General features: G+C 38.7%; 2 protein-coding genes across 3 annotated transcripts; one reads left to right on the plus strand and one right to left on the minus strand.

Annotated features, from left to right (window-relative positions):
• The first annotated feature begins 8,277 nt into the window (after positions 1-8,277).
• Positions 8,278-56,460, plus strand: LOC121854499 (acylphosphatase-2-like). Its single transcript, XM_042349180.1, has 3 exons — positions 8,278-8,564; positions 48,042-48,168; positions 53,877-56,460. Exons 1-3 carry the CDS (start codon positions 8,513-8,515, stop codon positions 53,989-53,991), a joined length of 294 nt encoding a protein of 97 aa, XP_042205114.1. The 5' UTR covers positions 8,278-8,512; the 3' UTR covers positions 53,992-56,460.
• Positions 56,461-60,979: 4,519 nt separating this feature from the next.
• LOC121854497 (hydroxymethylglutaryl-CoA lyase, mitochondrial-like) lies at positions 60,980-88,556 on the minus strand. Of its 2 annotated transcripts, XM_042349177.1 has the most exons (7): positions 88,270-88,556; positions 82,550-82,579; positions 80,796-80,962; positions 75,463-75,586; positions 68,844-69,056; positions 66,046-66,234; positions 60,980-63,752 (listed from the first exon to the last, which is right to left on the minus strand). In XM_042349177.1, the coding sequence occupies exons 1-7, from the start codon at positions 88,378-88,380 to the stop codon at positions 63,525-63,527; spliced, it is 1,062 nt and encodes a 353-aa protein (XP_042205111.1). In that variant the 5' UTR covers positions 88,381-88,556; the 3' UTR covers positions 60,980-63,524. The 2 variants fall into 2 exon arrangements, with proteins under 2 accessions (XP_042205111.1, XP_042205112.1); XM_042349178.1 differs by lacking the exon at positions 82,550-82,579 and having other exon boundaries at positions 88,270-88,553.
• Between the last annotated feature and the right edge of the window lie 55,623 nt (positions 88,557-144,179).

Below are 144,179 nucleotides of genomic sequence, written 5' to 3' on the forward strand. Positions count from 1 at the left end.
ATCACTCCTTAAAGTGATATAAACAAGAAAACATCTTATACTGTTGCTGTTGCAGAAAATGTGAGGGCGGTGGGAAGTGAAGCTACTTGGAATATTTGTGAGGCTTGTCACAGCCAGGTGGTATGTGGTCACCACACACGGCCAGCTGCCTAGTCCAGAGCAAATGGCCACGCCTTTCCCAGGCTCTGCCATACCACACATTCTTTACAACCATGATACTATTTATCTGAGCACAAAAAACAAACAAACGCTAGAACCGGCGTGTATAATGTTACGTTTCATACACTCTACCATCACTGTTATACAGTACTGCACTTCTGTTCCAGATTTGTTCCATATTTAGATTTAGGAATCTAGTCATTAAATTTTTTTGGAATGGTTTGTAACACTTGACAATTTGCGGAACTTCTCTGTACAATGGTCAGTTTTAATTCTGGGGGTAAATCTTTATTTTTATTCTAATTCGTTTATATCATAGTTGATGCCCCTGCATGTGCTTGAGCATCGTGTTTTGTCTTAAAATAAATTTGACTCCCGGTGGTAACTTTGAGATTAAATTATTTTTTCTGTTTTTCACGTGGACTATATTTCAACACTGTCAGAATCATCTCATTTTAAATTCCGAATTCATATGTCTTGGCATCATCTGCGTGCAACGTTGTTTTTGTATGATTTGCCCCGGGTTTTTTTGGTTATGTTTTTCATCAAAGGTCATGTTGTATTTAATGACACCCATTAGTGTTAGTATCGCCTATTATTAACGTACATAATATCATTATTGTTATTATTATATTGCTGTTATTATTTGTTACCTTTGTTCTTTCCAAAAGGGGTTAAAGCTGTGTTTACAATGGGAGGTTTCCCTTATTGGTTCAGACTGGTCTGAGCAAGTGTTCAGTCCTACCACAACACCAGTGGCGCAGCTACTGGGGTGGTGGGTTGGGTGGGAAGACTTCCCCACCCTGAAAATTTTTTAAGGAAATAAATTGTTACCTATTGCATCTTGTAAGTTGCGTGTGGAGAGAGAGAGAGAGAGAGAGAGAGAGAGAGAGAGAGAGGAGAGAGAGAGAGAGAGAGAGAGAGAGAGAGAGAGAGAGAGAGAGAGAGAGAGAGAGAGAGAGAGAGAGAGAGAGAGAGAGAGAGAGAGAGAGAGAGAGAGAGGGGGGGGGGGCGTCTGATTGTCTGGCAGCCCCAGCCACCAGGATGCTACACGTGCAGTGCACGTTTATTAGTAGTAGTACACGTTTGTTTACATATTTTCATCATAAGTTGTCACTTGTCAGTACGGGGTCACTCCGTTTAGACTGACAAGTGACAACTTGTGATGAAACCGATCCGTGTACAGAGTTGCCTCTAGAGTCACTCTCGAGGCAACGCTGTACACGGATCGGTTTCATTTAGGCCTTCACCCTTCATTTAGGGTGAAATGTTATTACTGCGTGTTTTCCACAGCTCGTCATTTCCACAGGCAGCGCCAATGTTTGAAGGAAAGGAATGGTCAAGTAAGGGAAGCACAGTGAAGGCAGGGAAGTAGTGAAGGTCGAGAAGAACAGTGAAGGTATGATAGCTCAAAGCACAATGAAGTAATGGAAGCACAATGAAGGTAGAAAAATTCAGTGAAGGCATGGAAACAATGTGAAGCTAGGGGAGCACAGCGAAGGGTGGGAAGCACAGTGAAGGTAGGGGAGTACACTAGTACAAAAAGGTAGGGAAACAATAAAGGATGGGAAACATTAAAGGTAGAGAAGCACAGTGATATTAAGGAAGCACATTGAAGATAGGGAAGCACAGTGAAAGTGAGTAAGCACAATGAAGCTAGGGAGGTACAGTAAACAAACATCAGTACGAGTCACATAAATAGGGTAAATTTCTAAGCCTTTGTCCCCCAGAAACAAATACTAGAGTCGCCACTGCACAACACGGTTTAACTGTTGATAGTAGCGGTGAACCGTCAAGCAGTGTTCCCAGTGGGAAAAAAAGTATCCCAAACAGGGCTGAAACGTACTACAAGACAAAATAATATACATATTTTATTTATTTTTTTATTCTATTTTGATGTATTGTTTTCATTTATTATGACAAGTATATACAGATATATTTAAAGCAGTAAATAATAGATTTTTACTCAATGAAAATGGCCTACTGTATATTCACAATACAGTCTTCAACTTGTACTGTTCAATAAATTAGTGTGATGTATGGTCCTAACACTAGGACGTACTGCTGTATAATGGAACAGAATTGCATTAAAAAATAAATAAAAAATCACTGTAAATGAACGAAAAATTTTAAAATATGATAAATGGTATCGCAAAACTAAAATTCACCCACTTCATATAATATACTGTAGGTCAGCGGCATAAGATAATACTACTGATATCAAAAGTATCCCTGTCTTCTTCAAAGAAGGAGAGAAGGTACAAGTTTTCCGACACTTATAAGGAAAACATTCCTCAAAGCTAACAGATCATTTTGTGAACTCAAAGGTCAGGTGAGAAACACTTATTGGGAACAATTCTTAAAGGGGATTAATAGAACAACCACTCTAGCAGAAGTGCGGAACAAACTTTGAGCCATTACCAAGTCACCCACCCCAGTCCAACTTCATCGCAGTCCCGCAGAATATGCTGACATGTTATTAGACCAATGGTCTACTGTGTCACAAATCACTTCCTTGCCTCCTAACATACAGTAATATCTTAAAGCCACAAACATTAATAGAGCCTTTATTGACCAGTTTGCTATAACTCACCACGAACTAACAAAAGCACTAATATAAGGTGAATCATCCTCCCCTGGTAAGGATGGCATAACCTATAACACACTAAGATTGTTGAATGAGGTCCTAACCACCCACTGCTTGACCTGTATCAATTGAGCCTCACACAAGGTATTCTGCCAAAGACATGGACTCAATGAAACATAGTACCAATCCCTAAAGCTAACTCTCCAAACTTCAGGTCCATCTCACTCACATCCTGTATGTGTAAAGTCCTTGAAAGAGTTGTTCTCAACCGTTTCATGTTTTAAGTCAAAGACAAACTGGTCCCTAATATGTATAGGTTTATGCCCAGGCATAGCACACAGACATGCTTTGCAAAATATTTTGTTCACTCGAAGGGTAAAAACAAACAGCCTTCATAGACCTTAAACCAGCTTTTGATTTAGCTAATAGAGACATTATACTTGAGCAACTTGCTAATTTTGGCATCCAAGGTAACCTCCTGACATGGATAAAGGGTTATCTGTCCAACAGGTATGCCAGTGCTCTGTTCAGGGGAGTCAAAAGTACCAGAATGAAAGCAATTGAGCTTGGCACGCTTCAAAGAGGAGTGTTAAGTCCTATGCTCTTTAATATACTAATGCACAAGCTTATTGCTGACATTCTAGCTCAACAGATCGAAGCTGTGATATGTTATAATGATGATATCTGCATTATGACACAGACCAAACCCAGGCTCCAAACATTACTAAAAGTCTTTACTCGGAGGACAATGGAATGTGGTCTCATTATATTTGTTGACAAGACGAGGGTCCTCAATCCTCGCCCTGCTCACCTTCTGCCTCTTAACTTTAACATTAACAGCATGCCCTTGGAACTCTGTAGCTCCTTTAAATATCTTGGAATTAATGTGAATAATGCGAATTTCATTGGCAGCCATCGTACCAAACTACTCGAGCATATTAAACCTCTCAGATCCCTTGTTGATAGGAGCTATGGAATTAATATCTCCTATGTCTGTACCTTCCCTTCATTCGATCTGTAGTTGACTATCATGATCTCCATCTTGTAATTATTCCTTTTAAACAACTAAACAGCAGTGCCGGATTAACCATAAGGCACTTGAGGCACTAGCCTCAGGCCCCCCGGCTCTAAGGGGCCCCCAAATCCAAACATTCTCGAAGTTGAAGCGTATAAAACATGAACTTCGTTCAACGATGTCCAAGCAACGTCTCAATTTTCTGTCTCTTATGAACATTAAATGTGTTATTTTGCAGAAACTTAATATTGATGAAATCATTGATAAATTTGGGTATATTTTGTTCTTGTTATTTATATATACCTTGAGGGTAGGGGGCCCCAAGTTGATCTATGCCTCAGGCCCCTATTAAGCTTAATCCAGCCCTGCTAAACAGCTAAGAGGTAGTACAAAATGAAGCCATGCACATCATCCTTTAGGATGCCCCAAATGTACCAGAATTGTAACCTAACCTAACACCTAACCTAACCTAACCTAACATGATGTATTTCAGGTATTTGCTGAGGCTACCCTAAAAAATCTAAGAAAATATTGCCTAATCTTTCCTTTTTCATAATTTTCGGTAATTTCTACTCGTATTTACCCCAAAAATATAAATATTTTCGAAATCATAATTTAAAACTACGTCAGATTAATGTGCTTTTATTAAAAATAAATACAAAATTGTGGTTCCTCAAACCCAAAAGACCCGCTTTCCACTATACTGTACAAGTCACCAAAATGATAGTGGAAAACATCCTGCCAGCCCGTGTTTTTTTTTCTCTCTAAATCCGTTAATCTAAGAGTATAAGGGGCTTCAACAATTAAAATCTAATACGGATGCATGTTTTATTTATAGATGACTTCCAAGAATACAATATATGTTGGATACGTACAGTACGTGGTGGCGAAATATCCTGTGATGTTGGATAACGGGGAAGGTGGAATGAAGCTTGGCAGTTGACGGGAGATTAGACTTATCAAATTTATGCGCGCATGCCATCACTTCAGTCTTTCGTATCTACCTTAACGCAGCCTCTGATTATTAATGGGGACTTTAGGCATATAAATTGTCGCCTATGCGAACCTTTTACTTTGTGATCAATAATGACACAAACACTAAATGATGAATGGCATTACACCGCAATCTGATTTTATGTCGATCACACCAGCTGACTCAACTTACCGAGATGCTACATGTCACTGATTCGTTGACAATGAAACCACAGACATTAAATTTAATTAAACGGATAAAAAAGCTTAAACATAATTTAAAAAGAAGGAAAATTTTGTTTAACTTGTGAAGTCCGAGATAAGTATTATAGTGAAATCCGAGATAAGTATTATAATTTAAACCTAGTCTCAACATTTATCCTTAGAGAAGGCATAAGAATAACATGAGTTGAGATAGGAGGCAGGAGCATGGTAGGTATTTAGTGGTGGCGAGGTGCCGACAGGTTTAGCGTTAGGTTGACGACGCGATGATCCTCCTGCAGGAAACCAACCCTATCAACCCCCTATCAATTGTCCCTTAGAATCTTAATAAAAAAAATTACTGATTATCCAACTTCAGTTTATTTTATACAGTAGAACGCTTTTGATGATCTAGCATGGATGATGACGTTGTGTGGGGAGGGGCAGCTAATATGTATATGTATATGTATATGTATATGTATATGTATATGTATATATATATATATATATATATATATATATATATATATATATATATATATATATATATATATATATACGAATATCATGGATAATTAGGTTGTGAAGAACCAGCCAGTTAACAGTGAATAAAGGGGTTTAGACGGGTCAGGCTGAATAAAAAAAACCCGAAGAATTATGAACTGTTCTTCCACCTTGTGATGAGATAATATTGTAAAGAAAATTTCGTCTTTTTTTTTTGCATTAATCATAAACTGTCAAAATACTTAAAACTTCTGACATTAATTCAACATTAATTCAAGGACACACAGTTTTAGAGCTCTCAAACACATCAATAATCTGCTCACTTATAATTACGTTACGTTTGTTGATTTGTAGTTCACGAGGCATTTTTCTTAGAAGAACGAGGTTTTGCTTTTGTGTGTATGTGGGGGCGGCAGTCGAGGTGGATCGGGTGAATCGCCATCGCCTCCATATAATTTCGACTTTACTAGAAATGTAAGGCCATGTTTTAAGAAAGAAAAAAAAGCACGAGTCTTAATATCAACGATAAGGGAAAATTATGCTGTAAAATATGTTCACAGACACGTACAGTACAGTGCATCTTTCATACCGGATATTGGTCCAAACTTCTGTTGAGTAAAATAGGCAGAGACAGTGATCGAATATTAACTAACGTAACTTATGATGCCGGATACTCAGATGATTTTTACGGGGAATCAAGAAAGGTGTTTAAATCATTTACCGCACAAAACTTCTCATCTCAGTGATGGGCGCACGTCAGCCCTGGAGGCCCGCGACAGCTGAGTAGCTCAAAATATCTTATACCAGGTTATCATCATAATTCACTATCACGTGCTTCCCGGAATTTGACGTCAGAGGCTAATAGCTATATTCAGGAGACGAGCTCGAGACCAGCACCTGGTTACTCCACCCCTAGAATGATATGGTTCCAATGTTTTGACGTAGCCTACATTCGTGCTCAGATCATGAACACTTAAAGTATATTTAATGCATATGTCTGCGGTTTCTAGTGCGTGCAAGAGCCGTCGAAAAGAGTTATGAAGGTCTGAGTGTGGCTGATGGAAATTAGTCATTAATGTCAAGCATGATATTAATACACTAACATCCTGTCAAAATTTGTTTGCAAACGTTAAGCGATACAGTAGCGCCAAGTAAGTTGTTTGTAGCACCTACTTACTCCGGACAACTGCGATATATATTCATTCAGGAGTGTGAACTGTACTCTTTATTTAAAAGGATCTGATGTACTGAAAATCAGTCACACCTATAACCCACACCTGACTGAGGTAAGTTGAGTATCGAAGCCAATTCCAGACCAAACTTAACAAGTGTGGCCAGACTGGTAATGTAGCTCAAAGCCCAAACAAATAAAGACCACGAGTAGCTTAGATCAGGCAGAGAATTTTGTGTTAATAATTGTGACAGGTGAGGGTCTGATGGGGGCTAAGAACATGTCTCTCACAATTTTAAATTATTTAGGTTATATTTACCATCTATTTATAATCTCTGACTGGTCCTATGTACACACAGGTATGTGACGCATTACGTCTCCATAAAAGACCTGGGAGAAATTTTGTTCGAAAAAAATCTTATTAAACCCTCCATGTGAATACTTTACCACAACGTTCTTAGTTTAACCTATGGTACAAACTGAGCGAAACTATAAACTTGTTATATTTAAAAAAAAATAAAAATAAATAAATTCTCGAGTGTTCCGACGTAGAATAAAAAAGGGTAATATACAAGTAGCTACACCTAAGAAAGTCACCACTGATACAAATAAACTGAACCCCTCACTGAATGCGGTTCCTTGATATTAAACATTTATCGTAGATATGCAAAAAAATTGCAATATATTGTAAAAGGTGGCGGCTCATGGGCGGAGTGCAGACAGACTTACGATGACAGGTCACCCACCCGTGCAACTCACTTTTTTTTTTTTTTTTAAATGACATTGATGATTGTCAATGGGCATTTGTCCTTTACCTATTATCTAATATATCACACAACTGTCACCAAGTACATTAATTTGGTTAGGGTAATAAAGTAATCTCATCTAACCAGCTCAGCAGTAGAAATATAATGTAAAACGCGGCACCTAACAGTGACAATTAGTGAATTGCTCGTGACGTGACCGAATCGTCGCCTTCTCTTTTTTAATTTTAGATTGGAGTGAAACTTTTAAGGTCTACTCAGGGATCTCTTGTTTTAGTGAATATTCCTAAGGTCTTTCTACACGTTAAGTCTGGTACTACATTACTTTAGGGTTTCGTTGAACATTATATATATATAAATATATATATATATATATATATATATATATATATATATATATATATATATATATATATATATATATATATATATATATATATATATATATATATATATATATATATATATATATATATACACGTTGTTATGGTGGTGTGTTTGAAGACATGCATCTTTGTGGTAGTATTGTAAGCATGTGACAGTTATATATTTCTGCATGGGTGAGTGTAGTCGAGTTCCTTCAGTTTGTATTCAGACTGAAATATTCTACAGTATTTCACTATATCCTGTGTTGTCTACAAAAAGGTGATTTACCCGTCAGTTTCACAAGTCACATAGAACCTAAAATTTCTTGAAAAAAATAGTAAATGACGAGGTGAGCCATTCATTCAGTAAGGGGGACCTGAAGGTGTTGGGTGAGGGTAGCGTAAGAGGTGCGGGTGTTGGACTGGTTTACGAGGGAGTGGTGGCGATGCTGCGACGGTCGTTTGGGGATGTGTGGCGAGTCAGGGCGGCGCTGGGTGCCTCTGGTGCCTGGGCAAGTGCCAGCGACGGGAGGGAGGGCCCGCCTGGTCAACCCCAGCGCCGCCAGTGTGTCACCACCGCTCTCACCAACACCACCACCAATATCTGTTGCACCAACACACCCACGCCCTCGAGGCTCTGTCCTCCTTCAGGTTCGCCAGCACAGTTCCTTCAGGATACCCGTGAGCAAAGCCACTGTCAGCAGTTGGTTGGCCACGCACCAACACAAGCAGTCGGGATATAGCGAGCGTAGGGCCTAAGTGCCTTGGGATATAATGGTGATGGAGGTGTCCTCAGTCGACTTCGAGGTGTTCGGGAAGGTCCAGGGTGAGTAGGGTAGTCCCAGGTCACCCGTGTCCGTCCCTCCCTCCCTCCCTCTCTCCTCCAGTAGGCTCCGTATAGAATCTTCTGCTCTCATATAGTTAGTGCTACAGAGATCAGCACCGCTAGTGCAGACAAAAGTCAGGCGTAACTTTCAGGGTTTTGCCAGGCGCTCGTGATTGCCCATGTGGTTGGTTTCCATCAATGTCAACCTGTCAGTGTAGGTTTAACTCGTATAAAGAACACTGTCAACATTGCCACGTGGGGGATATTAATAGGATAACCCCACATTACCAACAACCCCCTACCCCACACAATATCCACCATCCCACACAAGCCCCACACTATATCCACCATCCCACACAAGCCCCACACTATATCCACCATCCCACACAAGCCCCACACAATATCCACCATCCCACACAAGCCCCACACTATATCCACCATCCCACACAAGCCCCACACAATATACACCATCCCACACAAGCCCCACACAATATCCACCATCCCACACAACCCCCACACTATATTCACCATCCCACACAAGCCCCACACAATATCCACCATCCCACACACATCCACCATCCCACAACCCCCACACACAATATCCACCATCCACCATCCCACACAAGCCCCACACTATATCCACCATCCCACACAAGCCCACAATATCCACCATCCCACACAAGCCCCACACAATATCCACCATCCCACACAAGCCCCACACTATATCCACCATCCCACACAAGCCCCACACAATATCCACCATCCCACACAAGCCCCACACAATATCCACCATCCCACACAAGCCCCACACTATATCCACCATCCCACACAACCCCCACACTATATTCACCATCCCACACTACCCACCAGCAACCCAACACTGTGCTCACAGCCCCCACACTGTCCACCCACAATTCCACACAACTCACAACCCCTTCACTATCCTCAACCTCAAACTACCCATCCAAAATTCCAGACTGCGCTCATAACCCCACACTACCCACACTGTACTCAACCCACACTGCACTCCCCACTGTGCGTACAACCCCTCACTGTACTCACAATTCTACACAGTACCCACCCAATAACCCCACAACTCATCACTGTAACCACAACCCTATATTTTACCCTCATCCTTATATACATTATACTCAAACCCACACTGTATCTTCAACCTCACGCTTCCCACAGCCCCACTCCGTACCTATAACCCCAAACCACTTCCCACAACCTCACAAGGTACCTACAATCCCACATAAGCTCGGAATGAAGGTTGGTCTTGCCAGCCAGGTCTGTGCCAAGAAGTGAGTATCACCTGAGATGCTTGGGTCATCCCTCAAGGTGTGACGACAGTACTTCAACTAGACAATGATTGATATAGTTACCTCCCCATCAGTCAGTTAAAATATGTATCCCCCCCCCACTCTAAAGTACTCTAAGTTGTAATCCTGCTGTATTGTATATTATTTGCAGTGCATTTTTTATTTATTTATTATAAGTGTTTTTTAAGCTTCTTTCATGACTAACCGACCAAAAACATACATACGAGTTCTATCTTAGCCAGAATGAAATACATAAAGGATACTTTGCCCTCTAAAGGGTTAAAGACCTTCGATGTTAAAGCGCAGCAACAACATAACAACGTCAACGACCTAAAAAAAAAAGAATCCGCGTAATGAAGGTTCATGGAGCACCTGTCATTGTTCACGCTGTCGGCCACACGACCACCTCGCACTAACGCAGCAATGACTATTATTATTCTCTTGTTTCTGTTGTCTTCATCTTTTTCCATTATGTAGGCTCTTTAAAATATTTATATGTGTGGAATTTTACAGTTACGATGGCCGAAGAAACATTATAATTACTCGGTTAAATACTTCAACAATGGATGTTAACAACTGTGTGCTTAAGACAGGTTTTGAAGTTCAATAAAGATGACACATGTCAGTGAGCCAGTTCAGATATCATGAAGGTGTCATGGAGTGTCATGGAGTGTCAGATAACCAGTTCAGATATCATGGACAGGTGTTTGGAGTGTCATGGTGTGTCAGATAACCAGTTCAGATGTCATGAAAACATGTATGTGTGTGTTAGAAAGGTGGCCCCACTAGTCATAAAGTGTGTGTGTGTGTGTGTGTGTGTGTGTGTGTGTGTGTGTGTGTGTGTGTGGAGGAAGATAAGTTGGACAGAGAACAGAATACGTGAGAGTGGTGTGGTTGCGTGGATGGGAGAAGTTGGGGAGTTTCTGCAAGGTATTGTCCGGGAGGAGCTGTTGTGCTGGTTTATTTTTACTCCAGAACCTCCTAGTGGTGTGGTGGCTCGAGCGACTCTGATGGTGGTGGCAGTGCCGGCCATACCCATAAAGCTCCCAAAGCCTGGTGGCAAGGGATCCTGTTTCTCGAGAACCGTGTTATCCTGGGCTGGGTCGGGGGAGAGGCACCAGGTGTTTGGAGGGTCTCCACCGGAGGGGTTTTGGGTCCAGGGGCTCTGGCTGGATAGCTGATCTAAGCATTAGCAAAATTCGTCCGTCGTAGTGTGTGTTTGTGTGTGTGTGTATTATTTTTCCTTTCACTCACTCTTCACGCCTTTCTATCGCCCCAAGGGCGGACCCCCCCCCCCCTCCTTTTCACCAGAAAGTTCCAATACTTTTTTAATGCAATATTGTACCCAAGCATTTTTGTATAGTAAAAAGTAATTATTGACTTCAGAATATCTCCTACTGCTAATATAAAGTGCACGTGCTTGAAAAAAAAAGATGAAATTAATTAGATTTCAAAAAGTGCATTATATAAAAAAATATATAATATATATATATATATATATATATATATATATATATATATATATATATATATATATATATATAGTATATATATATATATATAGTATATATATATATATATATATATATATATATATATATATATATATATATATATATATATATATATATATATATATATATATCCCCCTCAGTGGGCTCGCTGTACTCGCCATGTTCCCCCACCCAAAACTTCTTGGATTCCCCACTTTGGATATTCCTAGATCCAACCCTGCTTCTTCCCCATTTCCTTTCCATCCCTTAATATTCCTCTGTGCACCGTATACTTGCGTTATCTCTACACATGCTGAGCCAATTGTAAACCTGAATGACGATTTTACTGAATTAATATCTATCTATCCATCTACCTATCCATGGGGGAGACATACAAGATGTTCACAAGAGAGTCAAGGGGACGTTTTATTGTTCCTTGTCATGACTTCAATCCTTACACGATCTTTGTACTTACTGAGTAACATCCAGGCTAGACTGGGGGAAGGGAACTGCCACAAAAGCTCGTAATACACACATGAAAAGTGTTTCCTTCTAACCTATCTTTCAGGTTAACCCCTTAACTATTTTAACGCTGAAATTTAATTTGCTTGGGACTATAATTTTGATGACCGGATTTGATGAGTGAAATTGTTGGTTATACAGGTATGTCTTTCTGAACACTTTAATGTTAGTCACTTATTGCTGTCACTATGTCAGATTACTCTTAATGTTTGGACAGCTTCATAATTACCACTGTTGTTATTTCAAGTTTATCTCACAGTATAGATATCGTCGTGTTTTCACTTCTCTTTCCCACGGTGTACGACAGTTTCAGCTTGACAAATGGCAGTGCGCGGCGTGCTGCCCTAACTTCTCAACCGCATTAATTATATAATTAAACCCTTAACTTTACTCCTGGAGCCATATTTGATGAAACTGCAAAACTTCATTTATGACGCCAAATGGTGAATTAGTAACAACACAGAGATAATAGATATAAGGCCACTGTACTACACTGTATGCATGTGAAAGACATGGATAAAACTGAGCTTATGATAACAAGAAATTGAAGAAATTACACCAAGATCAGTATTTATAATGGAAAACGTCATTTGATGGGTTTTCCTCGGTTTCATCTAAAAATATGTCATTGCTGTAAAAAATTACCCAATAATTATTGTTTTGAAGCGTAATGTACCAGACACCGCCAGGTAGACGCGGGCCAAGTGGGTCATGTTTGCTTCAAGTAAATTACTTAAAAGAACATAAGAACATAAGAAAATAAGGAGTCTGCAATACCCCGGTTGGCCTGTGCATGGCAGCTCCTGTCGAGAGTTACTACCACTCTATCATCCATGAATCTATCTAGCCTCCTTTTAAAACTTTCCAGCGTTCCAGCACTTACTACAAAGTTGCGAAGCTTGTTCCACTCGTCTACCACCCTATTTGTGAACCAGTTCCTTTCTATCTCCCTCCTAAACCTAAACTTATCCAATTTAAACCCGTTGCTATGAGTCCTATCCTGCTCGGATATTATAAGAACTTTATTTATATCTCCTTTATTTATTCCTTTCACCCACTTAAATACTTCTATCATATCTCCCCGCGCTCTTCGTCTTTCTAGGGGATGCAAGTTTAGTTTCTTTAATCTATCTTGATATGGAAGGTTTCTAAGTCCCGGAATCATTTTCGTCATTCTTCGCTGCACCGACTCCAGTGAATTGATATCCATTCTATAATAAGGGCACCAGAACTGAACAGCATAATCGAGGTGCAGCCTGACTAGCGCAAGATATAGTTGCAATATGACCTCCACACTCTTATTACTTACACTTCTAGATATAAAACCTAATACTCTGTTTGCCTTATTTCGAACATGAACGCATTGTTTTCTAGGCCGTAGGTCCGGGCTTACAAGTACCCCTAAATCTGTTTCACAAATCGACTTCTCTAGGTTGATGTTGTTAAAGCTGTATACATTGACAGTATTTGTTCTTCCAATATTAAGTACGCTGCACTTGCTGATGTTGAATTTCATTTGCCATTTTTCTGACCACTCCTGCAGTTTATTTAAATCCTTCTGTAGTGCATTTGCATCCTGCCCTGAATTAAATCTGCCGCCCTATTTTGGTGTCATCCTCAAACTTGCTTATGTCACTGCTGATCCCAGTATCTATATTGTTTATGTAGATTATGAACAAGAGTGGGCCCAGTTCTGACCCCTGGGTAACCCCACTTGTTACACAGCCCCACTCAGATTTAACACAATCTACGTTGACCCTCTGTGTTTTATCGGTGAGCCATGTATTTGGTATACGGTGTTATGCCTTTTTTTCTTGTGATGGAATTTACAGATTCAGGAGTAAAAGGCAGTTGTTTGTGACTGTAAAACAGTTTATGATGATGTGTCTGTGACGTTACGTGTGAGCAGACTAAAAGCAGAGTGAGATACAGCCAAAATCTTAAGATTCCTGAGCGCCATAACCGTCACAATAAATGGGTTGATGTTTTGCCAGAGATGATGTCTCGTTTCCGAACCGAGCCCACGACTCGAGCTCACACTAGCCAGCAAGTCGGTGGCTCCTTGGGGTGGGTCATTCAAGGAAAGTTTTGTTTGGTTGTCGAATAAGTCGGTAACAGATATACTCACGGCTTTATTTCGTGGAAAATGTGTTCATCTTATTCATCTTGTGTTGACAAACAGTTGTATGTTATTAGAAAAACTTTGTATTTTCCCATCTGTATCATTTTGAAGGTATTATTCTGAGCTAGCAATGATCTCGTCAGGCATTTGTCCCGGGTATCCTTGTACTGCCCTGTCTCTGTGTGTCGTATCTTGGGATAATTTCCAGCATCACCCCCCCCCCCCCTATACCATCTTTATACTCTGATGCGTGTATACGTTGGTAGAGCAAGAAAAGATAGTTTGGATGTTGAAGCTCCAAAAGAGTTCTTTGTTAACTTTGGTAGATCAAGAGAAGGTTTATAATATACAAGAAAAGATGATTTGGGACTCAAGAATCAATAGAAAAATACATGCTATCCTAATGAACGATCAAAAGAGTGTGGATCAATTGTTCATTTATCGAACAACGGCTTGCGGAACATTACCCCACATTCCTCAAGAGCACGAAGAAGAACTTAAGAGAGAGAGAAACGTGACGAGAAAGGCACAGAATGTGCCGAGGGTGATGACAGTGACAAGAGATCCGAGAGGTGGGCCAAGGTCGACAGATTTTTAGAGGTGTGATGGAGGAGATCCTGAGAGCACGACGGGCCAGGGAAACCACTATAGAGTGACTCATTGTGGCTCACATCGGCAAGTATGGCGCCAGACCTAAAACTGATTCATCTATCGTCGTACGCAGCTCTGAACCATGAAGCCCGTTGTTACCTATTGCCGTACGCTTCTATATAATACACTTTTTGCATTACTGGCATTGCCACGGATAATATAATTTATTTTTACAATGAACACCTAGCATCCATGACATTCTATGAATGATAGTTTCCTCAACCATCGCGATAACCCGCATGTAACATCGAGGAGGAGTTTGTTGCATCATACGTCGTAAGGACGACGTAAAGACTCGTAAACAAAACATATCAAAGTCATGATGAGGTCTGTTTACTGATGGTATGTACACTCCCGCGCCATAGTTTCAATGCACCCTCTACCCCTACTCCTGGCTCGAGGGAAGTAGCAGTCAGGGCTGCAAACCGAACGGTCCCTCTTGTATAGTAGTGTTAAGTATGGTGATGGTAAAAAGTGTTGTGAAAACACTAAAAAGCCTGTATCGTGCATATATTCTCTCAAATATTACGTCATGAACTGCTATTCGTACAATCCAGCGAAGCTTCGAGCCACCACATTGCACCACTGAACGATGAGTGGGAGGAAGTGAGAGAGGGGGGGGGAGGGGACTTTCGGTATGAAGCCAAGGCTACGACTTCCATCGAGTCAGGAGTAGGGGTAGCCGGTAGAGGGTGCCTCGAAACTATGGCGCGTGAGTGTACGCTGTTGAAATTGGCACCATAAAATAGGTGCTGCACTGGTCTATTCTAGCATGGCGTAAGTAACCAAACGCTCACCTTGTGTGGATTAAGAGAGTTTAGGTTTGGTTAAAATGTAGCCTGGTATTCGTTGCTGCGTAATCAATCAGAGCACCGTCCTCATATCAGAGGGTTGGCGACCACAATTGCTTCTAGTAGGTGTTTAACGGCAATAATATCTAATGACTTGTGTTAGTATTCGTGTGATTGAATATGCAAAGATAGTTCATGAATTATGTGACCATGTTGAGGAATGTCTGTTTTTGGCCTTGGATACACCGTAGTCAAGGAAACAAATCTTAATCAGTTCACACATATTTACAATACTGTTAAAATAAATTACTCCCCTTACGACATTGCCGGCATTTCTCGTTTGTTTACGCGTCTCCGTGCGATTCACATTACTCTTGGCATTCACGGTGATATTTGTCGCGGTGAAAAACTTGTCCTATTCACTTATCTCTAACCAGTACCATAGTAGACCTACCACTGCGCCCTGAGTTCAGAATTACAATACAAGGGAAGGAGAATTTTCACCCTAGTGAACCTGGTAAAGATTTACATAAAGCTCTGAGGAATTTGTTCATAAGATTTTTTTAATTATAAACAATTTGAGAAGTAACATTGAATGCTGATTTTGACGTAAATCATGAAGTAGGTGCATATCGCACATTTCCTTGAGGTAGAGTATCAAGCTGTGTATAGGGTAAGCTGTTACCACTATGGTACTGGAGGAAATACGAAGATGAATGAAATTGCAAATTAAGAATCAGTATTTTATTTACACATATTACTTATTTCCTGCTGCATCAACATACTGTATGACAATACATAAAGTAGTCCATTCCTGAAACTGATATTCCACATTAATTATTATGAACAACACAAGTAATTCTAGTGTGGAAAAATTACCCTGTGACTTAATATTAAACTATTTTTGTATTTAGGTTATTTGAAGAAACTGTTGTGCTCCCATAATTTCTCGTCATTCTCCTGTCTTTTAGTCAGCAGTTGGGAGTTCAGACTTGTGACTATGTGTTGCACAACTAAGGTATTCGGTTATGAAAAACATGGCCAAATATACTGTACATTACTGTACTTTAATAAGGACTTTCTTAGAACAATTTTGTTCGTCATTCTTTACCTGCGCGAAATATTTCCATATTTCTGGTTAACTTTTCAGCATTCTTTTGTGCAGCAAGTTCTTCATCAGTCTTTAAATCTTCATCAGCTAGGTTTACATGTGCACGTGAGTTAAGAGTTAACAATAGCTACAGTGTTTTCCACAGCAACGATTCAAGATGATAAAGTGACAATATCAGCCGAGACGCATTTCATATATTTTATCGTTAATATTTTGGACATTAAGCTTTGAGGGTAAAATATGACTTTAAAACTTTTTATTAATTTAAACAACTTATTTCCAGAGGTATAGAGAACACTGGCAACATTAAACAGTCGTATTTTTTGCACAGCTGCATATACTGTGCATTGGATATTGGTTAATCTCTCAAATTTAAATAGACGATGGCTGAAAATAATACTGTATGTATAATAGGTACAGTATATTTTCTTTTTATAACGAACACTTGTAATGTTAGGTTACTCAGTTCCATACACTGCCCTTACATGAAACATCCCTCTCCTCGGTGTTCCAGTTGAAAGCTGCTTAATTAAAAGTTCCAAATATTTCATAGGTAGTATATGATGTTTTTTGTTCTCGTTTTATTTGGGGATTTATATTTTTAGGTGATTAAATGCCAATCAAACATACTTTTCTGTTGTGTCTACAAGGAAAGAGTTTTCTTATTTTCTTTAATCTTACAAACTATTCCGAACTGTTTGCATTGTCTAGTGATCCCTACACTGTCACTGCCGCTTGACCTAGCTGGTGCCTCACACTGGCTGGGGATGAACGGATTTTCTTAGAATTTCAGCATTGCAAAGGTTGCAACAAGTATTATTTGTTAGACCTATATAGTGATTGAAAACCAAAGATTATGACTGCCAGAATATCATACGTTAAGTTTTATGCCTGGAGACATGAGTCTTTCAACCTAGATACAGTGGTTACTCTCAACCCATTTGAAAATAAACATGAAGACACTAACACTGAATCACCATCAATGGTGCTAAAAAAATTAACGGGAGTATACAGTGAACGCCATCACAGTTCTGTTTCTCTGTTGGCTAAAAACAAGAACAACTTGAAACCACCCCTTGGCGAGTCTCACGTATTACAGTAACTAAGTTTAGTCAGTACAGGCTTAACCATAGTCCACAAAATAATGGAACGGAAGTTTTACAGTACAATAACATCGAAATCAGTGTAGTTGATGAAACCGATTGTCCGGTTTTTATGATCTGGAAACACTTGTAGTTGCTCTGATATATCGAACATTAGATGATGCAGACTAAACGCACGGTATATGGAGGGTAAATTTATAAGTAGGGCCAATGTTGTGCAAAATATCCACCGGTACCACTATGAAATAAGTCATTGGTGATATATTTTGCACAATAACGACGCAAGATAAGTCACACCACAAAACATTTACCCAGGTGTGGTTTCAGATATGGTTTTAATAAAGTTAGTGTTCTTTAATATCTTGACCTGAACATATCCTGTGAGTTGCTCATGGGAGTACTGATCTATCAGTGCGTATAGGGATAATATGCCCCCTTCCACATAGGTCTAGTGTGGCTTCTATCTATGAGTGTGGGAGGGAAGCAGTCCTTTGGTTAAAGTTCAGGGGTGGCTTCTGCTAATTAGCTAGCCTTAGTCTGCAGATGGATAATATGCGAGTACTACTGTGCGGTACTACTGTGCAACTAGAGGATCACCAACCACCACTAATCCGATAATTTGAGCAAAGAGTTTGAAGGACATTCTACAATCTGGGTAGTTATTTCGTAGGCCTTCAGCGGGTTTGTTTATATACATATAACGCAATAGATAGACCTTGACACAGAACGGATGTTTTTTTGGTTCCGCGCATGGCCGCGCATGCGGATTATAGTAAAACGGTAGATATTTGCATGTGACATTTCGCACAACACCGGGTTAGGAATGACCTGAAAAATTCGAGGTCACAGTTTTTGACATGGTTTCTAAGCATAAGTTTTGACAATTTATTTTATTTTATTATTTTTAATGTTCTTGTGCATTACATGGTATATTGACGAAGTTGATTTGATCAGGACACGTTAACAGAAAGGTGAAAACGGCCGACTGCATAATACTACTTTCTCGAAAGAGGAATTTAATATACCTGACCAGAATTCGAGTTTTCTGACCTCAAAAAATAACCCGACTGATCATTGACCCAAGTGTAAATACTGAAACACCGGTACACTGTGCCTGCATTCTTTTAGAATCTGGTCTTTTACTGTATGTGTGGATATTTTCAGAAGTGTGCGCTAGACAGTGTAAATATGACGCTACTGTTAAAAATAAATGGACCGTTAACTCGGTAGCAGCTTCCTGCACCAGTCACAAAGTCAAAAGGCTGTCAGCTCATTCATTGGAGTCCATGTCACAAGCTATCAAGTGAGCTGTACAAGGAAAATATTTCTTAACTTAGTAGTCAATCACATAACTGCTGAATATGAATGCGACTGCCATAAATTTACTCGTGGTGAGGTAGATGTTTGGCCCGCCTATGCCTTGACGTGTGGCCAGTGCTTCCAAGTTCCACCCGCAATATTTTAAATTCCTCGGATGAGCTTCAAAAATTCCTGAGATTCCATGAAAATTCCTTAGATTTTTTTTTCTGTATATATACATATATATATTTTACATATCTTATGTACAGGCAAATATATGAATAAAATAGTGCTTCAATACTGACGACGAAATAGCTTAGGAAAAAGATGTCAAATGCTTCCAGCCACAGTAACTAGCAGTACTTCCGCCTTTACACCATGGTGTTATCATATTTTTCTGGTATTCTAGATATACATACATATGCATAAGTACATATGGTAAAAGGTGCAATGAAAAGAAGAATAGGCATGAAGAGTTTCAATTAATTTGTATTCCCAATGGCAGTAATTATCTCACACTTTGACCTCTCTACTTATTTCCTCAAGAAATTTCTTACGCAAATTAGCAGCTTGTTCATCATCTACATTTGCTACCATTCTCGAATGAAGCTGAAGCATCTCTTTGGGAGGATCTAAGGTTGCAGCCACACGGCTCCCCCTTTGCTGCAACCATAGTTTTGATGTCAAAAGACATAGAAGACTCTCATGCTTTAGAGCTGCTCTGTGATCTCTCTTGATAAGCTTAAGCTGACTAAAAACTCTTTCTACAGAAGCATTAGAGAATGGGAAGGAAAAAAGCACATATATTACTTTAGACAAGTTAGGATACATCTGGTTTCCTACAGCATTTTTTGCCTGAAGAAGAGGAGCCAATAATCTTGACTGCTCATATCACTAGCAACATTAGGGCACATAGCATGCTGCCTCCATTCATTGTCCAAAGTTTGCATATCAACAATGTCCTTAAGATATGGCATTTGTTTTAATAAATGCAGCAAAGCTGGCACTTTCATGTTCCATGCAGTGGAAGGAGACAGTCATTCAAGGAAGTCAAACTTTTCAAGATCACTGAACCTCAAATGAATCTGCTGCACACATTCAATTAGGAATTCCCTACAATGAGTGAGAAACAATTGTACATCAGGGTGGCTCTCTCCTATGTGTTTGGTTATGTTGTTCAAAGTATCTGTTGCTGCAATGCCAATGTAAACTTTGCTCAGTGGAACATAGTGCTGCTCTTGCTTAGGAGCAATTTTATCAATATCAGTCTCTCTAAGATATGAGTACTGCATGAAATCTGAGCACAATGATGATAACAGACTAGACACTTCTTTTTTAAGTAAGTGCAACAATGGCATGTCACTTTAAAAGAATAAGTTGAATGAAACCAGTCTACCAAGGTTAAAGGACATTAATTCAAGGTAAGCTCTGGTAAATTTGTTACCGAGCTTTCTCAAAATGCTGTCATTTGTGTTTGTGGGATCCTCAAATGCAGCATTCTGAAAATAAAGCAGTAATGCATCATATTGCTCTAATATCCTGTCAACACAAGCCTTCATTGACAGCCAGCGAGTGAGTCCAGCTCTTAAGATTTGATGCCTATCAATATCTAGAAAGTCCTGGAATTCTTTCAGTGCATCACGCCTCTGTGAAGATACAAGGAAATGTGAGTAAATATTTCTGCAAAGATCCTCTAATGATTTTGGAAGCTTCAATGATGCATGAGAAGAGTACAAGTTAATCAAGTGACAAGAACATTTTACTGGCAGTATCCATAGGTAATTGCTCGCCAGCAATTGTGACACCGAATGGTTCTTCCCAAACATTGTGTCGCATGTATCTGCACAGAAACCAATGACCAGTGCCGGATTAACCATGAGGCACTGGCCTCAGGCCCCCCGACTCTAAGGGGCCCCCAAATCCAAACATTCTCGAAGTTGAAGTAAATAAAACATGAACTTCGTTCAACGATGTCCTAGCAACGTCTCAATTTTCTGTCTCTTATGAACATTGAATGTGTTATTTTGCAGAAGCTTAATATTGATGAAATCATTGATAAATTTTGGTATATTTTGTTCTTGCTATATATATATATATATATATATATATATATATATATATATATATATATATATATATATATATATATATTATTTTTTATTTTATTTTTTTGAACACACCATGCCTGGTGTTATACCAAGCGTGAAGCCAAGCAACTGTATCCCAACCATAAGCCTGGTTGGAAATCAGCTGAAGAGGCAGTACAGTCACTTGACTCACTATCCCTCCTGAAGGGGGCAGTCCCTTCTGCTTGTGGTGGTTTCCTTTGGATAATATTTACCTTATTTATAACCAAAACATTATTTTCTCCACTTGCTAATGCACGAATTTAGTCGTATTTGAAGCGCGAAATGTAATCAGACTTGGTAAACTATAATAATGACCTAAGGGTGTGATAATAGAGGGTGTGACCGTGACAGGAAGGCACTAATGTAAAGTTATGAAACCCGAAGCCACTACATTGTAAGGGATGGCAGTGTTCTTGGTTGCGGTCCAAAAACATCCAGGATCATGTGTAGTGTCTTCTTCAGACATGTAAATATACTTTATTATGCGAGAAAAAACTTTACACGTGTGTACTTAGAAAAGCGAAAATTCCCAATTTATATGAACTTTAGTTATGATTTCATAAAAAAATTATTGAAAATGTTACATTGAATATCAGAGATTAGGATAAAAGAAGGTTACATGATTACCAAAGATCAGTTACAAAATATATTAGCCTACATAAAATGACCGAACAATGCTGCGTAGTGGGGAAAGTATTGCAATGGGTTCAGGGAGGGTGGGGGTGCCTATATAACTTGACCTGTAGCCAAACTCTTCTCTCATCTCATCTGGCACCAGCTGGCCCCTTGCCTAATGACGACTGGACAACTTGGTGGAATCTCTATCACATAGATAATGCACCTGACATAAAGCATCACAAAAAATTAAACTAACTCAACGTATCATAACTTATCACATATACTGTAGGCCTAATGCAGTTTGGATTTAGAAACAAGTTTTAACCCATCTCAAGCATTCTTACAATATACGACCGTAGAGGCGATATCATGCTTGACCTACGCCACCCAAACTAAGGTAGCTGCTATCTTAATCTAAGATCCTCTGTCATATTATACTGTATTATGTAACGTCCCTAAATGAATGCTATTTAAAGCGTAATCTGACCCAATAACAATAAATTTTTTGAGCCGTATTTTAGGTCAAATATTTCAGCATCAGAAATTCGAAGTTACTGTCCACCAATCAATTTTATCATGACGTTAACATGACTTAGTGTTTTTGTTTGGTGTATCCAAAATCTAATTTATCCCAACTTTTTTACAAAATACAATTTCCTCCCGTTGTAATATACTAATTTATCTTTCTTGCACGCAAATGGATTAACAGAAACAGACGTTATTTGCTTTACAAACCCCTGCACACTGTTGGTTCAAAACGACCCTGCACGATGCTGGTTCAACAAACCCGGCCTGATATTAGTTCAATAAACCGTGCACACCACTGGTTCAACAATCCCTTTGAAGCTATTGGTTAATGTTTTGGTACGATAACTTGATGTTTTTTACGTCTCCAGTGAGGCGACACACGTCATGTTTTGACTAACACTGTAAATAACCTGTCAGCTATCTTCCTCGCCCCGTTAATAGCTTGATGGGCGTTTTATTTATCCATAATATACAGTCAACAACAAAAATTTCTGCACCTTTTGGTTGCGAAAGTCGTCAGACCTCGGGGTGCAGATTTTGTTGTTAACTGTACCTCTAGAATGTTTGGCGTTGCTCAAAATTGACCTTAGTGTTAATAGCAGGGACAAGTGTCGTGCATGAAGGCTATATTAATGTGGAAATCCCTTTAAATAACAATTCCTAGATAATGACATTTGAACTCATCATCACAAATTACAATACTTACTTTATTTACTAAACAGATTTGAAAGAATTAAAATTTGTCAAGTCTATAAAATTTAAATACTTGGATTTAAAACCACGAAAAGATTACGGTTTAACTAAGAGGGGGAAGACTCAAATTGTATCTACCTTTAGAGCAATGTACTAAAAAAAATCATTAGAAAAATTAAAAATATTTTCCTGTATTTTTTCCTACGCAATGTGACAAAATAACTTCAACTCTTGCTTAAGAAATTATATTAAAATTATTTGAACTCTGAAAATAGTTTAGTCTCGCACATCCAACCTTCAGAGCATCCCATTTACATTGACAGCATCGTTGAACCCACGCTCGTTAATATCTTAACACAAACAGCAAGGAACACAAGGAGAGGCTTGTGCCCCCCGAAGAGAAATAACACTCTTTCTATTGGACCGGACGCCCTATGGCCTTGAGATGAGCCAAGAACCTCTTAGACAGCGCGAGGCAGGCCGCGAACACTGCACATGCATATTTGACTGAGCGCTACCAAAGATACTACATTCAATAAGATGCGCCACGCAGAACCTGCCTTATGACTTTTCTGTAATCTAAGCGACAAACGGCTGTGGTTAACTCTGGGCTTTCTCGCTCTGCAGTCACACCAAAGGCAACTCGATTACTGGTACTTTTTTGCTGCATAGTGCAGTAGCTCCATTTCAATTATATACATACAAAAAAGATGAATACTTTTCATTGGAAATAGGAAATTCAAGTAAACGACTATTGCAATAAAAAGTATGTACAGAAAGCATTTATTAGTGTGAAAAGGTTTCACTGAATAATTAATATCAAGGGGTGGATCTAGGAGGGTCCTGGAGGGTCCGTACCCCCCTTTTCATCAGAAAATTCCAATACCTTTTCTTTAATGCAGTATTGTACTCAGGCGTTTGTGTACAGTAAAAAGTAATTACTCTGACCTCAGAATATCTCCCAATATCAAGTGCACATGGCTTCAAAATGGCCTCAAAATGCCTATAATATTGGTCAGATTTAAAAAAAATCGGGGGGGGGGGCTTACAATGCCCCCTCAAACCCCCCCCCCCAGGCTGGGTGGGCTCGCTGTGCTCGCCATGTTCCCTCAACCACAACTTCTCGGACCCCCCCGTCCTCCCTTTTTATATTCCTGGATCCGCCCCTGATTCATAAATCATGTTTAGTAAAGAAAAAAAATGAGCACTATGAAAACCTAAGTTGTATTAAGCTATATTGAGTATGAGTATATTAAGAATCAGCCTGAATATTCAAACAAGACAATGGTACCGCATTAGTTTATAGCAATTCTACAGTTAATCATGCAAAAGTTGTAATGACATATCTGTAAGGAATAGGAATAATTTTAAATTTGGACATTTGCCTTTGCTGTTGGAGCATTCCACTGCTAAACAGTAACTGGAACAGCCTTCACTACTCGGCGACAGGATGTAAACAAACCACGGCCAGCTGGACTGCAGTCACCCGATTACAATGGGGGAAGACAAGAGTGGCGCATTTTTTTAATAGTATCTTTGGCGCTACAACGGTGATCCGGAGGGTCCGAGGGTGACAGGACTGCGCGTCCCCAATTTTTACCTGCTACACAAGGCTTAAAGGCTATTTTTTCGTGGTTTGGGTCCTAGTCAAGGCGACAGGTAATCAGGTTTTGTACAGTATTTAGATCATGTGAGTGGTCCTTGGGAAATTTGGTGAGCCACATTTTTTTTTAATAACTCGTTCTTAAAGGGAAGAAAACTTAACAGGACCAATATCTCATCTTTTGTACTTACATGCCCTGGGACAGTGGGATATCCGGACAACCTACCTGATACTGTAACGCTTGGCACCCACTTCCAATGTTACGTAACCAACCACAAAAATAGACAACCTTCTTAAACGCATATGATCCTGAACTCGGAGAGGTATCTGCCAGCCATCAACAAATTAATTCTTGTACTACTATACTGGATTTCAAAACCTCAATACAGTACTACTCCTTATAAGTTTTACGTCTAAATGTATGTAAACTAAAAGCAATATCACTGGAGATTCATTAAGCGTGACACAACACTAAGTAAAAACCAGGCAAACAAGAACAACAAAACTGTAAGTGGGTGTCAACTCTGTTTTTCCAATTAAGGCAACATCAGTTCTACTCGTCAACGGATGACCGTACCTGATCCAATCTCGTGTGAGAATCCCAACCTTTGATTTTCTCTTTTTAATTTGTTGAGTTTCACTCCGGCAATCGTTCACATGCTATGGTAATTCTGGGACTTGGCTAAATGCATTTTTTTTTATTTCCTCGTGCCAAGGAGTTAATAGGATACGTAAATTTTGCTTCAGTTTCGTTACTCAATTTATCAGATAACGTATTTTTACGTGCAACCACGTTGATCCTAAAATTTATTACTGTACGTAAATATTTTCGAAGTAGTGTTCAGAATGTCTTACAGCTGTTTTCTTTCATTCTTACATATAATGTAGTTAAGAACCAGAAAACGATACTTGTGGAGATCGTTAGCTCACTTTTATTATCGTATCCTAGGATAAGTAAGAACTTTTGCACATCTGTCTTCTTGTAACTATCTGATGAGCGGGAATACTGTCTCAAATCGGCAGATTATGTATATGAAAATGGGGAGACAATATTAAAATTAGATTCTACATTTACAAGGGAAATAATATTTCTCATGAGATTTTAAATTAAAAAGAAAATTCCGACAAACAGTAAAGTGACCACGAGCACAATATATTTATACAAACCCGGAAATGGATGACAGACCCCCTCCCCCCCACTCCCAGAGTCGTATATACTGTACAGTCACTTGTTTTTGTAACTTGATCGTTGGCGGAGTTGTCGACATAAACAGTGCACTTGAGATCACTGATGTCTCGACGCCAAAATTCGCGGAAGCTGTGAAGAGTATTATGTACGCTCTCGGTAGTGTTTTTTGCTAGCTGTACGTGTTGTCCGTCCTGAGGTTAATGTAATATTGGATAAACTACGAAAACCAACTTGATAACCCATTAATTCGAATTCTGCAACATATACTGTACATGAAACAGATTGCCTTTGGTATCAGCAGAAAACAAAAAACAAAAACAACCTATAAATTATCATGAAATTGGATAGCCATTGCATAGAATATGATAAGATTTTGTTGGATTCATTACCTGTTGCATCGTCAGGCCGTTTATAGTACTTAGTCATTCAATTGAGGATACCTTGCAGGGGCGTGTAAACCATTTGTAACAAAATTAAGTTTGCAGGTCATCTGCCATCGTTATGTTCTATCACTTGAGGAACAGTCAGCCCTTTTATCCCATTAAAGGACATCAATTGAGTCCTTTCATTCTCATTTCCTGAGCGTAAAATGCCCTTATTCCGTTTGCCCTCTGGCACCTAAACAGTACTGTATATAGTGTCATACTCTTAAAGTATTGTAATGGATATGTCGAAATATAAATTTCATATTAATATTGCCATTTCTTATTATACCCTCATGAGTGCTTTAATACTGTAGGAAGCTTGATGCCAATGAGACAATTACAAATGAGAAGTTAAAAATAGCAAATTGTAAGATAAAACCATACGGGGAATATAAATTTAATTAAGCCATAAATGTTATTCGTTGTTTTATGAGTATTGGAAGTAGAAATTATGTGTGAGTGGGAACAAGTGGAGGACGGAGGAGCAAGGTTAAGGGGAGGTCAGGAAGTATTCTGACTCCAAGGTTATTATTCTCTTTGAACATAAGAGTAATAAAGAGACTGGCTGGTAAGAAAGGTTTGGGAGTAAGGTTAAAAACACAAACAAAAAACTACGAGAAAAAGTGGAAGTTCATAGCCATAACCGCATCACGTCACTGGTAGAGTTGCCAAATACAACCAGAAAAGAAATACGCTGTACTGTAGTGTACCTGTAATTTGGGAAATTACATTATAAGAGGAAGGTCAGTTTGTATGCTGACAAAAGCAATATGGTAATATTTGAGAAAAGGAGAGTCGACCCAAAAATATGCTTGGGTGGTGAGAAAGCGAGCACAGTACGCCAAATATCTGGGAAACACTTTTAAGTGAGAATAGAGGTATGAAGGGTGGAGGGTGAGATATTTTGGACTTTCGGTGAGTGGTGGAAGGCAGGTAACGCGTTGAAGTGAAAACGTGAGTTGTATTGGCAGGAATAATATGTCAGGATTAAAATTTCGGGATTTGGATGTAAAGTATCCGGAGGTAGATAGTCAGGAAAAATGGGGATGTAAGAAAACGTGGAGGAAAAAATATATATGAAGGGAGTTGTCATGAGCCTGGCCTTCACATGTTTGATTCCGATACCAGTAACATTATTTTTTTAACCATTTAATAAGTGTGTTTAATTATGAAGAGTAGACTCAATGTAAGTTACGAATGTAAAAATTAATTTAGGTCAGCTGTCTTAAATGTTTGTGTTGCACGCTCGTTTTGTATCGCCATCTGCTGGATTTATTCTTTGTCCGCCTGATAGGAAAAGACAAACGATTACCGAGTGACAGCACTTGGATTCCGTTTCCTGTAACATGGAATAAACTGTTGAAATTGAATTAAAAACACAGCCCGTAGCAGACGAGGTAAGAATAACAAGAAATAAAATTACAAGATGCATGATACTATTGCTGTATAGTAGTTGTGGCAAGCGAGCGGACCCGAGTTCCATCCTCGGGCAGGGTGAAACTATGAGCCCGTTTCTTTACGCCATTTGCCTCTGTCTACCCAGCAGTAATTGGGAACCTCGATGTTAATCGATTTGTGGATCGTATTCCGGGGTAATGGTTAGCCAGTGCAGTTGGCGAGCTGTCCAGTCTTCTCGGACTATTACGTGACACTGGGTCATGCAGCTCGTTAACTTTAGGGTGTAGTTGTTGTGTTGGCGACAGCTTCTACACCTTAACAAATTCACGCCTAGGAGGCCCTTGGGCCAGCCATACTCGATTTCGAGGGGCTTCCATTATTTATACAGTAGTTGTATTTGTAATTCTTAAAAGCGGTTCTCGATGGGATTATTTGGTTTATATCGTTTACAACCTATCTGAGGCGATAAAATGTCAGGTAAACTACTGTACAGATGTAGTTTTTTATGTACCTAGTGAACAGCTTCTTGAAAGCTGCATTAATGACGAACACCGAAAAAAACCCGAGTGGGCCGACAACAATGAGGAAAAAAATTATTTATTGCTTTGTTAAGAAGCTAAAATAAATCAAAGTAGGCATGATGAATTATATATAGGTCGAGGGTTCGATTCATTGCTGGTGAGGTCGTTGATTATATGTTCAAAGTCCGCGTGTTATATTGACTAAAAATGAAGTATATATATGTACCTCGCGTTTCATACCAGCTGGATTCGGTAAAATGCTACTGACACCACATAAGAGGCACGGGCAGTTTCCCATTGAGGTTCACGGCGCCATCAGCTCGATGAACAGGCTTTGTGTGAAATATAACAGAGTCTAGAACTGCTTTTAGTGTCCTTGTGGCCTAGCCGGTAAGCGTTCCCTAGTCACACCCAGTAGGTCGAGGGTTCGATTCCTTGCTGGTGAGGTCGTTGATTATATGTTCAAAGTCCGCGTGTTATATGGACTAAAAATGAAGTATATATATACCTATATCTATATATATATATTTTTTTTTTAAACAGGACTATAGCTTCCGTATTTCCATTTGTGTGTAATTCTCAAGTTTATTGCCTTAATTCATAAAATCGAAGAAATTAATTATACTTTTGATATGTTTGTGCCGTCATTATTGTGCTCAGAATTTCATGGTCAAATTAAGTTTATCAACAAATAATTTCGGTTAGTTTTGTACAGTATTCCCTTTTCTCCGTAGTTGGAGTTTTGCTAGTCTTAAAGTATGTTATCAGTTTCTCCATTTCCTATGAATATTTTTTAGTAATTTGTCTCTCTTTGTAGATGTGATGGATACCATTTCCATTTTTGAAGAATCAACTTTCAACTTCTATTTTGGAAGAACTGTAATGCCACTGGGTAGCGTTTGTCATTGCTAAAAATTAGCACCTAACCATAATCCACACGTAATGATATTCACTTGTTATCAATGCATTCGTATTAAACACAAAATACCAACAGTTAATGAATAATTATCGATAAATATTTTGAGTACTGTAAATACAATCTTCGACGCCACACCGGGATACCTTTAAAATATTAATACTTTATAGTTCTCAAATTTTATCATGTACGAATTTGTACCGCAAATTTATTAAAACATGATAACCTTCTCAAAATATATATCTACAGGTATATTCTGAAGTTCGTTCAGAAACTATTACTCTCGTTTTTCACAAATATCTTTCCACGAACCGTCAGCGTTAGTTATGTACAGCGGCGACATATGGTAACACACTATGCCTGGGTGTGCTTGTTGAAGCTGTAACTAATCCCAGACTGTATAAATGTTTGAGAAATGCATGTGCCAGGCGGATGGGACGGGTCATCTGGTTTACTTCAAGATCCGAATGCATATTTAGTATTCCTGAATCTTTTATGTATTACTAAAAATAATCACTACAACCACTTTAAGTTATAAGATCCTTACAATGTTTATATGGGCATGTTGTAAGCATTATTTCATTATAAGGGATATTTAAAAAACCCGGCTAAGTTCTATGTGGATTTGAAGTACAATATTCGAGTTTTCATTAAATGCGCTCACAAATTATATATATATATATATATATATATATATATATATATATATATATATATATATATATATATATATATATATATATATATATATATATATATATATATATATATATATTAGTTCATGACGTTGAAAGCTGTGATAGTGGTCGTTAAAATGATACAGTACATGGAAGTGACATTTTAATGTCGATTTTAGTTACAGAAGTAAATATAGCTACTTAACATTTTACAATGAAAGTGCGGGGCCCAAATGGACACAGCGCTCGCCTTTTTTCCCTAAAGGCCGCTGGTTCGATCCAAGGGCACCCCCTAGTTTACCAAGCTGTAAACGAACACTAGACTACAAACGGGGAAGAAAAGGTTGTTGAATACCTGTATAACAGCTACGCTTCCAACTTGTATCCACAATGCCCATAACAGGTCATGAGGCATTAGAAACACCGAAGGATTGATTGTATGGGTTAGTTAAAAGGGACAGAGGTAGTGGAGCGGTGGGGGGCAGTCTGTTGTTAGGTTTCTTTAACCTCTTAGATTTTATATTTTCACCTGTCATGAATATCGGTTTGTTCTCACCTGTCCAAAAGTAATGTGTGTGGACACCTAAAGATCTAAAACTTTTCTAAAATTACCAGTACCACCACATATATACAGCATCTCTACATTATATTGTCTTACTTCTTTTGTATTTACGCCTTTAAAGGCGCATCGAATGCTCACAGTTACTTCTTTAAACTTGTGTTTACTTTTAGTGGCATTTTTGTAAATTTATACAGGATCCAAACAAAGACATTCTGCTTCCGCCTGACTGATGACCCGTGGTAGCGTATCACCTTTAATAAAAACATCTCGCAGGAGGCGTGCTGTTAGTAAACACGTCTGTGGGGAGGGTGAGGAAGAGTTAAGTGTGAAAGGCTCTCCCTGGCACACTAACCTTTAACCAGTGCCAACACAATGCACGGAGTTCTGCTCACTTGTCGCTATGGTATTAAGCCTGTGCCACACCGTGTTTCACTGGTTAATGAGATTATGGTTGTAGGCGTTTGCTTATGGGTGTCCAGGCCATTATTCTCGGTGTAATAATCTGTTATCATTATTAATAATGTAGTACAGTTTAAGTTTCGGTAATTTTCCTTTAGATTACTGAAAGAGTAGCATCAGTGTTTTGTTGCAAATACTGTAAACCATATTATCTGTTCGTGTATCATCCAGTGCCCGCTAACATGCTCACTCTTAACTCTAAACATTAAAATTGTTATTGATAACAATTAAATTGTCTTTTCAGACAAGTTTTAGTTGAATTTCATTAAATGCCGAGTCGTGAAGGGTGTCACGCCGGATATCGAGTGTCGTAGAGGAAGGGTGATTCTGAACCTGCTTCCATAAAACTGTACAATGCATTCGTCAACTAAGCTTGAAGGGTCGGGAGTACATATTGGAGGAGGTTTAAATGATTTCTATTTTATAATTGTTGATAGCTACTGTAGTACTAAGTGCAGTAATGATTTATAGGTACTGTACTAACTAAAAAGCAGAGGAATGTAGGGGCGGATCCAGGGGGTTCCTGGGGGACCCCCCTTTTCATCAGAAAATTCCAATACTTTTTCTTTAATGCAGTATTGTACTCAAGCGTTTTTGTATAGTAAAGTGTAATTACTACTGACTTCAGAATATCGCTTAATAGCAAGTGTAAATGGCTTCAAAATGGCCTCAAAATGCCCATGATATTGGGTAGATTTAAAAAAAAATGGGCGGCTTACAGCGCCCCCCATAGCCCCCTAGCTGGGTGGGCTCACTATGCTCGCCAAGTTTCCCCCACCCACAACTTCTCGGATCCCCCATTTTGATATTCCTGGATCCGCACCTGGAATGGGGAAAGAGGGGAGTGGGTGAGTGTTGCAAAAGTATCGCGATATGTGTACAAATAAGAACATAAGAATGGAGGAAACTGCAGCAGGCCTATTGGCCCATACTGGGCAGTCCCGTTACACCTAACCTTTATCGCTCATATATCCGTCCAATCTATGACAACTGTTACAGTCACCGTTGTCAATCCGTGAGGTGTGAACCCCGAGAGTATCGACTCGTGAATCCGAAGCGTTCACGAGCGAAGGGGAGAGGTGGTCCAGGGGCTCACGTGGGTTGGTGTGTGAGTGTGACGGGTTATGGGGGTTGAGAAGGGTGTTCGGAGCTACAGGGATGGGAGAAGTTTAAAGAGTTACTTGTGCAGTACAACGCAGTATGTATTAACCAAGGATATACATACGTAAAGCAAAACATAAATTATGCTTAGAATGTTTTACTGCACACTAGGGTGGTATTCCCAGTTATATTTATGTATGGATTTATTTACTTTTTAGGCAACTCTCACGGGATCTAGGGGTGATAGGAGGACGGTCTGGACTCTCAATATGGTGTCCTTTTATGACAGGGTGACTTTCATGACCCAATACATAACAGATGTATTTGACTATTCACATTAGCATCAAATTATTAATATTATGTAATTTGCGAGAAAAGCACAGAGAACAAGTTGCCAAATTACGTTTATAAAAAAAAAATTTTTAATGACCGAAGTTAGTCAGTCGGCAGTAGTTCCACCTGTTGCAAGCATTTTCTGTTTGGTTACAGTTTTAATACAGTCATGCTAGTTATTCGTTGAGTGGTTTACGCTTGCTCACATTTACAGAATGATCAGTAGTCGTAGCCTCATACATTTCCAGAAAGTTGGCAAACACATTATAAATAATTTAATGTGCATTCATCACCTCTTGGTTCCACTGTGAATAGGTATAGCAGATCCACACAACCTGAATTATATGGACAGTAGGGCACAGTAATGATGGAGGTAATCTACAAAAATAGTAGTTATTATTCCTAATCCAGTATTAATGCAAAGTCATCTGGAAGTAAAATATGAATTGTTAAAATAATTTTGTTTTGGCAACTCGGAGTTACTTCAGCGAGACGTGAGGTGCACACGACAGCCTGGAACGAGAATATTCTAAAACAAACTTGATATAATTTTACTCATTGCATGCTCCAACCATGTTAATGATTCACATGCTTTTTTGTTAACATATTCTCATAGATTAATTGATGTAGTTTGGGCGCTTATCAGTTAACCAGCATGTGGGCCTAACCTTTGCCAGGGTCAATCACGGGGGTTTGCTTCTGTTATTATTAACGATATGAGTGATTATCGTGATATGATATTTACTCTTATGAAGTATTTACAAAGAATATTCTAGTCACAACTGGTATTAAACTGATGTAAATTTAGAGGTAACAATTGCTCGTGTTCTGGGTATTAAGTTCTATATACAGGAGCGAACACAAACACCTGTATAGTTTGTAGGTTCTATTTACTGGATAAAAGATATGTACACAAGGGGGGTAGCGCTCCTCACTCTGTCCGCTGGTCAACTACTCTCTAGGCGACGTATGGTAAGTGATACATTAACAGCTTCCATATGTCGCCAGGTACATTAATTAAGCATGTGGGACATGGTAAATACATTGCCACACGCTGCTAGCTAGGCTGAATAAATAATGTATATAAATGGAGCACATACATAATATACATACAACAATAAGTTATGGTGGGTGTCACGGCAGTCTGCCCTCTCTTTCTCTCCACTCCACACACAAGTAAAGAAGGAAACGCGAAATGGTGTCCCCTGTAGTAAAGGATGGCCGGCCTTAGGGCCACCTAGGCGCAATTTGTTTTAGTCGTAGAAGCTGTCGCTAACATAATAATCACAGCTTAAAGTTAACGAGTTGCATGACTGCACAACTCACCAACTGCACTGGCTAACCAGTAACACGATATGCAAATCGATTAACATCCAGGTCCCCAATTACTGCTGGGTAGACAGAAGCAAATGGTGTAAAGAAATTTGCCTGCCAGGGAATCGAACCCATGTTCACTCGCTTGCGAGGCGAACATGCTGCCCAATACACAAACACACCTTCACCTTAACAACACTGACTTGGTATCACTGCCACACACATCAATGCAGCACTTCACTCTAATATTAATGTGCAAAGCCAAACAGTTGGGAATTTTGCAAAATAACTTGCAAACTTTATTATGGCCTTCACTGTCCAGTGAAAGCAGTACAAAAGGAAATTGTAGTACTCAGAAAAACATGCTATGGTTGAATAGCACCCTTCCCACATCTGACTGGGGATGTTTCTTCACCAACTGTGTATACTAATGAGAGCAGTATCATCTGCATATCGAATATTCGATATTATTTTACCTTTCACTTTATTTCCTTCACTACTACCTACAACTTTACCTGATGACCTGACAATGATAACCTCACAAAATATGACTGTTGAGGGTGACCAGACTATGATATCTGAGGATGTCTAGTTCCATAACAATTTAAATAACGAGTTACTTCATGGACAAAGGCAGAATATACCATACAGAAAACCGAGGTCAAATAACAATGACCCCAAATAGATAAATAATTATTTAATGAATACTACTGGACAAAGGAAAGCTATAGGTAGGAGAATAAAACGTGGTGAAGTTTACCTCCGAGATTATTATAAAGTACACCATTGGTTAGTAGGGTCAAGACCGAGATAAGAAAAGCAAAGAGGAATAATGAACTGAAGGTAGAAAGGGAAGTGAAGTCAAACCCCAAGGGATTCTTCCAAATGTATGAAACTAAAACACAAGACGAGATTGGACCAATACAGGCAGATACCGGCAAGCTACCAGATAATGACAGAGAAATGAGCAATAACCTGAACAGATATTTTTCAACAGTTTTCACTACTGAGAATTTAAACATGATACCCGAGGCACTAACAATATACAGAGATAGTGAAGAAAATAGATTAAGGGAGATAGTAGTGACTAGTAACAATGTTAGTAAACAAATAAACAAACTAAAGCCTAATAAGTCACCAGGTCCAGATAAGATATTTGCCAGAGTATTAAAGGAATGTAAGGAAGAACTTAGTATACCCTCAGCAAATTTGGTTAACATGTGATTAAAAAATGGGCGTAGTACAAGAGTCTTGTAAGATAGCAAATGTGATACCGATTTTCAAGAAGGGAGATAGATCACTATCCTCTAACTACCTTCCAATCAATTTAACATCAACTGTAGGCAAATTGTTGTTAGCAATAATTTCAAACTCTATTTGAAATCACCTCAAGAAGCACAAGTTGATAATGATTCCCAACGTGGCTTCACAAGTGGGTGTTCATGACTAGCAAATCTATTAACATTCTTTTCACCTGTTTTCGAATCAGTGGATGACAGACACGATTATGATGTGGTATACCTCAACTTTTGCAAAGCCTTCAACAAAGTACCCCATGAAAGACTAATACAAAAAGTGGAGGCTCGTGGAATTGGAGATATTCTAAAATGGATTAGGGCATGGTTACAGGACAGAAACAGCAAGAAAGCATTAATGGCACTAAATCCGATAGGGGTAATGTCACTAATGGAGTATCCCAAGTCTCAGTACTTGGACCATTACTATCTATTATACTGTACACATAAACGACATAGATATAGGCATAGACAGCACTTAAGTAAATTTGCTGACGGCACTAAAATAGGGCATGTAATTAAATGTGACGAAGACTGCAAAACTACAGGAAGATAACTAAAAAAAAAATTTCTTGATCTGAAAAATGGCAGATGAATTTAATGTGGACAAATGTAAAGTACTTAGTCTAGGAGAAGACATAAAAAGAGAAACCAGATATCAGATGAACAATGCTGTTATTGAGAAATCCGACTGTGAGAAAGACTTAAGAGTGAGGAACGATATGATCGAGGTGTATAAATGGAAGTCAGTGTTCAACAAAAGTGATATTTTACATAGGTACTCAAACTATCCAATCAGGAGCGAACTCGTAGCAATGGTTTTAAATTAAGTAAATTTAGATTTAGGTGCGAGATAGGTAAACACTGGTTTGGAAATAGAGTAGTGGATGATTGAAACAAGTTACCGAACCTCATCATTAACTCGAACACACTGGTTAGCTTCAAATATAGGTTGGACGGATATGTGAGCCATAGGGGTTGGGTGTAAACAGGGCTGCCTAGTATGGGCCAATAGGCCCACTGCAGTTCCCTCCATTCTTATGTTCTCTTAAAAAAATCTGAATGGACATCATATAGTGTTGGAGACAGAACACATTGTTGTCTCACTCCGTCTAACCATAAACCAACAAGGCTTCAGAAACATAACCCGTTTGCAAGTCGGTGACTGCCTACTAAAATAAATTTTCTGAAAGACAGCCTATTCACATTAAAAGCATTATAATTTTCTTATTAAGATACTTAAATAGTCAGAATTGCTATCTAGAGAAGGCTAGGTTTGGTTGGTTAGGTTAGGTTGGATAGGATGGGTGATTAGGAAGTACAGTACAGTATTATCAAAAACTTTAAAGAATGTAATATTTAAGAACAGGTGTCCTGATTATGAAATAAAGTTCTTCAGTTTATTTTTTTATTTTTTTATTTTTTATTATTTATTGGGCACTCCCCTACATCCTTGTGTAAGGTGAAGCGCAGAAGCGTTTACAGTGCCCAACAGGGAAGCATGCTAAGTTCATGCTTGCCTTTATGTCTCATGAGTTAAGGGCGTAGAAGCCTGAAGAGTCAAGGGCATAGAATGAAGAGTCAATGGTTTTATGTCATCAAGTTATTGGAAGCTCCAACAACTTGTCCCTGAATACGAATTCGCAACTTTCGATTTACACCAGGTACCTACTTTACTGCTAGGTGTACAGGGACTAATGGGGGCTAGGAAATATGTCCAAACAACTTCCACCGGCCCGGGAATCGAACCCGTGACATCTCGCTTGCGAAGGCAAGAGCGTTACCACTCTACCACCAGCACCCCCCCTTCAGTTTATCAAGAACATCCCAAAAATGGTGGAGGAAATAAATTTTTGCCAAACAAAAAGATAGTCAAGAACCTAACATAACAACTCTCAAATAACAGTATGGTCAGGTATACTGTACATGTCTAACCTAACCAGAAAAGCCAGAACCTGACCTAACTTCCCGGACTCCCTGTGTTTAAATGTAACCTAACCTTACCCAACAAGAAAGAGGAAAAACAAAGGAACCTATGCACCAAACCTGAAATCGATGAATAAAAGAACACCAATATAAGAATAGGTTATGATAAAGCACATGAACTTCCTGTTTCTACTGTAACAAAACAACTCTTTATTCTAAAAAAAAAATAAAATAAAATTAGATAACGGACCACACGGTTAATAGCAGAAGGACTTTATGGAATTTGCACCAAAATTTCTGGATACAATTTACATCATACTAAACAAGAAAATAGAAACGACACTGCACAGAACCAAACAGAACCTGACCTAACCAACCTAACTTCCAAACCCCAGACCCCCTGACATCTTAATCAGAAAGAACTACTCTGCTATCAGGTACCAATGAAAGCATAGATAAAAAGTTTTTTAGAATTGCCTAAGCTACTGCCTGCAATGATAAAATTCCCGAGATTCAGTTGGTGGCAAATAATGCAATTCTATAATACCTTTTCTGGTAAAGGTGTAGACAATGGCTACCACCAGATGGTGTTTGTTGAATTTCTTGATAGCCATTGTCTACACCATTACCCATTTTCTTGTAGTTTTCTGATTTTCAACTTACGATATCTCGATTATGGGTAAAATGCGAGAAAAGTGTCATAGAAGAAACTCGTCTTGTTTTGTCTGAATTTATCATTACCGTAAAAAAAATCCCACCATTTACCGCTACCGCTTAGAATTTTTCTATAGTGGTTTTCTGGGATCACCTGAAGAATTGTCACCCCAGAGTTTGGCAGGGTGACAATTCTTCAGGTGGGATATCCTGGGGGTGATGAATCTTCAGGTGGGGTCAGGACCCTCCATGGTTAGGTTAGGTAAGGTGTATCTTATTCTTATTTTTTTCTTTAAACTTTTCATAATAAAGATGCATAACACAAAGGAATATATTTATGTTATCCTAATTATACAATTATATTCAGTGGGTTGGGGTGACGATTCTTCAGGTGGGATATCCTGGAGTGACGATTCTTCGGGTGGACATTCTGGGGTGACGATTCTTCAGGTGATCCGTTTTCTGATTTTCAACTTCCAATATCTCGGTTATGGATAAAATGTACTGTCATAGAAGAAGTTTTTTTTTTAATTGTCATTCAACACATAAAACCCTATATCTAATTACGTCCACTACTATAAATTTACCCAAACAGCATTGTGGAAAATTTGAATGATTTCTTAAATTTTAAAAATAAGTCCTTCTGGTGCCTAACCATCTGCTCCACTATTAATAAAAAAATAAATAAATAAAAAATAAAAAAAATAGGTGCACAGTTACCAAAAGTTGCAGCCAAAACTTAACTTTTTTAAATAAAGTTATCCAATGCAGTATTAAATCATACCCACCTTCATTGTTGAGAAGACTACTTGCAGCATTGTTTCAGCGTTGAAAATCCTTGAGCTGCTGGTAGCTGGTAGAATTACAGTATACTCAGTATACATCCGGTTTAATATCCAGGTAATTTTTGACCAAATCACAACCCAATAATTCATATATTAGATTTTCCATTATTAAATTGTTCACATATCACTGCTTCGGAAATGCGATATTTTTCAATGGCGTCTCTCCCTGGAGAACTGTACACCCCAGCACGGCACTACGGTATTACTAGTTAACCCTTCACAGCGGGAGGTGACCCAAAGCTGTATAAAATAGACTGGCGGTATACAGAATAAAATGGCAAGTGCGTGCCACACGATGAAAGGGTTAATATATCATTTTTTCCCCTTGGTGGAATTACCAGTTGTAATTTCAGTCACATAATTATAAAAAAATATCGATATTTACACTAAAAGTCAGTTTCTTTTTCCCTTTAAACCTGAACATTTGTGCACCAGTGTCACCGTTTACACACACGACCACGCCATGTTCCACTCGGCTGTGTCACTAACCTTGTTGTCGTTGAGTGTTTATGCAAAAGAATATATTCCTTGGTTTATGTTTTGCTACCTATTCAAGTTCCAATATTATTATTTAATTTTACCCTGATTGTCAACACAACTATCCCGTCAACGGGAAGGGACGTTTAAAAACTAGAGGGTTTTAAAGATAGATGACTTTTTTTTTTTTACTTATAGCATCTTAACACTGATAGGCTCGTTAGCCGATTGGGCGATCGGTCACGTCTGTTACGCACTGTTAGCAAGTACAGTACTGGGTATGCACTGGCTCCTGAATGTACCTGAACCTGCTCCACTGATGTGTAAGGCTGTTTACATGTTGATTAAATAGAGGTGAGGTCGCCTGCATGAATATCACTAATGAATGGGTCGAGCTCCACCTCTCGCTTTGTGTTATTGTGGGGTTCAAGGTGTTTGGTTCACACTCAGGATGGAATGGAGAAAGGAAACTCACAATGTGCTCTCTATATACATGTTGTATTGGATGTACAATGCAGCTTGGTGCTGGGAAGGTAGCATGGTTACAAGCGTGATGTAGAGAGAGCTGGTTGGTGAGGATGCTCACAGGAGGACAGCTTGTGGGTCGCCATGCTCGCCGGCGGGAGCGAGGACCGCCAGGCAGCTGCGGAGGAGGAGGTGTTGCTGGCTGGTTGGTGGAGGTAGAAAGAGACAGGTCACCACGAGGTCAGGTCTTAAATAGCGGGGGGTAGGCGTGGCTTAGTAGTTGACCCCCGCTTCGTGATGTATGGCGGCGCTGGTTGACCTAGACCACGAGGCATACACTAGGGAATTGGTGGGGTCGGCTACTAAGCGACAAACAGCGTTTGTAGGGGAGAAATCCACTACATTATACTGTAGCGTACGGGATGTGGCCAATTGTCAATTCTCTTTAGTTGTCTGTTGTCTCTTTGTATGGGCACACAAACGTACGTACATGTAGATATCTCACACTCAGGAATGAGGTAGAATAGAAACTGCGTTTTCGGTATATATATTGTTGTACAGTGCAGTGCTAAGGAGTTACTATGTGAGGAGTAGCTTGCTCTGAGGTCCTGTTGGGCGAGGAGCTTTCTGAGGGAGCTGGTTGGTGAGGCGCTGCAGCTGGTCCAGTAAGTCAGAGTAGAATGGTCTCCCTGATGATGATGATGATAATGGAGATAAAATGGCAATGGTTTGCCATGGGAAGGGAGAGAAAAGGTAAGGTAGAAGGAAAGTTATGAAACGGGAAGTAAAGTAGTAGAGAATAAGAGCAGGTGGGCTATCCACCTAGCAGAGACGATTTGATTGGCTGTGGTGAAGGCCGCACTAAGAGGTCGCCCGAGCTCGAGGGAACAGGTGGGGAGGCTAAGCTAGCTAGCATGGGGTTGTTTGTTATTGTGTTAGTTGGAGAGGTCTACTAGGTCCTTGTGTAACTAGTAGAATACTCTTATCTTTTGTTTACTGTTTAGTGTACAATAGTTCTGGCTCTTGAGGGTTATAGAGAAGACTTTTTGGCCACCAGTTGTGTGATGTCCTCTGTTTTTAGTCGGTTATATATTTCGTCTTCCATGACTTCTAGTTTGTACCATACTGCCTGTGCTTGTCTGTATGTTCTTATGTTCAATGGTAAAATGTTGTATTTTTCGTGAATTCAATTTCAATTGTTTATTCCTTGATAGAGGAAGCGGGATCCTAGTGCTGTCACTAGGTACCCCTGTACAATGACACCAGAAGCATCTAGCAAGTGTGACAAGTATATACAGTATAAATATTATAAAGGGGCTTACTAAAGCCTAAGGAAGGAAGGATATTCCTTTAACACATAATCAATATTATTTACAAAAATATCTAGCCAGTATGGGGAGGATCATCGTGTCTCCGTCAGGGGGTCGTGGAGTGGTGGTCCAGCAGGCGTCACGGAAGCTTTTTCGTGAAGCTCTTTAATTTTGGTTGCGTATGGGGGACGTTGTTTGGAGGCTCTGCGGATGGCTTTGTTTTGTGTTGCCTGGAGTTTTAATTGGTTGGTAAGGCTGATCGTGTTTAATGGTATTGGCGGGTATTCAAGATGGGGGCGGACAAGTGCTTTAAATAGGTGTAGTTGTATTTTCTCTTCCATTTTGCCGAATCTTCTTAATTTTGTAAGCTGTATTTGGGCTAGTCTATTACGCTCTGCTATGTGTTTATTTATTCCTGTTCTTGTTATTGTTAGCCCCAGTACTTTTCCTTCGTTTGAGTATTGTATTTCTTCGTTGTTAACTGTGAATGGTGCTGGGTTTATCCTTGAAATGTGTATGATTTTCAGTTTCTGTGTATTAGTTGATATTTTCCATTTCTTCTCGTAATTATTGATTTGTATTATGGTGCTAGCTGTTTTTAATGCCATCATCTGTATGGCCTTGCCTGGATGGCGGATGATCTGGGTGACATCATCAGCATATGCAATGTATTCACCGTGAATTGGTGGCAGCATGTCTGAAGTGTAAATTGTGCAAAGAGTTGTGGATAAGTTACTTCCTTGTGGTACTCCACTATAAAGTCTGAAGCTTGGGCCTTTGTGATTGCCTATTATAATGTGTGCTTCTCTATTGTCTAAGAAATTACACAGTAGATAGGTGAAGTTGTTAGGGAGTTCTTGATTGGTTATTTTATATTTAAGTTCCAAGTGCCAGACCTTATCGAACGCTTTTGCCATGTCCCTTAAAACTACGTTGCACTGTTCTCTATTATGCATTGCGTTTGCTATACTTTCGTATATAAGGGCTATGGCTGTGTTTGTTCCTCTGTTTCCTAAATCCGTGTTGTCTAGGGTTGTATTTGTATTCTAGCTCCAGGTGTGTTCTTAGTCGGAGGTTAATTAATTTTTCCAAAAATTTCCCGGAGTTTCTAATAGAGAGATTGGTCTGTAGTTTGCTGCTGCTGTGGGGCTTTTCCTGGTTTTGGTATCAGTCTGATAATTGCTGTCTTAAATTTCTTTGGGTAGTAGCCTGAAGCTATGGATGCATTGAATATATTTCTTAGTAGAAGTACTGTAGTGGATTTCTCCCCTACAAACGCTGTTTGTCGCTGCGTAGCCGACCCCACGAATTCCCCAGTGTATGCCTCGTGTTCTGGGTCAACCAGCGCCGCCATACATCACGGAGGTCAACTACTAAGCCACGCCTACCCCCGCTATTTAAGACCTGACCTCGTGGTGATTTCTCTCTTTCTACCTACACCAACCAGCCAGCAACACCTCCTCCGCCTGCCTGGCGGTCCTCGCTCCCGCCAGCGAGCATGGCGACCCACAAGCTGTCCTCCTCTGAGCACCCTCACCAACCAGCTCTCTACATCACGCTTGTAACCACGCCGCCACTTCCCAGCACCAAGCTGCATTGTACATCCAATACAACATGTATACAGAGAGCACATTGTGAGTTTCCTTTCTCCATTCCATCCTGAGTCTCGAACCCAAACATCCATTACCCTTACAGTATTGTACCATGTTGTTTGGCAATTGCTGTAAAACGAGTGAGGATGAAAGGCTGTGAGTGACTGTGAAGGTGAGCGGCTCTGAAGATGGAAAGTTGCGAGGCATGAATAAGGATGTGGAGATGTGAGGTGGTATCAGGGCGTGAAGCTATGTGAGAATATGAGGTCATGTGAGGCTATGAGTCTGAGAGGGTATGAGGTTATGAGAATATTTGAGAATATGAGCTTGTTTGGAGATATTAGGTTAAGAAGTAATACAGTATAAGGTCACATAAAGTTATGAGTGTGTGTGAGAGTATTTCGTTTATCCTCTTCACCACTGATTGGCTCGTTAGCCGCGTGAGGGTAAAAGGCGTGATAATGTGAAGATGTATGGCGGTGCAAAGTTTTTTCAGAATGAAGAGATCTTGAGTGTGTGTGAAATTTTGTGAGAGTTTGGGGTAATTTATGAACGTGAGATTTTGTTAGGAAGTAAGGAAGTGAAGATGGGTGACCATTAGGGTGGTCCAAAACTATATGGTAAAAAATATAAGTAGTAATATATTGCCTCCACAAGCCTTAAAATTGTCCATTTGGTTCATAGATAAGGTCTGTAAAATTTTATCCATATTCATTAACATTTAGAGGTCAATCCATTTTGCATATTATACTTGTAGTGTAGGACTGAATTTTCTTGTCCGCATGATACAGTCTTAATATACACATCACATTATATTGGGTATATTTCAATGTATATAGCCTAGTTGCCTATTTGGAAAGGGCAAAGAGTCAAGTATTGAGTCATAGGGACTGACAATGACAGGTTGAAACAGGAAACACAGACAAGGGTTACCATTAATCAGATGAAGTTACTTATTTCATTTATATCTCATCAGTTCTACAATTATTTCATTATCAATCTAAATAGTATATTTTGCTGAATAAAGACAATGTGTTTATAATGTGTTTATCTAGCCCCGAAAAATCCTTATTACGTACTAAATGGAAAAAAAGAGGACATTGGATTGACCTCTAAATATGCTTTAAATGATCCAATTTTTTTCTGGGATGCAGTTTGTACCTAATGGACAAAAATAAACCTTGTGGAGAAAACGTATACAAATATGTGATATTTTGGACCACCCTACTGACCATGTAAGGGTAGTGTGAGGGTGTGGGGGTGGTGTAAGGGTGTGGGGCGGGTGTGAGGCTCGTGTGAAGATGTGAGGTTGGTGTGAAGGTGTGAGGTTGGTGTGAAGATGTGAGGCTGGCATGAGGGTGTGAGGTTGTGAAGCTGGTGTGAAGGTGTGAGGCTGGCGTGAGGTTGTGAAGCTGGTGTGAAGATGTGAGGTTGGTGTGAAGGTGTGAGGCTGATGTGAAGGTGTGAGGCTGGTGTGAAGGTGTGAGGCAGGCGTGAGGGTGTGAAGGTGTGAAGCTGGTGTGAAGGTGTGAGGTTGGTGTGAAGGTGTGAGGTTGGTGTGAGAGTGTGGGGATTGGTATGAGTGTAGGGTGTGAGGCTGGTGTAAAGCAGGAGTGAAGGCATGAGGGTTTGTGAGGCTGCTGTGACGTTATATGTCTGTGAGGCTATTGTGATGGTTTATGTCTGTGAGGTGCTGTGGCACTGTATGTCTGTAAGGGTCTGTGACGCTGTTTGTCTATAAGGGTCTGTGATGCTGCTGTGAAGGTGTATGCTAGCAAGGGTGTGTGAGAAATAAAAAAAAATCGTATTCTATTAATATAACTTCTTCAATTCTAAATCTAAATATGCCAAAGATATGAAAGATTCTTTACTCAACTTCAGACAACCTGTACCCTGCAACTGTGTAAATGAGGCAGAAAGTCAGTCACATTAGTAACATGGGCCTTGGTCACAATTTTTGTGATGCTCCTTGCACAGCTCTCTTAACACTCGGATGCATACAGTAGTACCCCGATTTACGTACGCGGTCAATTGAACCCACAGGGTACCGCGGAAAGTGAAAACCGCGTAAAGTGAACAACAGAACATATGGGATTAATTCCAGTAGAGACTGGCCTGACCCCCAAACTCCACTTTTTCTGACACAATACCTATGCTGTAGTAAAAATAACATCTAAATTTTATGATGGTATGCACACACAATTAATATTTAAGAGAAATACAGTCGCCAGGTTAATGTCCATTCAAATAATGGACTCAACTCCCCTGCCCCCCCTCTTCCCAGCTCACTGGCTTCTACCTCTCTGAGAAATGTTTGGGTGAAAACACTAGATTTTATCGTATAGTAATAAATAATACCTCAGACTAAAGTTAGGATAATATAATTGACATTTCTGGATTCCTTGCAGGTCAGGGAATATTTTGAATGTAAACTTCATATATTTTGCACAAAAGATAAAATATTTGCTTTGTGTAAACCAAATTATTACATTAGATCTAAAATTTGTATGTAATGCAAAATCCATGATGTTTATATTCAAAATGATCATCATATTGTAAGAATTCTAACAATGTAAATTATATTCTGGCCGGGTAATTTGTATGAATTTTATGAAATAAAAAAAAAAATTCTACTTCACAGCGTATATGAGTAGATGCACCGCGGAAAGTGAAAGTCTGGTTCTGGCAAGGTACCACGTAAATGAGAAATCGCGGAAAGTGAAACCGAGCAAAGTGTGTAAAGAGGGGGTAATACGTACTGTCAGGACCAGGGCTTTTTTTCTTCACTTTAATTAATGTGTCCTCAATATTTCTGTTACCTTTAGATCATGTACACCCAATTGATAGCTTGGATCATACAGTATATAATTATGATGAAACAGTCAAAAGATTTAGGGCTTTCATGAAATGATGGTGAAGCATTAGGACTGATTAAACATGTTTAATAATTGTGAATCACACTATTGAGTTAGGTGCATGATCTCCTTGATATACAATACAGATATGTTGGTGGGATCTTCTATATATTATTTTTTATGCATAAAATGCAAAATCAGTGGGAAAGCAAGAAAAGAAAATGAACATAAACTTACAGGTTCTAGAAATGATGTCTCTCCACACAAAATATAGGTACTGTAATTAGTTTTCTACAGCCTAGACTGATGGTTTACAGAACTAAAAGTCATAGAGTACAATAACACAGTAGCTGATTGGTAGAAGGGAAAAGTTTGTAATCTGAAAAATGTATGGAAACACCTAGCTTCAAATACCTATGCCCATTGGGATTGAGAGGACTTGGTAGTTTTTCACTAGGTCACTCATATTAACTACTCATCTTTATCTGGGTGGAAAAAGGCTTAAGGAGCAATATAGTGTTGCCTTTCCTATAATACCACTGACTTATTCAACCTGTTTAAGACAGTTGTGATTGGTGTGTCACAGTTACAAATCATTATTTCTCTGGGAATGAACAACAGATTCAGTTATGATGACACACAACTTGGTTGCATCACATTCACCAGATGACCACTTTTTTTTTTTACAGGAATTAGCCCACCAGGGCACAGGTCAAACGAACCACAATGAGACCTGAAGGGTGGGGGGGGGGGAATAAGAACAGAAAGAAATTGAAAATAGAGAAGAAAAAGGTTATCTTGCACTGCGTTAATCTACACCACGAAGATGCTGGAAAACCAGTCTTTTAAAGTGAGACAGATTGTATAAGTATGGAAACACAGAAGAAGGCAGAGCACTCCACAGTTTGGCTGTGTGAGGAAAGAAGGAGGTACTATAACGGGTTATTCTCGTGTGACCGACATCCAGAGAGAAACGGTGGGCACCGCGGGCAAGATGTGTGTTACGAGCCCACGGCCTTGCCGGCGGTACACAGGATGCCAAATCCACCGAACATTGCCGGTAAAAGTACCTGTAAAAGAGAGAGAGAGAAGCAACATTGCGGCGAAGAGAAAAGGAAGAGAGATTATCGACTAAAGGAGGAGAGTTAATAAGACGAAACGCATTTAACCACTGAACTTCGGGCTGATCAGTACCCATGCGGGTATATTCAGGAACATTTAAAAACCAATAAAAAACAAAAATTTCTTATCTTACAAACTGGCCATGCATGATATAAACAGGAAATGCAGTAAATACATGTCCTTACCACATATTGGCAACACAGGGGTTAGGAAGAGTTGAGAATGTTTGTGAAGTGGCATGTTTGTGATGCAGTAGTAAAGCTTTAAACACTACTGATTTGTAAGCAGTATGAGGTACAAGACGCTGGTTTTACTATGGTACAGGGTGATCTCATCATATGCGCATTCTTTATATGAGAATTCGATGATACGAGGTTTAGGAATTTGCACCTTATATTCACTATACGAGTGATATTGTTCGATGAAACGAGAAGTGAATATGGCAGTTTACCTAGCTGAGTAGGCAGAACAAGCAGTAATGTTGTCTGTGACGTCTCTCGTGACATAGAGGCACAGAGACATGTTTGTGAGCCACTCAGCCAGTCCGCACACCCCTCCCCAACATCCCTACCATCCTCCCCCCAGCCACCCTCTCCCTTCTTGCAGTATGTAAATCTGCTACCCGAGTTTGTCCGCTCGCACTGAATCGCATTTATTTACTGTCATCGCCATACTGTGTACTGTGCTGCCTAAGCATAATGCTGCCATACTTTGGAACTTGTTTTAAAGGCATCCCAAACCTAGTGTAGTGCTACAGTCATGACTCCTAAGCATTCAACATGTTCATCCACCACTCCATTTTCTAAACATGCACGTGTACCTGTTTCTTTCTCAAAAAAGAAAGAGATAATTGATATGCATAAGTGAGGTAAACGGGTATCCAATATTTGCCATGTCAGTTTTGTCGGTGCTCCGGAACGCATCTCTATTTAATTCATGTATTTTTCCCTCCGTTATACGAGTTTTCGTTATACTGTATGAGCAGACTTCAAGGAACGTATCTACTCGTATCATCGAGATCACCCTGTATGACTATTTATACTAATAACAATCATGATTACAACTCCAATAATTGATCGGGGATAGAAACACATGGTGAACTGATTCAAGTCCAAAGGCCAGATTTCTACATCACAAAAGCTGAGAAGCTACTAAGAAGAGACTGGGAGGCTTTCATGTGTGAGTGAAAAATAAATACCTACTTGGCAACATAATATAGCCAAGCCCGCCCTTTTTATTACAAATAGGCCCGCAAAATATCAAAACGTCATATGACGTGACCCAAAGCTCTACAGACACACATGAGAAGACATGAGCTGAAGCCTATGTGTTAAACAAAGTCTAAAGTGCACCTTCTTAAAACTATTGGGTATTACAATTTTTATATTGGAGAGTAGTTTGAAAATTAATTGAATTTGAAAACTATTAAAATTTAAAGGTTTTCAAAATATATTGCAATCTTGTCTTGGTTACAATTGGAAAGGGATCACTTGAATAGACAATGCACTGACATTGTCAGTGTCATAAATAATTTAGTTATGTGTGAAAAATTTGTGAATACTGTATTGCTACTGTATGTGTATGAAGGTTGTTAGGCCTGCAGTTGAAAATTGCTTTGTAGGAATTGATATTGCCTCAACACTAGTATTGTACCTGTAATCCATAACCCCTCCCTCAAATCTCAGTTGTTTAATGTAATGGATAAAAATCACACTATAGGACATATTCTGGTATAGTATTACTGTTTTTGTTAATGATCCCCACTTTGTTTTTTTGTTTTCTCACATTAACCCCATTATGAAAATGGTTAAGATTTGGATCATCTGATCCTAGAATGTAACATTTTATAAAACTTAGATCAGATATCATATTGTAGGCTGAATATAGTACAGGTAGTACATACTGTATTGTATAATACTTACAGTATTATAAATTTTTCTTCTCCAAATATCAAGTTCAGTGGTGGGCCTATTATGAGCTTTTTAGCTAAGTTGGGTCATTGACCTGTCACTGAAGACATTATGGATCCCTGTTACTGATGATCCTTTATTCACAGGCTGTAACTTCATCAAGGTAGCCAAGGATACTGCTGATGGGCTGGGCATCACAGGCTGGATAAAAAACAATAAGACTGGTACTGTTGGTGGACGCCTCCAGGGACCCAAGGCCAGTGTAGACCAGATGTAAGTACTGTACCAAAAAACAGAGAGCAAAAAGAGAGGAAAATATTTCAAGCAATATATGTAAGGGAGGACAGGAAGGATTTGTAACTGTAAGATCTCAAGTTGGGCTATATTTTAGTAATTACATCATTTGTAATAACACATAGTAAATTATAGAAAATCTTACACCATTAAATGCTTAAAAGAATTTTCTAACAAAGAAAACTATTGTTAGTTTGAAAGTTATTGTATATAAAATGCCCAGTTCTAATTATTTAAAAGTTGATTGGCAATATGGTTATTTAACCATAAAATTTGCCTGATGACAAGAGGAACACACCATCAGGCAATCATAGCTAACCCATGCAAGATTGGAAAATAGCTGTGAGACTGATGATGATGATATTTCCCCTTGATTTTTTTATTCATAAATAAGACCTTTTGCACAAAATACCCTACAATACCAATATAACTTCACCCATTAACATTACATCCTTCACCCAAAAATTATACATGACACTATTCTGCTGCTCTACGGACGACTAAACCCCTCTCTCCCACCAGAGGACTTCAATCAATGTGTCCCCCAGGGGGCCCCAGACAAGTGATTTTTTTTTAGATTTCCAATAATTATTACGAAAAACAATCATCAGCATCAGGTCATTAGATATCTTACCTACAAAACTACAACATATAATTTAAATAAATAAAAAATACAAAAGGTATAATTCATTTCCCACTACCGTAAAAATATGAATACTGTACAGTATACGTACAGGTATTTATGTGGCATTAATGCATATTGGTACACTTAGGAATGTGAAAATTAAAAGGAAAGGTTTTAGGAATTTACTTCGTGACCCATTAAAAAAACTTACAAAATATACTGTGGTTTTATAAACAACTAAGAATAACATTTGAAGATGCATTTGTGATCTATCAGCAGGATTCACAACCACAGAGTGATTTAGTCACTGTTAACTTATGCCCCACATGGCCTTTTAATTCTTTTGGCAACTACAATGGGCCAACTCTGGTATCAGGTGACCAATGGTGGCATTGGCAAGCCCCAAGCCACCACCATGTTAAGATGTTGCTGTGGGTACCAGTAAAATTGGTGTTTTTCCTATGTTTATCTTTCATGTTTGTCACAGACCCTCTTCCTCCTGTTTGTATTTCTCTGCCTTCTTTTTCCTCTTCTTGCCACATATTTTCCTACCCCTTGACTAAGGTCTTCAGGCATCAGGATCCTCACAGTAACATTGAGCTAAGGTATATACTGCACCAGTACTGATCTTTGACTTTTTATCCACACTTAAAACCCACTAGTTTGTACTGTAGTGTTTGATATTGAGTTCTATGAGATTTGTTATACAGTAGTTATTCTCTGGTTTGCCAATATTTTATGATTTAGAAGATCACTTAAATTGAAAAGTTTACTTTTTCTAGGTAACAGTAATTTTTATCACGGCTCAATGTTAGTGGATATCATGAACATGTAATGTTTGCATATAAAATAAACAAGCTTTCATTGACAGCCATGAAGGCAATCAATTAACCACAACTGTGCAATATAACTTTTCCTGGATGAGTCATCTTACTGGCATGTCTTGGAGACTGCTCTTGCCAACTGTCTGCCTCACCCTGAGATATGCTGCCAATTATCAGTCTTGCACCCAGTGTAAATGGCAATAAGAATGTTATCAAAGCATTTGCCAACAGCTAAAGTTACTTGGCGACAATATTGTCTTTCAAACATTTGCGGAGTGTATTTTTTTATTAAGTAATGATTCTTTTACCTCAATGAATACGAGTTAACTATATATATATACTGTATATATATATATATATATATATATATATATATATATATATATATATATATATATATATACAGTATTAATAATTTAGTCAATACTGTACTTCATTATTAACATTTATTATGGTTTACACTTAGCTATGTAAATTTTATTGAAGTGAAGCAAACATTTCAACCATTCAGATAATCCCTAGGGTTTAACTTAATGTAAACTTACAAAATGTTAACTTTTGCTTAGTGAAAAGTACAGTACAGTACTAATCATAATTTTTAATTCACCTCCAAATAGTAAAGGTTTAATGAAACCTGGATCTGAAATGAACAAATAACTTCATTAAAGGGCAGGACTTAAAATTTTGGAATACCGAGGATACAATGTTACAATTTCTGTACATTCCACTGAATTCTAACGCATCCTAAGCGTGCAGCTGAAAAGTTCAAAGTCTGCCATGTTTTGGTCTGATATACTATAGGTAGGTTAATATGTCACAGGAAATGATTATTCAACAAAGAATAAAATACAGTACTGTATAGGTTTTACAATTACAGGGGGTCTCCAACTTACAAATGCAGTTACACTTGAAATTACAGTACAGTACAGTATTTTATTTACCTGATGACTTATGTTTTACTTTCATTTACTGTATTTTGCCATTCTATTTCTTTTGCATTAAATTAAGTGATTTTAGATGTATATATGGGCTTAGGCTATGATATACAGTATAACTCCGCTTTACGCGGTCAATTGAACCCACGGAGGCCCGCGGGAAACGTGTAAAGTGAACAACAGAACATATGGGATTAATTGAAATAGAGACTGGGCCGACCCCCAAACTCCACTTTTTCAGACACAATACCTACGTTGTAGTAAAAATAACATCTTAATTTTATGATGGTATGCACACACAATTAATAATTAAAAGAAATATCAATAATATTAGGTTTTTTTAAAAATTACATTAGTAGAAAAGATGGCTGGGCACACGGGGATGGAGGGTTGGTTCCGAGGCAGAGGGCAGATTATTGGCCCTCACCAGTATCACTTGTATCAATTGTATCACTATCCACCACAGAGGCTTGCAGGGCCTCTTTGTCAAACCCCTCAAAGTCCATATCCTCACTATCACTATCACTGACTTGGGCCGGCTGTGGTGGGTGGCGGGTGGCGGGTGAAGAACTCGGTAATATTTTGATGACTGGGCTACCTTGTGTGCACCCTGCCTGCGCCGCTTCCCGCGTATATGAGTAGATGCACCGCATAAAGCGGGAATTCCGGTTCTGGCGGGCTACTGTGTAAATGTAGAAACGCGTAAAGCGGGGTATTACTGTAGTGGGATTTTAAACATCGTTCTTTTCTATTTTTAATTTATTTCTATTCTTATGTTTTTGCCCCTTTGTGGAATGTTCGACCTGCTCCTGGGTGGGCTAATTCCCGTATAAAAAAAATAGAAAAGTATGGTGTGCACATAGCATGTGTTCCAATTTACATACAAATCCTACTTAAGAACGTCCTTAGAACCCGTTCGTAACCCAGGGACCCCTGTACAGTACTGTGCAGAACTCGGAATCTACCGGGTAGTCAAATGCAATAAATGGAGATGTTCCCAAACAGTCAGTTCAAGCAGTGAACTGTGGCAGGCAAAGGGAGCGGTATAGTATGGTATTTTTTCTTACTTCCTTTGTTTAGTAGCGGCAACCATTCTAAATTTTTTCACCATTAGGCAGAGGCCAATTATCACATTAGTACAGTATTACCAGATAGACTGAGAAAATATAGAGTGAACTTACCAAGTTATCAACACTAAATTCCAAGTACAGTACTGTATATTGAATAAAACTCACAGGAAAAGGAGACACAGATGCACCTTAACATTTTCTGCTTTCCTTACATAAAATGTTATCATTAATATACTGTACAGTGGTCCCTCGGTTAACGAGCGCCTCGGTTAACGAGTTACCTTCCATAAGCTTTTTAACTTCGGTTAACGAGCAATCCCTCGATTAACGAGTTTCTTACCAGCCGACCTGAACATGTTTTCGCTTGCATTTGGCGGTCCACCAGCTGTAGTATTAGTCCGCCAATACAGTAATCGGTTCTAGGGCTTAAATTCCTTACCATTTTAGGAAATATCAAGAAGTTTATACTATTCAATAATTTTAAAATTTTATTATTAAATTTTTTAGTCATTTTAACAATTATTGAACATAATTGAAGGTAATGAAACTAGTTTTATGCGCACCATCCAGCCTCTCAACACACCATACAGGCGTCAGTCTTTGTGTCTTTTCAGTGGAGGTAACATCTTGCTTGAGACTCTCTTCAACTAAACGCTTTTTTTTTGTGTTTACAAGCAAATTATTGGTAATTTTGAAATTTATTTTACATATTGACAATATATAATGCAGTGCAGTGCTGATTTAAAGAAAATAATCTTGAATTACACCAAGAGAACTAAAATTTAATGGGTGAAATGGCGCCATGGGGTGACTTCTCTTCCTCCCCAATGCCTTCTCTTCTCCCTTCTCCACCCCCATTCTAATTCCCATCATCATCATCATCCAGGAGCCTTCTACATACACACCTCAAAGTAAGTGTACTTTTCTTCCTTTTTTGTTGACTTTAGTCAATTTTCGGTGAGCTGGAACCAATTACCCAAAAACCCATTGAAACAATGGTTTCGGTTAACGAGCAACCTTCTGGAACGGATTGTGCTCGTTAACCAAGGGACCACTGTACAAGTAAATAAATTAGGACATTATACTTGCTTGATGCATGAAATGAAAGGGCAATAGATTAAAGTTGTAGAAAGCTTAAAGCTTTTTACAGAATAAGCTTGAGTTTCTGAAATGACTTGCTGGCACTGCCCCATTGTATAACATGGTAGACTGACTTATGGCCACAACATCAATAACATTATTGGCTCAAGTTTTCAATCCTCATGACTGGGAGCAGGTTGACTCTGGCCTCATTGTCACATCACAGACAGGATGTAAAGATCTTGTTGATCTCTTTGATGATGACCTGAGTTAACGAGTGACACACAAGCAGGTTTTCCTCTCGAAATAAGCTGATGTGGAAAAAATGCCATATGTACTTTTATACCATATTGAACCATTAAAAAATATCATACTGTAATTTTGAACTGTACTTATGGCCAAAAAATTTCAGTACCATACTGCCACCATTGGTGGCAGAGTGACCTGTCCCACTACAGACATTAGTGTCAGTGTAAGGATTCATAACCTTCCCACCATGACTTACATTATCTCAGCATGTGTGAAATCTAAAATTAATAGAGGTGACTAGTTTTACTTCATATTAATGAGATCACTTGTAAGTATGGCATTTCTGCATTCAAATACCATTAATCATAGGGTTTTAGGCAATTTGTTACCTTTTTGTGGCTGAGAAATCCATTGTACTGGATACTTAAACTCCTGATCTCTTTAACACCCAACACAAAAATGTCCTAAAGTCCTCCTGTTTGCACTATTTTAATGGTGTGCATCTTGATCCGAAATCATAAACCAAGAACCCAGCAATCACCATGTAAAAAGAAGACTACAGTATCATCAATACAATGAGCTTACACTCTGAAATGGAGGGGTACCTAGTTCCCTCTCAAACTCAACAATCCTACATGTTTTCTACTAATTTTGAAGTGACTACATATACTCCATATAAATGACATACAGTACAATTTTGAATTGTTGAAAACAATGTCAGGGCTCTCATACTGCATTCATTAATGCTTCGGTTGGAGGGCAAGTTACTTCAGATAAAAATTTAAACTTCAAAATTTCTGAAATCTCAACTAGTACTCCTTGTTGAGTTATGTAGTGTCTAACGTCTTACAGGATCCACCATTAAATAATGTTATCATCCTAAAATATTGATTACATCTTACAGGGTGAAGTGGCTAAGTGAAGAAGGTACTCCTGGGTGTCAAATTGAACGCTGCCAACTTAGCAACCAACAGGCCATCATACGCCCTGACTATCCTAAGTTCAGCCTTAAATTCTAAATTCTTAGTTTATTAAAAGTCTTGCAAACACTACTTTCAGCCTATATTAAAATTGGTAAATTATTATTTTAACCGAGCCATTATATACTATATTACAAGGACATTTCATCCATCAGTAAGTTTTTCAGTTCATCATGTGCTGTAGCCAATGTTTGACCACCTTGTTCATTTTCCAAGTGACTATGAATCATGACAATGGAAGAACATTAAATAAACTATTGCTACTTTTATTTGATTGGAGACAAGATACCAAAGACAATCCAGTCTATCATGGATTTGGTTCAGTTCAAATATTTGTTAATTCCATATCTACAGTGCAGTTATTAATAAAAACTTATTTTTTATAAGTAAAGTTTATAATTGAAATGTAAAACAGTTTATTTAAATCATGTTAAATATTAATATCAGGATATTATCAGTATTTTACCAGGTGAACATAATTTTTTCAAATAAATTATGTCACTGCACTAGTACAGTATTTCCCAGGACTGTATAGCACATTTTATTTTATTTTAATCATATGACAGCAAGGGTTCAAACCATATAGTGCACTAAACTGTACTTGTAATCATAATGACTGTTTTAGATCACTTGGAATACCATGCTGAGTACAGTATGTGAATGCAAATTAGTTTGGTAAACGAAAAATTGGACAGTTTATTTGGGGAAACTTGAAATTATATAGAAGGCATTTAGTTTAAAATAAATTATATTAGATGGTTTTCTTTGAAAAGACAGTTTTTTTAGGGCTCTTGATTTGTCAGCATATTTTGTTTGGGGATATAATAAAAAAAATATTTTTTAAGTTTACATTTTCAAGTAATAAAGTGAACTGACCATCTATATTTTAACCTATAAATTTTCGAATCACATTTGACCTGTGTTGTGGCTCAACAATTGACTACTATAATCATGTTTCTATGTGCCCACTACCATTACCAACTGTTTAAGTCTATTTAATTTCAGCATACAGTACCATCCAATGATTTAATTCAGGTTGTATAATATAAAAAGTAATGTGTATTTCGTAATTTACTACTGCTCTATCATGTATGAGAACTCATTATTCTCCATCACACTTTTTGGGAGTGCCATGAGATATGTGATTTATTTCATATTGTATAACAATGTTTTCCTTGGTAACATTTGTGTTCATTTTATCATTTATCGTGTTGTCATTCCTAGGTTAGGCATTACTTGTCAATAGCTAATTTAGGTTTGAATTCCAAAGCTTAATACAAGGATGAGTAACAATAAATTACGATCTTCATACATGAATTATACATGTGAATGGACATACAGTACTGAAAAAATGCTGGTGACAACAATACAAGTTAAAAAACACATTAAAAGACCTTTATCTGTACAGTACCAGAGATTGTGGTATGTTTCAGAATGTTTAAAATTCTCAAGATGGTATTCTTAAGAATTTTCAACATTGCTCTTCACTAAATGTTAAAACTAATCACCAGTGATGTCTTCTTGATCATCCACTTTATTGCTCCTCTTTGTGTGCAGCTTTAGGAGTACAACTTAGATAGTTGTGTTCTGTAGTAGCTTTGTGTTGGGGAATGCAGCATCTTACAATCCCTCCAGATGAATTTGTCTACTCTTTTCATTCTTCAAAGTGAAATTCTTTTACAGGACACCAAACTTTGAAACCAATACAGAATGGAGCAAATATTATAACTAATGTTCTTTTTATACATAGCATAAAAAGTATTACAAAATTATGAAAAAAATATATTAGGCAAGTATAATTTATCATCAATGAAGCCTAAATAGTTCACCAATTAGCTAAACTGTAGCAAAAACTTGTTTCCTAAGCTTATGAAAATTTATGTGCCATTAAAGAATGAGCATTTGAATTTCCTAAACAATAATTAATGTTCTTAAATATCAAAAACAAAACCTACCTTCAAGTTTAGATGAGTTTCAATTCACATATCCACCAAACTTTCACTGCTGTTATCTTAACTTACTCACTTCTCTCATGCCACTCTGATTGCACCATCATCACAATATAAATTATATTATCTTTGTTGCGCACACGAACAAATTCCGCCAATCTGTTCTTCCATGGTGATGAATGTAGACATCTGTCATGGGAGTTTGTAAGACTGCAAGTTTTGTGTTTGTCAAATATTTATTTTTGGTTTATAAAATAAAGATTTCACCTCAGAAAAGTATTTTCATCCTTTCTAATTGTTTAACTAAAATAACACACACTATTTAAACTGACAATTAACAAGTAGGCCTACTTAAACAGTATCAAAATAAAATAACTTGGGCTAAAGAAGAGAAATTAAGTTAAACATGCAATAATGCAATAATGGCAGTGCTATTGGTGAACCTGCAACAAGACAATGAACCATACAATATATGTTTGCACAAGAAATTGTCTTCTCACATTTGTAAGAAATAACCTCAACACATTAATCCATAGCCTCTTATGAACAAGAATCTGTATATATATATATATATATATATATATATATATATATATATATATATATATATATATATATATATATATATATATATATATATATATATATATATATATATATATATATATACAAGTAGAACCTCGATAAATCAGACCAATTGGGACAGACCCCAGTCCGAAAAAATAAAATAAAATAAAATAAATATACAGTCGGCTCTCATATTTGGACGACACCTATTTAGACTGTAAAAACCTCGCGAAATTCAAATCGTCCAAATTTAAATACAACCTCCTATGGAGAAAATTAATTTGAGTCTGGTACTTTCGATGTTTGGCTAAATTTTGCCTTATTTACCCTACTTTTTTGGTGAATTACTACCTGTAATAAAGCAACATCCTAATAAACCAACGAAAATAACACAGATAAAGTTAAATAAAAACTAAAAACACAGAAAAAGTTTTTATGTTCTACAACTTCAGCTAGAGTTGAACCTGATGACTTGGCAACTTTGTCATCCGAGTAAAAACACACACAACAACATTGGCTGTCCGTATGCTTTCAACTTTACCACCACTGGTGGGTAGAATTTTGTTTTAAATTCAGCAACATTAATTAAAATACATATGAACAGTAAATAAGTGCTGCTTTTATTTTCTTATGTAGAGTAATGACGATATTTTTTCAAATGTGCACACTTACATACGCGATTTCTTTATGGTTCTTTATTAATATTTTATTTTCAATTTTGTTTTTATTTTCAATTTCATTTACTATGAATAATTATTATTATTATTACATTTTCGCCACCCAGGCCCTGATGTGGGTCAGTGACCTGTGCCCGAGTGGGCTAATCCCCGTGTAAAAAAAAAAATTCATCCATACAAATATACATACATAAATAATGTACATATATACACATACAATACATATACATACTGTACATATATACACATACAGGCATCCCCCGCGTTACGGAACCCCGGGTTGCGGAATTTCGCTCTTACGGAATTTGTAAATTACGACCAATAATTTCGCGATACGGCCTGTAAATCTGCCCTTACGGAAATTGGGGTAAAAAAAAAAAAAAAAAACTAATATAAAATTAAATTTTTTTTTTTAAAAATTATAATTTGTTTGGTGTGGATTTCTTGGTGTTTGCTACCGCTAAGCGTGGCATCGCAACGCGGAGTCACTCCATTGTTTACATCCAGTGTGCGCGCATGTTTCTCGCCCAAGCAGTTGGATTTAACTTTTACAAACATACAGTAAGTACAGTACTGTACAGTGCATTACCCTTATTCAAGATGACTGGAAAGAGGCCATCAAGTGGAAGTGACTGCAGTAGTGCAAAAAGAAGCCGCAAAGGCATTACATCGGATATTAAACTTGATATTTTAAGAAGGTATATCATAAATTATTTAATGTACTATATTGTATGTGTTTATAAATGTTTATTTTCATTCATAAAAGTGCTTGCATTACTTTTTGGGGGCCGAAAAAAATTCCTTAGGAAAACATCTCCAGTTTTATAATAGAAGTCAATATGAAAATAGGTTTCGTGTTACGGAATTTCGCGATACGGTCAATTTTCCAGGGACGCAACCCTTCCGTAACGCAGGGAATGCCTGTACTGCACATACATATATGCACATACATACAAATATACACATACATACATGCATATATATATACACATACATACATGCATACATATATACACATACATACATGCATACATATATACACATACATGCATATATACACATACATAAATATATACACCCTGGAAATGCCATCCCTCAGTGACCTCCACTACCATGCACTAGCAGGGTTTGGCAGTGGACTACTGCACCATCCTCATCATCCCCACCTACTGCCACCGGCAGTCCCCCGCCCAGTCCACCACTACAACAATATTCAGTCCATAAGAGCCCGCACTGATAGATATAAGAACAGCACCATCCCATCTACTGTTAAAATAATAAACAGCTCCTGATTTATGTACTGTAAAGCCCTGTAAATGTATTGAATGTATATTATTATGTCTAAATCACATGTAAGTTTGTATATTTTCAGCCACCGGCTGCAACTCTATTAATAAACCGTTTATTATTATTATTATTATTATTATCACACACACATACATATATACTGTATGTGTATATATATATATATGTGTAAAGTAATTGTATTATAGCTGCAACATTCAAGATCCATTGAGAGTGATGTTGAAAGGTTCAACTATAAAGTATTTATTTTTTGTGAAATTGTCAAATAAGTCAAGTGTTGGGGTAACCAATAGAGGTGAGAATTTTTTTCCATCCTATGAGAGACTGATGGCCAAACTAAGGAAGTTAATGGACTTATATTCAGGAAAAACGATTTACTGTATGTGTTTTTTTGTGCACTGGGGGGGGTTCATCGCCAAATCAGTCTACCGCAGTTATCGGGTTAAATCTAAGTGAAACTAAAGTACAGTTACTATTCAATCTTTTTTTCAGCACCTTGGGATTGAAAGGACTGTGACTTGTTAAATTTTGTTAAGTACAAAAACCCTAATCCAACATAAAACATATTCAATGTACAATAATTGCTAGAACATCAAATAAAATTTACCATAACTGTATTAGATAAAATTAAAATATACAAAAGGTACAGTAAAATGATCATTATACTGAGAAAGAAAACATGAAAAGTACCATAGATACTGTACACAACAGTTTACACTAAAATAGAATGAAGGAAAATCCTTTCTCACTCATATGTAGCTTAAATACATTATGTACTCTTTCATACTTAACAATTTAAACACAAGAAATTGTATTAATGTAAACCACATCACATTACTGATCAAAACAGCTGCCAGCTGTGAAGTGATGAAAGTGGTTGCCTACAATATGGGTGGTGGAAGGCAAATTGCTTCAGTTTTAAAATAGCCAAGAGCTGATCCTAATGTAATTGCCTGTTTACTGCTTCATTTTTTTTAGTTATATATTTCTTTGGGAAGAGGAAATATCACAAAATTTTGACTTATTACTTTCATGGCAAATTATCACAAGATGCAATATAATGGATAGCTACTGCATTTGAAAACCAGTCTAACAAGCTTTTTAATTTTTACCCTTCCTATCATGATTTTTTCATCATCCAACTACTGTATAATATTCAAGAACACAACTCCAATATATAACCTAGATCTATGAAAGCATACAGCATAACTAATGTAGAGGTATTTAAAAGTATTTATAGTAAGGGACCTTTCTCCAGTACTGGATGTAAACCACTCAAAAGTTATTTCATATGATATGTGCAGCATAATAGGATGTGCCCACAATTAGTAGTTTCTCATCACAATATTCATAAGACAATCACACTTCAAAGTTTCAATTATCACTTGCCAATACCTGTATCTCCAAACTGGTTTAATTTATTTAATCAATAAAAACCAGTGGTGAATATTCTTGTCAATGCTTTACAGTACAGTACTGTATATTATTAACCTATAATAAAACTGATTTTTAAAAATCAGCTTCATAATCCAGTAATATTCACACCCTTTCAAACTTATCCAACAAACATGGAAAAGTGTGCACTTTCTTAAGTAGATGAAGTAAATCACAGGCCTGCATGAGAGTTATGAATGTAGTTTGCTGAAACCTGTAGATTGAAAACTTTGCTTGGCTTGTTATGGAGCAAATCATACGAGCTTCTTCAATTTCTTACACAATAAATGTGACTTATGTCTGTATAACATATAAGCCTGAAATTACAACTGGCTTAACTAGAAGCCAAGTGTGAATTTCAATCTTAAATAGTGAAAAAAGCACAATAATAGGCTAGTCCCTTTCTTACAAATGGGCTCAATTCATTTGCAATTTGTTCAAGTCACGGGCATTTTTTGGTCTCAAAAACTTCTTAAACCATTCAATATGGGATGCTACTTTTAATATTTGGCTAATGCTAGACGATTTTATTCAGCACAGAGACACACCTTGTACCAAAGCGCCAATAAGCTATCTCCACCAATCCCTTCATATGAGACGCCACTTTTAATATTTTATTTAGCTAATGCTAAACAATTTTATTCAGCAAAGAGAGACCCCCATACCCAAGGTGTTAAGCTTTAGTAAAGATGGCATTTTCCTCTTTATACAGTACAGTATTCAAAATTTAAGGTGTAACCAATAATTTTTAGTATCAATCTGTAGAAGTCATGTTTTGGACTGATCACCAGACAACAATAATTGTGCACCCTATGCTAACCCTTTCGCTTCCTATTTTGGGTATAAAAATAATTTGGCATGTTACATAGAAAAACCCACATACCAGAAATTTTAAAATTTACTTTCTTACGATTTGGTAAAACTACAGGTTGGCTTATGTAGGTTCATCCAGACTAGTGACGATTGTGTTTAAGTACATGTTGTCATGGATTCATCAATGCGATATGCAATATATTTGTAATTAATATATTCATTCAACCAAGTTTATAATACTTAATGGTTTTACAAAATTATTAACTTTATAAATGGTTGAAAAATTAAAGTATGCCTTCAGACTTACTTTGGCTAATTAAAAAATATAAACAGCTTCCTGTATAAAAGAGAAAGAAAGACAAGTTCTGTGGAAGCCATATTATTGAATGCTACAGCTAACCCCTTCTCCCTAGGAAGAAACTACTGTACTTCAGACAGTGAAAGATCCTGTACTGTACCTAGATTATGGTACTGTATATCAAACATCCAAAACCATTCTTTAGTCTTCAAAAGGAGAGAGTACTGAGGTAAAGAACCATGAAGGAAACCAAATTTGTTTTTGGTTAAAGCCTCAGTTAACTTCCATTGCACAATCAACAGATAATTGAGGTAAATATGTCATTTTATTCCCACACTTAGCCTTTGTGAATTTAACCACTAAGTTTGTGTCTATAACAAATAATATGATTGTAGGCCTAAGTTAATGGTAATTGGTTTTTTAAACTCCATCTGACTTAAAACCATTTTCTGAGTTATAGTATGGCATACATTAAATTCTTGACTATCATATTCCAGGTTATGCAGTACAACCACAGTTACCATATTTCTGGTTATTAACTATATTCACAACTAATATAATCCTGCTTTTTGCAATACATTCATATCTTCCATACTTTAAATTACATGCAGTAGCTCAAGCATACAGTAATTCTAGTTACATTGTACAGTATACCTACAGTTCTCACCTTCCTAAATATTACTAAATGTCACCATGTCTTTAGTCATACCCATGGTTACCCAAATCTGAGTTGGTATATAAAAGACGGTTAAATATAAATTGTAAAAAATGCTACTAACCCAAATAAGCTTTAAATCTTCAGCTGATAAAGTTATCACCAACCAAAAAGCATATCCCATAAAGCCTGATGAGAACCTTTTGGTTTGGGGGTGATAATAATCAAACAGTTCAACCCATTGCATACTCATAACTACAGTATTACAATGTTTACTCTCTTCATAATCACCTTATGTACAATTTACTATACATATTAAACTTAGTTATACAAATAAGATATTATCATATTGTGATATTCAGGTAAGGTTAAGAACACTAGAAATTCAACTACTATACGTCCAGAAACTTGTCGCCCTTACTCAAACATTACAAAATTTACTCTAAATTTGTAAACCTAATATTTTATCTAAACATACCACCATGACACACTTCTGACTGCTAAGAAGTTTGTTAGTCTGGGGCAACGTTAAGACATCTGAGTGAAAATATCTAGGCACAATGTAGCAGGAATAGGTGTGCCCCAAAATTTTGAGCTTTGACTCTGCAATTCAGATCATTACAAGCCACTATAATTAGTTCTAATTACTAATTATCACAGAAACATCCTAAAAATTATGTTGGCAAATACTGTATTAATGAGATCTATCCTATACAATCAAAATTCTAATTTGAAATCCAAAGAATAAATTTTGGTATAGTACTATAAAGATTTTCATCTCAAGTTTTTCCCACTTAATACAAAGTGGCAAGTGTAAGTCATAATCTCTAACCTTATATGAAACTTAAAACCCATTTGGTAAACTAACACAATTCTATCACTATACTGTATAAAATTGTTTGCAATCAAAATTGGACACTATATATGTTGAATTTTTATTACAGGGTATTATTATAATATAATAACAATTACTATTTTTTTTTACTGTGATTTAATTTTAATTCTTCATTTCACCACTTATCAGCTTAATAGGGGCTTGGGTAGTTGGTCTGTTTTTCATTACTCTTTTATGATCTTCATTGTCCAGTGTTAGTACAGCATATACAGGAGAAAACTGGGGTGCCCAGAGAAAACCTGCCATGTTTTGAGTTCAAGCTGAACAACACCTTTTTCACATCTGTCATAGGATGGGAAATGAAACCAGGACACATAGGTGAGAAGCATGTCCATTACCGCTGTTACACCAACACCCCAAGTACTCCACATGCTAGTATATCTAAAACAAATGAACCCACCACTACACTACAGTATACTTACATGAATTATGATGAAGACTGTACAATGAAGTATGAGGCTGGTCTTAATTCATATAAACAGAGAAGTAAAAGACAGTAATTAAAAAAAATTGTACAGTAATTATAGTAAGCATAAGTATAAAAAAAGGAAATAATTGGAGAATAAATGCAATATAAGAAGTTGTGGCTGTGCCAGTGATTGTGTAGGGTGTTAAGTTTCACTTCTCCCATGTTGGTAGAGTTTCCATGGTGATAAAGGACTCAATAGTCTATCAAAAAAATAAAATTTTGTGTTGAGCAACACTAACATTTCATTGTAATCACAAAATACCTGTAAATAACAACTGTTCATGTGCATCTATAATTCCTTCATCTGTTTAGGTCTTTTGTCAAGGTTGGTTTTATGAGAAATATTATGATTATTCAACTGAATCATGAGCCTGACAAAACAAGAGAAATCTTTGAGAATGGTTTTTGTTATATCTGAAATCTTTATGAGTTACAGTTTTTTGTCATTTTAATATTAAAATCTAAAAAAATAAATAGAATACAGTATATCAAAAGAATTTTATACATAATCTAACACTTTGTTTTGGCGCAACTCACTTTACTGAAGTTTGGTCTGTTTAGGACTTTGCAAATATAATTGCCAGCATCAATTAACCTATCTAAATCAACACCAGTCTCTATCTGTAATCCATTAAGCATGTACACAACATCTTCAGTAGCTACATTACCAGAAGCTCCTTGGGCATATGGGCAACCTCCAAGTCCTGCCACGGAGGCATCCACTACACTAATTCCCATCTGAAATAAGATCACATGTTAAACTACACTAAGGTATGTTGTACCACATGTTGAATTTAAACAAAAAAAATAATGGAATTCAAACTCAAGAACTTCAGACAAAGTTCTATATTAATGTCATTGTTAAGACCTGGAAGTAAAAGAGAAGTCTTGCACCAACCCTGCCCCTTACACTCAGCCCTAAAAAAAAAAAAAAAAAAAAAAAAAAAAAAAAAAGAAAGATATATATATATATATATATATATATATATATATATATATATATATATATATATATATATATATATATATATATATATATATATATATATATATATATATATATATATATTAATGAATGTGGCTGGTGTGAGAAGTGTGAGGCTGTATGACAGCGAAACACGGACAGTTAAAGAAGATGACATTAGTAGATATGAGTAAGCTGAAGTGAGAATGGTGAGGTGGATGTGTAATGTGTAACTGAAAAACAGGAGGCCCTGTTCAGCACTAAGAGGGCAACTGGGCATTGTGATATTGATGAAGTTCTGTATAGATGTTGGCTGAGATGGTTTAGGCATGTGAAGTGAATGGATGAAATCAATTGGGTCAAGAGGTGAAAATAGGTCCCATGAGCATGACTGCCCAATTCAGGACAGTGTGGATACAGCACACTGTATACTAAGCCTTTGGTACAAAAGGAGGCTGTATGGGTGGTACTGCAATCGACCACATTCACTTCCCCGGGTTGTAAATTTGGGTACCCATTTACAGCTGGGTGAACTAGGAGTACCTGGAAATTGAACCACCAACCCATGGAACTGGCGGCAAATGCTGTACCTGCTCGCCCGCTGCACTCTGGGTTAAGAGGTGCACGAGACTAAGTGTGGAAGGGAATAAAGCCAGGGATAGGCCAGGAATGGCATGAAGAGAGGTTGTATGAAATGACATTTGAGTTTGGTACATGACAAGAAAGACCATGCAACATGGAGAGCTGCCATCAGGTAACTACAGCAAACCCATGCAAGTGTGGAAAATGGCCATAAAACATTGATGATAATGATGATTACAAATTGTACAATGCAGTATACCATTTTTTTGTAAGCTTTATTATCTCCAAAATTATGGCAATATCTCTATTCTTGTACTTAAGTTACTGTATAAATAATGTTGAGTCCTGTTGAGCATAGGATTGTCGTGTTTATTAACTCAAAGAGCTGCAACATGCTAGTCGAGTGATTTGCTCTTAAGGCTGTGACATGCCAATAAGTTGTCCAAATTTTGTGTCAATCTTTAAAATTACATGCCAAGTGATGCATTTATAGATTTTCTCATAGGCCTCTTGAAATGTTAGCCTGTTTACATGGCTTTGCTGTAGTTCCTTCATGGGTACTGCAGTAAGAGCAATGTCAGCAAAGACTACAGTGCAGGAGTGCTGGGCCCAAAGAGTACCATTAAAAAAAAAAAAAAAAAAAAAATGCAGGAACTGACACATCTCTCAACTGCTGCCACACACAACCCTCTAAGCCAGAGCTTGTCTGACTTATGGGGGGGGTTCCAACTCACAGATCACCGACTTAGAGGGCTCTTACTGGGCTTAAACACTTAACATTTAATCTAACCTATAATAATATAATTTAAGTACAGTACCTGTATTTAAATAATATTTTTATGAAACTTTTTTGATCAGATATTTACAAGACAAGACAGAACCTCATTCAGCATATGAACAACGTGAATTTTGCATGACATCAAATATCTAAACTACCTTCCTCTCCTATATCAATTATCTTTTCTGTCAGTAAATGTTAATTAATCTTCCAACTAATAACAAGGCTTTACAATTCTATCTCATCTGATTAGCTACAATTTTTTCAGATACTTATACTGTATAAAAAAAAAAAAAAAAAATATATATATATATATATATATATATATATATATATATATATATATATATATATATATATATATATATATATATATATATATATATATATATATATATATATATATATATATATATATATATATATATATATATATATATATATATATATATATATATATTTCATGTAAATCCACAATGAAAACGTGGATAAGATAAATCTTGATAAATACACGGAAAATGGAAACAACGGACACTGTTTCCATTTTCCGTATATATATATATATATATATATATATATATATATATATATATATATATATATATATATATATATATATATATATATATATATACAGTATATTTTTATATCTAAGATAAATATTTAATCACACAACTTATCTGTCACACCTAGACAGCTTTGCTTACCTGAAGAGCTGTTAGAATATTTGGCAAGGCTTGACCATAAGTGTCATGACAATGAACTGCCAGCACATCTGGTGGTAGAAGATTCATCACTTCTTCCAACATTCTGCGCATGCTGCCAGGAGTCCCCACGCCAATAGTGTCCCCCAAGGAGATCTCATAGCAGCCCATTTGGTACATTGTATATGCAACCTATTTAAATAAAAAATGTGAGATGTAAAACAATTAAAAGCTCCAGTCATACACTGCAACAAAGAAGAGTTTAAAATTATTATTTTTTTATTTTCCTAAATATTTAAATACAATAATCCGTACAAAGAGGATCCAGAAAATGTCACATTGAATGCAAATTATAATATATTTACCACACAAACCTTTTCATAATGTCTAACTCAATCCAAAATGAATTCTCCCAAAGCCCCCATGAGTCTGCATATTCTGTGACCACACCTTCCCTTTTAACATTATCTCATTTCCCATAAATCAGCTCTTACCTGCAAGGCTATCACTAAAATACGAAGCAAGGATACACGCGTAAAAAAAAAAAAAAAAATAAGAAAAAAATATTCTCAATCACCCTTAGTGCCATTTAGTACATCTTTCATAAAACAGATTATCTAGTAAAGTAGATTTTTGGTTGTTAAATAATTTACTGTACATTCATAACTTGGGTACTACTGAAACAAAAGTTGCAGGACATACTCATATACATAACAAATGTATCACCAATATTTTTCACTAGGCATTACTGTACATACTGAACCACAAAATTCAATATCATTATAAGCGACTCTAAATTACAGTTAGCATAAAGAAGGAAAACAAACTGCTTACAAAATTGTAAAGTGTGTTAAATACAACTGTATATAATGTTTTCCTTTGCATTTAAAATTTGTTTTTCTTTTTTACGGGGATTAGCCTACCCGGGCACAGGTCACTGACCCACATCGGGGCCTGGGGGGTAAAAATGTAGTAGTTGTAGTAGGTTGTACCTCTCTAGTCCGGCATTCTGTGGTCCGGAACGATTTTAGTTTGTCCAATAGGTAGATAGGCAGCTCTTTTTTGTTTTATCTGAATTATTATTATTATTACAGGAGTATTAAATTTTGCCCCTCAGGCCCTAATGTGGGTCAGTGACCTATTCGTTGGGGCTAATCCTTATAAAAAAAAAAGCAGCGAAATGGTTTGTTTACATCCGCCAGTTCGCTCTCCCTCTCTCTGTTTGTCTATACAGAGTACTACATTTAACCCTTCAATATATATGAGCAGTAAATAAGTGTTGCTTTCATATTCTTATGAAGAGTAATGATGATATATTTTCACATGTGAGCACTTACATACGCGCAGTCTCACTTTTTTTTTTCCATTAATGGTTAGCTACTTAAATTGTTCCATTTATTAACATTAAATAACATTACAGGTACTTCAAGCAACCATATTCATTTTTTACATTAATTTTACTACAGCTAAAATCAGGGTCTTATTTTCTTCAGTTTTATATGTAGAACCAATCAGTCACTGGTTTCGTAAGACTTTAACATAAACAATGCCGGCAGCCGTCTCGTCTCCTCTAATATTCCACGTATTATTAATAAATTGTATTGTTAATTTTGCACACACATACACACATTAATTCAATAAAAAGAAATTCAGAAACATTAATTAAAATATATATGAACAGTAAATAAGTGTTGCTTTCATATTCTTATGTAAAGTAATGACGATATGTTTTCATGTGTGCTCATGCGCACTTACATACGCGATCTCTCTTTTCTCTTTACCATTATCGTTAGCTACTTCTATTGTTCCATTTATTAACATTAAATAACATTACTTAAAACAACCATATTAATTTTACTACAGCTACAACCAAGGTCTTATTTTCTTCAGTTTTATATGTAGAACCAGTCAGTCACTGGTTTTGTAATCAACAAAAACAATGCTGTCATTTCTTCGTGTGTTTTAATATTCTACGTATTATTAATGAATTGTATTGCTCATTTTGCACACATAAACATTAATTCAATAAAAAAGACCTTCAGTAATAAACAATAATGAATGTTTTGTACATAAGAGAAATGACGCTGTTTACACGATTATGCACGTCGTCTGCACGTTGGCGGGCCGTTCAAACCCGTTGAAATTCAAGTTTCCGCCTTCAAAATTTTTATTTATTTATTTTTTTGTGTGTTCCAATAAAATACGTTAAGAATTAAAAACTCGTGAAATTTGAGAAGCTACTCTACGACATTTAACCCTTCAATATGTCTTCAAAGAGACCATGATGCAGAGAAAGTGGTGATAGTGCTTCCAGGCATAAGCACAAGTCACTATCTATCCAGGAAAAGGGTGAATTTCCATGGTCCGGCACCGGTCAGGTCCCGAGGTTGCCGGACTAGAGAAGTACAACCTGTAATAGTAGTGAGGAACAATATATGTATGTTGTGTTGTCAATAGTAAGAGAAACAATTGAGACCCTGCAATTGTGTGTAAATGAGGCAGAAAGATAGATCAGCAACCTGGGACTTGGTCACAATTTTCATGATGCCATATAGCAGCAGGGTCTGCCATTAGACAACACATTATGCTTCCAATATCTTCCCAGGCAGTAGTACCTCCCTGTTTGGTAGCTGCCTACTACCTACGACTAAGTATTCTTGTAAGAGGCAGAAAAACACTGAATTCCTATCTGCCTGTATAGTAAAGCAAAAACACAAAGGGCTGTTCAAGAAAAAACTATAACTCTTGAAGTATGACGATACGAAATTGGTTACTCAAGAAAAATTAATGCCCATAGTCACCTTAGCTACAGCCTTGGGATCAACAAGACCTTCATAGGGGCATCCACAAACACATGAGACATAACCTCTCACAGGAATCCCAAGTTTATCAGCTGCAGTCATTACATCCTGGAAGCGTGTGAGAGATTCTGCAATGCTACAATTAATATTTTTCTGGCTAAATGACTCGGATGCTGCCCCAAAGATGGCTACTTCCTCACAGCCTGCTGCAACCTGAAAACATGAGAAAACAATTACCATGAAGACTGTACATTCTGTAGACAATACATCACAAACATGCTGTATTTTTGTCAATAAAAAATATATATGAATTGAAATTGCATTTCATACAATACTAATACTGTACTGAATATGCACTGAAACGATTGGAACATTTATTAACAGAAGAGATTAAAAGGAATATTGATAACAATTTTGTTGTTATGTATGTGATACAAGCCAATATGAAGCAATATAGTATATGTATACATGTATAAGGCACAAAGAATCTTCCTACAGTAAAAGTCCAAAAATCCGGATGCCAGGAATCCGGACCACCCGAGAATCCGAACTTTTCGAAAACTCAAACTTTTTAAACTTAGCGGGCTTTTGTGGGTTACGTGAATGAATGGAGTTGCTTTAAAAAAATTAATTTACATAATTCTAATAATAAAAGTAATTGTAAATTATAGGTAGCTAATTTTGTTAGTTTTGTAATTAGCTTGAACTGAAATGTAAAATTTGAGGCACTATAAATCTTTTGTGTATGTGTGCATGCGTGAATGCCACAGCAACAACAAACGACCACGCGATCACCACTTTAAAACAAGCAATCAAACTGTGACAACGTATGTAATTTTGAGTCCTACTCTTTCCATGTACAGAGTACAAGCCCATAATATTGGCCCCTAAAGTAGATAAACTTCGTTGTGTGAAGAGAAAGAAGAACACATTGAAATTGAGTGACAAACTTGAAATAATTAAGAAACTAGAATGTGGTGTGAGCAATGCTGTTCTAATGGAAACATACGGCATTGGAAAGTCTATAATTTATGATATAAAAAAAGCAAATAATAAAATTCTAGAATTCACAGCTTCTTCTAAGCCTTACATTAAAATTGCTGAAAGAAAAAGTTTACATTGGCCCAAACTAGAAAATCTTGATAAAGTGTTGCACGAATGGTTTTTGTTAAAACGATCAGAGGGTATGGCAATTTCTGGGCCGATGCTTATTGCCAAAGCAAAGTCTCTTAAGGAGCAAATGAACATTGAATCAGAGTGCGCATTTAGTGATGGATGGCGTAAGAATTTCAAGACTTGTCATGGTATTAGACAGTTTGTTTACATTTTTGTCTAGTGTTGACTTTATTTTTCTTTAAAACTGCTAGTTTTGATAAATGAACCATGCTTTATTTGCGAATGAATAAACTATCAAAATGTACATGTTCATCTCTTCTTTATTCCTCCTTAAATTTTAACTTTAAAAGTACTGCCTGAGAATTTGGAAAATCCGGACCGACCCAATCCCCAAGCAGTCCGGATTTTTGGACTTGTACTGATTTATTGTTGAAATAATATACCCGTAACAGGAATAATATATCAAGGATGTTTATTATTATACATGCATGAAAGTAATACGTGAAATATGGTAAAACAAATTAAAAATAACAACTTTGCAGAAAAGAATGAAAACAAATGGTTACAGGAAACACTAAATAATGGTTTACACACAAGACACAAACTGAGCAAATAGGCAGATATAAAATACTGTTTATTGCATTGAGTAAGGGTAGGTCAACTGCGAGGAGGAGGGAAGTCTCTAGTTTTAACATATATGTAATTGAAAATATTTTCTTTATAATGTCGTTGATCAAAGAATTCTCTAATCATTAAACAGTATAGTGGAATATTATGACCTAGATAATCACTATTAATTCGTAGAGATAGTTTATTACCCCTGTAATAGTCTGTTACTTTATTCTGCTTAATTACAAGAGGTAGGTTTTAGATGAGCTTATAAGTTTCAGTTTATCTCTAATAATATGCAATACAGGGTGTAACAAAAGTCCAAAATCATAGGTTTATTTTATTAAATGTTCAAATTGCAGTCCGCTGTTTTATACTTTCAGTGACAGCACGCAATGTACACATACTGATTTTGTTACATTCCACTTGAATATGGTTTTTCAGTGACTCAAGTGTTTGCGGATTTCAAATGGCCCCATAAGAAGTCTAAAGGAGTCAGGTCTGGTGATCTGGGGTGGCCATTCAACTGGTCCATGTCGACTGATCCATTTTCCTAGTATCTCGGAATCTAACCGCCCATGTGCTATTAAAGCGAAATGTGCAGGAGCCCCATCCTGCTGAAACCAGAAACGTAGACGATTTGCAAGTGGCTTATCGTCTAAATAAGGCTGCAAGACTTCATTCAACATTGCAACATATGTTTCCCCAGACAAATTAGCATACAAAAATTATGGTCCGAACAATTCCATATTAAGGATGCCACACCAGACCAATACCTTTGGATCATTTTGAACATGTGTCTCTTCTGCCCAATGTGGCTTCTCATCTGCCCATTATCAGCAGTTATGGCAGTTTACCATTCCATTAAGGTGAAATATAGCCTCATCACTAAACAAGATAACGGAGTAAATTGAAGGTTGCATCACTTCCTGCTGCGTTATCCACTCACAAATAAACATATGATTCCGGATTTTTTTTACCCCCTGTATAATGGAGTAAACATTCATTTCATCATAAAAGTTAAAATTTTCCTTTGCACTTAAATATTAGAGTACAACTATGTTTGTCAAATGTATGTGTGTGTGTGTGTGTGTTTGTGTGTGTACGGTGACAAGAATATTCTTTCAGTATACAGTACTTCAAAAGCATAAAAGCATGTCGTGATAATCATTCAAATCATTAATAAAAACAGAAGCAAACCCTCTGTGAATGGCCATGGCTAGGCCCACATACTACTTATGTGTATAACGTGATAAGCGCCGATACTACATCAATTAATCTATGAGAGTATTATGTAAACAAAGCAGCATGTGAAGCATCAACGTTGCCAGACCATGTAATGAGTAAAATTATATCAATTTGCTTTAAAATATTTTGGTCCCAAGATAAAAATGTGCACCTTATGTCTCACCAAGTAACTCGGAGGTTTCAGATTATGAGTAGAGACTCTCAGGGTTCACACCTCACACAGAGGACAGATTGACAACATTGAGTGTACCACTCAGAAAAGTCCCCAATTGTACCTGAATGTGTACTAGTGTTGGTCAAGTCTGGTCTTAATTGTGCTCACACTCTATGCCATCACAATGTTCTCTGGCAGGTTATTCCAAGAGTTCACAACTTTTACTCTAAAAAAGTTAGCTCTGACAATTTCCTGTGCCTTCTCTAACCTGAGGCTGTGAACTCTAGTGGGGCAGACATCCACTAACTCCAGATAAAAACACCTGACTATGTACTGCATTGTCCTTTGAGGTGATTTTAAAATTCTATTGAATCACCCCGTGCCCATCTATAGTATAAACTAAGCAACTGAAGGCATTCTATCCTTAGTACACGAGGTGGTTAAGTGCAGGCACCACAAGTTCTTTATCAACTAACAGTCTTTAGAATATTTTGAAGATAAGAAAGAATGACAGTACTGTACTCAAGTGGGGCAGCACCACAATTCTGAAGAGTATAATGAGGAATGGACAATCTACATATGCTCAAATTCTTAATGTAAGTACTTTTCTACTAGTTTATTTACACGATTTACCTTCTCACGATGAGCAAGAACTTCAGTTTGTTGTTAATATACATTACAAAGTTCTTTTCACATTTAGAGTCTGTTAATGATGTTTCAGCATCATGTTGGGGCATGTGATATGCCTCCTTACTATTGATATAACTTAGGTACAGCCTCTTGCATTTTGTAACATTGAATCTCAGCAGCCATTCCTTTGACCCCTCCTGTATCACTTCACAGCCCATTTTGTTGTTAATTTTCTTAAATAGCTTAGCACTGTCAGCAAATATTTGTAAGGAGGAATGAATAGCATCTGGCATATCATTTATGAAACAAACATCAGTCCTAGTATATTGCCACAGGTACACATGATGATTCATGTCATATATCATAACACACAATGCTTGTGGTTATAAAAGAAGTTGCCAATCATTACCATAACGTTCCCAAAAATTCCATTCCTTTACAGTTAAATTTTCAGCCTTTCGGGAGGTATACTATCTAACTGTCTTGGCAAAGTCAAAGTATAATAATATACAGTGATCCCTCGGTTAACAAGATTTCGGTTAACGAGTTACCTTCCATAAGATTCTTAACTTCGGTTAACGAGCAATCCCTCGATTAACGAGTTTTTACGAGCCGACCTCAACATGTTTTCGCTTGCATTTGGCGGTCCACCAGCTGTAGTATTAGTCCGCCAATACAGCAATCGGTTTTAGGGCTTAAATTCCTTACTATTTTAGTAAATATCAAGAAGTTTATACTATTCAATAATTTTAAAAGTTTAACATTAAATTTTTTAGTCATTTTAACAATTATTGAACATAATTGAAGGTATGGAAACTAGTTTCATGCACGCCATCCAGCCTGGCAACACACCAAACAGGCGCCAGTCTCTCTGTCTTTTCAGTGGAAGTAACATCTTGCTTGAGACTCTCTTCAACTAAATGCTTTTTTTGTGTTTGCAAGCAAATTATTGGTCATTTTGAAATTTATTTTACATATTGACAATATATAATGCAGTGTTGATTTAAAGAAAACAATCTTGAATTACACCAAGAGAACTAAAATTTTATGGGTGAAATGGCGCCATGGGGTGACTTCTCTTCCACCCCAATGCCTTCTCTTCTCCCTTCTCCTCCACTCCCATTCTAATTCCCATCATCATCATCATCATCCAGGAGCCTTCTACATACACACCTCAAAGTAAGTGTACTTTTCTACCATTTTTGTCGAATTTAGGCAATTTTAGGTGAGCTGGAACCAATTACCCAAAAACCCATTGAAACAATGGTTTCGGTTTACGAGCAACCTTCTAGAACGGATTGTGCTCGTTAACCGAGGGACCACTGTATTGTCAATATTGCCATCACACTCCAATAACTTCAGCAGTTGTGTCAAGCAGGAGCATCTGTGCATAAAATCTATGCTGGCATTCCTTAATGAGGTTGTTTCCTTGTACATAAGATGTTCTACCATGACCCTCTAGTACTTCACACACTATGCTGGCAAAACCCACTGGCCTGTAACTATGTGAAGTGGCAATTGTTCGTGAATATAGGAATTACATATGTCAAATATAGGAATTACATGTCAATTTCCAGGATTTTAAGGGGTTCCTTGAGCCCATTACAAAACCCTCTTAATATTCTGAGATACACACTATCAGGGCCAGGATTTAAACAACTGAGCTCCAGTACACGCTTCTGAGAACCCATTGTGTGCTAGTTATGTTTCTTCCTGTTTTTTCCTAAAAAGCAGGAAGTTGTTTACATCATCTCTTGCAAACACTGAGGAAAAGAATTTATATGCCTACCATTTTAAGTTTTACTGTGTACAGTTAAAAGCTACTTTTACGAGTGAATCTAGTGATCTAAACAGAGGCTTCACAGGCAGTTACAGAGGTTTTACTGTACCTTTACTACACATTAGGCCTGGTGCTCATTCAGTAACTCCCAGGTCCCAAGCATGCCAGGTAAGTGGTCCCAAACCTGTACTATCCCCATTTTTATTTTTCAATAAGTCAGACCAGTCAATGCTTCTTGTTTCCTACTTATCTTTTTGTAATCCCCACTGCTTTTGCTAATTTAGACATCATACCCTCCTCATCAGTTATGGTGAGAGCCAGTGGTTAAATATGTTGGAGGAGGAAATAGTTTCATGATTTAAAAAATAAATAAATAAATAAAATGCAGGATTAGTTAAGGCTATTTGGTGTAATTTCATTGCTTCAGTCAATGTTGCCATAACTGAAGTCCCCCATGACAATGAGGTGGCTCGAGTTGAGTACTGCTGCATTATCTTCTAAGGATCTTAAGTTCCTGTGGTTCAATAATCTACAATTTGGAGATCTGTAAATACATCCAACAAGAAGTGTGTCTCTTCACTATGGTTTAATTTTACACCTTTTTAATTCTCTAAAAACATCTTCCCCCTGCACTCTCAACCTGACTAACTCTAAGGTTCTTTCTAGGACATAATAACCACTCCTGTTTTACAGGTTGCCTCAGAGGTGCACTATTTTCCTCATGTGATTTGTAGTATGGACAATGCCCATAATAAACTATTGTCTACCTTTAATTTGACAGTAATTTAATTCTGTTGGCTTAACTATTTTAACATTTTATGAATTATTGAGGTATGAAACAAATTACAAAAAAACATAAGCCTTTACAAAATATTGTCTTACATTGAATTTAACAGTAAACATTTAATATATTATTTTTGCTCCTATGTTAACAGCTGACTGTAATTAACTTTGATTCTTGGTTGTACTGTATTGTATCTACCTAAATAATAATCAATCTATTTCCTGCATGGAAAAAAATTATAATCACATGTTCTTGTTACTGCATAATTATGATACTTAAAGAGTAAAAAAAAACTCACAGCAGCCTCAAAGCCTTTCAGGTTTGGTGTGAGAACAGGATAAGATACATTTTTGACTCTGTGGATTCCACGCAACACCTCAGCATGATCTGCTAACTGTGGCACCCATTTTGGTGACACAAAACTGTGAAGAGTAAATGAAAGTGATGAGATGTTAGTTTAGAATTGCCAGCTTGGATTAGATAATGCAGGTGCTTACATATAGAGATTCCTCATATTACAGGTACTGTATAAACTCTCAAATTCAGGACCATTGGAACCAAGACCAAAATGGTTTTGAGGATTTTCCAGTTTCCTGGGTCATTAAAGTTACCCTAGGCCTTACAGGAGAGTTAAGTCAAGTTTTGCTTCCTCACACACACACACACACACACACACTAACTCAACTGAATGTTTGTCTTAGTTCTTCAATAGTAAAATTTAGGCTATCTAAAAGTTGAGAGTTCCCTAAAAGTGAATGAAATGGCTTTGTTTACATCGCAGCAGCTTCTAGAAAGTAGTGACATTTGCCTATACAGGTTGACAATCCCTTATCCAAAATTCTTGGGGCCAGAGGCATTTTGGAATTTTTCGGTTTTCAGAATGATTTTTTTTTTTTTTTATAATGTGTATTAGCCCACCCGGGCATAGATCACTGACCCACATCAGGGCCTGGGGGGTGAAAATGTAATAAAATTATAATAATAATAATAATAATAAAATTATAATAATAATAATAATAATAATAATAATAATAATAGTAACATTTCATAAGTCTAGGTCATGTTTCTCACTTTTGATCTTTTTTCATTCTTGTATTTCTTTATTATTATCATTATTATTATTATTACAGTACTCCTGTATTATTGTTATTTTTATTAATTTTATTATTATTATTATTAGTGTTATCATATTATTTTATTTTGGTGTATTTTTATTAAAATTTTTATTTAGTGTGTACTGTACTATGAATAATTATTATTATAATTATTATTACTATTACATTTTCGCCCCCCAGGCCCTGATGTGGGTCAGTGATCTATGCCTGGGTGGGCTAATCCCTGTTAAAAAAAAAAAAAAAAAAAAAAAAAAAATTGCCCCACAAAAAAAAAATTCGGTTTTCGGAATTTCGGATAAAGGGTTGTCAACCTGTAGTTCATAAATAATTTTGTCTGATTGAATAAATACCCCAAATACCTTGATTGTTGGTCAAATAAAACCAAAGATTGGAGGTAAATTATGGACCACGTGAGAACAGGCAGCACCTGGCATAGAAATTCACTAGAAACTGATGGGATGTAAACAAACCCATTGCACTTGCTTATAGGGAACTCTCAACTTGAGAACAGTCTAAGTTTTAATGGTCAAACTTTTAAACTGAAAGCTGGGGGTCAGACTATATATGCATAATAGTTTTAAGGGGTTAAAATTCATGCATTTTTGTGGGTCATTTATGGTGAACGATAGTTACCCAGTACAGTAAAATCATAGTGTATGCATATCCATAGTACACAACCCCACTTATAAGCGTCTGATCCCCTGAACAACCTTTAGGCTTAGGTCTCGCTCTTGAGCAAGCCAACCCACCCAGCATCTCTTGCTAGCTCAGTGTTTATGACTTGTCTACCGTATGCTTGGTTAAAAAAAAATAATAATTGCTGTACAATACTCTAATGTGGCTTAGAAATCAATATAATACAATATAAAACTACAGTATAAAATAAGGAAAATGAAGAGCATGGGTATGTGTGGGAAGTGAATGTATGTAGGTACAGTATTGAGGCAGTGAGCCGTAACTGCATCACCAAATCGCCACCCAGCCCTCAGTATCCCTCTCCCATATGACATTACGACATACACACAGGGCAGCACAGCAACTGCCACACATGTCTCTGAGTCAGCTGAGTGACTGCCTGGTGAAACTGTGTCAGGATGCCCAAAGGATGATATGAGTGTATATGTACAGTCAGCCAAAGATCCAGCGACCCCACCCTGAGTCTCGTACTGGCAATACTTGGTAAAGTAAGGCTGTATGTAAAGGTGATTGTGATTGGTGAATCTATTTTTGGCTGCTTTACTGTCAGGATAAATATTAAACAACCCAAAGGTAGAATTTTTATAAAAATAAACTATTCATTGTTATTTAAGATCATGAGAAATTTCCAAATGTTCTTATATTTGCTTAAATAATGAAGAAAATTTGATCTGAGAATCTTGTGGCAGTCCTCGTTCCCCGTTGTAGTGGAGTTGCCAATTCATTAATATAATTTCTACGTTATTTAACCAAATATACAAACTTTTGGAACTTCTCATGATTTTAAATAGGAATGAGTAGTTTATTATTAAAAAAATTCTACCTTTGGTTTGTTTAATATTTATCCTGAAAGTGATACAGCCAAAAATAGATCCACCAATCACAATCACCTTTACATACCAGTACAGCCTTCCTTTACCAAGTACATATTGACAGGTAAAATTGCCAGTACGAGACTCAGGGTGGGGTCGCTGGATCTTTGGCTGACTGTACATTTAAAGTGTTCATATGGTACAGTAGGTTTAATAATTGAGTTAGTTTGTATAATTAAGGTGTATGTATGGTACAGTAGGTTAAATTATTGTCAAGACGTTCTCACTTTCGCACTGGTTCCACGAACATCTCCCAGGCAATCGCACTGGTAAAGTTTTTCTTTACTGGTGAATTTTACTGCAATCATGGCCCCTAATAATGCAATAAAATAGCTACAATAACATAAAAACAATACAAAAGAACACACTCTGTGTGTGTGTGTGTGTAGCGACATTTGTAAACGAGTGTCAACATTTAAACTATCAACTACATTTGCCATATGAAGAATCCTTGAAAGCTTGGCATATTTTTTCATGCCGCTGTTTGGAAGTACAGTACAGGTACAGGCAAGGGGTGAGTGTCTTTCATGCGCAGGAAAAAAGAAAGCAGGAAACGTTTGTGTGAAATGGGCCTTAGCTACATCAGAATATGAGAGCTGTGGCTAACCCGCCTGGTTTGAAATATTACTGTAGGTTAACGTAATTTTTCATTTGCCAACAAGCAGAGTATGCTTTGCATATATTGATTAGGGGTGTTAAAATATCAATTGCAGATAAGTGGGGTTGCAAATAGCAAAGTATTCCTGTGTGTGTGTGTATATATATATATATATATATATATATAATTATTTTTCATTTAAAGTATGTATCCAATGATAATGTCTTTATTTCATTATTTAAGAAGTTAAACAAACAGTCAACTAAATGTGTGTGTGTGTGTGTGTAAGCAAAATTTTACTTAGTCAGGGAAGAAAATGTCCAGTTTTCGAGAATCTCCACTTTACTAAGATCCAGTTTTGAGGGTCTGTCCCTGTATCATACATGGAACTACTGTATCATGCCCAATTATCATAAATAAAAAACGGTTTTTCCATGAGATCTTATAATAAAGTAAAACAAAAATTTGTTGGGCAAATTACTGAGTCACAACAACACAATTGAATGCATCTATTCAGTGATATCTCCATTAGCCAGAACAATTGGTGCAGCGCACTTCAGGAATGAGAGATTTCCAAGTACAGTAATGAGACAACTCTCAAAAAGTGAAAAAAATCCCCCATTCCCAAAATTTTGCGAAATTTTCCGAGTAACGGAATTTCCTGAAAATACGCATGATTTTCATTTCTCAAACCTCGAAAAAACTCTCCCATCCCGGAATTTTCCAGGTACCTGTACTAGGAAATGTTTATAGGAATTTTCCAGAAAATCTGCCCCTTGGAAAATTGTTCTCAAAGCATGAATTTTTCTGGAAAATTCTGGCTTTGGGAACGATTTTCTGGGAAAATTTCAATTCCTGCTATCGGAGAGTTCCGGGTTTGAGGGATTCCAGCTAACGGAGATATTATTATTGTGGTAATTCCTCCTAACCAATGTAAAATCTTTACCAAATATATTTCACTAACCCTGAATCTCCATTCAAACATTTCCTTCCATCTTCCCAGACTACTGTATTACCAAATACACCTTCAGTTAACAACATTTGTCAGAATGTCATAACCTATTAAACAGGCCCATAGAGCAAAGCCACTATCTCTACTCTAAATCTGGTAGCAGTAATTTATCCTAAACCTTAAATCAATAAATTCATATTACCCCCCCCCCCATTTATTATTTATTTGCTTACAAGCCATTTGGACAGTTAAACTGTTCTTTGTTACTTTGTTATGAATTTTATTGTCCAGTGTTAGTACAGGAGCAAACCTGTGGCGTTTGGTAGGGTCACACTGGATGATACCCTTCCCACATCTGTCCTGGGCCAGAACTTGAACCAGGACACAAAAGTGAGATATATGCACATTAAAGCTGTACCACCAACATTCTCCTGGCTATATTACTATTCTACATCCACAGTGTATCTCCTTATTGGATATGGCTGTTAAGTGCTCAAAATATTTGCTTATCCTACACCACCTCCAGAATGTAAACTCCTTAGTTCCTGTGCATCTTGCTGCTAGGTCAATCTCCCTCTGTATACCATTATTTGAACACTTGTTCTTAATCCCACGAATACTGTATTTCAATAAATAAGGTCTTTCTAATTTAACTAAACATGAGTTCCCTCACTTTATTCATGAGTACTGCATTACAGTACAATAAACTCTTGATAACTCGGCATTCGTTATCTCGAAAGTTCATAGAATTTGGCATGTGTATGGTCTCATAATTTATTAGCAGATAATTCGGGAAATGCCGAGTTATATAAAACTATCGGAAAATCTTAGCATACAGTACTTGGCCAAGTGGGTAACACTTGCCCCGCAGCACTCCACGCTTGGTCAGTCTGGTGTTTGCTATTGTTCACGCTTGGTCAGTCTGGTGTTTGCTATTGTTGTGGTCGGGTGTGTGCTGGCTCACACCACATGGACGTGGGAAGGGAGCACCCCAATATTTTGGGTATAAAATACTATACTGTACATTGCACCACAGAGTTTCTAGGGCACCAGAATTAATATTCAGCCCTCCTTGGGCCCTGCAGTACTAACCAAGTAACACCCAACAACTTCTGGCAAGACTCTACAACTGAAGAAATTAACTTTACATAGAAATAAAGTCTTACTCAAATTTAAATACACTACCTGTATACAGTACCGTATATATCAGGTACTATAAGCAGTTCTGTTAACTTAACTTTCTCTTCCAGAGGCATCTACCTTCCGAATAACTTTCAGTATTAACAACTATCTTATTGCATCCATGTACACTTAACAATTCTCATTAGTACACTGAATTATACCTTTTTAACATTTCTTAAGTCTCATAGATTATGTTACATACAAGTCTAAACTTACCTTGTTACTTCCACTGACTGATGACCGGCCTGTGATAGTCTATTTATAAATTCGATCTTTACATTTGTGGGTACATGCACCTTCTCATTTTGCAATCCATCTCGAGGACCTACTTCAACAATTTTAACTTGCTTGGGATACTCTGGGCGAACATGTGCTCCACGAATCTGAAAAATGAAAATTAGGATCCATGAGTTTGATTTCTAAGTCATCTCTTGGAGAAAAAAAAAGAGAGGGATTAATCCTAAAATCCCATTTTATAAGCAAGCACAGATTAGGCAACTCATGTAAAGTTAACAGGTCTATGATTTGACAACTGAGGACTAGCAGGACCAATGGATCCAGGGAAAATTCTTCTGGACACCATAAAGACAGCATCACCTATTTCACACAAGGCAAAATTCCCAGCAATATACATAAGTGATAGAAACAAGTGGACTGAAACTAAGAGAAAATATGTCTCTAGTCACTCTTTCAATGGCATATATGAAGAAACAGCTAAACTTCCATGTAGCCTTGCCACTTAAAGGGACAAAAATGCACCCTCGAAAACAAGCTGAGAAAAACTGGAAAGTAAAATTCTCACAATAACAAGACCCTCCAAAACATAGAAATTATTTTCAATTCAATCAACACTTGTCTGAACAAAACAGACACATTATTACATGATCAAAGGCTTCCCTTGAGCAAGGGGACAAGAGTTCTGAGGCTGTGCTCGAAAGGATGAGAACATTCCCAGTATCCCTTGACAGTACAACTCTTATGTCAAAGTACCAAAGTAAGTTACATAAACAAACTGCCCAAAACCACTACACAAGACTGGAAAAAAGTTGTCTTCAAAATGAGATAAACCTATTAAAGATGTACTGTACTTAATCCTTGCTATCCACATTTCACATATAGTATCCTAACATTAACACTAATTATGGGGAATATGCCCCTAGAATCCCCTCTGGGAAGCTAATTGTGCTAGAAGCCCACTCTGAAACAAGTTGAAATGGAAGGAACAGAATGTAAGAGGAGCATTTTATGCTGAGTTGAGAAGCCTTGAAATACCCAGCAAAGCATGCAGCAACATGGTGGTGGAATGATGAAGCAAACAAAGAGATACAGGAGAAAAGAAGATTGTTTAAGGCCTGGAAGATGAGTGGTGCCAAGGAGGAGTACTGTACCTGAAGGCCAACTTATGGCCAGGAGAGAGGTTTACAAGGCTAAGGAGCATGAACAGGACACATTCAAAGATGTGTTGAATAGTGTTGACACAAGAGGAGAGGTACTGTATTCAGAAGAGCCAGGCAAACAATGGGTAGAAGCAAGGAACTTGTGAGTGAGCAGTGTGTGAGAGATGACCCTGGTAACGTCATATTTGATGATGAGGAAAACAGCTTGTGCATGTATGGTATTACAAGAATTATCAATTAGAGGGCTTAAGCTAGAATAACTCTCAGGAAGTGGGTAACTGAGTACAGTACCGGTATTAAAAAAGAAATTAACAAGATTCTTTATAAGAATTACATCTTTTGACCCAAAATCCTGATCAGCTTCTTCTGAGGTACCTTTGGTAAGATTAGAGAAATATGCCTTCAATCGTTTTCTTAAAAATATTTGTCATGGGACTGCAAGTTCTCAATGAAAAAAGTTAAAGCAAAAAAAAAAAAAGTAAATAAATAAATAAATATAAAAATAAAAATAAAATCCATCATAAATAAACTAAAAATGGTGGAGAATGAGATATAATATGGTACAGTACTTACCTCCACATATTGTGATTTTCCAAACGATACCTTGAAATAAAAATACATGAATCAAATACTATACTTAAAACCAGCAAATAATGAGAGCTAATTTTGAAGTTCTAAGCTTAGACCTGAGCCAGTTTTAGGCAACTAAAATACAACTAGCTAACTAGTCTACAAGGTTGAAAAGAGAGGTCCCCATGATGCTCAAAACTTGTGGTGGCAGACTTAACATATTTAACTAAAAAATCAGCCTACTCAACTTACAGTATAATAGAGTCCCTGAAAGGATAAACTACCAATGGCAGTTCCCTCTGAAGTTGAAAAGTTGAGTCTTTGCCACCACATAAACATACTTTTACTTACTTCTATCCTCTTCGCCACTGATCGGTTCTTTATCCACTTGGGCGGTCGGTCAAATCTCTGTTATGCACTCTTAGCAAATACTAGGCATGCACTGGCTCCTGAATATATCAGAACCTGCTCCAGTGTTGGTCAAGTCTGGCCTTGAATGAGCTCACACTCACCCACTCCAATGAAAGGAAGGAAAGATTCTGACTTGCCTGACCCAGTAAGAAAATTGACCATAGCTACTGTATTTAATGTACAGTCAACTCCCTCTAACCCAGACTCACTTAATCTGGATCCCCTTGCAAACCAGACTAGGGTTCAGCACCGGACACATGTACCCCCAGCCCGGAAAAACAACCACTGTGGTATAGGTGGTTGCTGAGGCGCACTACAGTGAAGTGCCTAAGAAATACAAATACTTGTAGTGTACAGTACATACCTACAGTCAATAAAATTAGCAGTGAAAATATAACCTCCTCAACAGCTTTGGTAATGTACATTGCGAGAGTCATACAATCAAATCCTGCCTCAACCGCCTCATCACCTCAAGATGCAATCGCCTCCAATGTTAATAATTATTAAGTACTGTATAGTACTTTAGTATTAACATGTAGTATGTGGTTCGATTTTTTATACAGTATCATGGATGTACCGATATCAGTGTTATCAGCCTATTTTTGGAGTATCAGTACAGTAGAACGTCGATATAACAAGAGATACATTCCAATAGAGGTCGCTTTAAACCGAATTCCCACTAAATCGAAGTGTTGTTTCAATGGAATAATTTAGTTTGGTACTCGAGAGAAACACAAAATACGAAAAAAATTGGCAGTACCCAGATGCACCTCAGCCCATCTCCTAGAATAAACAAAACATTGTTTTTTGTAGAATTATGCTAAAACAAACACTCATAAATCAACACAGCTAAAATTAAGGGATGCGAAATGGTCTGTTTACCAGTGATCAGCTGATGCAAGAGGGTGGTCGCGCTGGCACCGCCTGCCTCCCGTCTGACTCACCAAGCACTTTCACTTTCCTCTCAACTTAGTTTTTAATTACTTTATGCTTTCAAAATAGATTTTTACTCAACTTTACTTAGGCAATTCATCCTCTGAAGACACGGACCCCAACACGACCATCTCATTATCCACATCACTGTCCAAATTGACGCCCCACACTTGAAGTACCATTTCCACACTGCAGTGCTTCCAGCACCTTGATTTTCTGCTCCAGTGTAATTGCTTGTTGATCTCATGGTCTTTGAGGTAGTCAATGATGTAGTGGATGGCCTCTTGGACATAGTGGCAATGGTTGATGCATGTGGTAGAAGGAGATAGTGTCACACAATATGTCCGTTCACTAGAACGTCAGTGCGAGAACTGAGGATGGGTGTGGGAGGGTGGTGGGCAGCCGTGTAGCGTGCCCAGAGACGCGCCTGGAGGTAAACATTAGGCGCGAAATTTAAAAGTGTGTGTACCGGTAATTCCATATGATGCACCAGATTGACTAGCATAAAATAGGAAAGTTTCGCTTTAAACTAATACATTGTCCTTAATTGTGGGTGTCGCTTTAAATCAATAATTTTAAATTGAATCGTTTTAAATCAACGTTCTACTGTATAGGCCAATTTTTAGTTGATACTGCAGATACTTTCATAATTTCTTTAAATTTCGTCTCTGGCAGCTAACACTATTCATTTCCACTACAGAATCACACATATGACAGATTTTACTACAAGTGAACTGCTCTTTGTTTCCCTTGCAAATGACCTAACTTAACCTCCTAATCAGGGACTCTGCCCTCTGGACCCCCCAGGCATATCTAAGTCATTTGCAAGGAAAGGCCACAGACGAAAAGTGTCTTAGAATTGTTAAACTACCTATAGTAAAGAAATAATTCCTAAGATTCTCATGCTGTCTGAAAGTAAATTAATACCAGGTTTGGTCAGGTTTTATGTTCTCTGTATTGTTGTATTATTTTTATTACTGGCTACCATCCAAACAACTGCTTCTGGTGTTAGCCGTGTCCTCCCCCATTAACATTTTTCCTCTACAGTCCAGTAGTTGCTTCTTCTCATGCATCAGTTATCTAGATGATTATTATTTGGCGATGAAAGGATTGACGAGGCCATCTTCAAATGGATATGGCAGACAGATGATTTTATGCCCATTAAATATAAGATTACCACAGTAAGAGTGAACAAATGAGTAATAAATACAGTAGTTAAATTTGGCAATACTACTCGGTAATTTTTTCCTGCTGAAATCTTAGGCAATGTCCGAGAACCACTACCACCAGAAGTTGTTCAATTTTGTTAATTTTTTTCCACAGATGTTCTTAATATAATACAGGGTAGTAATTATTTTAAAAGAGGCAACATTTACTAGAACCTGACTTAACCAACCAAAGAAACCTACCTAATATTAACTTCCTTGCCCCCCACCCCCCCCCAGCTAGGAAGTTAGGTAATTTGAGGAAGGTTTCTTTGGCTATACCCCCAGACCCCCTGCCATATTAAATAGAAAGTACTTATTTTGATATCTGGTACCAATGAAAGCAACTTTGTTGAAGCGTCATGATTTGATGTTTTTTGTGGGCATGAGAGTATGCTCGGACTGAGCTCATTGGTTGTTAACAAACTGGACAGACAACAACACGCGTTGACTCTTCAGATTTTTTGGAGGAGTATTTACAATAATTAATTTCTTTGTGTACAAAGCACGTAGAGACATCGTTTTAGTGTCATATGATCAGTTTTTCATCGTGTTTGACCCCACACTTTCCCCCAACCTTCATGCCCTGCCCACTACAGGTGATTTATGATCATAGACAGAGAAAAAAGCAAAATAAAAATAAAAATTTGTCGCCTCTTAAAATAATTACCACAATGATAAGAACACGTGGAAAAAAAAATCAAACAACTCCTTCTGGTGGTAGTGCCGTTTTCAGAAATTACCAAAACTTATGTATGGCGTTTTAGATGCACGGAATTGCTAACGCGTTAGCTATTCTGTCTGCGCAGACGCTTCTGCTGAGTTGTGCGCATGACACCTTAAGAGGGAAGAGCAAATGCCTTGATCAGGTGTTAGCCTTGTGCAGAGCTCTAGCGGCCCGAATAGCTAACAACCAATCAGCGATTTCTCCACTGAAAATATGTGGATCATGGCCGCTTTTGGAGAATATTTTGATTAATATTGAAGAGTTGGAGGCATGTAAGGCAATAAAAAACTGTGATATAATAGTAAAAATAATTCTATATACAGTAGTATATTGAATAGGACCTAAAATAAAGCGTATGGCGTGAAAGAATTGAAAAGGATTGCGCCTAGTTGAAACCTGTTTTGGCTCCACCCGTTTCTAAGTGGGCGCTGTCTGATTTCATTAGCCGTTGGTGACTTTGGTGTAACAATATTGATAATGACTCAAATATGATTGAAACCTTAATATCATTACTCATAAGATACTTTAAATAAGGGTGAATAAGTTGAGTACAGTTCTGTAAGTGCAAAAATTAAGACATAAACGAACCTGAAATTCGTCGCATTTCGTGTACAAATATGCGAACACCAGGGGCATCACTTGGGGGGGACCTGGCTTGCCTCCCCCAAGATCTGTCTCCCCCCCACCTCCCTCCCCCGAAGACCTGGCTTGCCCCTCCCAAGGGATGTCTTACTCTCCAAGGAAAATTGTAATTATATTCCTTTTTCATAAAGACAAATTTGAATTTGGTGAGAACATCTCAATGGTATTTTTACTATACATAATTAAACAAAATGATAAATATTCATCCATTTTCATAGTTCCCATTGCCTATTATTTATAAACTGAATAGCAGCAAGGGAGTAAGTCATATTGCTAGTAGCCACACGGTCCACACCGGGCAGATGCAAATTGAAAATAGAAAACGTGTTGGAACGTGTTCCATCTGTTACAGCACCACCCGGCGGGGGTCCGACTAATTACCCAAATGCAGCCGCAATGAAGTCAAATAATGGTCCTACATGAATAAATCGGACTGCCAATCACTTCTCGACTAGTATTTGGTGTCACAAAGTAAAAAAAAGTTGGAAAACGTAATTTAATCTGAGTTAATAGATCGAGTGCATGTACCTTAACCTAACCTAACACAACTCAGATTAAATTAAGTTTACCAATTTTTTGTGACTTTATGACACCAAATAATAATTGAGAAGTGATTCACAGCCTGATTTACGCTTGTAGGACCATCATTTGACTTCATTGTGGCTACATTTGGGTAATTACTCGCTCCCTCGGTACATGCACGCGATCTATTAACTCAGATTAAAGTAAGTTTTCCTTTTTTTTTTACTTTGGGACACCAAATACTAGTCGAGAAGTGATTGGCAGTCCGATTTATTCATGTCGCACCATTATTTGACTTCATTGCGGCTGCATTTGGGTAATTAGTCAGACCGCCCGGCAGCACCACGGTGGAGCAGGATTTTGACCCCTACTCTTTGCATGTAATGGTGTTGCCCCCCCTCCCCCCACCCAAGCAAAATCTGAAATGACACCCCTGGCGCACACCTAGCCGCGAGAGAAGAAGCGTACAGCTGCTCTATTTGTTATGTGTGGTTTCAGAATCCGGGAAAAATTACCTTTACAACGGGCCCGATTTTTTGTCCTATTCTTATTTATTGTTGACTGATTAACTTTTTTCCTTTTTTGTCTTTCTTTCCATAATTTTCTATATATTTTCTTCACTATTTCTTTCCGTATTGTGTCCAATTGACAGTTCTCCTAATTTTATTGTTATCTGAAGACTGTGTTGTACAACAGTTAATCCCAAGACGCGATACAATGTCGTTTATTTTAATGATCAGTCCCGGAACAAGCTAACGCAACAGCTATTTCGTGTATCTATAACACCTTACAATAAACGCCTATAAGTTTCAGTCCAGTCACAAAAGCATCCATGGCAAGTCCAAGTCCTACTTGCTACTTCTTGAGCATTCTAGTAATATTTTCCTTGCTCTCCAACTTGACTTGTATTTTATTCACTAAACCAAACTTAAAACGAGAACACAAGAAATCAAACCACAATTACGAGTGAAAGCATAAAAAACCTTTGAAATAATGAATATCTAGGCAAACTTAACTGATCGACTCGATCAGTGGCGAAAAGCATACAAGTAAATCTTTGAGAAATCAAGTGCACCTTTAAAGGCACTAATCTTTAAAAATTACGAAAAATATAAATATCAAAAGACTGTAAAGCAACTTGGTGACTAATCAGCTGATTACCTTTTATATTGTTTACCTGACTGGACTTCCTTAATATCAACTTAGCCAAGCAGTATTTCACTATTTCCTTATTGATAAAATTTGAAACATATGCCTACAACAACATATACATTAACACTTACCGCAGAGGCACCATAATTCCTGCAGAAAGTCTTGAGGGCAGATATTACATTGACCCGACAAGCGAGCGTCGCCATGGTGAAGGATCGTCTGCTGGCTTGTCGTCTGCTCATGGCGCGGACTCTACCACACGTTTAAACACCACACCTGGCTGATGCTCGTACAAAGGTCCGTATTTGATATCTTATTATTGTGGCGGTATCAAATTGAATAATATTGATTTACAGATTGATTATTAGAATGTTTGACAATCACGGGAGGAGCACAACAGGTGGTACAGTATGAGCTTCCTTGTTCTTCTCGGGGATTCAAGGAAAACCAGAGTAGTATAAGGAACAAAAAAGGTGTTTGGCGACTCTTAAACGTAAATTCTCACATGTTGAATAAACGTTACAATGTGAGTCATTATATAGAGTAAAATGAGAAATGGATATAAAAATAAGATAGTCGGTCATATATTTTAGTAAACCTCTTACATACAGGTGGCATTTCCGTCATGCTCGACCACTTCGAGAATTTTCCTGTTATTCTCCAGACAGTATTTCCCGAATCTCCATTGCAAGTTACGAAGGGGAAAATATCAGAAAAAAATATTGAAATTTATTGTCTCCTTACTAGTGCAAAGCAAGAGTATCTAGTTAAGGAGTCTCGGCTTTAATTTTGAAGTTATTTTTCGAATTTACCTTATACTTAAGTTGAAATGTGAAGGGTTTTATTGTACCTTCAGTAACAATGATGTTTAACTTACGAGCCTTAAGGAAATTAGCCACCTAATCAAGGGCAGATCCAAGAGGGGTCCTGGGGGTCCGGACTCCCTTTTCCACCAGAACATTCCAGTACATTTTCTTTAATGCAGTATTGTACTCAGGCATTTTTGTTTGGTAAAAAGTTTTTACTATTGACTTCAGAATTTCCCCCAATATCAAGTGCGCATGGCTTCAAAATGGCCTCAAAATACCCATGATATTGGTCAGATTAATAAAAGAAATAAAATTCTAGGGGGCTTAAAGCCCCAGCCCCACAACTTCTTGCACCCCCTTTTGATATTCCTGGATTCGCGTCTGACCTTTGACGTGGCATAAATACAGCGTAACTAGCATAGTGATTATTTACCTTACTTACTTAAAATCCATCCCAAGGAATTAAAAGACCTACACTACCGCCATCTATTGGACAATCTAGAAATCATAGAAAATGGTCATTTACTGTTTTGAGAAAATGGGTACTTTATAACGGTAACAATTAGTATTTCAGCTGATTTTACTTGCTATACCTTCGGTATTCATTTAATCACTCAGGTTTATCATTTATCATTTCACTACGTATCACTGTATTAACCGTTTGAGTGGTTTGTCTTTCTTTTAAATTTTTTTTCATGAACTCCTGTAGCGGAATACACCCCAACATGGCGAGCATAATACTGTAGTGGATTTCTCCCCTACAAACGCTGTTTGTCGCTGAGTAGCCGACCCCGCCAATTCCCCAGTGTATGCCTCGTGGTCTGGGTCAACCAGCGCCGCCATACATCACGGAGGTCAACTACTAAGCCACGCCTACCCCCGCTATTTAAGACCTGACCTCGTGGTGACCTCTCTCTTTTCTACCTACACCAATCAACACCCCTTCCTCCTCCGCCGCTGCCTGGCGGCCCTCGCTCCCGCCGGCGAGCATGGCGACCCACAAGCTGTCCTCTGAGCATCCTCACCAACCAGCTCTCTCTACATCACGCTTGTAACCACGCTGCCACTTCCCAGCACCAAGCTGCATTGTACATCCAATACAACATGTATATAGAGAGCACATTATGAGTTTCCTTTCTCCATCCCATCCTGAGTGAACCCAAACATCCCGTACCCCACAAATGGTGACTCCCGGAGATTCGCACTTACACAGGATGGAGGAGAAACCGATCACTCTCCCAGTCTTCAAGCAACATGGAAGACTGGCTTATCCACACAGAGGCAGCTCTCATCGGCTCTACAACTACTGTCTCTACACCACAGGTTAGACACCCTAGAGCAGCTCTGCGACTCTAAGCAGACAGCCGTTCCTCTTCCTGCCCCAAGCACCACATCCTACCGATCCCAACACACCCGGCCTGCCTCAGACGCCGCCCCGGCCCAGCAGTACCCCCTGCCGCTCCTCCTGACGCGGCCTCTGCTCCTGACGCGGACCCACACACCCCTCTTTTCTCCCTCAGGTACCCCCCTGCTACTGTCCTGAACCCTGCTGCTGTCGTGGACCCAGCTGCTGTCACGAGCCCTCATCCGCTTCTGCTGAAGCAGCCCCTGCTCCTGACCCAGGCCCACACACCCCAGCAGGCGCATCTGACGACTCTGTACCTGCCGTGAGGGAAGCACAACATTCATCGCCTCCACACATCCCTTTTCTCCCTCTCTACTCCCACAGATATTGTGTATCTAGACAGTTGTCACCTCTAGTGGCCGGCTCATCCATGCCATCGCCGTTATGGCTCACATGTGGCATGCACCGCCCGTTCTGCCTCACATGTGCCATGCAACCCTGCAGAGAACAAGTCTCCTACACCGCCTGGAGGGAAGGGGGGAGTATTGTAGTGGATTTCTCCCCTACAAACGCTGTTTGTCGCTGAGTAGCCGACCCCGCGAATTCCCAGTGTATGCCTCGTGGTCTGGGTCAACCAGCGCCGCCATACATGACGGAGGTCAACTACTAAGCCACGCCTACCCTCGCTATTTATGACCTGACCTCGTGGTGACCTCCCTCTTCTTCTAGCTACAGCCGCAGCCAGCAACACTACCTCCTCCGCCGCTGCCTGGCGGCCCTCGCTCCCACCGGCGAGCATGGCAACCCACAAGCTGGTCCTCCTCTGAGCACCCTCACCAACCAGCTCTCTCTACATCACGCTTGTAACCACGCTGCCACTTCCCAGCACCAAGCTGCATTGTACATCCAATACAATATGTATACAGTAAGCACATTGTGAGTTTCCTTTCTCCATCCCATCCTGAGTGTGAACCTAAACATCCCATACCCCACAATACCAAATTGCACAAATAGCATCTTCCTTCCAAGCTATGATAATTCTCATTAAAGCTGTTTTCAATGAAAAATAATATTAAAATATATAATCTAATCAGTTAAAATTATCTTATGAACAGCAGCTGTGGTTGTTTATGTTTCAGCAAACAAGATGTAGTTGGTCAATGTACTGTACAGGGTGTCTATAATTTATTCGCTTTTTTTTTACGGGGATTAGCCCACCCGGGCACAGGTCACTGACCCACATCGGGGCCTGGGGGGCGAAAATGTGATGGTAATAATAATAATAATAATAATAATAATAATAATAATAATAATAATAGTAATAGCAATAATAATAATAATAATTCACAGAAAATAAAATTTATAATAAATTCTAAATTGAAAATAAAATAATAATGATAATAATAATAACACTACTACTACTACTACGAATAATAATAATAAAGAACCATACAGAAATACAAAAATTAAAAAAATTAAATAAAAAATGAGAAACAATATAAATGTTGTGATGTCAATGGCCTGGTGGGACCCCCCAATCACTAAAGATGAGGAACATCCCTTCAGTTGCCCAAGGACCTGAAGGGACCCTCCAAGAAACAACCAACACCACATGCATAACCTTAAAGATGGGGATTATCCTGCCAGTTACACAAGGACCTGGCGGGACCCCCAATCATGCACAAAAGATGAAGAACATCCCTTCAGCAACAAAAGGACCTGAAGGGACCCTCCAACAAACCCTAAAACAACACATTCCCTTGGATCGCACTTTAAACTAGCTTAGCTTACCTTATCTAACCTCCCTTGCCCCTGGAGGACTGAGGGACGTCTGTCACTGGTTAAGCCACAAACCAGCCTCCGCAAAGTGGAAAGCCCACCTGCTATCATTCTTCTTCTGTACCTCCCACTTCTTAACTATACCTTGCCCTAAATCTCCTTGTTCACTTCAGAGCCACGGCTCTCTTATCTCGGTGTTCTGAATGACTGACTGGTAAGAGAAACAGTTGAGATCCTGAAATTGTGTGTAAATGAGGCAGAAAGTCAGATCAGCAACCTGGGACATGGTCACAATTTTTGAGATGCCATATGGCAGCAGGGTCTACCATTAGACAACACATTATGCTTCCAATATCTTCCCAGGCGGTAGTATCTCCCTGTTTGGCTGCTGCCTACTACCTACTACCTGAATATGAAGTTCAATAAAAAAATTCCTGTAAAATATACCCTAAAACGGTTTGCTGTAATTAATAAACCAACTCAGGTAATCTTTTGACATGTATTTGGCACACATAACTGCACTTCAGTAAACCTCCACATGGGCCCCTTTGGTAGCACGTAAAATATCAAGGCGGTAGATGATTTCATTCCAGGTGTTATGAAAGCCATTGCTTCTTCAATCCAGTGTCTTAACTCTGCGATGTTATTAATCTTTTTCGCATACACCTTATCCTTTACGCAGCCCCATAAAAAGAAATCCATAGGAGTGATATCCGGGGAACGAGGAGGCTACGGAATGGTTCCAGCACGACCAATTCAACGAGTAGGGAAGTTTCCTTTGAGGAAATCGCACACTTGTAAGCCCCAGTGTGGCGGTGCCCCATCTTGCTGAAAGAACGCATGGGGCTGCATATCTTTCAGCTGAGGTACAACATAAAATTCAAGCAATTCTATAAAATTGGTAGAGTTCACAGTGTTCTCATGGAAGCAAAGCGGTCCAATCACACGGTTGTAGGAGTGCGCGCATACCAAACGTTATTTTGGGACTGTCACATCCGTGTCCAAGAAAAGAATGGGGATTTTTTTGATCCCTCATATACGGCAATTGTGTCTGTTGACTTGACCAGACAAGTGGAATGTCGATTCTTCGCTGAAAACGACATTTTAAAAAATGCTGTACTGTCACAATTCAGGCTGGTAGCAGTCCTATCAAATATATGTTAAAAGATTACCAGAGTTGCTATAGTAATTGCAGCAGACCGTTTTATATCTTTTAGAGAAAAATTTGTATTGAGCTTCATAATCAGGCGAATAAATTAGACCACCCTGTACATTTAAAAAATCAAGCTTCTCAACGTGGAAGGAAGTATCAAGACCCCTTGGACCCTCTTAACAAAGTGGTGAACAATTGTGGAGATTCAAAATATTTCCTCAATGTGACATTTTGAAGCTGTGCGAGGATTATCCACCTTCTTAGGGTGGGGAACGAAGAGGTAATATAGGCTGCACTGACTCACACCCAATTGTTAATCGAGATAGGTTTGTAGGGGTATCGATATATTAATGTTGTCTAGCACTCAGGATGGAAGGCAACTCTATTGTGGTTTTCTTGTATAATATATAAGTTATATGAAGACAGTCTGGTGCTGGAGGTGCTTGTGGTGAGGAGCTGCTCTGTAGAGACGCTCGGTGAGTAGCGTGTTGAAGGAGGTAGATGTGCAGGAGCTTTGTTAGAGAAGATGTTGCCTGTTGCTGGCCTCCTGGTTGAATGAATGCTGGATAGCTAGGAGCTTGCTGGAGGAGGTGTTGCGTGTTCAGGAAGATGGGCCAGAATGAGAGTTGGTTGGTGAGGAAGCTCAGAGAAGGACATGCTCGCTGGCGGGAGCGAGGACCGCCAGGCAGGCGAGGGTAAGCGAGGGCTACCAGGCAGCGGCGGAGGAGGAGGTGTTGCTTGTTCAAGAAGAATGGTCAGAATGAATCTCAATGGAGAGACAGAGCTTATATACCCAGCAGCAGCTATGAGTCATGTTGGGAAAACCCGAGAAGTCGCCGGTCTTTTGGCTCCGTTGCTAGGATACGGCGGCATTGGAATGCGGATACGCTTGGTTGCTAGGGAAGACGGTAGCAGCTGGTGGCTGTGACTACGCAGTAGGCAGTTGTAGGGGAGATGTCCACTACAATACTCCCCCTTCCCTCCAGGCGGTGTAGGAGACTTGTTGTTTGTAGAGTTGCTTAGCACATGTGAGGCAGAGACCGTGGCGGTGATGGCATGAGCCGCGCTGAAATACGACTGTAGTAGGGAGAAAAAGGGTGTGTGGAGGCGATGATTGGTGTGCTTCCCTCACGACAGGTACAGGGTCGTCAGATGCGCCTGCTGGGGTGTGTGTGGGCCTGGGTCAGGAGCAGGGGCTGCGTCAGCAGAAGCGGATTAGGGCTCGTGACAGCAGCTGGGTCCACGACAGCAGCAGGGTGCAGGACATTAGCAGGGAGTACCTGAGGGAGAAAAGAGGGGGTGTGGAGGCGATGGATGTTGTGTGCTTCCCTCACGGCAGGTACTGAGTCGTCAGATGCGCCTGCTGGGGTGTGTGGGCCTGGGTCAGCGTCTGAGGCAGGACGGGTGTGCTGGGGTCGTAGGATGTGGTGCTTGGGGCAGGAAGAGGAGCCGGTGTCTGCTTGAAGACTGGGAGCATGATCAGTGTCTCCTCCATCCTGTGTGAGTGCTAATCTCCTGGAGTCACCATTGTAGGGGTATCGAGATATTAATGTTGTCTAGCACTCAGGATGGAAGAAAACTCTAATGTGGTTTTCTTGTATAATATATAAGTTATATGAAGACAGTCTGGTGCTGGAGATGCCGTGTGGTGGGGAGCTGCTCAGTAGAAGACGTTCGGTGAGTAGCGTGTTGAAGGAGGTAGATGTGCAGGAGCTTCGTTAGAGAAGATGTTGCCTGTTGCTGGCCTCCTGGTTGAATAAATGTTGGATAGCTAGGAGCTTGCTGGAGGAGGTGTTGCGTGTTCAGGAAGATGGGCCAGAATGAGAGTTGGTTGGTGAGGAAGCTCAGAGAAGGACATGCTCGCTGGCGGGAGCGAGGACCGCCAGGCAGGCGAGGAGAAGCGAGGGGCCGCCAGGCAGCGGCGGAGGAGGAGGTGTTGCTTGTTCAAGAAGAATGGTCAGAATGAATCTCAATGGAGAGACAGAGCTTATATACCCAGCAGCAGCTATGAGTCATGTTGGGAAAACCCGAGAAGTCGCCGGTCTTTTGGCTCCGTTGCTAGGATACGGCGGCATTGGAATGCGGATACGCTTGGTTGCTAGGGAAGACGGTAGCAGCTGGTGGCTGTGACTACGCAGTAGGCAGTTGTAGGGGAGACGTCCACTACAGGTTTTAACCCTTTGGTTGCGGGAGGTTACCCTAAGCTGAATAAAATCGTCTGGCGGTAGCCAGAATAAAATGGCAAGTGCGGGAATATACTACTAGTTTCTTGAATCGTTTAGTAGTATTATGAAGATTTTTATTGCAATTTGTACATATATTTTCTATTTTAAATTTAACTGCGATCTTTATGTGAACTAAACAATGATAGTTTAGTTTTGTTTGTGGAAAATAGGCAAGAAGTGTGAATTTTTACTGTTATCCTCTTCACCACTCGTTATTCGCTCGGGCGATCGGTCACGTCTCTGTTACGCACTGGTGGCAAGTACTGGGCATGCACTGGCTCCCGAATGCGTATAAACCTGCTCCAGTGCTTTTCAAGTCTGGTCTTGAAAGAGCTCACACCCGGTGTCGTCACAACGCTCTCCGGCAGATTGTTCCAAGAGTTCACAACTCACTCCGAAAAAGTTACCCCTCACAGTTTTCTGGACTTGTGGCTTCTTCAACCTTGAGCTGTGACCCCTTGTGGGGCGGATGTCCGCCAGCTCCAGGTATGTACAGTTGTCCCCATTTATAACATGTACAGTTGTAAGGTGCCGCTTTTCTCTTTACTACTATTTCATCCCACAAGCTGCTAGGTATTTTGTAAGCATCCTGTTTTCCTCTTTACACTATTTCATATACTTATTCTTTTTATTCTTCAATATATTTATATATTTATATTCTTACTCATATCTATCTTTTATATTTATCTTTTCTTGTGTATATACTAATAATTCTATATTCAGGAGTCTTTCTCTCTATAAGTATATATCTTATTTCTTTGCTTATATTTTCTAAGTCAGTATTCTTTTCTTTACTTCATTCCTTCTTTCATATATATTATTGTATTTTCTGAATTTTATGCCCTTACTTTCTCTCAATTATATCCTGTTTTAGTTATATTCTAAACCATGGATTAGTCTGGGAAACCATGTCATTCTTATTATAACACTTATTATACTTACAACGGTAGCTTGCCATCACCCAGACTTTTATTAGAATATAACATATCTTAGTGAACTGTTAGGTAGCGTGCCAGTGAGCTTCAAGGCACATGAGTTACAATAGTTATTTTCTGAGAACCAATGGGTAGAAGGAATAGAGCGGTGATACTCGTAGTTTACTAATTCAATATTTATTAACATAAGGAGTGAACAAGATGTTAATCAAGTGCACTCAGACCAGACTGGACCACTTAGGTCTTACTTTACCATTCAAAAAATAGATCTTCAATTACTTATTACATCATTAAACAATTATTATATTATTTCATTGTCACTACAGATGGTTATATGAAACACTTGACAATATCCCAAATTAACTTATTATTTATAATATTATGTTAGTTCGGAATGAACAACATGGCACTTTTTCCTTGATTGATGTACTGATACTATCAATATTTATGGGTTCATTACTCAACATGGGATAACCATACTTCTGCTAATTAGCTCCAATCATATACAACAATAATACTTTGGCCCATATAACTGTAATGTGTGCCTCAGGGTATAACACTGGTGTCTCCACAACAAAAGAAGAGCGCTGTTAGGGTTGGTTGTAGTCGGACACACTGTGGGGGGAGTTCGGGCCTAGTTCCCAGGGTGCGGACTCGCACAGTTTAATCCTGCCAAATTAGCGACATCTTCCAATGCAGCCAGCTGGTATGCAGCTACCGGTCCCCCTGTGACTGTCGGGTATTCAGCTAACACACACACTGTGCCTGAGATAATGATGGAGAAGCGTCAAAGATGTGAATAATAACTCAATCACAAACAATCTTTCGTCTAGCAACGACAGACGATATTTACGTTACATTAATTCTCTCACTGGGTAAATGACAATTTCACTGTTACAACATGAATACTGATATTCACAAAATTCACTGAGTTAAACTGACTTAATATGGCGGGCAGAGAATCGTACACATACCTGAGATAATGAAGGAGAAGCATCAGAGATGTGACGCTCCCCCATGCACGAGTTTATATACGGCTAACTGGCAACTCAGGCCTGTGCGGAACATATGCCAGACAGGCTAATCACGCAATGACAGAAATTACATTCAACTCAGTTGCTGTACATTTAACTATGACACTCGATGCCACGGGTCAGGTGAATTTCTGACGTCTATTTTTATAATCTAATCAGAGATTGAGCTTGCCAGGAAGAAGTGAAATACACACGCTGTTAACACTAGTTCTCCCAACATAAGCGGAATATCTAGACAAGAACCCTTTATGGGTATAGGTTGAGATCTTGGAGATAAGAAGTTTGACATGTTCTTTCAGGAGATTAGTGGCTTTCTTGAATAGACAACTGACACCAACTAAACTACAAACATCAGATTCTCTGATGTTTGTGTATCAAAATGATCTAACTTTAGTAGCAATTGGAAATTCCTGGCTATCCCCAGGGACAATATCATCGGATGCCATCCGTACTGGCAGACTCGACACTCACTAACTTAACAAGTGTTACGAACAATAAAGACAGTTAAAGCTTTCAACATCACTCACAAATATAATAATAATAATAATAATAATAATAATAATAATAATAATAATAATAATAATAATAATAATAAATAAATAACAATTCTAATAAAAAATAATAATAAAAACTTATAACAATTATAAATAATAATAATAATAATAATAATAATAATAATAATAATAATAATAATAATAATAATAATAATAATAATAATAATAATAATATAGCCAATTAAAACCCTTCATTTATGTGCAAATGAGGCAGAAAGTCAGATCAGCAACCTGGGACCTGGTCACAATTTTTGTGATGCCATATGGCAGCACATTATGCTTCCAATATCTTCCCAGGCGGTAGTACTGTACCTCTCTGTTTGGTGGGTATAATTGGGTACACTTTTGTGAAGGTTTCATCTATCTTTATGTGTAGTGTAAATTGTGTTAGGACGATGTGTTCTGAGTGCCAAGCAAACAGCTGTGTATTCTTTGTTGTGTCTCTCGTGAAGTTACGATATAACAATTCAAAACTGAAGTTGTATTTTCTTGATTTACTGACCTCAAAGAATCCCAAGAGTGTATTGAAATTATTTTCAGTTTTGTACTTCATAAGCTCACTAATCTTGAGAGCAAATGTACTGACCACGGTCGTATATGTTAGTTAACATAAAATCAAACGATTCATATTACGCTCAATAGCCCACAAAACATGTAGCAATAAATTTTTTATTGAGTCCCCCAGTTGAGACGTCCGTTTTCTCACCGCTTCAGTACGCCTGAGTCCTCCGTTTTCTCTTATGTACCCCCAGAGACTGATATTTCTTATTACCTCATATCGTGTTCAGAGATTTGAAATTGAGAGAGAATATACATATTTTACATTAAGTTAGATATGTCTGCTTACAGACGAGACATTAAAGATCCCTTGTGATTGATGATGAAAGCTTCAACTGCATTTACTGTTAGTAAAATTGTCAAATAAGTTAGTGTAGAATCTGCTAGTAGAAGTGACGAATCCCTGGCATCGTCCTTGTGGACGCTCTGAGTCTCCAACTGAAACTGAAATTACTGTAGATAATTTTGATTCACAATCATAAGAGAATCTGATGTTTGTATTGAAGTTGTTGTCAGTTGTATATTTTAGAAAGTAATTAATATCCTGAAAGAATATGTCAGTCTTCTGATTTCTAAGCTCCGCCCAATTGGAGTACCTGACATCAGTTTAATTCTTGCCTTTGAAAGCTCTGGCACTGATTAGCTTAAAAAGTTAATCTTAGAAAATTAATACAAGCTCATAGTCTGATTTTAATAAGCCAGTGTGTACAGTAACTGGTTTAAATGAATATTTATGTAAAGGCGTGAAGGTGCCACCTTTTACGTGCCTGAGTGCCAGTTAGCCTAGTAGATAACAGCATGTGGGAGGGAGAGTCACATTTTGACGCTCCCTCAACATATCTCAGGTATGTAACGAGTGCCTCATGCCCGCCATATTAAGTGAATTTAACTCAGTTGGACTTTGTTGAATTTCAGCGTTCATGTTTTAACATAGTGAAATTCTCATGTGCCAAGTAAGATATAGCATAAATTAAACATCGTCTGTGTCACTGCCCTGCGTCTCCCTAGCCAGACATATGTGATTGTTTGTAATTGAGTTTAGACTTTTACACTTTTTTTTGATGCTCGCTCATCGTATCTCAGGCACAGTGTGTTGTAGTTGAATACCCGCAGCTACCAGAGAGTGGTAGCTGCCTACCAGTAAGATGTCCATGGCAGGATGTATTGAATTCCGCGAGATTAAATTTAGAAGGAGTGACGCGCTGGGAACTACCCCCAGGAGAATGAGCTCTCTAGCTGCTCGCCAGAGTCCAACCAACGCTAAGAGCGTGCTTCACTTGTTTGTTGTGGTAAACACCAGTGATGTAAGCCTGGTGTACTAATCTCGATTATATGTGGAAAGTAGTGTTCTTGTACATGATTCTGGATAATTACCAAAAATATAATTGCCCCTGTTGAGTATTGAAACCATAAAATAATGCAATTACCAGTACAGTATTAGAATTGTTATTTGAGTTGTGAGTGATGTTAGTAACTTATTAATATCTGTGCTATTAGCAAGTGTGTAAAATGACCATCTATATAGTCAAAGAAATAATAAAATGCATATAAAGTAAAGTAAAGTAATCAGTGATTGAATCTATTTTTGTTGTTGGATACAGGTTCAATATATTTTAATAAATATTTAATTAGTAAATTGTGAGTATCACCGCTCCTTTTCTTCTAACAATTGCTGCTCAGAAAATAAACACTGTAACCCACGTGCCTATGCTAAATTACCACGCTAACTAACACTTTAATGAGACCAGTTATATTCTAATAAAATCCTGAGAAACAATAATACAGGGAGACTTTAAAAAATTTGTTTTAAGCAAGAATAAAACAGTATCAAACTGTCAGTATGTATAAGAAATATAAACAAATCTTAGATACATACGGCCTTAAACAACTAATCACTTCATATACCCAGATAAAAAAGTCCTCAGCCATCATACTAGATCATATAATGTGTAATAGCCAAGACAAAAGGGTCATTCCTGTGGGCCTTAGTGACCATTTTATCACTTACTGCAGCAGGAAAGCGGTCAATGATAAGATAGGACAGCATAAATTATTCTAAATATGGTCAGTGAAGAATTACAATAAAGAGGAGTTCCTTATTGCATGGTGGTTAACGAGGCCTTGGAGAAGTTCTAAAATAATTTTACTAGAGTTCTTGATGACGTAGCGCGGTTAAAGGAGACAAAATTATAAATCACGACTGATTCCTGGTAACTTAGCGAGATATTGGAATCAATGAGACACAGTTCAACTCGCTCGTAAGTTAAAAACAAATAGTCATGATGATGAGTAACAGAATTTTGTAAGTTAAGAAACAAAGTACAGTGAGATGTAAAGCGAGCGGAAGAAGAGTGTGGTGGATATTCTCCCCTACAACTGCTGATTGGTCACTTGCCGTCCGCTTACCAGCGGCGAGTTCCACAAATCAGCTCTGCGTTCGAACTGCGCGGTGATTGGTCAGTTGCCGCCTTCATCTTAGCCAATCAGCAGCATTTCTCATCTTTGCATTTCGATTCTTGATTCGGCAGAACGATATAAATACCCCCCTCTAAAAAAGCTCCTTCACAGCAACTCCTCTACCAAGCAGCAACTTCCCAGCACCAGACTGTTCTGTGTTAATGCAAAAAGGAAAAGATGGAATATTGCACCCGAACTGTTATTTCTCGGCCAAACTGAAAAAGCATCAACGTGGATATGCCACAATAGAAAAAGAAGCATTGGCCCTTTTGTTAGCTCTGGAAAAGTTTGAGGTGTATGTAAGTGGATCACCTTACCCAGTGATAGTTTATACAGATCATAATCCACTTCAGTGTGTTCATAATATGAGAAATAAGAATCAAAGACCATTACGGTGGTCATTAGCTCTTCAACCCTATATTATAAAAATCAAACACATAAAGGGCTGTGATAATATTATTGCCGACACTCTATCTCGTGTTGAGTAAAAGTTTATATATATATATATATATATATATATATATATATATATATATATATATATATATATATAACGTCATTGTAAGTTTCCTTTCCCTACATGTACGTATGTATGTGAGCCTAACAAAGAGAAATTGGACAACTGGCCACATACACTACGCTACAAGAATACTTAAACAGTAAGATCGAGGAAAATAAAAACAAGCCCAAAAAGCTCTGGGAGCAACTAAAAACCTTTGGACACAGCCACACACAAAAAGAACGTTCCAAAGTTGTATTAAATATTAATGATGAGGTCTGTCACGACGCATCTTTAAGTTCGATATCACTTTCATTCAGGTTTCATTTGGTTATTTTTGTGTATGTTTTTACTCCACAATTTGCCTCTACAAGTATTTCAAAGCCCTGGAATTTGGTAGCCTAAACAAAGGACCTATATTTATGCTGAACTGTTTATCTGTGTACCTGGATAATTTATATACATGACAATTTCACTGATTATAATAATTATTATTATTAATATTCCAACTTGGAATAATGTAGCCAGATGTTCAAAGCTTTTACACTGTAAGAGCCTAATCTTTAGACGCCAGGGAATGAACTAGGATTAGATACCCTATTACACCTGGGAGTAAAATTTAAATGCTTGAATATTAATAGTTATATTTTTTTAAACCAAAGAATTTGGCGGTATTTTAGTCTTGTTAGAGGAACTTGTTCTATAAACGATAAAACACGCAGAATCTTACTTATCTTGGTAAATTTCACAGTTTGTATACCGTCATTATTAAATAATCTTGAAAAAATCAAAGGGAGTTCGGTTTGTCTCAGCTAAACAAGAAGCAAACCAAATTAAAGCTAACCGCAATGTAACCCACAAAAATCATACACTCTCTTGGTATAAGTTAAAAAGTTCTAAGCTGAAACCGCCAACTAAAAAGATAAAAGAAAGCAAAATTAAAGCAAGACTTACGTCATAAGAAATAGTCTGAGCAACGGCACGAAGCCTGAGTAACAAAGAATATTTACAATTAGAAGCTCAACCAGCTCTTATAGTCAAATAAACCCCTAATCTTAAACAACACAAGAATAAAAGTACTCCTATGTTTAAATTTATTATTCCAATTTCATAAGGAATTACTAGCCACACAATTAATGCAGTAAACAGACTAAAAACAGGTGAAGCATAATATGGAAGAAAGTTAGATTTTACAGGTACGGTCTGCTCTTTGGTAAATAACTTCACATCATCCGCAAAGGGTTGTAGCAGCCCAATAAAACCAACTTTATTTGGTCCTTTACGAATTTGGATGTACCCCAAAATTTTACGTTCTAGCAAAGTAACAAATGCAACACCTACAAGAACACAAATAATTACAATTAAATAACTCACAAATATAACTAAAGCTATCACAAACTATTTTATTCAAACATTTTTGAATAAACGTTTATTACTTATAGAAAACTCTATCTAATTAGATCCTAAGTCTAATGCATCATATCTGCCAAAGTAATATAGTTAATCTACACTTAAAAATTATTTTAATTACTAAATCCTTTCGTACTAAAGTAATTCTTGCTTTCTTAAAAGATAGAAACCAACCTGGCTCACGCCGGTTTGAACTCAAATCATGTAAAAATTTAAAGGTCGAACAGACCTCCTCCACAACTCCTACGCCATGGCGAATTTTTAATTCAACATCGAGGTCGCAAATTTTTTTGTCGATATGAACTCTCAAAATAAATAACGCTGTTATCCCTAAAGTAACTTAAATTTTTAATCAACAACAAGGATCATTACACACAAATATCTCTGTATCATCAATAAACTAGTGAGCACAATATAAGATGTTAAAAAAGTGGTGTCACTGCCAACTGTTACCAACTTGTAAATACCGTGATGTTTTTTGTCACTATTAAAATAGTAGCCCTTAAAAGAATAACTACAATAAAGTGCATTGGTTCACTGTCTGCGATAATTTTTGCCTTCAGTATGCAAATACTTATCTTTTACTACAAAATAATCAATGTGTTGCTTTGAGAAATTATTCCTAGATATCTTAAGTTGGATGTCAATAACCTACTGACTACACAGATATATAAATTGTTTTATCGAGTAATCTGGTGTTATCGCACAATATCATGTAAAGCACAATAACCTACATGTGTTTTATGCACGGTGGCCGCTTGGCGACGTGACGGAAGGTAAAAAATTCCATCCTCATATAATACAGAATGCAACCGTTTATGCGCGATGACGTCACAACCGTTCGGTTTGGACCATAACACGATATGAATTCCCCATAGCATATACGTAGCACGCAACTGAACGCAGACTATTGCAAGGGCAAGTATTTTATCCTTGGACTATTGTATGTAGAGCAGTGGATCCAATTCCAGCTCAGCCCCTCCAGCTGTATGACAACTATGTCTCCTAAGTGCGATTGTTTAATCCCTGGAGTAAGGTACAGTTATTATTAAATGGATAAAAAAGACCTTGGGTACGACAATTACGCCCTTTAGGATTGTCATGGTTTTTCATCGTAGTGGTCTAAGTGTGGATTATATTATATAGAGATTCTAATAAATTGTGTTTCTTATATTTCTTACCCTAGAGTTAGATACCTTCACACTGGTTACTTACAGGAGATTATTTATGTATCTACGTAGAAATTCACTCCACCACCCGATATTCCATGATTTATACTTGATAAATGATGATTTAATGAGTTCCATTAATTTCCAACATCCATCTAAGTTATTGGTTATACTTTGTCATAACCAATCAGTCATTACCTTTAGTAATTATAAGATAGGATCACAGATACGGGCAGATATTGCACTCACATATATTTGGCAAGCTTCCATACAATGATTTACAATTTGCATGGATATACGAGTCACTCACGTTCACGCTGTAATAAAATTAATCTTCTAAAAGAGGGAATTTTCAACTTGGGGATACATGTGATTACTCTACTATGGGTATGACTTAACAGTGTCATGGTCACGTTGACTGCTAGTCTATTTAACTAATGATTCTTATTAAACTCCACGACCGCAAAACATGAATGGGTTAGCGACCCCCAAGAAGACGTGTTTTTTCCCCATAGACGCTACACTTGTGTTTCCCTCCCAGAGTCCCGCCTTTGTGAAGACAGTTATCAATGCGTTGTTTATTCCACTTTCTCCTGGGAAGCTCAATCTTGAATTAGTCTGTGTATATGAACTCCAGTAATTAGCCAGACCTTTGTCAACTGAGGGTCATCTTTGAATGAGTAATTATTGTCATTGCATGAGTAGCGATCACTGGCAACTCAGGGATATATATATACCCGCGCATCACGCAGGGCGAGCCAATAGGCTCTCTTCTCTCCATCACATCGGATCGGATCGGCGAGCGTCCCCTGACGCAATGTTTCTCCAGTCATGTTTATGTGTAGCCATTCAGTTTGATTCAGTCAATTGTAGTGAATATCAGTGTTCATCAGTGTTCATGCTTTAACAGTTGAATTGTCATTCACCCAGTGTTAGAAGTAACATAACGTAAATATGTCTGTCGTTTCTAGACCAGAGATTTGTTTGTTGACATGCTTCCGTCCCTGACGCCACCCCAATCTTTCTCCAGATCCAATTGTGACTCTTGGATCACTCGACAACTGCCCGGGATGCAGTAGATACCCAGCAGGGACCATATATGAAACGATGGCACCGATGCAGCCTGATTAATATGCTCCACTGCCTCGTAGTGCCAGACCCCAGACTCGTCATGTGTCTGGCTACCACCGACCACAACAACAGTCGTGAATCTCAGTGTTCCACCTTGGGACACTCCCTGGAAGTATATGTCCACAGAGAGTGTTGTAAGATGTATGTTAGGGATAATTAGCAGGAAATAATTGTCCCATGTTGGGTAGTGGACTCATGTATCGGCTGGTTTCAGTATTAACGTGTATGTTGAGTAAAGTCGTGTATCTGTACTGTAATGCCACGTACCACCAGTAGGTGTGAGAAGTACAGGAATCTACAATGAGTGCCAGGTACTATGTATTTTGAGTAGGGCCAAGGTACTGGTCCTGCTATGTAATGTAATGTAACACCAGTAAGGTTGTGTGCAGCAAGAGTGTAAGATCTGAGTAATTAGTAATTACTCAGATCTTACTGTTGAGCAAAGAAAATAAGTAAAGAAGAAAGTACTGAGTCTGCAATAAGCCCAGGAGTTGAACCTGATAGTTATAAATTAATAATACCTCTTTTTCCCTTTGATTTCATATTAATAAACTTGTTCTTAGAGTATTTTAGGTGTATTCATTTCTCCCACAGTATTTTACCTTTATTTCTGTCCAAGTGACTTGATACCAGAATTACCTTACCCATGTGCCTAGACCCTCGACCATGCTACCAAAAGAATATGTGACAGAACTGAGTGAGAGTAAGAACTAAGATAAGAGAAGTAAGTAAGATAAGGGTGGTGTAGGTGATGGAAAACATTCGCCCTTACAACAGAGCCTTAATTCTTCAAGAGATACATTTACTGCCAGCCTGGATTGCTCTTGTTGCAATCAGGATTCCGCATAAGAACTTCTTTCCACGGGGAATAACAACAAAAAGGTACTCTTGGGTTACCACACATATAGTCTCGCGTCACTGACAGTCACTGTAGACGGTTGTCGCGGCAAGAACTGGTAAGAGTGACTTGATTAGCCACTTAGGTGCAATAGGCCAGCCTGGATTGCTTTTGTAGCAACCAGGCTTCCACAAGTGATTTTTGCACGGGGAATACAAACCTGGGTTAACACACTTAATCTCGTGTTGATCACGGTCACTGTAGACGGGTGTCGTGCAGGAGAACTCTGTAAGTGTGAATTGATTAACCATTTACTGTAGGTTTGATAGGCCAGCCTGGATTGCTCTTGTTGCAACCAGGCATCCACACGTGATATTTCCACAGGGATAACAACCGAGGTTAGCACACTTAGTCTCGTGTCACTGACGGTCCACAGGACGGATTGGCGGTGGAGGACTCTGTGTGGTGTCCCGTTCCCTTCAGGAGGGAGAGGATGGGGTCGACGTCTTAACTAACCCATGGCCTAGGCCCTAGGGGATACTATTTAAAATGTGGTTTCGGGGCGTGAGGCGATGAACAGTACAACACTGTCTCACTGACCTCCCCTAGAGGCTGGCTAACATACCACTAATGGAAAATATATGTCGCAGTCATGGCTCGCCGGGTGACTTATCTCCAGTAAAACAAACTTTGGAGTTGGTTGCGTGAGTAAGCCTAACGCAATCCATGACAAGGATCCACTGTATGTTAAACAAAAAAGAAAAAGAAAAGAAAATTGATCCATTACGATAATTTTATCGTAAATATACGATAATTAAGTTATCCTTGAACACAATGTTTAAATTACAAAAAAAATAAAAAAAATATTGTATATTCTTGAAACCCAATATAGGCTCCAGTACGATAACTACCTTAAATTCGTAGTATCAACAAATTTCATACTGATACAAACAAATAAATCCACAGTATAAAATGTCTGTACAAGTTTACAAATACGTTTTAAGATATATTTAATGTATTTATTACGAGTGAACCGCAATATATCTCCAGAGGGGGAACGCGAGGTCATAAAGTCAATATATTTCTTGGGCGGACAGGGGGCCATGTTTCCGCCAAAGGGAATCTGAGGGTGCGTAATTATTTCATATTTCCCAGATGTAAATTGCTGTCGATTTTACCTCTCTTAATGGAATTTGTCAGATGTAAATTGTAAACTGTAAGTTGCATGTTAATAAATTTGGGCGATTTTGGTAACAGTATAATGGCGAAAATAACACTTGTGTCAGTCTAAAAATATATATATAACAGAACTATAAACAAACTATAGAATTAGTGAATGAATCAATCAGCACTAAAAAAAAAAGTACTTTAATTTTACAACCCAGTGGTTTCAAAACTTTTGGTCTTGTGACACCGCAAAACAGAGGCCATATTATCTCATATTATAGTATATGCGAGGTAAGCGCTCGCTGCCAACACACAAGGGAGGAGTCGGATTCTCAAATATTTACCCCGAGCTGGAGATGTAAGAACGCACCCAACTTGCTCATTTAGGTTCGTACACACAGATGGCGGCTCAGGGGAAGGGAGTACACTGTTTCCTCTCTCCTGGAAAATGAGAAACTTCTTTCTTTATTCGTTCACTATATGTACATGACTCTATCCTTATCATGCACTTTGCAATGTCACACTATTTACTAAATCTATTTTCCAGCATTATGATACGTGACAGTTGTTTTGTGTTGATAATAATAATTATATCAAATAGACACAAAACCATCACTTAAGAAGAATTACTGTACAAAACAGTAACAGTATTCGCATTCAACGAAAAGAGTGCTGAAGGATAAAGTGTCCATATCTGCCCTGAATAACGCTCCTATTGCCCTGAAATTCAGTATTAACAAAGAAGCTTCAGCAAGAAAGACTGGTCATAGGAATACTCACAAGGGGTCTAAATGCATAATGACTATGTTATGGCTGTGTCCGTGGAGAGATCAGTTTCGTCCGTCACTTAAAAGCGAATAACTGGAACACCGCAGATAAAAGACGCTGAAGTATTGGTCGGTATCCAGAATCTTATGCATGAAGGTGAGTGGAGCCAGAGGTGACAACTTGCTTCATACAATCGACAGCGGTGGGACTCAGCTTTGACGTCCGCCCTCCCCCGTGACGAATGCATTGTGGAGACTTACCGGCAGTGCCTCTCACTCCCTGACAAGCAGCACCTCTATCCTATGAAAGTTATGCAAAACCTGTTAACAGTTTCGGTGAAATGGAGAAGCGATCTGATAACATTAATCACGGTAGACCTGGTTCTGAAGGTTTCTACACTAAAATATTCCCCCACCCGCTCTCCCACTAGAGTGGATGTGACAACGCATCCAGCTGGTCAGCTTAACTCTACGACACGCACAAAAACTGAGGTTCAAACAGTGTGAAATTTACACCGAGACTGTAGCGATAAGTGTTCTCTCACCCCCAGTAAAAGGGAGATAAAATGAACGTATGAAACTCTCAATCCAGAATCTGGTTCGCACTAATGTAGGCCACGTCAAATCTGTCACAGCCAGTGAGTCCATCCTCACCCAATTATTGCCATCAGCTGGTGAGCGTTAGAGTGGGCAGTCCTTTGTAACGAAATGCATTTCATGTACAACAAAGATAAAAAAAGCTTTGGAACATTACACTCGGACGCTGCGCTTGACAAGAGCAGCTTTTAACTTGATAAATGCAACTTATAACTTTATGGCAGTACGCGGCAGCTCTGACCTCCAGTGAATGTTTCTATGAACACATTTTTTGTAGACAAACGTTTACCTAAATCCTAATGGATTCATTACGCAGGATATCCTTCGTTATCATCGATGTATGACTTTTACCTTTCTCGATGTTTATTGTCTTCATTAATATTACCTTCTTTTTTATTAAATAATTCTAAAGAAATTTACTTCCTGGATCCACATTTCCCCTCAACTAGAACTAACTACTCCATCAGCACAAAGGTATTGTCAACAGACACCAAACCCACTATGCCCGGCTTCACAGTCCTGTACCAGCAAAAAACACTGCGGGATTCAGTAGTTCTCTCATCTAACCACTATAATTTTTCTCACCTCCTCTTATCAAGCTTTTCAGGAAGGGACGTTTGAGTGGTCAGAAGGGCGCCACCAGGTCGAGTCATTTCGTGAAAAATTGTATGAAAAACTAATCTGCATTGAGCCCCCTTCTGCTCCTGCTGGGAATATATAGACCAGAACCGCTACTGATTTTCTCCCAGAATATAACAGCTGGTGTGTGTGTGTGTGTGTGTGTGTGTGTGTGTGTGTGTGTGACAGGTAGATTGTCACAAAATTTTAGTTTCGAAATAGATAGTTGAAAATGTCTCAAGAGCACCTTGGGTGTGTGTGGGAGTACGTGATAGTGTCTGTAAATATGTAGGAGCTTCTGGGAGTATGTGGGAGCATCTGGGAGAACCTGAGCGTCTGTGGTACGTGGGAGTGTGTGGGAGAATGTAGGGGTGTCGGTGAAAACGTGGGAATATATAGTATATAGGAAAACGTGGAAGTGTCTGAGAGTACGTGGGGGTGTCTGGGAGTACATGGGAGTGTTGGGAGTATGTGGGATTGTGTTGGGGGTATCTCAAGAGCCTCTACCTCCTTCTCCTCCTCCCACACACACACACACACACACAGACAGATCAACGTCTTCACCACTCTTCGCTATGTTACATTTATCATAATTGTCATCGGGCAGTTTAGCGAACTTCGAAATTCACTTTATGACGCAAAATAGATTCTGGAGAGACTACTTATTACCCTTATTGCTTAAATTATATTGATATTTTGCCAATTAGCAACACTCAATTAACATGCAACTTATTTTCCACCCCAAATTAAATACCAAACACTCAGATAATAGGTTTACAGCCTATTATAATCTCCGTATTCATTATTTCCGTCGTACCCTTGTAAAATATAGACACTTGAATATATATAATTTATAGGGCACATATTCCATTAGTTCCAACTATAATATATTTCATTTATGTATAACTTATCAAGTATAACACGGGTTTCATTTGTATTTTATTTATTTATTTTTTATTAATAATATTGTACGTGCTGTTTTCAGATCCGTCAACAGTAACCAAACCAGATCCAACCTAACCTAAACAAACCAAAGCAAATCAAACCAATCTCGTAGTCTGAAAAGTCATTGTAAAAATAAAACAAAATATTAATAAGTTGTCTACTGAATATTTCCCGCATCTTAACTCATCATTGGCTTTCATTTATTTTTATCTTTCAAATAAATACAAGCGACTGTGAACATCTGTTGTGCATATAAGTTTAACTGTGTGAAATGAAGTTCCTCCTGCCTTAGATCTGTCACCCTGAAGACTACTGTACGTGTGGGTGAAAACAGAGCATTCAGTTGCATTGGTTATCTACTACGGTCAGAAAAGTTTAGAAACCATTGCCAGAAAAATTATGAAACCACTACTATAAGACATTAGAAACCAATACTACAAGACATTAGAGACCACTGCTGCAAGACAGTAGAAACAATTGCTGCAATACATTGGAAACCACAGCTACAAGACATTAGAGACCACTGGTGCAAGACATTAGATCTACTGCTGCAAGACATTAGAAACCACTGCTGCAAGACATTAGAAACCACTGCTAGAAGAGATTAGAGACCACTGCTACAAGACATTAGAAACCACTGCAGCAATACATTAGAAATCACTGCTGCAATACATAATATACCACTGCTAGAAGACATCGGAAACCACTGCTACAAGACATTAGAAACCACTGCTGCAAGACATTAGAAACTACTGCTGCAAGACTAGAAACCACTGCTACAAGACATGAGACCACTACTGGAAGAGATTAGAGACCACTGCTACAAGACATAAGAGACCACTGCTAGAAGACACTAGAAACCACTGCTACAAGAAATTAGAGACCATTGCTACAAGACAAATGAGACCACTGCTACTAGACATTATATCTACTGCTGCAAGACATTAGAAACCACTGCTAGAAGAGATTAGAGACCACTGCTACAAGACATTAGAGACCACTGCTACAAGACATTAGAGACCACTGCTAGAAGACACTAGAAATCACTGCTGCAAGACATTAGAAGCCACTGCTACAAGAAATTAGAGACCACGGCTACAAGACATAAGAGACCACTGCTACAAGACATTAGAGACCACTGCTACACGACATAAGAGACCACTACTAGAAGACATTAGAGACCACTGCTGCAAGACATTAGAGACCACTGCTACAAGAAATTAGAGACCACGTCTACAAGACATAAGTGACCACTGCTACAAGAAATTAGAGACCACGGCTAGAAGACATAAGAGACCACTGCTACAAGAAATTAGAGACCACGGCTACAAGACACAAGACACCACTGCTACAAGACATTAGAGACCACTGCTAGAAGACATAAGAGACCACTGCTACAAGACATTAGAGACCACGGCTAGAAGACATAAGAGACCACTGCTACAAGAAATTAGAGACCACGGCTACAAGACACAAGACACCACTGCTACAAGACATTAGAGACCACTGCTAGAAGACAGAAGAGACCACTGCTACAAGACATTAGAGACCACGGCTAGAAGACATAAGAGACCACTGCTACAAGACATTAGAGACCACTGCTAGAAGACATAAGAGACCACTGCTACAAGACATTAGAGACCACTGCTACAAGACATAAGAGACCACTGCTACAAGACATTAGAGACCACGGCTAGAAGACATAAGAGACCACTGCTACAAGAAATTAGAGACCACGGCTAGAAGACATAAGAGACCACTGCTACAAGACATTAGAGACCAGTGCTACAAGACATAAGAAACCACTGCTGCAAGACATTAGAAACCACTGCTAGAAGAGATTAGAGACCACTGCTACAAGAAATTAGAGACCACGGCTAGAAGACATAAGAGACCACTGCTACAAGACATTAGAGACCACGGCTACAAGACACAAGATACCACTGCTACAAGACATTAGAAACCACTGCTGCAAGAAATTAGAGACCATTGCTAAAAGACATGAGACCACTGCTACAAGACATTAGAGACCACTACTACAAGACATTAGAAACTACTGCTGCAAGACTAGAAACCACTGCTGCAAGACATTAGAACCACTGCTACAATAAATTAGAGACCACTGCTACAAGGCATTAGAGACCACTGCTAGAAGACACTAGAAACCACTACTACAAGACATTAGAAACTACTGCTGCAAGACATTAGAAACCACTACTGCAAGACATTAGAAACCACTGCTACAATAAATTAGAGACCACTGCTACAAGGCATTAGAGACCACTGCTAGAAGACACTAGAAACCACTACTACAAGACATTAGAAACCACTGCTGCAAGACATTAGAGACCACTGCTAGAAGACACTAGAAATCACTACTACAAGACATTAGAGACCACTGCTAGAAGACACTAGAAATCACTGTAGAGACCACTGCTACAAGGCATTAGAGACCACTGCTACAAGATATTAGAGACCACTGCTGCAAGACTGATGTTCCTCAATAATCAAGACTTACCGAGGACGCACATTAATTATATATTATTACAACACCTTGGATATGCAAATTAGGTTTTGATGGTCTGGACACGTAGAGTTTGTTAAATGTCCAGTAATAGGAAAATTCTTCGGTAGTATTTGTGAAGAAAAAATAAATCTCTGTTGTTTTCACATGGTAAAATTTATGTTTGTGTCTTGTCAACAGATCTCTGAAGATGTCCTGAATGCGTCACTTGTTTGGCTGTTTCACTAGACCAAAATATTGCTCTGGTTTCCCTTGGATCCGTCTCTTCGTTCCAGCAGTAAAACACAACAGTACTTTATTCCTGTCGTGGGCGTCACAATCACTACCTTCTCCTCTTTACTCAACCACGACAAATAATTTTTTTTCTTCACTCCCTGGGCCACTACTGGACGTTTAAAGTTGCTAATCGCATAGTGGACTGGGGGAGGCTATGAGACTTTCAGGGCTCCATAAAGAAAAAAAAATCGGGACTGAAAAGGCTCCTAATCCCTTGGACCAGCTCGGAAAAGAGAAGATTTACACTGGGAAATATAAAGTCCTCATTCCCTCCGTCCTCGCTTGACAGTATAAGGTTCCCACTGGGCCTGACCTGGAAATATTAAGTTTTCTCTGGCTTGGCGCTGTTGGAAGGCTAGGGTTCTCACTTTCCAGAATTCGCCAGGCGGGAAATATATGGCTGGCACGGCGCGGTTGTGGAAACATGAGGCGACCGATCTCGCAATGGCGGAGGTGTTTGTCTCCTCTATATACGTGGTGAGGCTGCTGGGGAAGGGAGGACTTCTATATGATGAGGTTGTGGCTCTCTGATATGAAAGAAAATGGGGCTGGCGGGTAGGTGAGGAAAGAGAAAGTGTGTGTGTGTGTGTGTGTGTGTGTGTGTTTAAGGTACATGTAAACTTGTTTGTGCGTATGTGCGACATAATGGAAAACAGACCAACATACTGAGAGAGAGAGAGAGAGAGAGAGAGAGAGAGAGAGAGTATAAAAATAAATATCCAAAATGAATAAGAGTCCATAAAAATTACAAGAGTACGACGTACTCTTGTAATTTTTACGTACTCAGTACGTAACTAGACAAGAATGCAAGGGAGAAACACGACCGGGAGAGGGGAGTCATGAAAGAAGAGAGAAAATGACATTATCCCCATGAGAACAGAGACTCCATTGGCAGGGCACGACACCACTGCGTATGACAACTACTGGGTACAACACCTTAACCTTCAGTGTATGATAGTTAGTGTAAAATACACTGACCCTCTGTGTACAATATCTATTGAATGCATCATCTTGACCCTGTGTGTACGATATTTATTGAGTAAAAAATCTAAATACTTTTGTGTACGATAATTATTGAGTACGGTATCTTAACCCACTGTGTACGACAGCTATGGTACAACGCTTATCATAAAAAAATACACACAAATCTTCACATACTTTAAACATACACTCACTGAAATGTTTTCTTCAAGTAAACTTGGGAGGTTGAGCTAAATAAAAGAAGAATAGCCTTCACTTTGGAATAAACTTGCAGGAGTTACTGTAAAAATAAACACAGCTTTGGCCTTGAAAAATAATATACCTTTGGGGCTTAAACATAAACAAAAAGTAGGAAAAAAAATACATACCATAAAATGCACTTAATGGCTTAAGCTTAAAATCAACTTAAACCTTAACTTAAAAACAAGGATAAAGTGCTTAATATAAAAATAAATTGAGCTCTTACCTTAGAAAATAAATTAAGAGGATTTACCTTAAAAAAAACGCTTCTCTTACTTTAAACTAAGGGAATTTACCTGAAATGACTTAATCTTCTTATCTTACTGGTTGAATTTCTTGATTAAATCGTGATGTGTACAGGTGGATGGTCTCGTTCGTCCTGGAAAGAAATAAAAGTACATTCAAATAGTTCTGTAACTGATAAGATAAGTTGACATTAAATACGTATGAAAACTCGACATGCGTCTCCTTCACCCAAAGAGTACTGTAGGTTATATAAAACATGTGTTCGAGGAGTTAGTACAGCAGGAAACATATTATTACTGTACTAACATATCATATACAGTATATAATTCATTTTACTGTGATGCATTGGGGAGGCATCATCTGTGTTTGTCCTCTGGAGGGTCATATAACCCATATTTAAACTCGCCCGGACTAATACACCATTGGTATGAGAGGATGGAGATTACTGAATTGTGTATTATGATTGTATTTAAACAAACTACACGAATATTTTCACCAACTGTTTACTTTCATCTGTGAACATCAGTGTCACACGTCAACAGTCATGGCAATTTTAAAATATAAATAATGTGTTATATGCATTTCAGTCCAATGTTACTAATTAATATGGTAATGATTGTGGTTAATTACATCCCCTCTACAGTTTAACATAAAAAAAACTCTGGATGGACGCTCACACAGGCAGGGTAAAAAAAAATATACAAAAGAAAATTTTTAGGGGATCGACTTAAACCCATTAGTATTAAGTCCTCCTATATGCAGCATTCAAATAGACACACTTCTCCATTCTCGCATTTCAAAATATCAGCCATAAAAAAATATATGCTAGGAATCTTATAGTTTCTTGGCATATTACACCACCGATACAGGTAAGTATCGCTACAATCACTATTCTGTATACCGCTGGAGATAGCCAGTACCGGACTACAAGAGACCTTGGTAATATACTTCATTTTCTTGTGGGAGGCGCGAGGTTGCGATTCTCCTGCCAGAGGTACAACGCTTATGTGTTTCATGACTTCTTTGATCTTGTCCTTTGACCTTCTAGACTCAAAAAAGGCAAGGTGTGTTCTGTAAGTAACAAACAATATTTACACCGACTTTTGCGTAAAAACAAGGCGCGGACACGAGAATTGGATAGTCTGGCTCCACGGGCCATCTCCCCTAACATGTTCAGGTGAGACAAAAATCGAAATTGACTCGCCCGTAAAAAGCTATTTTTTATTCACATGATAAAGATATTATTTTCCACTTTCGTGAAAATACACTTACGGCCTTTTATCTTATAGACTAGATCCCTGAAAACCAAATGTTTTGTGACACGGTCGACGGTGCTGCTAATATATTTCAATTAAGGGTCCTTATAATAGCACCAAGACAAACCAGGAGGCCCTGAATCAACATCTTTATAACACCCTAATAACTGCCATTATTCATGGACAATAAATAACTATGAAACAGCTGAATGGCAATCCTTGTTAAATGTAAACTTAAACACCTGTCTTAAACTGATCAATCGTCTTTAAGTCCGTGTTTTATAGATTAATACACCAAAAGTTAAAAATCAAGAGAATAACATCTGTTGTGTGCCTGAGTGTTTCCTGAAAAGTGTTAATTCACTATACAGTGCAGTGGACATACGACCACTCATAACCTACATGAAGTGTGTACTACAGGACCCATTTAAACAATACAAAATCTGAGCCACATGGTCATCAATACTGTTCTTATCAACATTTATATCATTATCACAGGAGCAAGGTCAAAGAGAACGTGATTATCACTTACTAATAATACCTGCTCACCTAGCAGCAAAGTAGGTACCTGTTGTAAATCGAAAGTTGCGAATTCGTATTCAGGGAAAGTTCTTGGAGCTTCCAATAACTTGCTTAGACATAAACCATTGACTCTTCAGGCTTCTACGCCCTTGACTCTTAGGCTTCTACGCCCTTAACTCATGAGACATAAAGGCAAGCATGAAAGCATGAACTTGGCATGCTTCCCTGTTGGGCGCTTTAAACGCTTCTGCGCTTCACCTTACACAAGGATGTAGGGGGGTGCCCAATAAAAAAAAATACTAATTATATCTCGAGAAGTTACTGTTGAAAAAGACTTCCGGTTTGTACTAAAAAAACAAACAGGTTTTATATCATATTCCAGTTTGAGATCGATCAGGGCCAAAAAACTCTAGACTTCCCAAACACATCGCCCTCTTACTCTCACGTCAGATTCTTAAGGGTTATCTCTGGAATCCTCTCTCGAGATTGTTGTGATCGGTTAGTCACAGGTCTAAAGTTACTCGCTCTCCTTTGAACTATTGTCTTTGAACTTCCCCATCAGGATCCTGACCTCCAACTCCTAAACGACTTAAGGCGATTTTCACCAAGTAGTGTAGTAGTGTCGGTCTTGCCTTTACGATGTATTTATGTTCAATGATTTTCTTATACTGCAACAAGCCTTATACTTCACTCAACCACCCATTACAAGGATCACATTATGCATCACATGGTTGAAATTTTCGAAATATATGTACAGTATATTAATTATCGGTAAGGTAAAGTTATCTGTTAACTCAGACATGACACACATTCGATTTACATATCTCAATAAGCAGTATTTGAGATAACTCACCACAATAACTACCACCAACTTCCCACGTCACACAAGTATTAAGGGGAACGAGCTGGGGAGACATTCAGGGGAATACACCACACAAAAGCCACCTGCTATTTACTACCTGGCAACTATCCCGGTAGATGCCAGATATTGCCTTATCAGCAATAACCTGACAACACAAAACTATATTTTCACGATAGTTCCAACTGGATATCAGCAATTTCTTCTCACAAAGATACAAGTACAAAATCTGATCTAACTTCGTTACTAAACTTCGACGGTAAGCGGAGGTAGAATAAGGCAATAAAAATAACATACATGAAGGTAATATGTCTGTGCGTGGATAATAAGATGGGATAAGCTAGGTTTAATTAAGGTAAGTTTCATTAAGTTAGGTTTGGCTTGGTTACATTTAGTTACGAATTTACAGAGCTGGACTCAGTTTCCTGCTTTGTAAACATGCATAGTGATCGTTTCATATGACCACATTATACACCTCTATAGTAATACACTTTCTACTTAAGATTGTTTTCATGTTTATCTACAAGCGTTAATCTTATCCGTACGTCATTGTCTGCGGATAAATAGTTTTTTAGCAACCAAGCTTCATACATTCATTCTAAACACTCGTTTGAAGTACCCATCATACACTGGTCTGGGTCGGGGGGATCAGCCCTTGTACTGAAAATTTAGTCAGAATATAACAACAACAGATAATAAGGATGTGTTTACACTACAAGTATAAACCTCTGCGTACACGCTGAATCATAGGTTCTCAAAGGTTCGTACGATAATCTTAAAACAGACACAGAACGCACGTAGCTACTCCTCCCCCCCCACCCTTACCTTAAGCTACGAGACAAAGTTAATGGTAAACAACAACAAAATTATGACGTTGAATTGCCACGGAGATTTTACTGCAAGTGGAGGAGTTCTCTTATCCGCCAGCAACAAGAGAAAATTTTTTTACGAAAACTTTTGAGAATCCAGATATTGCATTTTCGGACAAACCTGCTCACACGACGTCGCTCAAAGTGGAGTCGGTTATTATTGAGTTTACTGCTTAGGTTAGTGAAGCGGTGGTGGTGAGATGCCTCTTTGATCCTAACTTTCCACTCTGGTCACTCACCCGTACTCTAGGCGCTGTCACTCACCCGTAGTCTAGGTGTTGTTACTCACCCGTAATCTAGGTCCTGTCTTTCATCTGTACTCTAGGTACTGTCACTCACCCGTACTCTAGGTGCTACCACTCACCCGTACTCTAGGTGCTGTCACTCACCCGTACTCTAGGTGCTGTCACTCACCCGTACTCTAGGTGCTGTCACTCACCCGTACTCTAGGTGCAGTCACTCACCCGTACTCTAGGTGCAGTCACTCACCCGTACTCTAGGTGCTGTCACTCCTCGTAAGGTACAAGCTGTCATTCGCTACAGTAACTCACCCTGGTAGGTATCTTAAACCTTTCAGTGCGTCTTTGCGCGCGCGCGCACACACACACACACACACACACACACACAACACACACAGTAAAGCCTTGGAGGAGGGGGAGAGAGAGGGAGGAGGGAGGTGGAGTAGGCCTACTCCACCTCCTCCCCTACTCAGTGCAGGGTAAGGAACAGGAGGGGGAGAGGGAAGAAAAAGGGAGAGATAAAATGGGAAGGAAAGAGGGGTAGGCAGGGAATGACGGAGAAAAGAGAGGGAGGAGGGAAGGAGGGGTGAGAGGGAGAAGAGGAGGCACAGGAGGGGTGAGGGAAGAAGGCGTGGTGGTGGGGTGGGTAAGGTGGATGTAAGGGGCAAGGGAGGAAGGGGGGAGGCAGGGTGAGGTAGATAAGTGGAGGTAAAGATGTTTCGGAGAAAGGTGTGGAAGGGAGGGGAGAGGAGGGAGGGATGAGGGGGTGGGGAAAGGAAGGAAGTGGTGGGAGAAGGGCGAGGAGAGAGGGGAGGAGGGGCGAGGAAAGGGGGACGAGGTGGGAGTTGTGGGAGAGTGAGAGGATGTGGAAGAGAGGAAGAGCTGGGTAAGAGGGAAGGAGGTGTGGGAGAGAGAGAAAGGGTGGAGGAGAGGGGAAGGAGGGGAGGAGGGAGAGTGAGGGGTGGGGAGGGGAGGAGGAGGGGGTGGGGAGAGGGGTAGGGGAGAGGGGAGGGAGGGGGAGGGAGAGGGGAGAGGGGAGGAGGGAGTAGGGGAGAGGGGAGGGTGGCGGTGGGGGAGGGGCAGGGAGGGGGGGTAGGGGGAGAGGGGAAAACTACTTCAGCTTTGTATAACTTGACCACTTCCTCCGGCAGGATTTTTACTGTTGTGGTGGTGTTGATAGTAGTGGTGATACTGGTGGTGGGATTAGTGGTAGTTATAGTGGTATAGTGGTGGTGCTGATACTATTGGTGGTGGTGGTGGTGGTGGTGGTGGTGGTGATTTTTTTACGGTGTGGTAATAATAAGTCCTGTAGTGTTATGTGGTGATGGCCCTCTTTACAAACACAACACTAAAAACATCTTAACAAAAAAGAAACAAATGACTCAACCTAATGTACTCCTGTGTAATGATTCCATAAAGAACATAATAAAAACTAAATTGCTCGAACTGTACAGACATTCATTCTGCTTCAGCTCTAATTTGTCTACGTCAACACCCAGTTCACAAGGCCAAGTTAAAATTAACAAATATGTACATAATAATACATGATAAAAAGCTGAAACGATAAACTTGAAATGAGTTAAACTGAAATAATTTAAAACATATATTATTAATGTGCAGTCATTAGCGAAGCAGATGAATTACACGAATAACTTAACCAAATATGTAAAAATCTAACCGAAAAGATAGTTTATGCTGAACACTGACATTTATAAAACATTTTTGAACCGGTATCTTCATTGTCTTGTGTATGTACAATTCCTTGTATACTTTCCAACTGGGGAATGACCACGAATGAATTCATAACACTTCATCCAAGTTTTGTTCATATCATAGTGACGACAAGTTGCAGTGTAGCTTTTACGAGTATCTTATTGGCTGTGTCGTTGGCGCTTGCCGCAGATTCTTTAATAAAATTTCTGCTCACGAAAATAAAAGCATAAAAACTGCGCAAGAAGTTTGCTGCGGAGATCCACTCGAGCCATTAATCAATTAAAAGTGAATTTATGGGCCATAAAGTGTATCATAATGAACGGGACCTCCTCGGGAGACAGCGAGTCAGCTGCCCGCCAAAACGTAAACAAGAGAGGCAGCCGATGTTATTGTGTAAAAGAGGCGGAGGATTTATTTTTTTTATTTTTTGTACGGGGAATAGCCCACCCGACCACAGGCCATCCAAAATTTTGTCTTCAAAAGAAGACTGGTTCAAAACTATGGTTTGAAACACGAATACAGTTTAAACTTTCATAAATAATTATGCAGCTTTACTAATGCAATACGAAAAAAAAAACACTATAGTTTCTATATGGATGGCAGATAATTTTGATCATTACACTGATTTATACAACACGATTGGTGAAACGGGTAAGAGGCAACACTAACCAACTTTACTCATGAGCATCAGAGCAAGGTGAAAGAACTTAACAATGTTCGTTGATGGATGACACGTACAGTACAAACAAAAGAAAGCTTACGGTATTTACCCTCATCTCAAAGTTTATCATTATATTGTGATGAACTAAAATATCTTCAAATTTATCTTACTTGATGTTGCATTTTTGTTATATATTATCAGGCATTTTGCTCTACTGATTGATGACACCATGACTGAAGGAGAGTTCGTTGTGTGTTGATTTTTACAGAATATCTGATATATCTTGCTGTTCTTGTGTCTGTTGTCATCGTGAAGAAGGTATCGTATCAGTGTTTTCCCTTTATTAGCTTTAGAACCTCCATCATGTCTTGTCCTTTCGTAAGTAAAGAGACCACAGCTGCATAATATATTCTAACTGGGAGTCAAAAAAAATACAAGAAAATCAAATTAACGACAAAAAATGATTAAATGTAGATCGAGCTGGATGTGAAAAGAAAAATAAATCCGCAACTATGACGAGACAAAACAAGCAAGCGATGAAAAGTCAAAATCCCTAACCAAGCTCTAACGCCTTCACTACAGGGACGCTACATTGAAGATTTTATTTGGATAACGCCAGGCGATTCTACTCAGCTCAGAGGGGACCCCGTACACAATGGGTTAAGTGGTACTGTGACTACGAGCATAAAAAGTTGGAAGTAGAGGCAGCGAACGCCAGCCTAATTTCTGTTTTAGAATTGGGCAGGAGAACGCCATCGAGGCGGTCTGGGGTATGTCAGAGAGTGCTGCCTATTTGAATAATGACGAAAAGTTTGCCCTCGCGACCGCTGCCAAGGGGGAGATCAGAGGTCGTATGTTACTCCCTGTCAGTCGTCTTTAAGTTATTCAGGTGAACCAGGTGCTGTTATGGTGGCGGAGGAGACGAGTTACGTGTGCTCATGATTCAATATGAAAAATATGAACCAGATTTAAAAACCTATTACATTAAAGGAAATTACCATGTAAATAATATCAATCATATGTTCGTAAAGAATAAGATAGGAACTTCCGTGTGTTGTAAAAATTAATGGAGGTCAGTCTGAAATAATTCCCTCAAAGAACCAATGATATCTTAACAAGTTATTTTCCTAGAATTACCAACAACCAACATAGCAGACTAGGCTACAGGGACAATCAGTGGGGCGCTTTATAAAAAAGAAAAAAAGAAAAAAGAAAAAAAAGAGGATGGCTTTGTTGAACGAGTTCTCTGGTCACACTAATGGGTTTTCTACCTCTCCTTACGGGGAATTTTCTCCCAACAGCTACCGAAGGATTACGTCTCCGTCACAAGCTCTGAGTCAGTTTAGGCAAATCATCTTTTGTAAATTTACAGATTATATTTTACTTCTTAACACTGAGTTGACCTAACTATAATAGCGATGTTCCAGATAGGAAAAAAAAACCTTAAAAGTTATGAGGGGCGCCGCTAAACTAGAATTTTTTATGATTTAATTTATAAATTATTCTTTTACAATGAATGAACTTGCAGCTAATGAGTTTAGCTTTCTAAGTACGATGAAGACGGTTTTGGATTTGCTAAGGAAATCAAGTAAGTCGTGACCTCGATGCTTATGGCGAGTGAACAAAACACACTAATGATCTACCGTCTATTTTATCAGAAGCCAACCAGTTCCTTCAGTCTAAAATCAAACATAGTTCAGAGGTGGGTTTTGCTCAAGTGCCGTAGATACTGAGGCCACGACCTACTTGTTGTTTCACTGTTCACTAGGTCAAGTTAATTTCCGGGATATCTAAAACACATCCGTAAAATAAATTATGTGTAGTCAAAATTAATGATAAACACAATAAATCAAGAGTTAACATTAAACAATAATTAAACACAAAGAAACCATGAACCTACAAATTAGATACAGTCGGTGGCTCTATTCCCGGGTGCTCCCAGTTCACCCAGCTGTAAATGGGCACAAGTTTACAACTTGGGGAAGTGAATGTGGTCGAGTGCAGTACTGGCCATGCTGCCTCCTTGTGTACCCCTAACAGGTAGTCGTGCCTATTGAACCAACTTTCAATTTTTTTCAACACACACACACACACACACACACACACACACACACACACACGTATTTAAACACAAACACAAGATTATTGGAAGTGGCAATATTCTTAAGTAACAGAAATACACTCTCGAGTGACAATCAACAAAAAAAAAAACTTAAATTTGCAGTAGCCAAGCCGAAACTCACTATATACAGATGTTATTTTACACTATATATTAATTATTAATCGATAAGCAACCGAGCACTTTAGACCCTCCTCCCGGTTCCACACAGTAAACATAACCCATAGACTGCTAATTAACACACGAAACAATACTTTAAGAAAATATTGATACTCATAACAAGCTCTATAAACTACAAGGACATTCAACGTATAAATTACAAGAAGAAAAATTACTTCACATCTTGATTCCGCACACGAAATTCACTAAAAATTTCACGAGGGTCAACACACCTTCCCCTTCAACAATGTGACGTTCTCTATACTTCTCCTAGACTGCCATAATTCTCCAAGAAATCTATCATACTGTAGTTGGAGAAGATGAAAGCAATATGAGTGGTTGGAGCAGGTTATCTCGTAATGGAAATGTAACTTACGGATGGGTCTATTGGCTGATGTAAACACCACGCAAGGCGATAATGTGGGGGTGTTTATTAACATTCCTCTGTGTAGTGACTAAGTCTTTTAAAACAACTGAGAACACAATTAAATACATTGACCTGCTTAGCTTTTAGAAATCACACAAAAATACAAAGGTCAATCTTAATAATATCTAAATACACTACGCTAATAAAACTATGAAAATCTGAGCAGTCCAACATCACTTAACCAACAGCCAAATAGTTATGTTATTTTCATTGCCGCTTTTATTGTTTGATATCTGAATTGATGAATATCTATGTCCACTTCTTAAATAACCTTACCCAGTGTCATGTTTCACTTCTTGGTATATTTAACTCTAATAGACCAAAAGCAAACACTTCTTAAGTATTGGAATGAAGTAAAAAAGGAGGTTCAGTTATAAAGGCGTCCGACAAATCAAGAAGTTTTAAGGAGCTGTAAATTCATTAGATAACTTTTACTCGAGATTTTTAAGGAGTTCAAACACTCTAAAATCTAGTTTGGTGAAGTACATTTGCGTGTTGATTCCTGTTATTAACTATTTTTGCGTCCAGTGAATTCTCAAGATGGACAATGTTATCCGAAACGTCAATAAAGTTAAATAGATTTTCCATTCTCACTCCAGCTCTTACGACGAGGAAACACTTGCATTTGTATTATACACATTCAGATTTTCAGCAAGAGATAACCGTTCATTCTGTCTCATACTCGAACATTCATTCTTTAGAGGATACTTACTAAGAAGAGAGAGAGAGAGAGAGAGAGAGAGAGAATAAGAAAGCCAAATTTTGCCAGCTAAGGACATCACACCCACCACTTCGGCGACACCCAACACAAATCGACAGAAAACGAATAACAGGAAATTAAGTCGAAGAAATTTGGGGAGTGTATTTACGAGCAGCAAGAGAGTCCACGGGATTACATTGCCTGTGAAAAGAAAAATTACGATCTTAAGGTTTGCTAAGCTATTATCACCTAACATTAAATGAATCTCTGACGCAAACAACTATTTTGTGGATCTCATAACGCAGAGTGACTTATGAGTTATTAGAACAGATATGTACACAAGACAATGGTGTATGATTATGCATGTATTACACTCGGTGATTTTAACACAAACGTAATGATATCATCTCGTGGGGCCACAAGAAGTGTGTCAGTAAGCTGTTATCAATATTGGACTAAGTGACCATGTTAACACTCGTAAGGTAACTCGATTCCTGATCAACTAATGCAATGGTGATCCTGTTAGATTCATCAAGTAATTGTTCGGTCACAGCCACACCTCTTGATCGTATTGCAAAATTGTTCATTAATACTGGTACCATATCTGATGATGACCAGAGTTGTAACGCTGCATAAAAATAAAAGTAAAACAGACGGTTTTGAAGGAATTGTAACCAGGTAAATGAACTGTATGAATTTTTACTCAATAAATTCAAATTAAATATAAATCAAAAGTACAATTTTTGTTTTGATCTTGTATTCATATGACCTCTTCTCTTTATCCATAAAACTAATATTATTTGGTTAGAAAAAGTAATTGGAATAAAAAAAATACAGAAGAGAAATATATCCAACCACTGGCACTTGGCGGACAACAAGCGGAAACATTTCCTTCTTGTGAGGACAAACAACACGTCAAAGTCACAAGCAGCTGCTGCAGAAGTTTCTACGTGATAAGCATTAAGAAACTTGCACTCTGAATGCAAATATCCGTTTAAACAATATCTGTACAAATTCAATACCTGCGCAGGATAGCGAGTTGTAACACAAACACGACAGCACAGAACATGAGAGTAGCCCCTAAATTGTTTTCTCTGTATTAGAATTTCGTAATTTCTCTGGGCCCGTAATAAGATGACATGATTGACCGATTTCCTGTAGCGCGTCAAATAGTGGCAAGAAATCCCACTACTTGGGTTCAGTTTCCTCCAAATTTCTCAACAGCTCGACAGGATTCAATGGTCGGGTGAAGCCAGGGCTGCGTTCAGTTAGGAAATACTGTCTAACTGCAAGCTACGTAGCGCGTGGTCGGCTACAGGGCGTACTGAACGGTCGATAAGTTGATCTCTGGTAAACATAAATAAACAAGAAGGCCGAAGTTGAATATATCTTGTTTAGTAGTTGCTAGTGTTCCTTTCCCCCACTGATTGGTATTTTTTTTTAATTACTATTTATCCTTTCACTAATTATCAGCTTACTAGCTCTGTGCATCAGTTTGGGTAGGAGGGAAGGGGGTTAAAGTTGTCCTAATACTATCATTTTACTGTGGAATTCTCATGGAGATGTGTACGAGTTCACATTATCTTCCTTATTTCCACCTCCTTCCTCATCACAACCTACAGTAACTGATGTTAGAAATCTGATAAACAAATTTAACAAATAACTAATTATTATCCCTCTGTACAACCTGCATAACGATACACTTGTTAGGGAATGGATTAAGGTGTGTTGAATCCTATACTGTACACTCTCTCACGCCCCGTTGGCCACCCACAATACGCTCCACTCAACCGGAAAGTCGTCTGTTAGTTAAAATTTTACCGTGATGCGGGCGATGGCGTAGCTTGACTCCACAACTTCCCTTAACCATCTCCACTAGAGGATAAAAATGGTTTATTTCATGTTAATATAAAAATCGAGTCACTCGCTTAATACATGTATGTTAAAGTGACAATTCCGCATGAATGGGCCACGAGGTGATGGCGTTATTGGGCGAAAAACCAAAACAAAACAAAGACTATAAACAAAGTCTTCTGTAAAGTCCATAAACAAACCGAGATAAATCGAAAATTGATCGTCGTTTTTAGGAAAAATAAGTAGGATTAACGATTGACAAACCAAAAATATTAAATGATTGTAGTCTTTTTTTCAGTATAAATGTTTAGAACTTAATTATCGTCACGGAAGGAGGAACGAACGGACATAGAGGAGGAGGAACAAACAGACACGGAAGGAAAAACGAGTGGACACTGAAGGAAGAACAAACGGACACGGAGGCACGTAGGAATGAACAGACAGACAGACGATCACAGCAGCGACTAAATGATCCTCTCTCTGGGGGGAACATAATAACAAGCTGAAGATAGACATGGTACAAGACAAGTCGAGTCACAATTTATGGCTGGAAGGGATGAAGACATTATCAGTGGTGAGTGCCATTGAAGCCTACACAAGCCTCCTGAGACACCATCTAACTAGCGTGTTGGGAGGCGACTGCTGAGAGCTGAGACAAACACGAGAACGACGACGTGTGAGTTATGGTGTTGTAACCCAGAAATAATGAGAAACGTGACGACGCCATAAGGGCCCCACTAACACGTGATAGAAGAGGACTACCTCCCCTATTTGTCTTGACATTGACGAATGAGATGAGTTTTATGAGGAGTCAGGGCAGATATGGTTATGATTTACTTCTGCTTCCACTGGATATCAATTATACAATGCTTCTTTACGGGGGTAGGGGGAGATTCGAACTCGGGGGCAATGAACTGCCTGCATAATACGATAACCACTCCCCCACCATATAGTTTATTTATCGATACAACCTAAAACTCTACACTTGGTCCTGAATATTACACGACACAACCATAGGTGATGTTATACAGTACAGTACAGACCACGTTGGAGAGACGAACTTAAACCGGCTGTTAAATATATTGGATTTAAGATTTTGAAAATTAAAAGTAATAAACAATAAACGAATTTCTCAGTAACAAAAGCTTCGGGGATAACGGAAATCCACAAAAACCCATGTTATCAGGGATGATGGTTGACTAAGCGTATGTAGGTAATAGTAATATATATCGTAATTAACGTTAATCTCAGGAAGGAAAGCACGTATAGTACAAGTACATTATCAAACTATAAATCAAATGCCAATGAGTACAAAAATAGTCTTCATCCACATACAGTAAGATAAAACATGTACCAGATTACAGCTGTGTTGAACGGGAGCACGAAAGTTCGACAATATTCTCCCATATCCTGGTTGTAAGCGACGTAAACAAGACGAAGATCCCACGTCTTCACCCCTTACCTATCATGTCCGTGACCAGGTGATGCTGTTCACTCCTGACAACAATAATCTGATGACTGGATATTGTTATTCGGTCTTAACATGTACAAGATTGACAAAGACAATAACACAAAACACAGAAAAGATCAAGAGAAAACATCAAAAAATCCTCAAAACAGTAGGGTCTGTTTCCAGGGGCGGCAATAAAAGATGAGTCCATGGATAAACTAGAGCGGTGGGTTGGAATATTGATGTCTCACTTGTACAATATGCATGGCCTGTAAATGTGAACCCACCGTCCCTGTTGTTTTCTCCTTGCCAAATGAAAAAAAAACAAAAAGCCTCAGGTTGCCGGACACACATACAACTTAAGACAAAGATGGAGAGGCCTATAGGCAATAAGCAAATATCTAGAAAATACTAAATAATCCAGAATATCTTAAGAACCCGCAAAAGTAACCTGGTAAAAGTGACCTCGTAAGAACATCTGAAAATGTGACTTGGTAATAGAGGGGGTGTTAGGCGTCTATACTACCCTACCCCTCAAGCGACAAATACTGATCAAGGGCAAGATATACCACAAACACGAAGAGGGAAGATTATGATCCAATGTTGTGAAGCTCCTAGACGACCACTCATTTAATTCTCAGTTCGTTCATTACCTTGTGGGTGTTCCTGCCACTGTCTCTAAGTCGTCGTCTTCTTTATTTTCTTCCTTCCTCAAGAGAATGTTTATAGTTGGAGAGGTTTTATTAAATCTTAACTTGGAGTCATTACAAATACTTTCGACTTTTGTTCTTGTTTAACTGTATATACTGTATGTTACAGGTATTTGTTCCATCTCGTTTTGTTTGTATACAGTGTATGTGTACCTACCTATCTACTGTACCTGTCTGTTAACCCTCTCCACTACCCAATTCCCAAGGAACCCATTTCCCCACTACCCGTCTTCCCACCAACCCATCTCCCTTCAACCCATCTCCCCACCAACCCATTTACCCACCAACCCATTTCCCCACAACCCATCTCCCCACCAACCCATTTCCCCACAACCCATCTCCTCACCAACCCATCTCCCCACCAACCCATCTCCCCACCTACCCACCTCTCCACCACCAGCCAGCAACCCACAACACGATGTTAATTTAGTTAGTGTCGTAACCTCAAACAGATACACACACCCACTCGTCTCTTGTTAATACTAGTACTGAAGGGGGGTGTTGGGAGTGAAGGGTGGGGGGTGTGTGCTGAGTGGTGGTAGGGATGCTCAGTGGTGCGGAGTAGGGGTGCTGAGTGGTGCTGAGAAGGGATGGTGCAGGGAATGCTGGGGAGTGTGTGTGGGTGCTGATGGAGTGGTGCTGGGAATGCTCGGGGTGCTGAGTAGGTTGTGTTGGGGGTTCTGGGGGTGCTGAGTGGTGCTAGGGGTGCCGGAGCTGAGAATGATGTGTGACCACAAGAAGGAGGTGATGAAACCCCCCCTTTTCCTTCACCCGTTCTTAAATAATGTTAATTTCTAATCAGAATCGAAAAATGTTTCATTGTGATAAAATGGGCGGCAAAATGTTTGGAAATATGTAAAATGTAGTTACTGTACCTAGTTGAGGATGTTCCATTTATATTTTTACTTTTATTTCTACCTTATTATTATTATTATTATTATTATTATTATTATTATTACCCTCCTATCTCATCATCAATATTCTCAACCAAGTTTATTCTAATATTTTCAACACTTCTTCAATTTTTTTTAGCCCTGTGGTGGTCGTCAAAGATTCGTGAAGCCGACCTGGTTATTTTTCAACGGGATAAAAAAAAACTTGAGGGAACACGTCCAGGGGGAAATTCTCAAAGTCTTTCAGCTTAATTTTCTTCCCCTATAAACACATCTAATTACAGTAGAGTCTTAGCGTAATTTTGAGGCCAGTTTTAGCCACCGTTTATTAAGTTGCAGAAAGTAAGTGAGGTGGTCAGATATGTTTGTTTGTAGTCTTAGGTTGAGGGGGAATATTTTGCCTTACTGTGATCTGAGAATTCGGGTTTAAGAGATGGGAGGAAGAACGGCTGACTGAGAACACACACACATATATATATAAACTTTTTTTGGTGGGGGGCATAAGAGGTGGGAGAGGGTGGGTGTGGGAGGGTGGTTGGGAGGAAAGGTGGTGAGAAGTGGGGAGGTGAAGTGGGTGGATGGTAAAGAGGGTGGCAGGGGGGTGTTGGAGTGGGAGAGGGTGGGAAAGGGTGGGTGTGGGAAAGGCCGGGTGTGGGAAAGGGTGGGTGAGGGAGGGAGAGGGTGGGATGTGGGTGAGGGTGAGTGCGGGCTTTGATGGTTGAGGAAGAGTTTGGGTGAGGAAGTGGGCGGGTGAGGAAGAGGGTGGGTGTTGGGGGTAGAGAAGACCCTTTCGTCATCACTTTTATTTTTACTGTTGGCATGTACTGGCTCATGAATGTATCTGAACCTGCTCCAGTGTTGGTCAAGTCTGGTCTTGAATGAGCTCACACTCGGTGCCGTCACAGCACTCTGGCAGATGGTTCCAAGAGTCTATAATTATCACTCCACCAAAGTTTGCCTAAACAATTTTATGAACTTGCGGCTTCTTCAACCTTGAGCTGTGACCCCTCGTGGGGCGGGCATCCACCAGCTCCAGGTATGGACACTCGACTGAGTAATTCCCTAAGAGATGTTTATAAACTTCAATTAAGTCACCCCTTGTCCGCCTATAGTATAAGCTACGCAATTTCAGGCGTTCTATTCTCTCTGGGTAACTGAGGAGCCGGAGTGCAGGCACCAGTCTGGTGGCCCTCCTTTGGGCATTTTCAATCACCTGACAGTCTCTAGCTTATCTCGGGGACCAGACGGGATGACAGTACTCCAAACAGGGAAGCACCTCACTCTTGAATGGCGTTACTAGGGACCGACCGTTTAGATATCTGAGCGACCTGCTTATAAGATCTACCAGCTTAGTTGCTTGATTCACCTTCTCACAATGGCCCGAGAACTTCAGTTCGTTGCTAACATACATATCCTGACCTCTGCGGCAGAAGGCCTTAAAGGAGGAGGAAGCAGACTCCTACACGCCAGAGTTGCAGTAGGAGGCACAGAGGAGAAACAGCTCCTACAAGTCATAAGGGTTGCAAGAGAAGGCCCACCGTCGTCGACAGAGATTGAGGCATTGGGTCTGATGGTGTTATTGTTAATCTTATGCTGCTCGTGGTGGTGCCTGGCCCTCCTCCCTTCTCTCTCCCTTCTTCACCTTTCCTCTTCTCCCTCACCTCTCTCCTCTTCTCCCTCACCTCTCCCCTTCTCTCAACCACATCTCTCCTTCTTTCAACTACATATCCTCTTCTCCCTCACCCCTGCCCCTCTCCTCTCTCGACACTCCTCTCCTCTTCCTTCACCACTCCCCCTCTCCTCCCTCTACAATCCTCTCCTCCTCCCTCCCTCATCTCTCTCCCTCTACCACATCTCTTCTCCTACTCCCTCTACACTAATCTTCTACTCCCTCTTACTATACCTCATCTCTTCCTCCACCTCACTTATCCTTCCCTCCCTCCCCACCTCTCTCTCTCTCTCCTCCCTCATTGAGCAGCTTGGCCGTATCTTCCTCAGATCTTATCACTATCACAGAGGGGCAGCCAGTGAGAGATGGGTCTCTCAGATAGTGAGACTGGTGAAGCGGGGTTGTGATCTCTCTCAATGAGGGACTGAGGAAGAGAATACTTAATGTATGATTGTCTATCGGTATCTCTCACACTGGAGAACATTAAGAGGCACATTATATTATTATTATCATTATCATCATCTCCATCATTATCATCATCATCATCATTATTATCATCATCATCATCATCACTACCACAACATAATCACCATAACAACTAGTCACCATCACCACCACCACCATCACCACCACCATCATCATCATCATCACTACCACAACATAATCACCATAACAACTAGTCACCATCACCACCACCACCATCACCACCACCATCACCATCACCACCACCACCACCACCACCACCACCACCATCATCACACTCCCTTCTACACGTCTTTCCTCCATCTGGTACAAACTTAATGTAACATCCTTAAGGTCGGGGTTTTTATCATCAAGTTTCTTCCCGCTGTTGAACGTCTCGCCACTCGACAGAATTTAAGTTCCTCTCTTTATCACTTAAGTGTCCCTTGGCTTCGGTTCTGGGGTTCTTGAAGGTCGTAAGGTTCAATTTTTTCCCCTTCAAGAGTACCAAGGTTCAATTTTCCCCTTCAAGAGTACCAAGGTTCAATTTTTCTCCTTCAAGAGTACCAAGGTTCAATTTTTCCCCTTCAAGAGTACCAAGGTTCAATTTTTCCCCTTCAAGAGTATCAAGGGTAAAATTTCTCTTTAAATGATCCTCAGTTTCAGTTCTGGGGTTCTCAAAACATCGTAAGGTTTAATCTCCTCCCCCTCCTAACAGGCGGCCAAAAAAGTATCTATACAACTCGCCAAACTTACTATACGACGAAGATAACAAGTAATTAGTTATCGATCTAGAATATAACAGCTCTTGACGAAAACCTATCATCTCCCTCAGTCCTGAACACCATCCATTCGTGAGGTCAGGAGAGGCTGGATTTAACGCAGTTGTGAATTAAGTAGCCAATCTGAGGTGGATTTTGTATCGAGACTTAACATTAACACAAATCCATTTATTTTAGGGTTTAAGTACGAGTTAGCTATTTATTTAAAGTTTTAAGTACTAGTTGGCCATATATTTCACTTGGAAAATTATTAAAGGTTTCCAACTACTAGATTATCATTATATTTTAAAATAACTCAGACAATTTACTCCAGTTCCTGAAATATTAACTCGCATTACATTCAGTTTCTGCCACTTGGCTGTATGTTTACTCCTTAGGTATTGTAAAGCTGAAATTTGGTAGGGAGGTGCGGGAGGTCTAAGGGTTGGTCATATACTATTGCCTGTCCCCCCCACTCCCTTATCCCACATCCCCATCCTGCCCCCACATCCCCCTACACACTCAAACCACATTTTTCCCTTATGGGATTTTGTTTCAGTAATGACGCAGGCGGAGGAGGGTAACTCAGCTAGTGTTTACATTATAACATCAACAATATCCACTACTTAAAGGTCTTTTATTCGGTTCTTTGATGTTTACTTTATCTGTGTTATTTTTTCTTCAGTTCATAAGCGTCGTTCGGTTTAATTACTTACCCACTACTTGAGCGGCGCTGTTCACGTTTATTTTATCACTACCTTTGTCCTATTTACTTTTACCAGTACGTTATTTTTTTCTGTTATTTAAATGCCTTTTTTTTCTCGGTATTTTTGTCTGTTTTTTATTTATTTTTTTACACCATCATCCCAGGTTTCCATCCCCAATGTTTCCTTTACTCTTGTTCCATTGTATAGTATACTTAACAGTTCTCCTTCCCAACACCAGAGGACTCCACCACCACCGCCACCACTACCACCACCACGACAAGCAAGAATTGACGAGCAAACTTTCCTTTACGTCCATCTTGAAGCATCTGTAAGCAAATTGAGTCGCGAGCATAAAACTAGAGTAAGCTTCCTAAAACTCTGCCGATACTCAGGGGGTCGCTGGGCTAAATATTTTGCCGGTGGGAGGTCGTTCAGAGGTGCTTTGGTGAGGCTTCTTTACCCGCCCTGGCGATGGGAAAGTGAGGGGAGTTGATGTGTGATGGATGAACACATGGAAGAATAAACAGGAGGAAGGAGGAGGAGGAATAAACAGGAGGAAGGAGGAGAGGGAGGAGGATTAGTTTGATGTGTGATGGATGAAGATACGGAGGAATAAATAGGAGGAAGGGGGAGGAGGAGGAGGCAGGTGTGTGATAGATAAATGAAAAAAGGGAGGAGGAGGAGGAGGAAACAGGTGTGTGATAGATAAAGAAAATGTGGAGATGGAGGAGGTGGAGGAAAAGGAGAAGGAACGGCAGGAAGAGGAGGAGGAAAGTGAAATTATGTGATGGATGTATGCAAATAGAAATAAACAGGGAGGAAGAAGATGAGGAGAAGGAGGGAAGAGAAGATGAAGAGGGACAGTGGAATACATTGTAGGTGGATGATGGATGGAATCGTGGAGGTCTAAAGAAAATGGAAGGTGGGGGAGGAGGATGAACAATGAAAAATAGAAGTCTGATGGATGGGTTAGACGAAGACGAAGACGAAGACGAAGAAGACGAAGAAGACGAAGAACAAGACGAAGAACAAGAAGAAGAACAAGAAGAAGAACAAGAAGAACAAGAAGAAGAACAAGAAGAAGAACAAGAAGAAGAACAAGAACAATAACAAGAAGAAGAAGAAGAAGAAAAGATAGAGGGTGATGGAGGCAGGAAGATAGTAAAAAGAGGGAGGGAAGAAAAAGAGGAAGAAAATGAAGAGATAGATTGAGGTAAAGAATGAATGGACACGTGAGAGGATTGTGTGCAGGGTAGATGATGAATGGCGAGAGAGAGAGAGAGAGAGAGAGAGAGAGAGAGATAAGTGGTGTTAAGAAGAGAAGGGGAAGAGGTAGCCGAGGAGATTACGACGTAGGGAGAATAAAGGGGAAAGACGTGATGAATGAGGCGAAGAAGAAGGAGGAAGAGTTGGTGATGGTGGTAGAACTGCAAGGATAATGTGTATAAATACGAATATCCATAAATTCCTGTCATATTGCTGAACAGAATACAAAAAGGTAAGAGAGAGAGAGAGAGAGAGAGAGAGAGAGAGAGAGAGAGAGAGAGAGAGAGAGAGATGTCCGCGTCTAGCCCTCAAATTGTTCACCCCGCGGCCACCAAAGCTCCTCCGTAAGGCCCCACTACACATTTTGTTATTGAATAATCTCGAGCCCTCAGGATGTTGTGTTTTATGAAGACAGGTCAGTAAGGGCGGGATTAAAGGGCCAAGGGCGTGGGGAGTGGTGAGAGTAGGAGGAGAGGGGTGTAGGGAGAGAGGGGTGTAGGGAGAGAGGGGGGGAGGGGGGAGAGGAGAAAGGGGAGTGGATGGGTGTGAGTGTGAGGGGAGGGGGATGTTGTTTATGACGGTGGAGAAGGTGAAGGACTGAAGGATAGAGAGGGAAGGAAAGAAGGAGGATGAGTAGAATGGGTGGAGGAGGTGAAGGAGAGAAGGATAGAGAGGGGGAAGGAGGAGGGTGAGAGGAAGGGGATTTAACATGATTTCTAAAGACTAAGAAAGAAGCAGAAGCAGTAACAGTAGCACCACTAGGAACAGCACAGACAGCGGTAACAGCGTCAGTAGCAGAAACAAGAGGAACTTCATATAGTTAACAGTGATATATGAAGATCAATTACTAAATTCTAAAATAACATCATATACTTATCTTGGAAACCTAACCAAACCTCAACTATCCTAACCTAACCTAACCTCAACTACCCTAACCTCTACTACCCAAAACTAACCGCATGCAACCTAACCACAACGAAATAAATCTAACCTAGCAATATGTCACCAATCACCCTAAAAATAAAAGTAAATAAAACCAAAGTTATTGTTATTTTACTCCACCTTTATTTATTCTGGCGGAGGGATATTTTTTTTTTCCCAGTTGCGGAAAATTGCACTGGGGAAATTTTTGTCAAGTGGAAAATCATCCTGTGGGCTTTGTGAGGTTAGATTATATTTCCAGCCTCGGGCACCAGCACCAGCATCCGCGAGACCTGAGCTACTGACCGTCAACATGGCGGTGTAAACATTGCTGACGTCATAAAGTGAAGTGGATCTAGAAAAACGACTCAATGTGAATGTAAGACCATAGCCTCTGGCCTCACTGGGAACGACTGACTCCTCCCTCGACACACACACACACACACACACACACACACACATCTCTCCTCTCCTCCCAGTTATTTTTTGTAGTATTTACATGGCAGTCCCTCACCTTCTTCTCTCTCTTCCGCTTCCTCCATATTTCATTCACTTCAATCACATTCTCTATCCTCTCTTTTTCGTTGTCTCTCTCTCTCACTCTTTTCCTCCTTCCTTCCCGTCTCTCTCTTCCACTCTTCCTATTCCTCCTTTCACTCTCTTCCCCCTCTCTTCCTCTAAATATTGGTCTCGCTTCTCTCCCTTCTTCACCTCCTTCCTCTCTTATTCCTCTTTCTCCTCTCCTTCTCACTCCCTCCCCCTCCCTCTCACCCTTCCACTAATTCCTGAGTTCCTTGTGTCTTCCCCCTCCCACCCTCCATCCCTTTCTCTCCCCCTTCCCTCTCTCTATCCTATCCCGTTTTATCACCCTTCATCCTTCACCCCTCTCTCACTCGTTCTATCTGTTTGTCTCTTTCACTTTCTCTGTCTCTCACACTTTCTCTCTATCTCCGTCTCTCTCTCTCTCTCCCTTCCCAATATTGCCTTGTGTTGCTATTCCTGCTGATTCACAAAACCCCTACTGAGTGGTATTCCAAGATTCCAAGATTCCAGGATTCGATTTCCTTTGACATTCAGGCGAGGATAATCCCACTCAATTGTGGTTTCTATTCTTGTTTATTCCTGTACCGTTTATTCTTTTAAAAACATTCCTCCTTCTCCTTTATCTCTTCCCTGTTTGATTTATTATTATTTTTTTCTGTTTCTTTGTTCTTTTCTTGCTAATCTCTCATCCCGTTTCTGTGTTTTTCTCAAATATTTTTTTCTGCCAATTCCTCCTCCTATTTCTTCTTAATTATCATCCTATTTCCTCTTTTTTATCATCCTATTTTTCATAATCATCCTCCTATTTCTTCTTAATCATCATCCTATTTCTTCTTATTCATCATCCTATTTCTTCTTAATTATTATCCTATTTCCTCTTTTTTATCATCCTATTTTTCATAATCATCCTCCTATTTCTTCTTAATCATCATCCTATTTTTTCATAATCATCCTCCTATTTCTTCTTAATCATCATCCTATTTCTTCTTAACCATCATCCTATTTCTTCTTAACCATCATCCTATTTCTTCTTATTCATCATCCTATTTCTTCATAATCATCATCCTATTTCTTCTTATTCATCATCCTATTTCTTCTTAATTATTATCCTATTCCCTCTTTTTTATCATCCTATTTTTCATAATCATCCTCCTATTTCTTCTTAATCATCATCCTATTTTTTCATAATCATCCTCCTATTTCTTCTTAATCATCATCCTATTTCTTCTTAACCATCATCCTATTTCTTCTTAACCATCATCCTATTTCTTCATAATCCTCATCCTATTTCTTCCTAACCATCATCCTATTTCTTCTTAACCATCATCCTATTTCTTCATAATCCTCATCCTATTTCTTCTTATTCATCATCCTATTTCTACCTAACCATCATACTATTTCTTCTTAATCATCCTCCTATTTCTTCTTAATCATCATCCTATTTTTTCATAATCATCCTCCTATTTCTTCTTAACCATCATCCTATTTCTTCTTAATCATCATCCTATTTCTTCCTAACCATCATCCTCTTTCTTCATAATCCTCATCCTATTTCTTCATAATCCTCATACTATTTCTTCTTATTCATCATCCTATTTCTTCCTAACCATCATACTATTTCTTCTTAATCCTCATCCTATTTCTTCTTAACCATCATCCTATTTCTTCTTATTCATCATCCTATTTCTTCTTAATTATTATCCTATTTCCTCTTTTTTATCATCCTATTTTTCATAATCATCCTCCTATTTCTTCTTAATCATCATCCTATTTCTTCTTATTCATCATCCTATTTCTTCTTAATTATTATCCTATTTCCTCTTTTTTATCATCCTATTTTTCATAATCATCCTCCTATTTCTTCTTAATCATCATCCTATTTTTTCATAATCATCCTCCTATTTCTTCTTAATCATCATCCTATTTCTTCTTAACCATCATCCTATTTCTTCTTAACCATCATCCTATTTCTTCTTATTCATCATCCTATTTCTTCATAATCCTCATCCTATTTCTTCTTATTCATCATCCTATTTCTTCTTAATTATCATCCTATTTCTTCCTAACCATCATCCTCTTTCTTCATAATCCTCATCCTATTTCTTCATAATCCTCATACTATTTCTTCTTATTCATCATCCTATTTCTTCCTAACCATCATACTATTTCTTCTTAATCCTCATCCTATTTCTTCTTAACCATCATCCCATTTCTTTCTAACCATCATCCTATTTCTTCTTAACCATCCTCACATTTCTTCTTAATTATCATCCTATTTCTTCTTAATCCTTCTCCTATTTCTTCTTAATTATCATCCTATTTCTTCTTAATTATCATCCTATTTCTTCTTAATCCTCCTCCTATTTCTTCTTAACCATCCTCACAATTCTTCTTAACCATCATCCTATTTCTTCCTACCCATCATCCTATTTCTTCTTAATCCTTCTCCTATTTCTTCTTAACCATCATCCTATTTCTTCCTACCCATCATCCTATTTTCCTTCTTCATCTTTCTGTCTTCCCCTATGTCGATATTCTTGTTATTCTCTGAACTTATTCTTGCTTTCTCTTTCTGTCTTTTATATCTGTCTCATTCTTGCTTATTTTTATTTTATGCCGTCCTTTTTGGTTCTTTCTTCTTGGCTGTCTTAGGTTGTCTAGGGTGTCTCAGGGTGTCTAGGATGGGCGCTAGGGTTTCTCAGGGTGTCTAGGGTGGGCGCTAGGGTGTCTCAGGATGTCTAGGGTGGGCGCTAGGGTGTCTCAGGATGTCTAGGGTAAGTGTTAAGGTGTCTCAGGGTGTCTAGGATGGGCGCTAGGGTGTCAAAGATTGTTTTAAGGTAGTTCTAGGGTGTCTTAGGTTGTCTAGGGTGGGCGCTAGGGTGTTTCAGGGTGTCTAGAGTGGGCGCTAGGGTGTCTCAGGATGTCTAGGGTAGGGTGTCTCAGGGTGTCTAGGATGAGCGCTAGGGTGTCAAAGATTGTTTTAAGGTAGTTCTAGGGTGTCTTAGGTTGTCTAGGGTGGGCGCTAGGGTGTCTCAGGGTGTCTAGAGTGGGCGCTAGGGTGTCTCAGGATGTCTAGGGTAAGTACTAGGGTGTTTCAGGGTGTCTAGGGTGGGGGCTAGTTGGGGTCTCAGTGTCCCAATTGTTTTAGGGTGTGCCGGGTAAGCGCTAGGGTGTCCGTCAGTGCCGCGTCTGAGTTATTGCCACCAATCTAAAAGTTTTCTCATATCCTCCTGCATTATCACATACACACGTGAGTCGCATTCAGCTGCCGCACTCATTCCTGCATTCACCGTCCCTGTTCATTCCCGCATTCATTCCTGCCATTCGTTTTCACATCCATTTCATTATTCACATCCGTACTCATTCCTGACCTTGTTCATTCCCGCCTTTCATTCTAACATCTATTTTCATCATTCATATCCGTATTCATTCCTAGATGTGTTCCTTCATTCCTATCTGCAATCATTTCTTCTTTCATTCATTCCTTAGAAGTATTCACACTCATTTAAATTGGTTTAATTTCTACATGAACTCTTTCGTTCCTTCATTCCTGTTTTCATTCTTTCAGTCCTTCTTAACTATTCTATTATTCCTGCTTTCATTCCTACACACATTCCAGCATTCTTACCATCATTCACTCCTATATTCTTTCGTTAAACCACTAAGAATCAGGTATGGTTGATATCGTTAGTGAAAATCACCCTTAACTCAAACAAAATGTTTTTCTATGTTTCTTATTCATTTGGGAAATACTACTTTCTATATATACCGAGATTTCTTATCTTTCTTAAAATATATTCATTCTTTCTAAATTATGATAACCAGTGTCACGTAACCCCTTTGAATACGACAATTTAATCCCTTGACTAAGATGATTTAACCCATTTGAGTGCGTCAATTTAACCCCCTTGAGTGCGATAATTTAACCCCTTGAATACGATGACTTAACCCCTTGACAACGATGGATTAACTCCTTGAGTAGGTTAACTTAACCCTTTGAATACAATGACTATGATGATTTAATCCCTTGAGTACAATGTTTAACACCTTGACTACGATGATCTAATCCTTCGAGTACGATAATTTAACTCGAGTACGATAATTTAACCCCTTGAGTACGATGACTTAACCCTTTGACTAACATAACTTAACCCTTTGATTATTATGCCTTAACCTCTGAATACGATCAATTAACCCTTTTGAGTACGATAATTGAACCCTTTAAGCGCGATAAGTAATGCCCCTGAATACAATACCGTACGATAACTTTTCCCCGCAGGTGATAATTACAACACATCTAGAGCTGTAGGGACTCATCCATTTAACTTACCTCACAGGTGACACAAGATTATAGTGAAAATGAACTCGAAATTACGTGGAGAGACTGACTTAACTGCGCATGGGAAATATTTAACGTCTGAATTTTTGACAATCTAAAGTACGCTAGGAGAATTATGAGAGAGAGAGAGAGAGAGAGGGGGGTTACCAGCTTAGTATTAAACAGAACAGTTTTTATTGTGTTGACATTCACAAGGGTCCATTTAACTCACGCGTCGCTGCACAGATTGTGGGACATTTCCGCTGAGTTTGGTAGACAAATGCTTCCACCTGTGATTAGAAGAACGAGATTTTGTCTAAATTTAGCATAAATCTTCAAGGAATGTTAAATTGTCTTGAGGTTGTCTGGTTTATTATGCTTATTAATCTGTCGAGTACATTTGTCTGTGTGTCTTGTTGCAAGTTAACTAACAAGGAGAAGGAGAGAGAGAGAGAGAGAGAGAGAGAGAGAGAGAGAGAGAGAGAGACCCCCTCACAGCATCGTGTTACCTGGGTCCATCAGCTCATTAGTGAGGGAACACCGTGTACAGGTGGTGAGTGACTTGGCGTGCTGTTCTACTGAGAGTAAGGGAAGCAGAGGAGGACGAGAGGAGGGAGGGGTAGGAGGAGAAGAGAAGAAGGAGAGGAGAAGGAGAGGGGGGAAAGAAGAGGGTGAAGGAGGAGAGGAAGAGTGAGGAGAAGAGGAGGAGGAAGAGGAGGAGAGAAGAGGAAGAGGAGGAGAGAAGAGGAGGAGAGGAGGAGAAGGAGAGGGGAGAAGGGGAAAAGAAGGGGGCGAAGGAAGAAGAGGAGAGGATGGCAGGAGAAGATATAAAAAGAGAAGAGAGAAAAGAAGAAATCCAAATGGAAAGAGAAGGAAAGAAGGTGAAGAATGAAAAGAAAACGATGTGGAAGGACAGAAGAAAATAAAAGAAGAGAACATAAGAGAAAGACAATAAATAAAACGCCATATGAACATACGTAGTAATAGTAGTAATAATAGTAATAATACCATAGTAGTAGTAGCAGTAGCCATCAGGGTCGCTTTTATTCCAATACTGGGGAAAAGTCGCCACCTAACCCCAGTAGAAAAGTGACTCCGTACACTACCCCAGAGACTGGGAGGAATGGGGATTATTAATCCAAAGGAGCTTACTGCCTCTGAACATCAAAACTCTGGCAAGCTCACGGCAGACCTCACTGAGCACATAGTAGCTCAAAATGCAGCAAGCGAGGTGGGCACCAACGAATTACAAAAAATTCAATGCTCCATTTCGACAGAACGGCAGCACACCCAAAGTGAAAAACTCTAACAATTGCTGCAACAAGTGTCAGTGAATTTGAGGAAAAAGTAGCTATAGTGCAGGACGTGGACGTCTCAAACTGGCTAACAAAGTTACAGATAAGAGAAGCGGGCTTCAAGCTTAACAAACAGGAATATGCAGATGCCATTGCTCTAAGGTACGGTTGTCCAGTAGCAGGTTTGCCCACCCAACGCGTGTGTGGCTCATCCTACGACATAGACCACACCATTGTGCAAGAAGGGTGGCTTCGTATGCATGAGGCATGACGAAGTAAGTGATCACATAGCGAATATGCTGAAGAAAATCTGTGACGACGTCACGGTGTAACCCAGCCTCATTCCATAGGACGGTGAGAATGAATCTCCATCACAGACTTCTAACACAACCAATGAAGGCCGCATCTCACCGTAACCTGTCTCTCGAGGCTGCACACAGGAGGAACGAGAACGACAAGAACAAGACGTAAGCCCAGAAAATTTAGAACGTGGCTCAAGGCAGCTTCACTCCTCTGGTGTTCACAACTTCTGGCGGGATGGAGCCAAGTGCAAAATGCTCCTACGCTAGACTGGCCGAGGTCTTATTTAAGCAAAAGCAGCAGCCCAGAAACTACATTACAGCCTGGTTGAAATGTCGCCTACCTTTCTCTCTACTCAGGTCTGCATTGCTTTGCCTCAGGGGAACGAGATCATCGGCCCCGAAGCCAACAACAGTCGCAGACATTGACTATGAGACAACAGTCACCGAATGCCGCATAGAACTGAGGCTTAACTAACTTAGCTAGGGTAGTTACTTTTGTATTAGGATAGTTAGGTATTAAAATGGTGGCGAAGATATGGCTATGTGGGGAGGTTAATGGCCATTAAAAATGTAGTAGTAGTAGTAGTAATAGTCATAGGCGTTTGGCAGCTCACTCCTTCACTACCTCCACCACGGTAATAAAAAGTCACCTCTGGTCTACCCTCATGGACTACTGAAAAAGGTCGCTAGAAATTAATTACTTACCTGAGCATCGTTCTTCTCCCGTGCGTCCACCCGTGCGTCCACCCGTGCGTCCGTGCGACTGTCAACATGATAACTCAAGTAAGTCTTATGATGAAGCTTTATAAGGGGTAACATGCCGCTAGAAAGGTTAGGTTTGGTTAGGTTAGGTTAGATTAGGCTATACGAGGTTAGGTTAGGATAGATAAAGATATAGAAGGTGAGGTTAAGTTAGATGAAGTTAGGTCAGGATAGATTAAGTTCTGTTAGACTAACCTAGATAAGGTTGGATTACTTTAGACTGGATTAGGTAAAGCAAGATTAGGTTAGGTTACATCAAGTTATGCTCACTTAGATCAGGTTAATAAAATTAGACTAACTGAGACAAACTTCTCTCTCAGGGTAAGTTAAGTTAAGTTAAATTAGGTTAGGTTAGGTTAGGTTAGATTGAGAAAATATCAGGTTAAATCAAGCGATGGTGCCTACCCCGTGATATATCTGACACTGAAAGTTAATCTGGTACAAAGGAATAAATAATCTGGGTTACATGAAGATTAGCATCCCAGATTATTTCACCTGATCGTTAAGCATTCTAATACTAACCTAATCTAATCAAACCTAACCTAACCTAATCAAACCTAGCCGAATGTAACCTAATCAACTCTAACCTAACCTAACCTAACCTAACCTAATCAAACCTAACCTAACCTAATCATGTAGCGTTAGGGTATTTATTTAATCATCTGGTGAAATAAGTTAGGGTGGCTAATCTTCAGGTGATCATTAAAAAAAAATTAGAACTTGGAAAATGAAGGAATCTAAAATATAACGACTCCCAACACTCGACACCCTGAAAACTATTTAGGTCTGACTCAGTCTCCCAGGATCCAGAAATAGACTTCAAGTGGCACTCCACACCTTACAGTCTCAAAGGTACGTAGGTGTAATTCCCCCTCCTCCATCTCTCCCCTCCATCCACCCCCTCCTCCATCTCCTCCCTCGTAGCTGGGGATGTGAGGCTGCCTCTACTTGCTTCACAAATTGTTTTTTCGTGTTTCGTTGTGGTGGCAAATTTCCTTCTGGCCTTTGTTGTGGTGCTATACTTTTATTTCCGTGTATTGTTGTGGTGCTATACTTTTATTTCCGTGTATTGTTGTGGTGCTATACTTTTATTTCCGTGTATTGTTGTGGTGCTATACTTTTATTTCCGTGTATTGTTGTGGTGCTATACTTTTATTTCCGTGTATTGTTGTGGTGCTATACTTTTATTTCCGTGTATTGTTGTGGTGCCAATTTACACTCATACAGACAGAGAGAGATATCGCACGAGTGTAACCAAACTTAAAACTAACCTAACTATCGTTTAATCTAAGTAAGAGTAGCTCAGGTAAGTTAAGTTAGGTTAAAGGTGGTTATGGTATGTTATGTGTAACCTTGACCTCCCTGCGCTAACTTTGACCTTCCAGCGGTATCCTTGGCCTCTTAACGGTAATCTTAACTTCTCAGCTGTAACCTTGACCTCTCAGCTGTAGCCCTGACCTCTCAGCTGTAACCTTAACCTCTCAAGGGTAAGTTTAACCTCTCAGCGGTAACCTTGACCTCTCAGCTGTAACCTTGACCTCTCAGCTGTAACCTTGACCTCTCAGCTGTAACCTTGACCTCTCAGTTGTAGCTTTGACATCTCAGCTGTAACCGTGACCTCTCAGCGATAACTTTGACCTATCATCTGTAACCTTGACCTCTCAGTTGTAACCTTGACCTATTATCTGCAACTTTGACCTCGCAGCTGTGACCTTGACCTTTGACACAGAGATCTGAGTTTGCTGTTTATTACTTTATCGGGTGGAAGTGTATTACTGTGTGAAGCTACACCTCTATCCATACGCCGGACGAGTATAATATTTGACTTTTGACTTTTCCATAAACTTGAGCGTTGACCAAGAGATCCGAATTTCTTATATTATTATTTGATATCTCACAAATGTTCATTCAGATCAGTTGAGCTGTGTGAGCAGTGTGTTGTGGGCGGTCATGAGGATAACACCGGACACATTGTAAGGGTCTCCAGCAGCCGCGAGCAGCAGCAGGAGTCTTTAACAAACAGAAGGTCAGACGGTGTGGGCAATATGACCTTTAAATAATACAACTACACCACCACAACAACAACGACCCAAACTTACGTGTTCCTTTACAATAAACTCAAACATTTATCCACCTTTGTTTCTGACACTGTCAGAATATATATATATATATATATATACGTATATTAATGTTTGTGTGCTGGATTCTGGCCAAATTTATAGTGTTGTCGCTCTTGTGTTTTAACTATACACTAATTATCTATCTATCTATCTATCTATATATATATATATATATATATATATATATATATATATATATATATATATATATATTTTTTTGTAGATCC

Source organism: Homarus americanus, unplaced genomic scaffold, assembly GCF_018991925.1.
Source record: "Homarus americanus isolate GMGI-L3 unplaced genomic scaffold, GMGI_Hamer_2.0 scaffold51354, whole genome shotgun sequence".
In the NCBI taxonomy this organism is placed as follows: domain Eukaryota; kingdom Metazoa; phylum Arthropoda; class Malacostraca; order Decapoda; family Nephropidae; genus Homarus; species Homarus americanus.

What these genes read in the sequence shown, in the direction of transcription:
- LOC121854497 (XM_042349177.1), bottom strand. Translation starts at nt 88,380, where the DNA reads ATGAGCAGACGACAAGCCAGCAGACGATCCTTCACCATGGCGACGCTC. An exon ending in GAAAATCACAATATGTGGAG is followed by an intron (nt 80,963 to 82,549) that starts GTAAGTACTGTA and finishes TTCATTTTTCAG; the next exon opens with ATTCGTGGAGCACATGTTCG. An exon ending in TGAAAGGCTTTGAGGCTGCT is followed by an intron (nt 69,057 to 75,462) that starts GTGAGTTTTTTT and finishes TCATGTTTTCAG; the next exon opens with GTTGCAGCAGGCTGTGAGGA.
- LOC121854499 (XM_042349180.1), top strand. Translation starts at nt 8,513, where the DNA reads ATGGTGATGGAGGTGTCCTCAGTCGACTTCGAGGTGTTCGGGAAGGTC. An exon ending in GGTGTTCGGGAAGGTCCAGG is followed by an intron (nt 8,565 to 48,041) that starts GTGAGTAGGGTA and finishes CTTTATTCACAG; the next exon opens with GCTGTAACTTCATCAAGGTA. An exon ending in AAGGCCAGTGTAGACCAGAT is followed by an intron (nt 48,169 to 53,876) that starts GTAAGTACTGTA and finishes TACATCTTACAG; the next exon opens with GGTGAAGTGGCTAAGTGAAG.